This window comes from Perca fluviatilis, chromosome 14 (genome assembly GCF_010015445.1).
Source record: "Perca fluviatilis chromosome 14, GENO_Pfluv_1.0, whole genome shotgun sequence".
NCBI lineage: Eukaryota > Metazoa > Chordata > Actinopteri > Perciformes > Percidae > Perca > Perca fluviatilis.
In genome coordinates, this window is record NC_053125.1 from 18023586 (window position 1) to 18164590 (window position 141005).

Genomic DNA, 141005 nt, shown 5'->3' on the forward strand with positions numbered 1-141005 from the left:
TGTAAGATGCTTTTTTGGGGGGGTGGGAGGGGGGGTATTATACGCTTGGTGATAACATACGAAATAGATGCATGTGGAATGGCTGTGTGGCCCCACTTGCACACAACTCCAGTGCATTGTTGTTGATAATTGGCCCTATGGATATCAAAGGGCAGAAATATCGCCTGTTTACTCCTCATCCGGTACAATAACATCAGACGGATTTATGACTGATGAAAACCACCTGCAAGTCAATTAATGTGTCTATGATTTCAATATTTATCCACCGTGTTGATAATTAGAGAGTAGGTTAGCTACAGTAGCCTACACCTGGAGATCCTAAACCGATGTCACCTGATGGATGAGTCACCTGTTACATTTCTTTTAGACATGTTATTGCATCCTAACTTGACCATGATGATTGTATTCTCTTCTAGGGATGATTGAACATTGAATGAACATTTATGTTAAGCAAAATAGCCGATTCTAACTCCCATTTTTATTTGTTTTTAAGCCATCCAACAGCTTTGGCACCTAATTGTCATGTTTTATTTAAAGTTTATAGCTGCTGCGTGAGTGTGTAAAGAAAAATAAAGCTGGGGAGAAAGAAAAAGAGAACCAGGGAGGCTGTGTGTTACACGCCATTGAAATGCAAATATCATTGAAGAACAAGGAGTGGTTCTGTGTGTGTGTGTGTGTGTGTGTGTGTGTGTGTGTGTGTTTCCCTGTATGTGCATGCAGCGGGGCAGCAGTGGGAGAGGAGGGGCACAAATTGGACAAGTTTTTGGGGGAGAAGAGACTTTAGAAAACAGCCACACACACGCACTCACGGCAGCTTCATATGACACAGTGCAGACCTGCGGATTTCCAAACACCTATGTGCTGTTTTTTTCACTTTCTTACATAAAAAGAAACTCTTTCTACATTTAGAAATGATTTAACACATTTTTTAAATTTTTATCCCGGGACTTGCGGGATGTGGGCGACTTTTGAACTTTAGATGCTCGGATGGTTTCAGGAGCGCTTCCAAGTGCGCAAAAACGTGCCTACTGCCATTCAACCGACTGATGCCCCCCTCTCTGTCTGAGTCGCAGTGAATCATGTCACGCCGGAAGCAGAAGCGACCCCAGCATTTAGTTAACGCGGATCCGGGGGGCCCAAGGCTGCTATCTCAGGGTGAGTAAACATATTTACGAGTGTGAATGAGTTTTTGTCTTTAGTTTCTTGAAAGAGTGCAACCATCCTGCACCTTAATGGTCCTCATCACTGCATGCGGAATTCACTCAACTCTTAAAATCCTTAGAGAACTTAACAAAAGCAAAATTTTGGGTTTAGACGCAGGCCTACATGAATTGTGTAGCCTATATTTATTGTGTGGTTTCTTGTTGATAGCGGTAATTTATACATGTTTATTCATGCATGGCCACATTTTAACAAACGCACTTGAATTAACAGACTAAAAAGTTTAAGATCTAAGTTTGTCAACTAAAGTAACCCCTCCTGCTCAGTCATTCACTGTAATGGGCCCCACTAAATGGAGGCCTTAGGCACTTTGGTCGGGGCCAATAAACGTGTCCCTGTGAAATGAATAGAGTAGGATTAACTAACATACATCTGTGGCCATTTCCATGTGCTGTTTGTCCTCTAGGAAACCAACAGGCTGCTCAGCGCTGACTGTTGGAGGTCTTTGATTAGAATAGAGCGCTCTCTTATTTGTTAACAATAAGATGGGTAGGGGGAAGGGAAGGCAGAGTTTTTGGTAAAGATTAATCTTCCACTCTTCTCTTCTTCTTTTGCTCTTCTTCCATGCCTTTCTCTTTTATACACCCCTCTTCCCCCATTTTCCATCTTCTCAATACTTCCCTCCCCTTTCTTTCTCCCCCTTTCTCATCCCCCAGCCCTATTGACTGTATACTCCTACACAGTTGGGGGGTGGGGGGACTCAGATAGATGGAACAAAAAAAGATTCAGAGGACAGAGATTGCAATTGCACTTGTTCTGTGTTGCAATGGGTTATACCTTCAAGTGCACACACTAAAGACTCTGCAGGTAAACTTCCAGAAAAGACGTTTAGCCTGGGAGATATTTTTGTGTTTCCTGCAGGTTCAGGTTTGTTTATAAGTCACAGGGAAGGGATTTCACTGAGGTACAGTCTTTCATTCCATCACTATATCACTCCAGGAGGGAATAGTTAGTTTGTCTCTCCATTGTTGTTACCCTCCCCCCTTCTTTTTTCTTTTTACTCTTTCTCACTCTGTGCTCAAGATTCTGAAAGAATTTGACCCCTGAGCAGGAGAGGTCAGATTAGTTGACCAATCAGAGTGTCTGGACAGTGCCCAGAACCCTTAGCTTGGCCTGACCCTTGACCTCCAATGTGACGTAAGGGGGGGGAAGGGTGAATAGGGAGATGAAAGACGTAACTGCTGTAGGGAGGGGGTGGGTTAAGAGGGGTTATGGGTTGTCTTGGTGATGCCCATTGTCCTCTAAAATGTGTTGCCATAGCAGCAAGGTGGTCTGTAAGCTTTTTTGTGTGTGCAAGATGTTTGAGGAGTTTTGCTCCGGAGAGCACAGATTGAGACAAGACATTACAAAGACTCATGGACTGCAGAGTTTCTTGCACTTGTTTATTTTCTTGTTCAAGGCCATTTCCTAGCAGGCATTTCTTTTGAAGTTGGAACAAAATCTTTTGGTATGCACACAAATTTGCAAACTTAACTTGTAAACAATAAGTGGAACCAATGAAATAAATAGACCGTAACCAAAGTAGAACGTTTTAATTAATTTACATACCTGGTCTGAAATTGGACACTGGGTATTGTATAATAATGCCCCTGTAAAGAAACAGAATTTAAATTTTAAGTTTAAAACAAAATCTCTTTTTTTCTATCAATCCTCAGATGATCACCTGGGTATGAAGTCACCATCCACATCTCTTGGCTCAGAAGTGACCTCATCAGGGTCCTCCTCATCATCCCCCAATTCTCTCCAAGACTGCCAGCCACCTCTGGCCCCTCGCCCATCCCCTGGTGGGCTCCACGCGCCCTCCTTGCCCAGCGAGAGCTCGCCTCCTCCCCACTGGCCCAGCCACATCGCCCCCTTTACCATCTCCCTCCCAAACACCCACTCTTCGCTCTCCCCAGACTTTCCTCACCCCTCGCTGTCATCCCAGACTCACTCACCTCCTCCCCTGGGTCAAACCTCAGGTTCCCACAGCCTGTCCCACCAAGGAAATTCTCACTCCATCATGACCTCCCCACCGATAGGCAGCTCAGCCACCACTACTACCTCCTTCTCTTCCTCCTCCTCTTCCTCTTCTCAGTGTGTGCCGCCTCACCGTGACAGCTCCAGTCCAGGTCATCAGCAGGCCTCCAGCTCTCCGGGGCAGCATGGACAGATCCAGGTGTCACCAACCCTGGCAGTACTCTTAGAGGAGCTGAGGGTTTTACAGCAGAGGCAAATCCACCAGATGCAGATAACAGAGGAGATCTGTAGGCACGTTCTCAGGCTTGGCGGCGCGGTCTTTGGCCAAGATAATAACACACAGGCCAATGGTGCAGACAGCAACCAGAAGACCACAGGAGCAGCATCTTCGTCACCAACACACCCCTCCACTGCCACACCAGTAAGCACAGCCTCATCTCTTTTGACTGGTTTTCCATCTTCCCTCTTCCCCCAGCCATCTGTCTCCAAATCAGGTGCTTCACATGTCAAGGGCAGCAGAGCTCCATGCTCCTCTACCTCTTCCTCATCTATTTCATCCACTATCAGCTCCTCTGTTGCCTCCCTACACCCTCTGTCCTTGTCACTGGGCCTACCACCGCGCTACCTCCATGAGAAATCATCCAACACCTCTTCATTTGGTCATAGCAATGGTATCAGTTTCCCCACCCCTCCCCTTCCTACCACCAGCCATTCCCAGGAACTACAGCCCAGCTCCTCCCTGGGCTCTGCCTCCTCATCAGGACGTCCTCAACATGCGTGCCGTTTTTGTGGCAAGGTGTTAAGCAGTGATTCATCACTCCAGATCCATCTGAGGTCACATACAGGTGAAAGGCCCTACCAGTGTCCAGTCTGCTTGAGCCGTTTTACAACCAGGGGGAACCTCAAAGCCCATTTCCTGCGACACAGAGAGCAGAACCCAGAGCTGTCCCTCTCCCTGCTGCCCCCAGCACTGTCAGAGCAAACACAGAGTGCTCCTGCTCCCATCCAGAGAAGGAGAAAACGGCGGGCTGATGATGATGAGCCATTTAATGGAGTGAAAGGAAGTATTCCCGGGATGACAGAGAACATGGCATTAGGATTCTTGTCTGGTGCGTCCACTCGGCCCTCGCCTTCCTCTCTACCTCTGCCCCCCTCGGTGGACATGGCGTTGCTGTCCACAGCCCATTCACTGCTTCAGCTTAACAGAGCCTCGGCTGCAGCTGCTGCCAGCGCATCTAGCACTGGGCTGCCTTCCTCTTCATCCTCGTCTTCCTCCTCTGCCATGGGCAGCCAGTTCAAAGGAGCGAAGCAGCAGCGATTTGATGAAAACACACCTCCACACTCCTCCCTCCATACAACCTCCCCATACTCCCAACTGGCCCACCTGCCTAAGATTCTCTTCCCTGGAGGTACATCCCCTCATCACCTTGCACTTCTCCGGCCCCCAGGCCACCCATCCGCCTCCCACCTTACTTCGCATCATCAGCTACCCTTCCCCTTTCCACCTTTTCCCAAACCATCAACTTCCTCCCCCTCTTCATCTTCGCCAACCACCTCTACCCAGACCTCGGACACCTCCAAGTTGCAGCGCCTGGTACAGAAACTTGAAAGGCGGCCACAGGGAGGTGCCTCTTCTTCCTCTGCCTCTTCACAATCACCTGCTGAAGCAAATGGGGACACACATGGCCATGACTTGTCCACCACCTCCAGTGCCTATCGCAGGGAAATGTTGGCTGCTCTTGGCCTGAGCCCAAGTGCCAATGCTGTTGGACTAATGACCAGCCAGGGAGTCTTAGGTTCTGGCACTACAACTACCACGACTACCCATTCTCTGCCTACCGCCCAGGCTGCTAATCAGTGTGGAGTGTGTCTGCGTGTCCTCAGCTGCCCCAGAGCTCTGCGTTTGCACCAGGCCACACATCTGGGAGAGCGGCCATTCCCCTGTAAGCTGTGTGGTCGTTCCTTCTCCACTAAGGGCAGCCTCAGAGCCCACCTGGCAACTCACCGTGCAAGACCGGCCAACTCCCGTGCCTTGAACTCCTGCCCATTATGCCCACGCAAGTTCACCAATGCCTTGGTTCTTCAGCACCATATCCGCTTGCACCTAGGAGGACAAATACCACCTGACGAAGATATGCCTTCTGAAGACACAGCAGAAATGGAGAATGCTGTCATGTATGATCAGATGCCATCTATAGCCCAACAACTTCTTCCTCTGGCCTTAACAAAAAGCTCCAAGTCTCCAATTGATGCTCTCAACTCAGGTTCCACTATTAAGAAATCCACAGCTGTTGAGACCACTTCTGTGAAGACAGAGGAATCAGAGAGCTCAACACCCAGTGTTAGCCCACCCCTGACCCGTAATCCTCCCTCAGTGGGAGCCGAGGACCCCCTGCGTCTGGGAGACAACACCCTAGCTGATGGCAGCCCCGTGAATGGCTCCATATACTCTGAGGAGGAGACACATGCTGACCTGGGCAGCACCAGCCCTTTCAAAGCACCCTTACCTAGTTCTCATTCAACTGTAGTGAATGGAGACGCAGAGGCAGATGACACCCCTCTATCCCTCTGTGTTTCAAAGCCTGGAGTAGAAAATGATACGCTGCATACTGGGGTTAATAATGACGAAGCCTGCTCCACAGACAAACCCACCACAAGTCCTGATTCTAACCCCAAACCCCCAGCTGCAAATCCCTCACCTGCACTCACACCACCAGCCAGCCCCAAAGCTATCGCTGAAGCACAAGAGGCCTGTGGCAGTGTACCACAGGAGGCACAAGAGAGAGATGCTGCTCAAAGCAAAGTCAAGAGTGAGACCACCACACCCATAGAGCATTTGCCAGTGTTGGACCCAGAGCCAGAGAAGGATGCTCCAATGGAGGAGGGTTACAGTGTGCAAGAAAAGCCTTCAGAGGACCCAGAGCCCCCTGTCCCAGCACCGAACACCCAGCCTCCTCGCCCTGACAAACCCTACAGCTGCTCCCAGTGTGGAAAGGCATACGCCAGCCGTAGTGGACTTAAGGTAAGGGTTGAAGATATTGTGGATTTTTATGTTGTAATCTGAAGATATTAAAGTAGTAATACATTTTCGTGTCAAGTGAGGATTTCATCCTTCTGGGCTTGTGAATAAATTACTATTGTGTTGTGTTTCCCATCAACAGGGCCATATGAAAACTCACCCTGGAGCATTGACCAATACCCCCTCCAAGGCTCAAACCAATGACACTGACATTGTGGAGGATCACAGCTCACATTCGGCCAATAAGAAGCCGGGACAGCAGGAGGAAAAGCAAGGATTGGCTAAATCCTCTGAGAAAGATGACAGCACAGATCCTCTACCAATCAGTGTTGTTCCTAGTGTGGCGGGCGAGTCTATGGACACTACTGTGTAGAGTTAGTATCGTTAAGTGGCTGCAGTCAGTCTTTAAAAAAGGGTCCTGACAAGGGAATGTATTTTTTTAATAGAAAGAGATTTGTTTTCTAGAGTTATTAATTCAAATTCATGTTTACCTTTGGTATTAGGCAGATAGATCTAGTTTGTATTGTAGTAACATTGCAAGAGATTTGTGAATGTAGTACTTTAGCTATGTATTTTTGTATTTCAAAGACCACAGTGAGGCCTTATCTTACACACTTCACAGAATTGTCACAATGAGAATTAATTGTTTGCGCTTTCTTTGCTGACACCTATTTCAGCACATACTGTATAAGCTGATTTGAATAAGAGGGACGATCCAGCATTCTACAAGATGAACTCCATACCAAAACAGGCCAAATTAGTAATGGCCGATGTTTGTAAATATAAGCTGCGGTTACATTTTATGCCTTTTTATTGTTACATTCTCTTTCCTTTTTTTAATGCCATGCTGCTGAATGCATGTTTCTGATGTGCTGAGTTGCACTGTGAGTTGCACTGTGTCCTGTGCTGCCGAAACATCTTAAAAAAACCCGTTATTAATGATTACCACGATGATAATGATGGCGATGATTGTGTTAGATTATCAGTACTTTTGTGAACACTCCCTGTACTTATAGCTGTAACATTACCTTATTCATACTGATGATTGTAAGTTTTTTCTTGTTGTTGATGCTATTTGAAGGGTCAAACCAACAAGGATGAGCCCTGTTTGTTATAATTCTCCCTCTTCTTTCCTTTCCCCCCCTCTTCCCCCTGCTCTCCTCTCTCAAAGCACTTGAGAGTTTTATGCTCCTGCAGAAACTGTCTGCACTCACTGCATTCCTGCTTTGCCCAGTTTAGTATTTGTATGCTTTGTAAACTCTTCTTTGTAGCAATGACAAAATACGTTCCCATGCCTTCCATGTGATGTAAAAAAAGATAAATAAAACAATGTGAAGAAGAGACCCGTTTATTGCTCGTCTGTGGTGTTTTTTTTGTCTGGATTCAGTTTAGGCCTGCGTCTTTGTGAAGTCATTTATCTGTTTAAGTATTCTGTTTGCATGACTCCTATTCTGTGCGCCTGCATGTATGCTGTTGGTCAGTTTTGGCTTGTTTGTTCCAGCTCTGCGTGTCTGGATCTGGGATCCTTTGTCTGGGACGCTGGGCTAGCTGTCTACTAATTCTGCCTTTTTTTGCCCTCAATCTCTTTTAATATGTTTCAGTTCCCCACTAGAGAGTGTGTGTGAGTGTGTGTGTGTGTGTGTGTGTGTGTGTGTGTGTGTGTGTGTGTGTGAAAAGGATAATCAGAGCCTGTATGAGTGTGATTGAGGGTGCAGCTGTGGGCGCCCCCCCCCCCCCCCCCGCCCCTTGCCTTTCCCTCCCCTCTCTGTGTCATACGCTCTTTCATACGCACTCTCATTTTCTCTTTCATTTCTCTCCCTCACTCTTTCTGCTCATCCACTCACCCCTGTACTCCCCCCTCCTCCCACCCCATGTAATGAGCTGACACACAGGAAGCTCTAATCCTCACACAATGCCACCCCTCTTCCCCCCAGAGTGACTGGGAGCTGGACAGGGGGCAACAGGGACCAACCTGGCCCAGCTGTCCCCAAAATGGCTGCCTATAATCCCTCCAGTTTTTAGCCTACAGGGGCTCCTGAAACCATGACAACCGGTAACCAAGGTAAAGAATGCTCAGGGCAGGGAGCGGGACAAAAGGAGTGAAAGGAGCCATGTGTGAGAAGTTTGTCCACATGCGTTTGTGGGCGACAAGGGACGTGTCTCAATCAAAAAAAGAAAAAGAAGAAAAAAAAAAAGGAGCAGGGAGGTGGAGGTGAATACAAAAGTCCACAGGTGTGATGGAGATGGTTGCTGACTCTGATCACATGCAAGATATTTATCACCAATATGCGTTAATCAACTCTCTGTAGATCAATCCTTTTCAGCAGGAAGGACAAAAGTTTTTTGAGGTGTTAAAGGTCATGTCATTTGCATATTTACCCTACAATTAATGAAAAAGCAACACCCAGTTGGAAGACAAAGAAGTTGTTTATTCTTACAATGGCCATTGATTAAGGTGATTTTGGTAATTACAGCTGCCATTCAACTAAAATGTGACAGAGTCACAGTCAGTTTTTTTTAATGATGTGCTTATTGGAGTTGTTATATTTGTTTATAAAGCAAAATCAGTAAAACATAGGAATATACTTTTAGGAAACCTAAGTACCCTATTTAGCATATACACAAATGTACTGTATGTAAGCAGATATAAGTGTTAATGAATGCATTGATTAAATGTATATACTGCTTAGAAATGCTAAATAGTGGACTAAAAATAAAGTATTACCGACGTTTAACATTGTGTTTCTGGAGGGCTTCTTTTTCTTTAAGGAATCACAAAATTGTGTCGACTTAAAAGTGTTCTTTTACACTCTGTACAAGTGTAGGTCAAACTTTCAGTAATTTCAGAATTGTACACCACAATGAGGAAACTCTGGGGGTGAGTAATAATTCCCTCACACTTTCTAAACACTCCTATTTTTATTTTAAAAAGGACATATAGTCAGAATAAACTATTTTTTTTTTCATAATGAGAAACTGTGATTCTATGCCCTTTGGTGGCAGTAGCTCAGTCTGTAGGGAATTGGGTTGGGAACCAGAGTGTCACTGGTTCAGGTCCCGGTAAGGACCAAAGTATGGTGGTGGACAGTACTGCCAAGGTGCTCTTGAGCAAGGTACCGAACCCCCAACTGCTCGGGTGCCTGTCCATTGTCAGCTACAGCCCCCTCACTCTGACATCTCTCCATTAGTGCATGTATAGGTACTGAGCATGTGTGTGTATTTCAGGCCTGTGGGTAATGTGTATTCTAACAGAGTGAAAACATTGTAAATTCCCTTGCGGGATTAATAAAGTATTTATTATTATTATTATTATTTAGTTAGTTTAGTTTTAGTATTTTCTAAATCCACAAGAGGGAGCTATGGTCCATATTTTGGTCATCATCAAACATGATATTTTACACATTATTTTACACTGACACGATTACTACATTATTTGTATCCTGCAGAGAAATAAAACATCAGCTGATCTTTTCTTTCCCCGTGTGTGTTTATTTAATATATACTCAGTGGTGGAAGTACTAAAATAATTTACTTAGCCTAATTAAAAGTACCGTACTAATACCACAGTGTAGAAATACTTATGTAAAATTTTGAATGCAGGATTTTTACTTCTAAAAGTACCAAATATACATAATCCTACTTATTACAGAATGGCCCGTTTCAGAAATTAAGTACTTTATATAGTACTGCTGTGTAGCTCATCTTGATATATCATATTGTATTTGTTGATATTTTGTAATAATAATAATAATAATAATCTGTAAAGTCACCTGTAACTAAGTTTATCAAATAAAGGTAGTGGAGTAAACCGTATAAATATTTCCCACTGAAATGTAGGTTGGTTGAGCTTATAAAGTAACATAAAATGGAACTACTCATATTACTTCCCACGTCCATGCCTACTATTAGTCGTATTAATATTTGATTAGTATAGAAATTGTACCTAAGAGTGAATTTACAACTGGTCGCAATGTATTATGCTATAATATATGCTAATTATGAATTGATATCTACATATTGTCTTGCTGTTGTTTTCACTGGACCATTTATCAAAGCTAGCAGTAGGCAAATAGTTCAGTTCCTCTACCGATTCTAACACTTGTTTGAAGTGCGCGATAATTTCATTAAAACCCTACAATTCTGTAATAACTCACTCAGGAGACACAATGCGGGGCAATCAAGTTCCCCTCTGCCCTCCCCTCGGGTGACTCGTTTCCTTGGTAGTAAAGCGCTAGAACCCTCAAGTACATAAAAGCCAAGAGGATCAGCTGAGGAGCGCGGAGGAACACTACAAAGCAAAGTCAAAACCAGAGGAAACAGCTGCGTGAAGACGAGGAGGGAGACGCACGAAGAGGCCTGTTATTGACTGTAGTAGAGAGAAAGAACAATGAGAGGGCGAGCTGGCTAAAAGAGGTGAATTACAGTAGACGTTACATTATTTGGGATCAAGTTGGACACCCAGGAGGACACACACACGGAGCTGGAGAAGGTGAGTCTCCCCCAAAACCTGACTCACCAATGCTGTTCCTGATAATTCATGCTCACTGATACAAGATGGACATATTCAAATTACAACGCAGCCCGTTTATTATTTATAACCTGTAATGTCAGTGTACGTGTGCCTTGTTGTCTCTTAGCACTGTATGTAAAAGTGAGTATTTAAAATCCAATCAATTTCACTAGAAGAGGCTTTTAGATGTAGCCTATAATTATTATTTCAACAGGAAGATGTCAAAATAAAGTTAGGTAGGAGCTGGCATCCTGCCAACCAGGTCCCCTGAGTTTTAATGACTTAACTCCTTAACTCCTCAGGATAATAAAGTTAGTTTCAGTGATAAATGCTCTAAGAATGCCTAAAAAATAGGAGTTGAATCATTTCCCCATACACTTGAGTTGAGAGGATTTTCCTGAGCCAGGATGTAACCTTGAGTAACTCATGAAGGACTTCTTATCAGCAGCTTTTGGACCTTGCACTCTTCTTTTCTGTAAGAGCCTCACCTTTCAGTGTCTGCGGCATGCGTTTCATCACATGCAGGAAGACTCAATCTACTGTCCTTCTCCTTTGCAGTCACTCCTTTCTGAACCCACGTGCTGCTGATCTGCTGCTGCCGCCTTAAGGTATCTGGACTTTTCAGTCACTCTTACCGGTCATATTTGTCTTTAATTCTTAATTTATGCTTTAAATCTACAGTAAATCTCTCCCACTGAATTATTTATTTGGCGTCTCCTGCTTACTATCTTGGGATCAATTTTTACATCAACACACCTCATTGTTGTGTTTTTCGAAGCTCAATTTTCCTAGAGTCTAAGTGACTGTTCTTGGTTGTTTGATTCATCTCTGTCTGGCTCTGCTCATAAAGAAATGCTTTAACAAGCCCTGATGACAGTTTTGGGGATTGAAGGTAAAAAGTCTCCTGGGTTTAAACTTGGATATATTTGGTTGAAAAGTGAAAGTTTTTAGAAAGTAGGAAAACATACAGATTTTCAGGAAATCACATTGAAAACATCGGTTACATCTAAACGTTCCCTTTTCAACCAAACTTATGGATGCTTGGCCATCTTTTCACCCTTAAATCACCAAAAGGTTTAAACCCAGCAGATCGCCAATTTGTCTTGAACATCTTAATGTAATATCACAGCAATCTTTGCCCTATCTCATTCAAAACTCCATTAATAGATCATTAATTTTAGGGCAGTTAATTTGTAAGTGTGTGTGTGTGTGTGTGTGTGTGTGTGTGTGTGTGTGTGTGTGTGTGTGTGTGTGTGTGTGTGTGTGTGTGTGTTTGTTTGTGCGTTAGATTGTGGAGCCTATTAACACAGAGTGACATTAACTTATTGAAGCCGGTCATGCAGAAATGTCAGTGAACAGGCTGCCCTCAATGTGTCTGTCTCATCATCAAACTCCATACATGCTGAGGATGGTGAACTTTGGAAAACATGTGACCAGACACTGTGCTGCTGACACTCAAACTCTGCATGTGTGTGTGTGTAGGGGATCAATGGACAGCTATGAGTCAAAAATGTTTGTGTGTCTCAGTCGATAATTCTTCCTCAGCTAGTATGGTTGCTAATGAAGAGCTGGTGTTTTCAGGCATGTGGCATGTTTGCTCCTCTCCCTCTTCTCTCTGTCAATACACTCAACCTTAAAAGGCCATTTGCTGTGCGGTCTAATGGCTCTCCAATCCACAAAACTGCTCTCAAATCCAACAGTGTGGTATTATGTGATTTTTTTGCATGTTTGTTCCCACATAGTGCCCTTGGCATCTAAATATGCTTTTGTTTGCCTAAATTTGGACAGGATTGAAACAACCCAAGTATTTGCTGTATGTATACTGTGACAAATCAGTCTCCATGGTAACAGCATCACTAATATGACCTGCATTTCCTCCACAGATGGCAGGAGAGGATCCTAGATAACTGCGGGGGTAAAGTTTAAGTCTTCAGTCTCACATCAAGGCGAAAAACTCTCCAATTGTGACCGTTATCTTGATCAAAAAACAGTTTCTCACTTTACTAATCAATAAACCACCAAACGGCGAACAATGGCGTCCTACAGCCCTGCCCCAACACATGAGGCGAACAATGGTGGCAAACCATCTACGAAGTCTGAAGCCCCAGAGTCCATGAAGCTGAAGCAGGAGATCTCCCTCCTGAACGGGGTCTGCCTGATCGTGGGCAACATGATCGGCTCAGGGATCTTCGTCTCACCAAAGGGCGTCCTCATCCACAGCGCCTCGTACGGCCTCTCTTTGGTGGTGTGGACCATCGGAGGGATCTTCTCTGTGTTCGGGGCCCTGTGCTACGCCGAGCTGGGGACCACCATCACTAAGTCGGGGGCCTCCTACGCCTACATCCTGGAGGCCTTCGGGCCTTTCCTGGCCTTCATTCGCTTGTGGACGTCACTGTTGATCATCGAGCCGACCAGCCAGGCCGTCATAGCAATCACGTTCTCCAACTACATGGTGCAGCCCATATTCCCCACCTGCATAGCTCCATACTTGGCCAACAGGTTGCTGGCTGCTGCTTGTATATGTAAGTACGCATCTTGAGTGATTGAGAGTGTGTGTGTGTGTGTGTGTGTGACATTAAGAGAATGAGAGAAAAATCCAAGATGAGTCAGAGTTTGAGTGATATAAAGAGACAAAGATGATGTCTGCCACAGTTAGTTTCACATCTGAAAGAGAGCATGTGAGCTTCGTAGACTAGAGAAGTGAAAAATGGTGACACCATTGCTGTAGTCAGCAGCTCTGCAGCAGAAGGATTCACTGACATACAAAAGAGGAACTGAGCTAATCCTAAAACTTGAGTACCAATTTACTCAAACGCCCTTTTTACTCAATCTCAGGTTTAGAAATACTAGCATGATGTCTCGCACGTGAGGACTTGAATCACAGCTTCTTTATTTTGATGTTGGAACAATAAGAAACTGTTCATAAATGCAGAGGTGAACCTTTGTGTATGGATGCGGCGCAGATTGCCAAGGTAACAAGAACACAATGGCACTGAGAAAGAGCAAAGCTGACAAACTGAATTAATCAAACTAACAAGAAATTCACAAAACTGCTCCCCGAGGCAACCAAGCCCAACAAAATACCAACACTCGGGCAACCAGACACTGAGACAAGAAGCCACGGTCTCAAACAGAGAGCTTGTTAAGGTAATATCCTACAGACAAGCCCTGATAATCAAGATAAAAAAAACCACATTGTGCTAGTTTGCAATACATATTACACATTCGTCCACCCACCCATGAACACACACTTGAATACACGCACATACACACTTGCGTTCTGCACTGATAAGCAGTGCTCAGAGAAGGAGAAGACTGATAGCTGTGAGTTAAAGTCCTGCGGAGAGACTCTGACCTGAGCGGCTAACAGGCTATTTACAGCTCGGCACAGGAGTGGACCTTAAAACCAAACTAAACACACTTCCTGTCAGCTAAAACATTTGAGTTGGGAACTGAAGCTGCGCTTCAAATTGCATACTTTTTCTTTTTACTTTAAGTAAGCAAAACAAATCTCAGACATGACCCTCTTGCTCATCATGTAACAAAAGCTACTGGGGAGGACTATTGTGCTTTCAGTTAATACACCTGTGTTGTCCTGGATGTCAGAGCCTCCCCCCCGTACGTGAGTTCACAGTAAGTGAGCAACTGAATTAGTTTTTAAACATCTCTATTTCATTTCACATCTGGACCATATTTGACCTCCACTACCAGTCAGCTATCCTCCTAAACCCAATCTCACTCCTCCCACCCTTCTAACTTTTCACTGTCAACACACCACGCCTCTACTTCTGTGTGGCAAAGTCATCCTCTCCATCGCTCATCGCCGGTTGCCTCCGTCTGGAGCTGTATGTTTTGTTGTGTTTGACCGGGCCTCCTGTTGGGAAGGGCCTTGTTATGATCCTCTCCCTGTCAAAGTGGTGGAAGGTGATATTCCTCTCTTTCCTAAAGTGTTAATAAAGCCCCCCCCCCGCGGGGGAAAAAAAAAAAAAAAAAAAAAAAATTTTTTTTTTTTTTTGTGGAGGTCCGCGTGGAGCGTGAGTGGGAGCGCTTTGACGTGGTGAATTTAGATAAAATACGTCCACTCAGCTGCTTACCAGGAGGACGATTTACACAACAAGAAAAGCTTTCATCTCGAGGTATTTGATTCAAACCTTGAATACATCCTGTCCCTGACGCATGTTTATGAACTTCAATGGATCACGTGTTGATAAGAGGCCAGAGAGAGATAAGACAGAGAGAGAAGCACAAAACATTTTTCCAAAAAAATATGCTGCTCAAAGTGAATGAGGGCAATAAGGGACAAAGTACCAGCTAAGACCACTTTTCCTCAATCATTCACAACATATAACAGATAACAGATCTATTACAAGTAGACTACAAGTCCTGAATTTAAAAATTTCCTTGACAGTAAAATGTAGGCTAAAGCAGCCTATTATAAGTAAAACGTATCATTATGCATTACTGATGCTGCATAATTGATTGATCAACCATAATTTGAATGTCAAATGTTTTTTGTTGGCCTAATGTAATATTTTAGTGTGTGTGTGTGTGTGTGTGTGTGTGTGTGTGTTTGTGTATGTGCTGCACTCAGCTGTTTCCTCGTCTGAAAAACAACAGACCAGTCTGCTTGAGTCAGCAGCAGCGTTTCCTTAAACCACACACAGAAAAATGCTGGCACACACTCCGTTTACAAAGCAAATGTCACCCACTGAGATTGTTAAATTATTTGTTTCTGTGTGTTTTTGTTGCTTCCGCTTACCTTAGGTTTGCTGACCTTTGTGAACTGTGCCTATGTAAAGTGGGGCACCAGGGTCCAGGACTTTTTCACGTACGCCAAAGTCATTGCTCTCATCGCCGTCATCATCACTGGCCTGGTGAAAATCGGACAAGGTCACTAACTCTTCTCTCTCTTGATCCTAAACCCTCCACAATATCTTAAATTGAAGAAAACCAAATCCTTAGATGCTAAAAAACACAAGACTTTTATACACATCATCTGCGGATTTAAATGATGAGTTCAAGGTGATAATTACTGCCTAAAACTAAATCATTGTGTTGGTGTTTTCCAGGTCACACACAGAACTTCGAGGGCCTTTTTGAAGGCTCATCTCAGGATCCAGGACACATTGCTCTGGCTCTGTACTCAGCTCTGTTCTCCTACTCAGGATGGGACACCCTCAACTTTGTCACGGAGGAGATCAAGAACCCAGAGAGGTGAGGATAATTTACTTTGATTGTACACTTAGCTATTTCTTACTGCTCCAGCTGTGCCACTATGAGTGTTTAGGAGTGTTTGACCAGCACATAATAATGCAAGCAAATCAATCAATCTTTAGTCTTTTAGCTGAAGATTCCAATTGTCAAAGTTAAATTCTTATTCGTATGAAATTTCCTGGAATTTGTCCCCCATCACTGGACATTGGAAGCATGTTAGAAAGGGATCTCTTAATGGACAGTTTGAACAGTAGGAATGATTACAACAAGCAAAAACTGATATTACTGACATTTGTGCATGTAAGTATTCTGAGCTCTGGAAATTGTTCTTAGAAGAAATGCAATATCTTAAATCAGATCTCCTCCCATCGTGTACATACACAAAGATGAGTCACATGTAATGATTTTGGTAGATCACACACACTAGTTCTTACATTTTTCTTTATATTTGTGAATATGTTATCTTTATACTCAAAGTTAAATATTGAATCCATCCTACACACTTCTCTCTCATGAGAGTATTCCTATAAAGCCAAAGGAAATGCTTTCTCTCCAGTGCATTATAAAACAAGCTGCAGGATACAGGATGCCAGTTCTGCTGTGATTTGATCAACACCTGTGACATTGACTTCCTGAAATGTAAATCAATAAGAAAACATCCAAGATCACACTAAAAGTATGTGTGTGTTCGAGCCTTTTGGTGTTAATCACACAGCCAAACACTGATCAAATGAAGCAAGACTACACGTGATTGGATCACAAGCCTCTCCATGAGTTCCCAGGCCGATTAAGTGACCCCCCACTTACCACAATCCCCATCCTCCCCTCACACACAGGGTAGATCTGCACTTGACCCAGAGACTCCTAAGGAAGCCAGAATCTCACACGCTTCACGTTTAAAGTCTCTGTATCTCATCTCCTTTGCTTCCCTCTGCTGTTTGTTTGTGTGAACTACAGGAACCTGCCACTGGCTATCGCTATTTCCATGCCTATAGTCACCGTGATTTACATTCTGACCAACGTGGCTTACTACACCATCCTCCCCATGAATGTAATCTTAGACAGCGATGCTGTGGCTGTGGTAAGTGCATATAATTGTCAATAAATCACTTTACTTTATATAATCATATAGTGCAGCTTTACATCATTTAATCTCGTCTTTCCAGACATTTGCAGACCAGGTATTTGGTGTCATGAGCTGGACTATTCCCTTCGCTGTGGCTCTTTCCTGCTTCGGAGGACTCAACGCCTCCATCCTGGCTTCCTCCAGGTGAGTGAATATTTTTTGCCATGACTTCATCCCTGTGTCATTAGCATCCCACTCATCGTCAACTTGTCAATCATCGCTCTGTTGCATATTTCTGTGTCTAAAGGCTGTTCTTCGTGGGCTCCAGAGAGGGCCACCTGCCCGACTACCTGTGCATGATCCACGTCCACCGCTACACTCCTGTCCCCGCCCTGCTCTTCAACGTCAGTCAGCTATCACCATCTTTTATTTCCTGTTGTTTAATGGTTTAATTTACATTTCTTTAATCCCACATTTCACAGTCTGACTTACAATGTTTCTTGTATGTCTCTGCAGGGCATCATGGCTCTGATATACCTGTGTGTAGAAGATGTTTTCAGGTTGATCAACTACTACAGCTTCAGCTACTGGTTCTTTGTTGGTCTGTCCATTTTGGGGCAACTGTATCTGCGCTGGAAGCAACCAGACAGAAAGAGACCACTAAAGGTAAGGACGCAGAACCAGAGATACCGTATTGTCTTTTAAAAGGTGCTTTAGAAAAAAAAAAGGTTTACCTACTTACAATTTTTTATTTCTTACATATCTGACCATCATCTCATCTCTTCTTTCCTCAGCTCAGTCTCATCTACCCCATCATTTTCTGTCTGCTCACGGTCTTCCTGGTGGTGGTGCCGCTCTACAGTGACACCATCAACTCTCTGATCGGCATCGGCATCGCCCTTTCAGGAGTGCCCGTTTACTACCTCTGCTGCTACACTCCGGCCCATAAGAGGCCACTGAGGCTAAGGAGCCTCATTGGTAAGAGAACCTTACGATTCATTCTCTGTTTTCGTAAATCAAAACCAACGTTGTTGATTTTAAAAACTTAAACTCAATGACCTGTTGGCCACTGGCCAGGTTTTGGACACATAAAACAAAGTTGTTTAGTAGTGTTGTAGCGTAGGTTTATCCCAAATATTTAAAGTCAGTGTTTGGCACCAGAGAGGAGAATAAGGTGCATGTCTTCGGGGGGAGCTCTAATGTACAAGGAGCCAATGAGCAGTACAAGGGGCAGTGCAAAAACAGATGTAATTTGGCTGAGGGTAGAAGATGAAGAGTAATGCACATTAAGCCGAGGCAGGAGAACAGGAGAGGCCTGTAGAGTTGCAGGAGAGGAGACTTATCTTAACTTGTGTAGGTCCAACAAAGACAAGGACGTCCACAGGCACATCCGAGCAGGTCACAGAGACAGCTGAACAAGTTTCATCCAAACCCTCTCCGGGGATCAACACACTCCCAGCAGCACATTGTTGCTGAGGGATTTCCAGGAAATCCAGCCAGTTCTTGGAAAAACTGCCACTCTGTTTACTTTTATATATGTCGCTGTTTTTCTTCTTTTGAGCAAAGACATCCAAATACTGGATTCAACTTTCAGTTATCTCCTCCTTTAGCTACTCTCACTCCTCTTTCTGTTCTCCTCCATGTTGTCTTTGTTAGTTTTCCCCAGCTCACAGGTGTGTCTCATTTATTTCCCGATTTCCCCCACCGTCCTTTCCTGTCAAGGTTGAAAAGGGCTATTCTGTACTTTTTCCTCCAACCATTTTTGCTACAGTGTAACGCTGCTCGAGACTGTGTGGTATTTAACAATAGCTTGAAGGTGCAGTCACATTAAACTTCATAAAAATAATAATAAATAAGTAAAAATAATAGGGGAAACAAAATAATTATAATTTGCAGGCTAGATGTAACACTATTGTTTTAAAGGGATCCATTAATATCCTTTGGCCTTTAGTGCATTAAATCATGTGCAAGGAATTGGAAGTCGTATTTGGATGTGTTTGACTCATTAATGGTCCCACATGGAAAAAAAATTGATTTTCTTTCTTCAAATTCTTAAAATGTCTTTAGACATTACATTTTTGTTCAGTCAGCCCTCAACTAAATACATTTTTTTTTATTAAAAACTAAATTAAAAAATATATTATTTATGAAAACTTGACTACAAATAGGACACATGCCAAAGGTGATTCATCTAACTCTTTGCGAGGAAGCCAACTAAAAAGGTCTGCTTCTGAAAACCGCAGTGCACCCTGGGAATTTCTTCCAGGCCTTACTGCTAGAGATGGCTCAATCAGGTTGAGTCGAGTACAGCTACTTCTTTGACCAGATATCACAGCTACAGAGTACTTTGCTTGGAGTCAGCACTAATGATGTCAACTTAAACTCAATTTGGTGTCAATGTTTAGTCTAATAATGGATTAACATTTCTTCTGTCTCCACCTCTTTCAGCTAAATCCGGCTTGCTGATTCAGAAGGTGTGCTACTCTGTTCTGACTGAAATGGACAAAGTAGAGTAGATGTTTGCTTTTACCAACCTGCCGGAGACTGACCACGCACAAATGTAGAACCTGAACTCATCCTGGCCAGCCGCTGCCGCCACAAGGCCTCGGTGGGACGAAGCATTGGGGATTGAGCTGGACCCAACTCTCTGACATGTCAATCATCACCTGGCGATCTCATTGATGAATGTATTAATAATGGCGCGCGGGTGCTAGTTGGCAAGATTTTACTCTAGCTGACTGAGACTTCAGAGAGAACATTTTAATGCACTCCTGAAGAAATCATCACCTCTTTCTATTTCAGAACTGTACACATTAGTAGGAAATTATTGAATTTGTATGTCAAGACAAGTTTTCTTTTGTGAAATGACATACATGAAATACCTTTTTGATTTTACTGGAAGGTGGCAAATTATTATGATTAAAATTGTTTAAGTGAACAGGAGACCATCTTTGGAACTAAAAGCATTGTTGACTATAGAAACAGCCTTGCTATTGTTTGCACAAAGAAAATCAAGCAGTAAAAGAGATGAGAATATTTTTCCACATTCATGAATATGGAAGTAAAGTTTTATATATAGTAGTCAACCAGAGGTCTAGTGAAGGTCTATCTTTATACAAATAAACTAATTTTATCTGCAGCCTCTGACTGAATCACAGGCTGTTTAATGTAAGAGTTTTAGACAGTTGAGCTGCTAATACTTTACATATTTATAATAAAATTACTTGTTGACAACATAAATCTACTTTCTTCTTCCTTTCTGCTCCAGGGATGTTTTTGGAGTAGAGGGTTAATGTATTGTGTACTCAAGAATCACAACATTAGACACACCAAAGTGGTTGTTTTGAGGCGGATTTTACATTTTATTTAGAATAATACATAATGACAATCCTTTCCCACTCGGTCCTCTCTTCCATTCATAAATATGTACATACAGTAAATCATGGTACTGTCAAGCTTTCAGTCTGATCATCCAATAGTGTCCTTCCATGGCCTCGCCTTATCACCAGCTGGCTTGTCTTTAGCTGATGCTGCAGCCATGGGCGGGGTCTGCTGGAGAGGATTGTGGGTAAAAGTCTGCCTCAGTGGACCTGCAGTGGGAAATGAAGAGAAGACATATGAACACAGTCCCAGTTTTAGTGCACACAGTGTTGTAGCCTCGACAGCAAAGAGACAATCACGCCAACAGCTTTTTCTCCCGATTACCATAAACATTAAAAAAAAATGGTACACAAAACATGTTTGACGTGGGACTGCAACTAGTGTTTACTTTTCTTATCAATTCATCTACCAATATTTCGTTCAGATAATTAAATCGTGTGGTTTACAAAATATCAGCAAATAGTGATTTTTTCGTCTGACCAAATTATTAAGTTTACTATCATAAAGATAAAGACAAACAGATAAAGTTTACATTTGGGAGCAGGAACCAGTGTGGACTTTTGCTACAGTACAGGCCAAAAGTTTGGACACACCTCATTCAATGCGTTTCCTTTATTTTCATGACTATTTACATTGTAGATTCTCACTGAAGGCATCAAAACTATGAATGCACACATAAGGAATTATGTACTTAACAAAAAAGTGTGAAATAACTGAAAACATGTCTTATATTTTAGATTCCTCAAAGTAGCCACCCTTTGCTTTTTTGATAGCACTGGAAAACCCTTGGTGTTCTCTCAATGAGCTTCATGAGGTAGTCACCTGAAAAGGTTTTCACTTCACAGGTGTGCCTTGTCAGGGTTAATTAGTGGAATTTTTTCCCCTTATTAATGGGGTTGGGACTTTGAATGTGTCCCCAAGTGCAGTCGCAAAAACCATCAAGCACTACAACGAAACTGGCTCACATGAGGACCGCCCCAGGAAAGGAAGACCAAGAGTCACCTCTGTTGCTGAGGATAAGTTCATCCGAGTCACCAGCCTCAGAAATCGCAAGTTAACAGCAGCTCAGATTAGAGACCAGATGAATACCGCACAGAGTTCTAGCAGCAGACACATCTCTAGAACAACTGTTAAGAGGAGAATGCACGAATCAGGCCTTCATGGTCAAGTAGCTGCTAGGAAACCACTGCTAAGGAGAGGCAACAAGCAGAAGAGATTTGTTTGGGCCAAGAAACACAAGGAATGGACATTAGACCAATGGAAATCTGTGCTTTGGTCTGATGAGTCCAAATTTCAGATCTTTGGTTCCAACCGGCCGTTGTCTTTGTGCGGGCATGAGAAAGGTGAACGGATGGATTCTACGTGCCTGGTTCCCACCGTGAAGCATGGAGGAGGAGGTGTGATGGTGTGGGGGTGCTTTGCTGGTGACACTGTTGGGGATTTATTCAAAATTGAAGGCATACTGAACCAGCATGGCTACCACAGCATCCTGCAGCGACATGCCATCCCATCCGGTTTGCGTTTAGTTGGACCATCATTTATTATTCAACAGGACAATGAACCCAAACACACCTGCAGGCTGTGTAAGGGCTATTTGACCAAGAAGGAGAGTGATGGAGTGCTGCGCCAGATGACCTGGCCTTCACAGTCACCGGACCTGAACCCAATCGAGATGGTTTGGGGTGAGCTGGACCGCAGAGTGAAGGCCAAAGGGCCAACAAGTGCTAAGCATCTCTGGGAACTCCTTCAAGACTTTTGGAAAACCATTTCAGGTGACTACCTCTTGAAGCTCATCAAGAGAATGCCAAGAGTGTGCAAAGCAGTAATCAGAGCAAAGGGTGGCTACTTTGAAGAAACTAGAATATAAGACATGTTTTCAGTTATTTCACACTTTTTTGTTAAGTACATAATTCCACATGTGTTCATTCATAGTTTTGATGCCTTCAGTGAGAATCTACAATGTAAATACTCAGGAAAACGCATTGAATGAGAAGGTGTGTCCAAACTTTTGGGCTGTACTGTATATTGACTTGAGAAAAAAATGCTGTAATAATTCATCTGTAAAAATACTTATTGAACTATTATCAGTTCTAGTCAGATTAAAAACAAAAACAAAATTAAGAGCAACAAAACACAATACTAGTGAGGTACTTACTGACTGCAGGTGCTGTGAAAAATTCAATGTGGAAAGTCTTCCAAATTTCAGCCTTAATAATACATGCAATGCTCCATACACTCATATCAGAGTCTTTATCACAGTTTTAAGGCCTTGTGGACTCCACAGCAGTACAATCTGGAGCTGATTTTAAAACGTGTAACTTTTCCTGAGCTGCAATCAGTGTTCACACCTAACATATAGGTACAAACTCAATATCCAGCAAGACACTATTATGCATGTTCCAGGTAATGGATTGTTACTTTTTCCACACTCTTTGCTGGCTATCAGTCTCTCCATTAAAACCCTGATTTTTCAAGTCTTATTATTCGAATGATTGGCTTTGGCCACAAGGGGGAGCAGATCCTCTATTTCTGCATCAAGATATCACAAAGTATACTATACATTACACAACTGTTAAAAACTTTAGTCAATATTGTCCCTTTACATAAGCAGTACATTAATCTATTACAGCAACTAATCCAAAAGGAAATTCCAGTAACTTAGTATAAATAAAACACTACTTTATTTTAAAATCTTTGTAATTATGGACTTATGCCCTTTTAAATACACACTATACAGATAATATCATATATTTAAGCCAACCATAACATTTATAATGCCACATTCCAATATATTTTTCCACCTGTCCAACTTCCACTTTTTTCATCCTTATTCTCATTTTAGAAACAACTCCAGCCAGCTGTCTCTCATTGGCTGAAATAAAGCCAAACGGGGAATTAAAAGTCTATGTGAAGCTGAAAAGGAAGTCAAGCTTCAGCAGCTTGATGTAGAGGCCATGAGAATCTCTTCTGGTCAGACATTGACTAATGGGGGGACTGACCTTTAGCAGCAAGGTCCAGATGATTTTTGATCCTTCTTTCCCTTTCTTCCAGCTGCTGGGCCAGCTGAGCGTTTTTCCAGCCTGGAGACCAAACCACAGTTACACCACGGACAAAAATAGAAATAATCAGTGCTGCAGTATCATGATCAAATTTCAATAGTTTAACATTACTACTAAAAAACAATCCATCAAATGCCCTTAAGACCAAATCTATTGTATGTATGTTTAGACACCAACCCTTCTTCATGCTATCGATTAAGCCGTCACTTTGGGGCAGGGCGGAGGCCGGATGTTTGATTCTCTCTGGGATCCTCAACCTGTCTCTGACCAAGGGGTGTCTGAGCAGGGCGACTTGACCCAAGGAGAAGCAGTTAGAAGTCAACCAGTAGGTAAACACCGCCTGAGGTTTGTTTGAGAAGAAAAGGATTTTAGACACTGAATGTAAAACATATTTCCTGGTATTTAGTACATTTTTAGTGTGATGTGATGTGAGTTTAAACCACTACAACAAAAACTGATGTGGGTGAATGACAGACTGACCGTGGGGAAGTTGATAGTGAGGGGGAGGATGACAAAGGGCATGATCCTGAACACTGTCTTCATGGCTCGCAGGTTGGGGTTGTCGATACCAGACTCTGCACCCAACTAAAAGAGACAATTGAACAATGTGGCGAGCATGAGTACATAAAACAGTTTATAACAAGATCATAACACCACCTATACCAAACTGTCAGTCCAAAAGTAGTCCTGTTATTCTTATAACTGTGTTGTTCTTTTATTCTGGCCGGGCATCGAAAGAGCAATTAAAAAAATACAGATTAACAGGGTTGGTATAATTTAGTTTCTATGACCTTTCTTTCTTTCTGACAAGTTGGGTAAAAGCTGGCTGACCTCCAGGATGAAGAACATGGTTCCCGTGACGGCAAAAGGCAGGATATAAAAAGGATCTGCTGCCGTCAGGTCTGTAAACCAGAGCAGGCCTCCTGTCTGCAAGCTGGGCACCGGCAGGTAGGCCATCTTCCTCAGTGCGATGAAGAAAGAGACAAAGACTGGTGCCTGCGGAAACAGACAGATAACTGACTTGAAAAAACTACTTACAAATCTTAAAAACATAATTCTACAATAGTTTTTTTTTAATTATTATTATTAAATGTAAGTTTTAAACTGGTATTAAGTACTCCTCAACAGGGTATAATGCACAGTCCCCTTTTTTTTTAGATTGATGCGGCCCAAAATGCCTGAATTTGCGGCAGCTTTTGTAAAAAATTGCGATAAAAGTTGTCTTTTGTAGTTTTTTGCAATGAAGTTGCGAGAGACAGTGAAAATTGCAAAAAGAATTGCGATTTCTTTTTGGTATACTTCTTTAAAAATAAAAGGAAACTTGTTTCGATAAACTATTCTGGGCTGAGTTTTCCTAGTAACCTTACCAAAAAGCCTCAGGATGCTGCAAATGTTGGTATAATATGAAAATGGCTGGTGGATTTAAGACAAAAAATAATAATTCATTGAATGAATCAAATTTCAACATGTGTCAGTGGCTTGTTGATCTTACATTGTTAGTTAATTTCCTATCCTGGCCTGGGCGTAGCTGTCCTCAATTTAGGTCATCGTGTACGTCTCATCTCCGGTTTTTCCTGCATCCACCGTGTGCGTTTCTGTGTGCACGCGCGTTAGTCACGGGGGTAAATGAGCAGAAGTCCCGCCGGACGGTCTGAAATGTTATGCACGGTCTTTCGCTCTACGTTCTATTGGTAAATGTGAGATGTTCAAGTCACACGTCTCGTCTTCATATCATAAACAAGGAAATGAATTTGGCGTACGTGTGTTAGGTCAACCCGTTCTCTCTCCAGCTTGGTAAGTGGCTCTCAGCGTCACATACTGACGCAAAGTCTGGCACGTGGGACTGCTGGGATTGGTTGAATAAACTCTGGTTATTGGTCAAATTTGCGGTAAAGTTTCTTTTATCACCTTCTGATGTTTTTCATGTGCATAACAAAAATGTATTTATTGTTAAGTTGATTTTATTTCATTCAATTTTGTCTCAATAAAATGTAAATGTATAGAAACACAGACATGAAAATGAATCCTGCTTTGATAAAATAGATACATATTTCCTTTTTATCTTATTGGAAAGTTGAGATTGATAGTTAGTTTTAAGCCAAAAACACAGAGTAAATTATAAAAGCAGAGTAAAATATAACGGGGAAATCAGTATAAAGAGATAAACTGACCTGCACCAAAGGAACTAGGAAGCCGCGGAGAGGATTTACATCATGCTTCTTCTGGAACAAGTTCAGGTCAGAGTAGGCTTTGGCAACTATAACATGCAGACAAAAGCTAATGACAAATTGACGAGGCTGGATTATTTTTAACAAGCACACACACATAAACATCTAAATTATGACTAAAAAAAAAAGACAATTGCAATGAATGAAGAGTAAAATTTTACATTCAAATTTGTTTCCGCTCTGCTTGGCTTCATTCATCCTGGCAGTGAGTTTGGTCATCTCGGGCAGAACATTGTTCAGCTTGGCTGCCTCCCTCTGGCCCTTCACTATGACAGGAAACACAGCCAAACGAGCCAACACGGTTCCTATACGAGAGTGAGGGATTCATAGAAACAAGAAGGGGATAAGAAAGAACACAGGAAATACAGGACATTTTTTGAATCGCTTAAAATGAGACTCAAGGAAAACATCAACCTCAGATACTGAGGGATGCCTGAATGTTGACATATTGATTTATAGTTAAGTGTTGCTTACCTACAACAATGGCTCCCCACCAGGGCAAACCAAGATCCACGTGCATGAACTCTAACAAGTTCTGGATCAGCCCCACTGGGGTGTGGCCGGCCAATCCCAGCTCTGCTAAACTGGTTTCTGTAGCCGCAGCCTGCAGGACCTCCACTGCAGTCGGTGCAGCATCAGCCAACTGCTCGATGACTGGCTGTGACAAAACAGAAACTGGGTCAGCTGACAACAGCTCAGGGGAGGAATCCAAGACTGGAGAAGAAGGAGAGATGTCCACTAATGGTGCTGCCATGGAAACTGTTTCAACTGGCATCTGAAAATATAAATGAAAATGGAATCACATATTTAGTTAGTTATAGTCAGTATATATATAGTTAGAAGGTAACTAAGTGCCTAAGATAGATGATGTAACCTCCGATGTAGTCTCCACCTGTTCAGTGATGGGTTGTGCGATGATAGGGGTAGGGTCAGCGGGCAAATAGACGGGGGAGGACTCCAGGACTGGAAGGCCACCAGAAGCTTCCAACACTGGAGGTGCCATGCTTCCATCATCAGGAATCTGCCAATATCAGTAACAACAAGTTATGGATGTATCAATGTATTCAAACAGCTGTTCACTTTGATATTTTATCAAAGATTCAGTGCATAAAATCTCACATTCTGGCCACAGCGTGAATCAATTTACTTTGATAGAGGTCAATACTTCCAAAACAGAAACACAGAAAAGGGCACTGGTCATTTAAGAAATCCACAAGTTAAACTACATTTTATAACTGAATATATCTTTAACTCGTATGGTTAAAAAAAAAAACTCTTCCCTTTTGAGCTCTGTATGAGGATGACCGGAGTTTGATCTTACAGAGATGCTGTTCACTGATGCTGCTCAACAGCAACTTTGCTATTAGACTGATCACCTGTATGCTAACTCACCTGTGAGCTGTTGTGCCTGACTGCCACGGCGTTCACCCAGAGGAACTTCCCATGCTGTCTGCGGCCCAGCAGAGTCCTAGTAGCAGGACTGCGACACTCAAACAATGTGTGCAGATGGGACTTCTGGAGCACCCGCTGTTTGTGAACCAGAGGGACAGAGTCAGATACACACTTTAAATAATAAACTACAACCTGATGACATATAGGGGAAATGCTTCTATGTCACATAGCATCGCTTAGCAGCGATACAGAACGAGTTCAGCCACACTGATACTTTAGGGATTAAAAATTTTGCAGCTGCTTTCTAAATTTAATCTGATTAGAGCAGAAACATACCAGAAACAAAAAAAGTCAGATAATTAAGCTATTATGTGACAGGAAATTAATACTCAAATATCTGATAATGAATCACTAATGTTGTTTATTAAGCAAAAAGGCTACATTATTTGGTTACAGTTTCTCAAATAACAGGACTTTCTTCTAGTCGCACAGTGAGCATGAAATGGTGCATTAATTTCAATACTGTATCTTTAAATTAAGCTTTTAGGTTTGTCAGATAATCAATTCTTGTGTCAAAAACTAATTGAGGCAGATGTGACTCTTTTAAATGTTATTACACAATATTACATTGGTTGACACTTATGCTAGCGTTGCCTTCACAGGAATTTACATAATGAAGGATGTGAACATTTAGAAATTAATGAAATTATCAATGCTGGAGAAATCTAAAATTCAAAAACTTCATGACCTAGCAAAAACATCAGAAAAAACAGGTGTGCAGTAGGTTTAAGTTACAGTGACCTCTGGTAGAATTTAGATTATTCCTACAGGACACAGCAGCTGGGTTTGGACTAAATAACAGGTTAACTAGTTTAGGTTTAATGTTATACAGATAAGCTAATAGAAGAGCAACAGCACCATTATCTTTACTTCAGGATAAATGTAACGTTAGTAGTTGTTGACAAAGCTAGCAGTTGCTAACACAGCCCTGCTAGCCTGTGGATTAACACAGGTACATTTCAATCATGTGTAAACTCCTGGTGGTCTTAAGCTCGTATTTCCGTGATTCGAGCTACACTGCCCATGTTGTTCTTGTTAATAAACCTGGTGATTTAACAGCTTTAACTTTATTCAATATCGGAGCTGTCTTCACTTGAGAGGCTGCCACTGTCAAAGTCACAGCGATGATGCTAGCCGGCTAGCGAGTTAGCCGTTGAGAGTATATTCGTGTCCATGTTTCAGAAGCAGGGATAAAGTACCAGATGTTAACTGTAAAGAACACTTACATGGTTAAAAATGTTTTGAAGGGGATGGCTGTCTCGGCTCAGTTTTCCAGTCTGTCTTAGGAAACATCTTGCTAGGCAACCCGGAGTCACCCCGCTTCTGATGGCAGCCATGCTGGGGGAAAGACATGCTACGGAAAGCGTGAAGAGTCTATCTTCCTGGCTGTTCGTTACAAGCTTCGCCCTGTGGACCAAGTACTTGAGAACAAGTTTAAGGTACTACAGTAACCTATGCCTCTATTCTACTCTACTAATATATCAGAAATGTATTTGTCTAGAACTACCAAATTCTTAGATTTAAAATATTTGTGTCATTTCTAGCTACCACATGTTTTGTCCTGCCCTTTTGAGTGAGGTTTAAGACATATGCTGAAATATTGAAAACAATAGGCATGTATCTGTTTATCTCTCCAACCATCACAACCAATCAATTAATGAATTAACCAATAAATCAATCAATTAATCAATCAAGCTTTTCACTGTGATAACTTGTCTCCAGATGGACTGATTAATTAATTCTTATATTTTTGTTGTTCCTTCTTTCTGAGGGTTAACAGAAAGAAAACACAATATATTCCAGGTGGGATTTGATCCCAGAATCTCTGAACTATAAAACAATAACAGAACACTACAAGAAGAAATGAACAGAGAACAGTAAGTCCACATGAGCCCATTTGGGGCTAGCTAGCTAGCTTTTGTTTTCAGTTCAAATTAGTTCATTTTAATGGATAACAATCCCTTAAAATGTTAAACCTTACAACTTTCACTTTACTTATAATTAAAGTATTTTTAAAATGTACAAAATAACACATACTGGTAACTACACCTTAATGTGTATCTTAAATGCCCTGCATTTTTTTATTAAGATGCATATTCAAGGTCAATTGATGGACAAATGAATGGATTGATGTGTATAAGAGGCTTTTAATTGTTTCCACAGTTAAAGTTTAAACTTCAACGATTTTAGTTTCTATTGTCTTTTATTTATTATTTAAAAACAATAATACAAAATTGCAAATTAATATTTTTTTTGTTAAAGTTACGTATGAACCCCCCAGTTAAAAATCATGCGTTATAGCCTACAGAGTTTATCCAATTAAATGAGATGCAACTAGAGGGAAAATACCAACCTTTCTTTCCAGATGTCACATGAATTCCTGTAAATGGGCAACAGACAGAAAGCGAAAGTCAAATCTGAGTGCACGTTGACAGTTACATAACACAGATATGTTGATTCATTTTTGGCAGGGCATCAACCTTTCAGATGTTCTCTGACTCACAGGAGTCTGAGTAAGAAGGATTCATATGGGTTGCTCAAAGATATATTTCCTGGTACTATGGTCAGGTAAAACAAGAATAAAAAGTTATTAGTGAGAGGAAGTATGACTAATAATCATGAACAGTCTCACAGATTGGCATGGTCAAAACATCCATCCATCCATCCATCTTCGTCCGCTTATGGTGTCGGCTCGCGGGGGGAGCAGCTCCAGCAGGGGGCCCCAAACTTCCCTTTCCCGAGCCACATTAACCAGCTCTGACTGGGGGATCCCGAGGCGTTCCCAGGCCAGGTTGGAGATATAATCCCTCCACCTAGTCCTGGGTCTTCCCCGAGGCCTCCTCCCAGCTGGACGTGCCTGGAACACCTCCCTAGGGAGGCGCCCAGGGGGCATCCTTACCAGATGCCCAAACCACCTCAACTGGCTCCTTTCGACGCGAAGGAGCAGCGGCTCTACTCCGAGCTCCTCGCGGATGACTGAGCTTCTCACCCTTCTCACCCTATCTCAAAGGGAGACGCCAGCCACCCTCCTGAGGAAACCCATTTCGGCCGCTTGTAGCCTGGATCTCGTTCTTTCGGTCATGACCCAGCCTTCATGACCATAACAAACAATGTAATTGAGACAACTAACATTCACCTGTTCATAAAATGAGACAATATTGACATATCCAATGCAACTAATTGCATATTTATCGTACTTCTTTCTTGTAAAGTTAGGGTACTATTATTTGTGTCTGTGCTGCACACACATTTAGCCTACTGCATGTCTGTCCATAAAAGAGATCCCTCTGCTGTTTTTCCTCTCTGAAGTTTATTCCTTTTTTCCGAAATATTTTGTCTTTTGTGATTTCTGAAACTTGACTTTTCTGACTCGTTTACGTTATAACAAGCAATGGATCAATGTAAGGTAATCTCCCCTGCAATCATACCCTGTGACTTTCCACAAAAACAGAGCATGTTGTGGCCGGGTTGGTTCAGTGGGTAGAGCAGGCGCACATATAGCCTACTTGAAAGTTTATGCCTCGATGCAGAGGTCCAGGGTTTGAATCTGACCTGTGATAATTTCCTGCATGTCTTCCCCTTCTCTCTCTCTCTCCCCTTTCTCACTTAGCTGTCCTGTCAAATAAAGGTGGAAAAGACCCCCAAAACTTTTTATTTTACATATACAGTATGTCTTTATTTTTTTAGTCCTACGATTAAAACAAATGACCACAATTGTTTGGTTCAAAGTGATAAACATTAAATTTAAACCATCCATGACATTAGTCAGTGGGAACTGCAGCAATAGTTTACAAATATAGTGTGCAATATGCCTAATTATACTAAAATAATATAGGCTACTTAACAGTAGAATAAGAGAACACAGTTAGACATAAAGTCAAACAAAGATTTACATTTTAATTGTATTTCCTCCCATAATATCTTGTCTAAAATCATATTAGATATTATACAGTCATTGCAATCTATTTACATATTTCTGAATTAATTAATTAACAAAAAGAAATAAAGTATAAATGTAATAGGTCAATACATTTCTTCAACTGTATAAACTGTAAATGTGTACAACGTGAGAAGAGCAACAATAGACAAAAAATGTCTGATTATACAGTCTGTAAAGTGATTTCAAATCAACTTAACATAAATATGATCTTGTTTTTCCTTGACATGTCAATTTCCATTGTGTTACTTTTTATTACAGACCGATGCAATTAGCACTTTTATCTAAAACAACCCCCTTTCTCATTATTAAACCTTTTTGCTGCTTTTTACGCAGAGACAATCCTGTGGCAAACAGGAAGTGATGCATTTTACATGATCCAAAACCAGCAAAGGCGCTCTTTTAAACAGACTGAGCCACACTGAACTCAAAAACAACATTATTACAGTACTGTCCATACTGCATGAATACCAAAAAGTAGGCCTATCAATAAGCATCAATAAAAAACTTGTTACTTGTTGATCGCCACAATAACAAGCAGTCTTGTAAAATAACAACTTGTGTTATTCTGGACTAAGTATGCATTTTGTCTTAATCTGACTCTGAAGTCTGGTCTCCAATTTTCCGACTTTTACAAGAAAAAGGAAAACACCCAGTAGTTTTTGTGCGTTTCTTTTTTTCCTTTGTCCTTTGCTTGTAGGGTGAAAAGCGAAGCGTCCATTTTCTTTTCTTCTCACCTCTTTCTTTCGTTGCATGTTTTATTCCAGCTTGATCTGCTGCATCAGACTGTCCTTTGTTTCTGCGTGTTGGTTGCTTTAGTTCAGGTGAGTCATTTAATTTTAAATCGTGAACACCCTCTAAGAAACTGACCTTTGCATCTGTTTTTGTATCAGATTTTCTTTTGACATTTCCATCATTATATTCTACCCGACTCTTCATGCCATCTTGTGAGGTCCCAGCTAAAGTTTCTATTCTCATGTTCTTAATCTCACAGCTTCTTTGTACACCATCCTTAAATTCTTCCTCAATTATCATCACATCATATGTTTTTGATTGCTTTGAACCACTTCCTTTAATTGCTCCTTCATTATATCCAGTTCTAGCTTTTGTTTGAGCGTCCCCCTGGCTGCTGCTTGCTACCAATCCTGGTCGTCTAAGAGAAGAGTCCTCTCTTCTTTGGAAATGTCCATTATCTCCTTTCTTTTCCTGCTGTTTCGCTGCACCAACATACTTTTGTGTTGTACGTGTAACCCACTCTGATCTGTTCTGTCTAACATCATTGTTCTGATCCTCTACATCCTGACCAGAGTGTTGAAGTCTCTCTGATGTTCCTTTCCTTACATCATCTAAACCTTCATCGACCTGATGCTCTTCATCCTTGTCGATGTATTTTGTTGAATCTGTTTCTCTCCTTTCTGACTGTTCACCTTCCATCTTTCCATCCCTGTCTTTATTTACATCCATCACCATTCTTTCCTCATCTCTCTGCATGTCAACATGGTGAGGATACTCACGTCTCTCATGCATACTGCTGACTTCCTGTTTATACTTCTGATGGTTACATGAAGTGTTGGATATGTCGTCATCCTCCAGACACTCATGTGGTCTCTTATGTCTAACATCATCTAGTCTTCCACTGTCATTTTCCTGATCGGTAACACTCACTTCAAGTTGAGTTTCTCTCTTTACTGCCTGTTCTTTAGCCTCTGCATTTCCACTCTTGTCCTCATCATCCATCACTGTTTTCTCATCTCTTGGTCTTTCTGCATGAGCACCTTGAGGACGATAACTCAAGTCATTCCTTTCCTCATTACACTCCTGATGATTGTATGGTATACTGGGCCTGGCATTAACGTCCTGATCCTCTATATAGAGGTCAGATGATACCACCAATTCTCTAGACCTCTCTGGAACACTGACTAAGTCTTTAATTCCTGTTTCTTCATTTCTGTCGATGGAAACAGCTACTGCTGTGTTATTACCCGCCTCTGCTGCCTTCTCATATTCCTCTCTCTCTGCAGCATCTTGACCATGATAATAGATATCACAGGTAGATGGTGAGAAGCCTCCAGGAGTAGTAGGCACCTCTCTGATGTCCTGAGAACAAGTATCAGCAGGATGCACTGGGAAATAGGAATAAAATAAATTCAGGCAAAGTACCAAACAATTTGAACAGTGCACATCAGTATGAATAATGAACATGTTTGCCATCTTACCTTTCTTTTTCCTGTAAAAAAGAAGATAAGCGCTGCTGGATCTGGTGAGAGAAATGTGCAAAAGAAAGCAGCCTTAGTCATTTTCAAATACAGTAAAGGTTGTATCTTGTGTTTCATACAGGAGCTTTCTGTTGTGCATGCTGACATGCATGCATATGTAGTTATAATGATTTTTTTAAGGTGTTATTTTCAGCAGACAATGTAAATACATAGAATGGTGCTTTGATGCGTGCACGTCTGTATGCATGTATGAGTCTATGTGGATACATCCATAGATATTGCAACTGTGAGATACGCATATAGTATATGTATTTTATTGATTTATCACTTATCAGTGAAGGTGATGGGGTAGGAGATTGGGTTGGGGAATAGGTAAGAGAAACAAACTGCAGTTGTGATAACAGCATGATGTAATGTAGTATTTTAAACATGCATATGTGTTGTATTCAAGCAAACTGAAAACTCAATTTAAAAGTAATTTCAAAACATGTATGGTGGGGATGAAAAGAAGGACTTAAACTTACTTCTCAAAGTCATCCAGCTGGAATGGCTGGTAATCCATCTGTTGGTGAAAAGAATAACCAAAACAAATGACATGATGAATCAGTTGTTTGCACTGTAATATGTACAACACTGAAGTTAAAGTGATCAGTCTTACCAATGTGACCGTAGCATCGCTGAAGTTATACCATCTATCATCCTCCTGGGACTTGATTGTTGCAGTGTAATGTCCACTTCTGAGATCTCCAAAATGCTCCACGACTGCATAAAGTTCATATTCCTGATTCTGATCACCAGAGGAAAACATGACAGACAATTGTGATCAGGAATGAAAATAAAATGTGTCATGAAAGACAAATAAATCTACTGTACCTCTGGTATCTGTAGGGTGTAGGGAATATCCACAGTGCGGTTGATTTTGACGTATGTCATGTACCGGTAGTCAAACTCAAACCTCTTCAGCAGCAGCATCAAAACCTCTGGATGATGCTTTATTAAACATTTCTGAATGAAACACACAGAGGTCTCTCACATGTATTATCATATTGGTACAATGCCCTTATAACATTGTGAACTCCTTATACTGTCACTACACAAATACAGAGCACACAAATCAGCAACATGTTTTCTTAGTACTCACAATAGTTGCATCAGATTTGGCATCACACTTGTCACAGTACATCTGGTTTTCTCCGCTGAAATCTGATGCTCTGAAATACTCCTCAATGCCATTCACCTGATAAAAAGCACTCATGTTATTTTCGTCTACAGTAAAGTGTTCATAAATGTCTTCTCGAGGAGTTTTTGATATATCACAAGTATTCCTGATAATGGTGTTTCACTCAACTGATGAGATCTCTGACAAAAATACTAGTGTGTAAATATATTTAGTTTATTAGATATCTCCTGGCAACAGAAAACGGTTTCTTACTACACTATAGTGTTCACTGTAATCCACCAATGCAAGAGAAAGATGCCAAAATGCCCCATCTGTGTCAGTTTCAGTATGACATGCAGAACATATGGTCTTGTGTGTCAACAGTCCGTGAAAGATCTGAAAGCACAGAAATACAGAGACTGGTAACCAGTTTTTTTTTTAACAAACCCAATCCTTTGGATATTGATAATGTCTTCTTTACCTTTGATGCGTCAGGACTGGTCAGACCCAAAATCTTCTCATAGTACTCAGCAGCATCACGCTGTTCATACACTGGGGGTCAATGTGTATTTCTTCAACAAAGTAAGCAGTACTCTTATCATATTGACTTTTGGTCAACTCACCTTTATGAAGATAATAACTCATTGTTAAATATATATTCTCTATGAGTGAGGCCTAAATGACTGTTAATACTTTTAGTACACAGGATGCATATATTATTTTCAGATACTACATCATGCTTAAGTTAACGTAAACATTTTCAAAATAGTAGTTTATGTTTGTTTTGTGTTAACACATACTGTAGCCTACCGTTGGTGATGCTCAGCTTCTTTGTGATTGTATAGGTGTGTGCCATATGGTCTTTTAAGTCACAAAACAAGGATTTAAGATGAGGATCGATACACTCAGTGCCTGGATGTTCACAGGTGTGCCTACACAAGTAAAGACATAGTGGACATGAGAAATACAAAAGTGCAGTGTAACCTCAATATATTTTAAATGCATCATATGTCATGAAGTTGGACTTGTTTGTAACAAACCTTTCCACAGCCTCTCTGAAGTCTTCGGTCATGAAAAGCACCTGCAGCACACTGTTTAGGTAACATGTTGCTCCTTGGTTCAACAAGCCATGGTACCTATTGGCTGCTGGGAGGAGATTGTTAATAATGAATGTAAATTACATACCATTACTGTGGATTATAAACCAGCATAACAGCACGTATATCTTACCTGGAGAGGGCATCATTTTGTAGATTAACTTAACACCATTTTCCAAGTAATTCATCTTTTGACGATTGTATCAGTCCACTTCTACACTTTCAGCTGCAAAAGAGTTGACAATAAGTTGTTGACAATAAATCAATCGCACGTGTTTTGGAAACGAATAAATGCAGAAAACATATGAGCCTACCTTCAGTTGTAAGAATCTCAATTTCAAGACATTCCTTCAGAAGTTTTTCTCTAGCTGCTGTAAGATACAACCCGCTCTACTTTCTCTTTCACTTGTCACAAAACTGCAGGGTTGCTGCATTCAGGGTGTGTCGGACATATAACCATTAAGAGGTGGTTAAGTTGACCGACAAGGAATTTAAATTGCGCAAATGGCTCTGTACCATGGACTGCTCTGTACTGATCTGGTTGTAAAATAAATCGCAATTAAGCTTCCAAAAAGCTTCTTCTCTTTCTTCTCTCGCTGCTTAACAGGACATACATGCAGCATATGCAGATACAAATGTATTTTATAGGGTGAGAAATTTCCTCTTTGTGGATGATTCATATGATGTAAGCATATACCATATTCAGTTTCATATCCATAGCTTAAGAGCTATTTGCATATTACCAAATCCCTATAAGAACACTACATCTATAGGGTGTATTTTAATGTGTAATTAATTTATCCATAAGGAAAGATTTGGAGCATTGGCTAATGTTATACTATTCAACTTAATGTGATTTAAAATTAAACTGAGACTGTTTAAAGAAATAATTTTACACAAGTAATTTCTGTTTCTTATTTGGCTGTAGACTGATAGAGCCCTTACAGGGACCATGGTGGACCCTGTTCATCACATGAGGCTCTCTGTATTTGATGCCTTGTTGGTGTGGCTTCAGTCCAGTGTAGGCTTTAATGTATAGGTAATATATTCACACTAAATAATGAAGCAAAAACAAGGCATTAGGCAGAACTTTATTTGTACAACAGCAACAGCTTAAAACATGGGAATATCAAATGAGTATTGCATAAAACAGCATATACAGTAGCCTAAAGCTTTAAAATGTGTAAACAGCAGCAGGAGGAAATGGTCGTCTCTGTCAAGCGGTCAACCCTCCAGGAACCTTCACCACCATGTGGATGACAGACATGTGCTGGATTCCAAATCCAGTCAGCAGCTCGGAGTTTCCATCCAGCATCTTGTCTGTGAAGATCAGCCGCAGAGCCTCCTCTCCCACACACACACACACACACACACACACACACACACACACACACACACACACACACACACACACACACACACACACACACACACACACACACACACACACACACTTTTAAGTTTTACTTTTAATAGGCTATCTTAGACTACATTTTACTGTCAATCCTTATTTAATCTTTAACTTAGCCTAAGTAAAATGTTAAATTCAGGACTTGTAAACTAGGCCTACTTGTAATAGATCTGTTATTACCTTCCCTAACAATCAGGGACCTTAATTTCCCACTGCAAACTATCAAATCTGCTTTAAAGGATAAAGTTCAAAATAAGACGGGGACTATTCAGCTGACAAATACCAACCCGGTACACAACACGAAAACAAAAATCCAAAGGCTCTAATAGTCAGCTAAAAATAACGTGACTGGCTAGCTTTTAAGCATGTCAGGTAGCTGCAAGTTTAGTAATGGCTCTGTCGTAGGACTGTCGTAGGCTACCTGCGCTCTCGGGGAGCCTCTCTGCTATCTTCTCCTTCAGCTGCAGCACTGTCATGCTCTTAAACTGCTCATCTGTGTTGCACAGGTCGATCATCATCTTCTCCCCCCTCAGTCCGTGGACCACGACCTGGTAGATTTTCCCCATGTCTGTGATGTTTGGGCGCGAGTTGCTACGGCTGCTGCTTTCGGCTGTGCCGCTGAGAGTTTTGCACTTCAGGGCGTTGTTTACTGCCAATTAGCCTATCTGACGTAAAAGGGGGACTGACTGAGGATACTTTCACTTTCGTCTTAAAGTTATTATGAAGTTATTTAGTGAATAAGTTATTATTATTATTATTATTATTTACTTTGTGCCAGGTGTTTTTTTGGAACACAGGTGTGTTGGTTGTTTACATGTCTTTTCAACCCACCATTCCCTTTATAGCTGTGTATTATAGTCCACAGCGCTGTGGAGATTAGGTCTGGCAATAGGCAATGCGAGACTAGTCTTCCCGCATCCATTCCTGCCATGAATTAAAAAACTCACCTCTTACACATTTTGGACACCAAAGCTGAAGCGATTGTTCACTAGTCTGCATCATAATGTATGTAGCATATGTAGCCTAGCCTAAAACAACGACCAAAGTGTGAATGGGCTGAAAGGCTAGCTGGAAATCACCTGATATTCCAGCAGTGTTTGGCATCTGACCAAAAAGTAGGCCTACTGTTTAATTGTTTACCAGCTGTTCCACATTCTGGTTGTCTTACTGTAGCCTATAGCTGCTTGGACACAATTTGATGTCTAAACAATATATATTAACATAATCACAGTATTATTAATAATATAGAACTGTCATTGCGAAATTGTTGGGGTTTTATATGCAACTTCAAAACAATACAATAACAGATACAAAGGTAGGCATATTTATCACAAATAAGGCCATAAATCAAGACTGTACGTAGCCTATGCAGCATTAATGTGCTTAAAAGTAAAAGAAAAAATATTAACATCAATATAGACGGGGAATCCAGATCTGCCATCCTAGATTCACGTGACTTCTTGTTAGTGCTGGGGAAACCGAAAGTTCAAATAAAAAAAAATATTGGCGGTGTCAGTGAAGGCGGCACGGCAGCCAGTTCACTGCTCATTTCCCAGAGTGCAGACGGAGAATACATGTGTCGACGGAGAACAGAGGAACTGATCTAAAACAAAATGACTACAGAGGAGAAAAGATACGACCCCAAAGATACGACTCTGAAGTTTGTCAACAGACCAGATGATCTGGATCCACTACGTAAGCACAAAATGATCATGTTTGTTTTTTATAATTAGCGCACTGAGGTGCGTGCATTGGTTACCCTAATTAAGTCTATATTAAGGAATTGCATGCATTAAATTACACATCGTTGGTAACAACAGATGTCCATGTCGGATGTACAGTGATGCTAAGTTAAAAATGTCTGCTCTTCTTGTTGTGCGCCTCAGCCCCAGAGGAGGGAGACGAGAATCTCCGAGCAGAGATGTCCTGCGGTCATGCCGTCACCCCAGAGTCTCTCACTGGGTGGTGTCGTAGCCTGCTGGATCAGGTAGGACTTCTTTCCACCGCCAATTAAAATATAGTCCATTTTGACAACTTATTCAAATACCATGTTTTATTTTGGACATATTTACCTTCAAATTAGCTATGGCACACTGACCTTCTCCTGCCTACATCATTTTCATGTCAAAGCTTTTTTGTTTCATTCTTGCCAATTAAGAGATGGAGACAGTGTTATGTTCTTAGTGTTAAGTGTTACTCTCCAGGCTGTATCTTCAACTGGCAATATAACATAAGCTATCCTTATAATTTCAGGGCCAGCACAAATTTAAGTGCCCTGCTTTAAAGGACGGCACCCTGCAGAAGTGTGATGCAGAGTGGTCTTACCAAGAGGTGCGCAGGCTGGCAGTGCTGACAGCTGAAGAGATGCAGTACTTTGAAGAGAACATCGCCCGCCTAGCTGCCACAGAATACTGTGACTTCAAAACAGTGAGTGTCCCTGTTATCTCCACCTTCCAGAAAGTACAGACAGAAAGTACAGACTGGTTCACTCATGAGTTCAGCACATTTTTTGTATGTAGGCCTACAACATCACAACACTCATGTAGAGAACATAACTTAAAGGACTAAAAGGAATAGTTTGTAACATTGTTGAACTATTTCCTTTAATGTTTCTCTCATCCCTTTCCAACAGTGTCCTGGTTGTAAAACCTATGTGGAAAGAGAAGACCCAAGTAACCTCAGCGTGCAGTGCACAGTCTGCACAGCAGACAAGGGGAAAGCCTACCAGTTCTGCTGGCAATGTTTGATGGTGTGGAAAGGTGCAGCTCCACGCTCTGACCGCTGCGACAATGACGGCTGCATCAACCACGACCTCGAGCTCCTCAAGAACTGCAAGACCACCGCCCTCCCTCAGGTGGAGGGGGTCGACGCATGTCCCTCCATCCGGGCCTGTCCCACCTGTGGTCAGAGAGTGGAGCATGACAAAACGGGCTGTAAGAACATAATCTGTCCTCGCTGTCAGGTCGAGTTCTGCTTCGTGTGCCTGAAACTCACTCCTGAGTGCCTGAAGACGAGCTCTTACTTCATCGCCTGCAGTGATGGTGTGGCTCCCAGACAAACCTCCATACCTGTGTGGCGCAGAAACTAAGAGTTTGCACACATTCACTACTCATGATGTAGCTTACTGCCTTCTTCTGTCACACCGTTCTGTTTCTTTTGGATTTTAATGTTCTATTTTAAGATTGTCTTGAAGCAAAAAGTGTAGACTAATAGACTTATTTGTTCATTCCATAGTGAGCATTAAAATATCTGCTGCATATTCTCATAATGTTGTATAATGCATTGCTTGTAATGTTGCCACTGAAGGTGTTGACTGTTCATAGTACATCATTAATAACTTCATCACTTAATAAAGTGTCTCTTTACATTAATGCAGAATGTCTATTTAATGTCTAACAAGCGCATGTATGTGAATACATTTATTGTATGGACAGGGTTAAACAACAGGAAAATAGTAACATGTATGATTTACATGCAATATAATATTCAAAATATAAAATACAATATAATAAAATACATTTACATGTAGAAAAATATGTAGCATAGCTGAAAATTCAGTTGAGTTTTTTGCCGGTCCTAGGTTTAGAAGTTTGATACCTGTATTGATCTTTTACAGGTCGATCATCTTGAACTCCCCCCTTGGCCTGTGCACAAAGACCAAAAGTACTTTCACTTTCATCCTTTAAAAATGAAAGAAACTCTGCTCTAAAATGACCCTTTAAATAATGCAGGATGTATAAATAAACTTTACTTACTTAATTACTTACTTTTCCTGTCTGATTACTTACTAGGTTTATTTGATGTCTAACAGCTGCATGTGTGTGAATACATTTACAGTATTTTGGAAAATATTAACATTTACCCACATGCTGAATAAAATTCCAAATATCAAATAGATATTTTACAAATTGTCATGTAGCAAAGGTTAAAATTGGTCAGTCTCTGCCCATGTAGGTATAGAAAAGTGAAAATATGCACACCTCTCTGACCTTTCATGCAGAACATTTGCAGAGGCTCAGGAGGAGCTGTAGTGTCCTCTATAAGTTCAGGTGGTCCCAAAATAACACTGAACAATTACACTGATGATGACATATTAATACTGGATAAGTGATTTAATATCCAACAAAGTAACCTACATACATGATGACACATTTTTAACTTTTCTTTAGGTATTTCTGTGTCTGATATTCATTACTTCCATGGCTCTCTTTTTGTGTTATCCCTGCTCTTTGCATCCTTTTTTCTCTCTCTAGGACTTGCAGTTTGTTCTACCTTTTTCACAGTTAGTTTGGTCTCCGGTTTGCAGCTTCTGTCTGCAGTTACAGCATGGTGCATTCTCTCCTCGTCTCTCTTTGAACTGTTTGGTTTCCTGCATAGGTTTGGTAGATAGTTATACTCTGTTGGTTCTTTAATTTTAAACTGGCCTTGCAAGTGTCCTGTCAAGTATGGAACTAAAGAAGAAGAGTAGCCATTGGAGGAAACATGAAATGAATTAGGTTTGATGCCATTTCTTGTACTATCAGTCAAACTTGTTCCAGTTTCTGCAACAAAATTGTTCTGTGTTTCCTGGATAGTCTCATTTCCTTTCAGTCTTTTATTTGGGGATGAATGCTTTTGCTCTAACATACGGCCTAACTGGTGTGTTGTGGGGGTCCGTCTGGTGTTCGGATTCCACATGTGCTCCTCTGAGTTTGTATCAAGCTGCTGTCTGATTGGCTCATGGCTTTTTGGTCCTCCATCTTCTTTTAGCTTTGCAAAGTCTGACCTTTTTCTTTGCAAACTGTCTCCATCTGCTCCAGTGTCTGTATAAAGAACATTTTCTTTATGTGTCCTCGCACATGTTGCTCTCTGGCTAGGCTGTTTTTCCAGTTCCCCAGAAAGGTTGATAGGTTTCTTCCAAACCGTATCAGTGCAGATTTTCTTTAATATATTGTCATTCAAGTGCTTAATATTTCCGCCTCCATTGCAGCTTTCATCTTTCATTTGATGATGAGGAACGAGAGCATCTCCTCTCTCTGCCTCATCATGTCTTATTTCAGCCTCAACATCTGAATGTAGGCAGAGAGCCTCCTGGTTGCCTTGATCAGTTTTATCAGGATCTTTGCTCACTTTGAAGAGAAAAAGGGTGGTTACGATATTTAAAAAAACAAAGAAAAACCAGCAGAAATGTTGAGACTTGGACGCTGCATCATCTTAGCCTAACTTAAGACCAAAGCCAAAAAATCGAGAAGTGAATAATGTACATTTTGAAACTTACCCTTCCTGTACATGAGGAGGTAAGCATAAGACCTTAAAGGTTGTTTGACCTGCAGAATAGAAAATAATATCACAGTGAATGTTAAACTTCATGTTGTTAAACTGCGTGAGGATTTGTGAAACTGGACTGCTTATAGAAAAATGTGCCTCTTTACCCTCTTAACAATGTCGTCATTGAAGTCATACCACACGTGAGTTTCAAAAGATTTGATATGTGCAGTATAATGGCCTCCAGTTAGATTACCAAAGTGGTTAATTATAGCGTAGAGGTCGTATTTGCAATTCTGAAGAGAGGGAAATAAAACAAAGTCACCACATTTAAAAATGTTCAAACAATTTGGTGCAAAAATAAGTATATACTGTAGAAACACACCCTTATGTGTAAAGTTTGGGGGACGTCCACGTTGCAGTGAAGCTTGACGTAACACCTGCGCTTGTAGTCAAAGTTAAATCTCTTCAGCAGGAGGGTCAGAATCTCTGGATTGTGTGTTATCTCACATCCCTAGAACACATCGTGAAAACAACCGCATCGACTAAAGACAGTCGCAAAGTCACCCATCATACTTAAGACTAAATCAGGGTGAGCTGTAACACTGTTCATAGCTTTACAGGCGCAGTGGAAATGAATGGAAATGTATTAGATGTTACAGGGTTATATATTTTTTGGGATTTAGATCATCTTTGTATATACATTATCATCTACAGTAGACTTATGAGAAGCGATGTACAAGTTTTAATGCAAGACTATAAAAAAGAAAACTTAATTTAAATGAACACTCACAAAGTCTGCATCTCGCTTTTTATTGCACTGGTTGCAGAACATCTTGTTGTCACCGCAGACTTTTTCTCCCTTGAAGAATGCTTTTAATCCTTCCTCCTGTAAACATAGTATATTTTGTCACCCTGCATGTATCTTTTCTTATGTATTCTTGAAAAACACACAACTCTTATTCCTGTTAAAGGAAAGCATAGTACCACGCTGTAAGTTTGACAGTGCAAATCTTCCACCACAAGTGGCAGAAACCAAAAAGAGCTCCTGGAATCGTTCCTCTCTTTGCACTTGAGGCATTCGGTCTTGTGATTCAGCTCTCCCTTGAATATCTAGACATAACGATACATGTGAGGTTCAATAGGTCTGTTCAGACTGGTAGTTAGAGAGTCTGATAAAGGACTGTTTTTTTAGTATCAAATACTCTCCTCCTGTAGACTTTAACACTTAAACCACTCCTGTAGCATAATCCACATTTACTCCAGTACTGTACTTGTGTACAAATTATGTTTTATTTTATATCATAAGGTATCTGAACTCTGCAATTTTTCACTTTTTTCTTACAGTACAAACCAAACAATTAATTAGGGCTGCACGATATGAGGAAAATATGCAATAACGTTGTTGAATATCACAATATTATTTTCGATAAATAAACAGATATTAATAAAGTGTACTCAGTTCTGCTGCTTTTAGTATTCTGCTAAAATACAACAGATTACTTGTTGAATCTTCAACATTCTCTTATTGAAAATAGAACATTGAAGTGAATATGAAAGTTACATTTTAAAGTGCAGTTATCTACTGATATTCTCTTTCAACTAACGCAAAAAATCTCTTGGTGTCTTTTGCGATATGTCGCACTCTTTCGTGACGTGTTTATTGCACCAATTGATATCACGATGATGATAAAAATACGATATATTGTGCAGCCCAATAATTAATTAATTGATCATTAAGATAAAGAGCAGATTAATCCATAATGAAAATAATAATTAGTTGCAACCCTATATGAAATTGTTAAAAAGAACAATTAGCTGCACTGAACAAACTAAAAGAGTAAAATGCTCCTATAACATTAATAAAAGAGTATTAATGTTCTAATGATACACTTTATATAGAATATATCATTAGATATACAAATCCCATCCTACACTATCCCTACCTTGGCTGCCTCCGGACTGGTCTGACAGAGGATCCTCTCAAAATATTCAGCAGCATCACGTTGCTCATATACTGAAAGAAGAGTGAGGACAAATATGTCATTATAACATATATTCAACCTTTCTGGAGGATATCAACACAAAACCTACAACTACAGCAGCAGTGTGATGTCTCAAATCTAAACTTACCATTTGTGATCCCCAGTTTGTTTATGACGTCATGCGTTTCGGCCATACTTCTCTGCAGATCAGCAAAAAGTCTTCCCAGCTGTGGGTCAATGGTTGTTGAATCTTTACTGCATCTGTGGCACAGAGAGAAGAATATCTGACTTTACTAAACTTGGAACCAAAAAAGCACATTTCATATCCTATCTTAAGAGTTTTTTTCCCAATTAATCTGTCTTAAAGGAATAGCTTGAAATGTGCTTGGGAAATATGCTACACTAAATTGTTTCCCTCTGCTTCCAATCTTTATGCTAAGCTAAGAAGCTGCTGGCTTCATATTTACCGTAAAACATGAGAGTGATATTGATCTCTTCACGTAACTTTCAGCAAGAAAGCATTCCAAGATGTCAAACTATTCCTTTAATATACTGAAAAGAGCTTAAGAAACCATTTTGTCCATTTTCATTTGAGCTGACCAGTCTAAAACTATAAAGACAACCACAATAAAGATGAAGTTACCAACCGTTTCACAGCCTCCCGGAAGTCCTGGGTCATGAAAAGCACCTGAACCACGCTGTTCAAATAGCATGTCAGACCTGGACTGTTCAGGCCATGGTAATCTAAAGACATAATGGACACATAACTGCCACATTATCATAAAAGTCAGAAACATTTGAAGCAGCATTCTTCAGTAGTCTTATTTCATGTCACTCACCTGAGATGGTGAAGCTGTCTAGTTTCTCTCTGAACATTTCCACTAGGTCATGATTCATACTGATGTCTATTCAATGAGAGTGTTGACATTTTTAGATGTCTGAAGGTTTTTTTCAGATGTATGGATTCAGCCTGTTGGAGCAGATAGCTAGTACAGCAGAAGTTAAGAGACAGCAAGCAGGGACAAACATTAAGGCTACAATTTGGTATTTTTATGTGAACACACACTGCTTACAAACTAGACAGGTAGAACATGCAATCATGAACAACAAAATAATAAAACTTTTATTGCAGACCCAGGTCCATACAAACACACAATACAGCATAAAAAACATAAAAGAGATACAAAAATACACAACAACTACACATCAACCTATAGGATATACAGGCTATTGCACCAATGCTGTCTTAACCTGGAAGTGTATCTGTAACAGCTTTTCACAGGGCTGACTAGAGCTTCAATTATGTGGTTCTCTGACTTTTCCAGGCGACACATGAAACTAAACATCAGCTGTCTTAAGAGTGCCTCACAGGTTGGCACTCTAGTGGACACAAACAAATGGCTGGCACTATGCCACCTAGGGACACGGAGCAGCAGCCTCAGTGCATCATTGTATGCTACCTTGAGCCTCTGCATACTTTTTTTTTCAGTTAGACCACAATTGAGCAGTGTATAGCGGTGTGATGTAAGTTCTAAACAAAGAACACTTCACAGAATCAGAGCACATGGAAAACTTCCTTATAAGCATGTTAGCCTGAGAGTAAATTTTACAGCGCTGTCGGTAAAGGTCTTTGTCATCTGTCCAGTCATCAGATATGACATGACCTAAATATTTAATTTCCTCACACACAGTAAGAGGACTATCTGACAAATAAAAGGTTGGAAAATTTGATTTCCTGTCCTCATCGCTTCTAACTATCATTATGTGACTTTTCTTAGCATTATACTTTATGTCATAATCAAGGCCATACTGAGAGCACACCTTCAGCATCTGCTGCAGCCCAGCACTATATGGACAGAGCAGGACCAGGTCGTCTGCATATATAAGATGATTAACAATATTGTTGCCCACAAGACAAAACAAGGTTTTTAACCTATTTAGCTGATTTGATAATTCATCCATATAAACATTAAATAAAATAGGAGACAGAATTCCTCCTTGCCGCACTCCGTTACTAACACAGAATGGAGCAGATACAACATTATCCCATTTAACCTGAAACGTTTGGTGGGCATACCAAAACGCTAAAATTCTCACTAAAAATTTAGGGGCACCTCTATCTAGCAATTTTTCAAACAATCGTTCATGATTAATTCTATCAAATGCCTTTGATGCATCAATAAAACATAGGAATACAGATGAATTTAGACCTGTGTACCTGGACACAATCTCTTTAAGAGCATAGATACACATGTCAGTTCCATGTTTTCTTTTGAACCCAAACTGATTGTCAGTAGTAAGGACATACATTTCTAGCTTTGTTAACAGTATTCTCTCCAGTACTTTCGACAAGGTACTCGCTAATGCAATTGGTCGATAATTGTCAATATTATTGAGCTTACCAACCTTGTCTTTAAGCACAGGTACTAACATTACAGACATTATAGCATTTGGCAGAGCACCATGAACCAGACAACCATTAAAGCACATGGAAAGTAGAGGGCAGAGCTTATGGCTGGCATATTTTAGATGTTCTGCAGTAATACAATCCATACCGCAGGCTTTATTGTTATCCAACGTATGAATAGCATCATAAATGTCCAATGCCCCAACGATCATATCTGCTGAGAAATTATGTTCATGATTGATTTTAACTGAATTACTTTTAAGACAATTAAACAGGTCACTGTAGTGCTTACGCCAAAGCTCAGCTATTTTTTCTGGGCTACCAACCCCTTCAATATCAACCGGTAAGGTTTTATTATTATTCATTACTTTAACCTCCTTCCAAAAGTCATTAAGGTTATTATTCTGTAGCTTTCTAGCTAAGGAGTCTGCTCTCATCGTGTTTTCATTTTTCTTAATAAAACGGAGTGCATACTTAACTTTAGCATTTGTCAATTTTTTCCTATCCAACAATACCCCATGTCTAGGCCTACCTGCCTCTGACCAGAGTCTAAAGGCCTCTCTTGCCTCAGCATACTGCTCAGCCACAAACTCATTCCACCCAGGTCTGATGTTAAGTCCCTTACATTTACCTTTACAAAAGGGTTCACTAGAAGCATTAAGACATTTCACAATATCATCATACATGGCACAAAGTTTTTCAGCATGCTGCACATCCTTACAATTCATATCTGAACACATTAGGGCCTCATGAGGCAGGGCAACATTATTTAAGAGACTTTCCGTTCGCAGTGAATATCCAGCCACCACCTCTTTGCTCAGTTTTGACCAGTCCAGTTTACTTGAGAAAGCAACGTTATTATTTCTGGACAGCAAAGGAACATTCTCAACATCTATCAGTGCAGCAATAGGTATGTGATCAGAGGTAGCAAGTTCATAACAAATCTCTACATTACTCAGTGAGGCATGCGCATCAACTGTGGTCACAATATGGTCCAGCCAAGATGTTGTGTGCCACGCTTCACTAACGTAGGTAAAACTTGTGTCAGGCAACAGAGCTTTACTTGATAAAATTAATTTAGACTCATTACAAAACTTCTGCAGGTGTGCTGCAAATAAGGATTTACTATCAGACATGTCAGCATTAAAATCACCCATAACATAGACACAGGATGAGCTGTTATCCTCTATGAATGAATGAATAAAAGCTAACCTGTTCAGAAATTCATCCTCATGCTCATATGATTCATACGGTGTATAAATATTCAAAATACTAAATTTCTTTTCATTACAATTACACTCTAGTCCAACTGCCCAGTCAACATTTAGACGCACCACCACCTTCACCATTGAGTCATATTTGATATTCCACAGTATGGCTACACCACCAGCTATCCTACCTCAAACCAGCCTCGTACTGAGGTCGGTAGTGGACTCTCCAGCCCCATGGAAGTTCATGTGTATAGTGTTCAACTTATCTAGATCTTGTTTTGCCAGCCAGGTTTCTTGCAGGCATAGAATATCACATTCATCCAGCAACGTGTCCACAACCAGACGCCTTGATCTATCAATAGCAGTGTGTCCTACTCGCAGTCCGCGAGTGTTGTATGAGACAACACGCATTTAATGTTTTTATTTGCTCCCAACGGAGCAGCTGGCCTTCATCCCGTCCTCGCCCACACGTGTAATAGGTACCGCAGCATCGTTACCGTGCAGCAGCCCCTCATCTCGAGAACGAGGGGCGACCTGATCTGGACCAGACGGGCCTCCTTCTGCTCCTCTAGGGCGACGAGGCTCATAGTAGCGTCGGACAAAAGACCCAACGGGCCAAAGCTGCGGGTCGTAGAGCTCCGCCACATCATTACATTCAGCGGAGATACAGAAGGAGCTGAATCTATTCTGTGTCGTCTCTATTTTGCTACATGTTACTTCCCGGCCCAGTTTCATTTTTAAATACTCACTAAGAGTATTGACATCTACACTGAGATCAAACTTTGTAGCAAATACCTTTACCATCTTTGTTTTGACAGCCAGTATATTGCTAACCACACCAGTCCCGATTATGCCGGTTTTCTTTCTCACATACCTCGCTGAAGTGTTTGCAATACGAGGTGTAAGGATTCGATGGGCAGGGTTCTCAGGTACCTGCTTCAGTCGTACCTGCTTCAGTCGGCGCCCATCCTTTACCACCGTGCTCCATGGGGGGGGGTCTACAGACTGGGCTGGTTGACTGCTGTCGGTCCCGCCAGGCAACCATCCATTAACCCCAGAAGGAATGCGGGGGGCAGGATCAGGACCCGGCGGCTTCTCCATCACAGTCGGGGGAAGACCCGGCTGTCGAGTTTAACAGAAACCTCCCGCAATGTTTCACAGGCAGCTACCTGAGTTCCCATAGTTCTTTTTAAGTAGTCAATGTCAACATTGATTTGCTGCATATTCCCGAGAAGCACAGACACATCGATGTGTTTAAATGAGACGGGGGGTAATTCATCCAGGAAGTAGGATACGAATCTTGGGGGTCTCTTCACCGCACTCATTTAGCGCTTGCAGGCACATTTTGACATTGTTAATGTCCTTCTTTGGTCCCATATGGGAGATCCACCGTTTGTTGTGTGGAAGGAGTTCTGACAAAACTGCCTTTGAAGACTCAATCCGCTCGGAGCTGAAGCTGCTCGTTACTATCGCCACAATATCATCGTGACTTAGTGTTCGCATTTTGATCATAATAAAGTTCAGCAACTCATCCTCTACTATGACTCTACCGTCTTCAGTGTGGTAAATCTCCGGTTTAATTCGAGTAAACTCTCGCGTAAACTCTCCCACAGCACGCCGTGCTGCTGCACCGGCCGCCATGAGTCTATCTCTCGCTCAAGTTATGCTATAGACAAGATGCCTTGTTAACATTCTGCAGTTAATATAAATCTATGTAGGCCTACCACTGAACCTTGAAACAAGCTGCATAGGCTACAGTTGCACAAAGGAAGTGTGAGCAGCACAAAAATAACAACACTGAATGTTATAAACAGCCAGAGGACAGGATGTACACATTGATACTGTTTTGTTAGCTAGTGTAGCTAATAATGATGGTAGACGGGTCATTTTATTTAATTAAACTCTATAAGGCTGGATGGCTGTGAAAAAATATACTTCTCATGTAGAAATAGTTTATAAATTTACAGCAGAACAAAGCGGGTATAAGTTAGCAGCAGGTTTGATATTCGCAGGATATTCGTTTTCGACCTACCCCCATTCAGTGTCTTCAATAAAATTCCACTACATTACTAGTGTAGTATGTTGAGGACAGTTTAGGACATTGTATCAAAAAAAATCACAATGGTATTTGTGTCGCTACCGATTTACAAGCGAAAACAGCACTTCAATCTATGTTCCGGCTGTTGGATGAGTTAGGGACCGTCTACAAATTACATTACTCAGGCTGGTGACATAGACTACTGGGATTCTTTCAGGAAAGAAATCACCAAAACTCTATAAAAAGACATTTTCTCATTCTGATTGCTGTAGTAGCTGCCAATGGTGGACTGCTAGTTACTACACATCATATTTTTCTCATATGTCACATTATAGTGAAACGGGATGGAATTAAAAGTTTAAAATATGCACCAAAAATCAACAAAAGTACATTTTCTCATTCTGATTGCTGTAGTACTTGCCAATGGTAAGCCTTTACTTACTACACATCATAGTTTTATCATATGTCACATTATAGTGAAACAGTATGCAATTAAAAGATTAAAATATTCACCAAAAATCAACAACAGTAAATGTTCTCATTCTGATTGCTGTAGTACTTGCCAATGGCAGGCTACTACTTACTACAGGTCATATTTTTCTCATACGTCACATTATAGTGAAACAGTATGCAATTAAAAGATTAAAATATTCACCAAAAATCAACAACAGTAAATGTTCTCATTCTGATTGCTGTAGTACTTGCCAATGGCAGGCTACTACTTACTACAGGTCATATTTTTCTCATACATCACATTATAGTGAAACAGTATGCAATTAAAAGATTAAAATATTCACCAAAAATCAACAACAGTACATTTTCTCATTCTGATTGCTGTAGTACTTGCCAATGGCAGGCTACTACTTACTACAGGTCATATTTTTCTCATATGTCACATTATAGTGAAACGGGATGGAATTAAAAGTTTAAAATATTCACCAAAAATCAACAAAAGTACATTTTGTCATTCTGATGGCTGTAGTACTTGCCAATGGTAAGCCTTTACTTACTACACATCATATTTTTTATCATATGTCACATTATAGTGAAACAGTATGCAATTAAAAGATTAAAATATTCACCAAAAATCAACAACAGTAAATTTTCTCATTCTGATTGCTGTAGTACTTGCCAATGGCAGGCTACTACTTACTACACATCATATTTTTCTCATATGTCACATTATAGTGAAACAGTATGCAATTAAAAGATTAAAATATGCACCAAAAATCAACAAAAGTACATTTTGTCATTCTGATGGCTGTAGTACTTGCCAATGGTAAGCCTTTACTTACTACAGGTCATATTTTTCTCATACGTCACATTATAGTGAAACGGGATGGAATTAAAAGTTTAAAATATGCACCAAAAATCAACAAAAGTACATTTTCTCATTCTGATTGCTGTAGTACTTGCCAATGGCAGGCTACTACTATTGATAGTAGCAGTTTTTCATACGTCATTATAGAACGGGATGGAATTAAAAGTTTAAATTATCACCAAAATTATTTATTGCTTATTGCTTACTTATACTAATATCAATAAAATTTCTCATAATGGATTAGTCAATGGAATTAAAGTTTAAATATCACCAAAAATATTAGATTTTGTAAGTAGGTTAATATTATCAGCATTAAAGACATTTCAACATAGATTAAGTGTATTACTACTTACAAATCATATTTTTCATATGTCGCATTAAGGAACAATGCAGTTTATAATATAGGAATTAAAGTTTAAAATTATCATTATTTGGTGATAATTTTAAACTTTTAATTCCATCCCGTTTCACTATAATGTGACATATGAGAAAAATATGATGTGTATTAAGTAGTAGCCTGCCATTGGCAAGTACTACAGCAATCAGAATGAGAAAATTTACTGTTGTTGATTTTTGGTGAATATTTTAATCTTTTAATTGCATACTGTTTCACTATAATGTGACGTATGAGAAAAATATGATGTGTAGTAAGTAGTAGCCTGCCATTGGCAAGTACTACAGCAATCAGAATGAGAAAATGTCTTTTGGTTGATTTTTGGTGATAATTTTAAACTTTTAATTCCATCCCGTTTCACTATAATGTGACATATGAGAAAAATATGACCTGTAGTAAGTAGTAGCCTGCCATTGGAAAGTACTACAGCAATCAGAATGAGAAAATGTACTTTTGTTGATTTTTGGTGCATATTTTAAACTTTTAATTCCATCCCGTTTCACTATAATTGACATGAGAATGTATGAGCAGTGTAGAAGTAAGAAGCGCTTACCATTATCGAAGCAATTACACACCATGAATGACAAAATGAACGTATTTTGTTGATTTTTGGTGATAATTTTAAACTTTTAATTCCATCCCGTTTCACTATAATGTGACATATGAGAAAAATATGACCTGTAGTAAGTAGTAGCCTGCCATTGGGAAGTACTACAGCCATCAGAATGAGAAAAATGACTTTTGTTGATTTTTGGTGATTTCTTTCCTGAAAGAATCCCAGTGGTCTATGTCACCAGCCTGAGTAATGTAATTTGTAGACGGTCCCTAACTCAGCCAACAGCCGGAACGTAGATTGAAGTGCTGTTTTCGCTCGTAAATCGGTGGGACATTCTACCAGAAACGTACATTATCTGTCCTGGAATTGTTACAGTGAATTTAACTTGTATAATCAAAAACTGACAGAAAATGACTAAATGGGTGATTTCTGTGAGTTGCGCTTTAAAGGAATATGTAATTTATTAGGTCCTTAGATGTTTTATTCTTAATTAAAAACACTTTTGAAAATTACAAATTCTGAAAAATGGTCTGTCCTCAGCCAATTTTGAACTACCTCCTCCAAAATTTTGTTATTCTGAAAACTGTTATTTAGAAAAAAAAAAACTATGAATTAAAAGTTTAAGTTGTTATCATTCACATTAACTGATTAAAAACATAAAATGCTACATAAATTCCACAAATAAATCGTATTTTACAACTGTCCCCATGTTTTCGGTCAGCCCTGTCACATTATATAAAAAAACGACATAAAAAGTGTGTAATACGCCTTTAAGGGTATGACTCAGAGGACGTGACATCATTTGACTGAGTTGATGCTGACACTGATGAAGGGTAAGTTTTTCTCAATGCATTTTATGATTTAAAGCTAGTTTTTGCATGTTTCCTTTGAGGAGGACGAGCTAAAGGGTCAGTCACTGTCACACTAAAATATCCTAGAATAGAATGAAAGTTTTGGAAAACCAAAACATGTCTAAAATGTTACTGAAATGCCTTGCTTATAAGCTAACAGTTTTTATGCTTGGAAGCTAGCATGCTGAGTAATGGCGTTAAAATGGCCGACTGTCAGGCCCCGCTCGACCAGGCCCGTCACTGCGTCACGGCCCTGTGTGACAGGGCCTGACAGCCCTATGACAGGGCCTGACAAATTAATGATACTGTTTCTTTTTATTACCTTAATTGCATATAATATGTATTTAAAACATGCCGTAGTAAAACATTTTATAAATATATTACATTACAAACATACACTGTGAATGTATAGCTTTTTATGCTTTTATAACAAACGTTTTGAATATGTTCCCTCTTTAGGCCTATGACTGCTTTTGAGATTGCATTTTGTATATGAATAAAATTGCAATACATATATAATTCTAATAAGTAAAAGCTTTGAGTAATAATGACTGTAAATATTTCAATTTATACAGATTACAGTTAGATGGCTCCAGTTAGTGCAGCTGAGAGACAAAGGCAATGTCGAGCACGACAAAATGCAGATCCTGAGAGAAAGGAGAAACATCTTCAGAAAGAAAGGGAGCAATGGAGGCAGAAAAAGGATAGGAGGAAAAGAGTTCATGAGTTGAATAAGAGAGACCAAAGGCATAGGCGGAAATTATGGAGAGAGCAACAGAGAAGTTCTAGGCTCAAGAGAGAGGCCACAGTTCCAGAGCCAGTTCCAGAGCAAGGTCCAGAGCCAGGGCTTTCAAGGTTAGAAACAACTACCCTCATGGTGCCACTTCATATTACAGTTTGGTAATAAAGGTAATACCATTGTAATATCTACATTATTACCAAGGATATGACATGCACATATGTCATTACCATATAATAATGTAAATATTAGCATGGTTATTACTAAGCTGTATTATGATGTGGTACCACAGTTACATTGTACACAGTTACATGTCTATTGATTAAATTTGCTGTATCATAGTAAATAGCCTAGCCTACCCTTTATACATTTTGAAGTCATATTTCCATTTCCAACTACACAGTAACTTAATAGAGTAGTGTTAGCTTTTAATGACTAAAAAAGGATTCCAAGCTGGGACGTGGAATTTTTTTGAGGCCAGCCACGGGAAAGGGGCGCCAGATGGGGTTGGAGGTGTTGTAAAGAGGTGTGCGGATCGCTTGGTGAGCCACGGACGCGACATCAAAAGTGCAATGGATCTGTTTGAGGCCTTGGTGCACACAGGCACCACTCTGAAACTGTTCTATGTAAGTGAAGTGTCCATTGACAGGGCAATGAAGGACATGCCAGGCACGACCCCCCAAGTCCCATCCACTATGAGGATACACCAGGTGGTCACTACCTCTCCTGGGCAGATGGTGTACCGCTGATAGCGCTGCATGTGCACTGTAGACAAGATTCTACAGTGCACATGCTATAACACCAAGGCCTTCAGCTTTGCCACAACAAGCTCACCACCAACAACAGAAGAAATTGAATGTGGTCCAGAAGTCATAGAAAAGTGGTGTGTAATAAAATATGACGAAGACCTCTACCCAGGCATCATTACTGCCATTGATGAGGTTCAGGTACAAGTAAGATGCATGCACCGTGTAGGAGTGAACCGCTTCTTCTGGCCCACTAGAGAGGACATGATCTGGTACTTATTTGAGCACGTCATTCAGTTCATTCCACCTCCTCAGCCTGTAACCAACCGTCACCATGAGATCCAAAAAGACATTTGGGCAAAGCTTGCGGAGTATAAAGATTAAAATGTGTGTGTGTGTGTGTGTGTGTGTGTGTGCAAGTGAGGAGCTCTACCAATAGCAATACATTGGCATTAGTTTCCAATACAACTCAGCTGGGCTGAAAGGAAATCACTAAAGTGGAGCTGCACCGCAAACTAGTGAAATCAATGACAGAGGCACAAAATCACCACGCTACGGTCCAATGCAGTTTATTTATGAATGCATTTCTTTATGTAGTAATTTTGAAACAACTTCAACTCCTCACCCTACTTGTTTCAAATGCTTATGTCACATAACATTCTTGAAACAAGGTTGCGACTGTCGTTTTAAAACTAACCACTCTGAAGTTCCACCATGTTACATGTTACAAGTTACATGTTTAAGGAGACAAATGTGACTGATTCTCCCTCCGCAACAATGGCGTTCACATTTGGTGCCGGCCTGTGAAGTCACATACCACACACTTCACACATTCCAACCACACTGACCCACCCAAATAGTGTGTGTGTGTGTGTGTGTGTGTGTGTGTGTGTGTGTGTGTGTGTGTCAACATAACATGTTTTTTGTTTTTTATGTAATACATTTATGGAATTCTAATTGTTCATTGTTATCATTAGTGTGTGTGTGTGTGTGTATATACGTTATGAAATTAATGTTAAATGAAATTTCAGTGAATTGTTAAATGAACTGTTAAAGGAAATTTCGATGAATTGTTAAATGAATTGTTAAATGAAATTTCGAAGAATTTTAAAGAAATTGTTAAATCATTTCTAAATGAAAGTTGTTATATTGAATATTCTTATTGAATTAAAATGTTTGGACTATATCAGTTATTAAATTAAAAAAGATGTTTCAACTATCAGTTGTTGGTCATGTTTTAATAAATTAGGTTTCATATTATATTATGTTATATTGGCTGAACATGACCATATTAGTCTCATAACATTAACAATAAAATAATAATAATTTCAAATAGGAATACATTTTCCTGCATCAAGAAAATCCTGTCAAGTCAGTCCTGTCACGTCACGGTCAGTCCTGTCACGTCACGGTCAGTCCTGTCACACATCACATTATGATATAAAAGTTGACTATTTAAGAAATGATTCATGAATTAATCTCTTTAAATGTGTACACAAAGGCGGGGGTATATATCCACTATTGCATATTTGTAAAAATCTGGGATGTAAAGGAAGATTTTTTACAATCTTACGAGTAGCTAGCGGTTATTCTGTGCTTACCATCTATACAATTAACCAAAAGTCACTTGTATTTATTATAGGAGTTACAAAATCATGCCAGATACAATCAGGGACATGTGATCAATAAGAAAATGCTATTTCTATCAAAGAAAGTCATTAGGAAACCTTTCTGACATTTAGAGATTTGTCCGTGACAGGGCCTGACATTATAGGGGGTGAAATGCTGTTTAAATGTTTTTTATTCTGGCATAAAAACATGCTGAGATGGCACGATATGTGTTTCTCATAGTTTAACATGTCCTTCATATGGCTTAATGTTCAGATTTAAAAAAAAAACTTTTTTACTTCAAAGATTTTTAGAAGTGGAAATGTACCTTTCTGGTAGACTGTCGGTAGCGACAACAAATACCATTGTGATTTTTTTTGATACGGTGTCCTAAACTGTCCTCAACATACTACACTAGTAATGTAGTGGAATTTTATTGAAGACACTGAATGGGGGTAGGTCGAAAACGAATATCCGGCGAATATCAAACCTGCTGCTAACTTATACCCGCTGCAGAAGTGCTTTTGCTTTTCATACTTTTATAAGATGATCTGTGTGTGTTGTAAAGCACTTTGGATCATCTGTGTTTTGTGTAAAGTGTTGTATAACTATAGTTGAGTTGAGTTTGTACATCTACTTTAAATTAGAAATGCAGGACTGTTACTTGTCATGGAGTATTTTTAAACTGTGGCATTGCTACTTTCACTTCAGGTAGGCCTAAATATCTCAATACTTCTTTCACCACTGCTTAAAACTTATAAACTCTAATATATATTAGCACAACATACAAAAATCCCAACATGAAAGCAGATCGAGCTCAGTTCATTAAACACAAGAAGCCAGTGAACGCAGCTGTTGTGTTTGGGTGTTATGGAAACCCATGCAGCCTCTCAATCCCCCATTAAGACATTTAAAAAATTATAAAAGTAAGCTACAATAAGATAAGTCAAAAATAAACTCACTATGAAGTTGTAGCCACACCTACACTCTAGCTAACTCATCAGGTCCAGTTACACACGGTGACTTTTTGTTTAGTAGGCTATATGGGAGGGTAAAACACGAGAATAGCTACTCACCCTGCTGATTATCCGACGGACTCCTGCAGTCTTCTTTCACTTTCGATACCAGCCAGAGGTTGGAGGAGGAAGACAGAGAGAGGAAGACATAAAGCCCGACACTCACAGCTGAATTATACATACAGACCCCGAGTGTTGAATTTGATCAAAACATTTCAGGTGTGGTTGTTGTTTCCGGTTGAGCACAAGAATAAAAGGAAAGTCCTAAAAAGTTACCTAGAGACAAATTGTGACTCCAAGGTAAGACATAACTTCCTCGTGTTTTGAGTAGCATTTATACATGGTATTATAAATAGGTAAGTAGAAGTAGCCTAAATTAAATTGAAATTTAATATAATTAACTCGTTTAAAAAGGTGTTTTTCGAACGTTAGATGTAGCCTACATCTAGTTAACATTAACCCTTGTGTGGTCCTTCGGGTCACTGGGACCCGAAGGACAACACAAGGATTATGTGCTTCCGTTTACTTTGTTGAGAATTGCTCTCTAAAACCGGTTTCTTTTAAAGTAAGTAAGTAAAGTTTATTTCTAGAACACATTTAAACACAGTTTAAGCTGACCAAAATGCTGTACAAACAAGAACTAAGGTGCTGTATTAACCCTTGTTTAGAGAGCAATTCTCAACAAAGTAAATGGAAGTACATAATCCTTGTGTTGTCCTTCGGGTCACTGGGACCCGAAGGACAACACAAGGGTTAAACAGCTGGAAATTCCCTGAGTGCCCGCTCGTAACTCGGATTTATGTCTTTATATCAGCTCTGTCACGCCGAAATGTTTGTCTTGTCAGTAGGCCTATGATATTTGTCCAAGCCCACCTTTAGTTCAAAGGTTTTCAACTCAGTCAAATCTGAACACAGTCATGATACGCATAGCCTATATTACACATAGATTACCTACACTTCTTGTGCATATCTTTATTGTAGATGTACTGTACATCGCCAATAAATGTCTAAAATCTGCTTAGAAATCCTATTAATGCTGCGTAAATCCGTATAACTCCAGTAGTCTAATAACGTTTTAAAGTTTTTTTTTTTCTGTTTTATAGTATTCCAGTGATGGCTGTCTGTAGCCTACACTCACGAGTAGCCTACATTACAAACAGGAACTGCTAATAGCTAATTAGGCATACTTTAAATGTCGCCAATTTCCCTAAATGTAAGCAAATATAAGCTTAAAACAGGGATCAGGTTGTAGCCCATGTGCAGCTAAATGGCAACATCATACTTCATGTTTACATCTCTCAATGTCCCCAAATTATGGGAAATGTTGTTCCAAAATGTAAAGCATGATTATACCTCAAATTGAATACAAAGAACAATATTATTACAAAATCCATTAATATGAACCTTTCATGTTGCACTATATTTTTGGCAATGTTAAGGTTCAGAATGTCCCATCCATAGATAGAAATTATAATTATGGTCCCATTGACCTGGTTCTTATATGAAAACTGATGAAAACCCATGTGTCAGATTGTAATGATATTCATGATATTAAGTCTGTTAACTGGGATAAAGTGTACATTTATATCACATTTGTCAGAAATCATAGTGCCAAACTTTTTTCTACCTATAGGAGAATCAAAATGAGCATTCGGGGACAGGAACAGGTGGAGAAGAAGTACAACCCTCTAGATAGAACCCTGAAGATTGTCAACAGGAGGGATGACTTGGATCCCATGTGTGATGATGACGATGACTGTCTCAGAGCAGAGATGTCCTGCGGCCATGCTGTCACTCCGGACTCTCTCACACTATGGTGTCGCAGCCAGCTGGATGAGGTACCTCATGACATTAAAACACAATTTCTTTGTAGGCCTATATATACTGCTCTATATATATATATATATATATACTGATATATATATATACTGATATATATATATATATATATATATACTGATATATATATATATATATATTTATATATATTTATATATATATATTTATATATATTTATTAGCCTAAAGCAAACCAGTATGGGAGCCCTGTGGTTTTGCTTATATTTCTTTTTTTTATTGTTGGTATTCCTGTCCTCCCTTCTTTTCTTCTCTCTCTCCACAGAACTGAGAAAAAATAAGTTTTACAGAAACCCAGCAGTGAATCTCTGTTCTCTGTAACCTAAACTGCCTCTCCTCTTTGTTGCTTTAAGGGTATTTACAAATTCAGATGCCCTGCAGTGGTGGAGGGGACCACACAGTGTAATAAACTGTGGTCGTACCAAGAAGTGCGCAGACTGGCTGACTTGTCTGTCGAGGAAATGCAGCATTTTGAAGAGACCATGGCTCGCCTGGCTGCTGCACAATACTGTGAAATTCAGCCAGTAAGTGGTCCAGTGGTTTTTAGTCGTTTTGAATGCTGAGTATTTTTTATTCAGATATTTCAAACTACATCAAGTGCACTGATTTTCAAATATTGTGTGTACTTTCCTGTCCAATATTTCCGTGTGCTGTTTTCCACATAAGTGCCCAAAGTGCAAAACGAGTGTGGAGAGGAAGGATCTGTCCAACCTGTGTGTGCGGTGCCCCATATGCACAGCTGATCAGAAGACGACCTACCAGTTCTGCTGGCAGTGTCAGAGGCAGTGGAAAGGTGCAGCTCCACGCTCTGACCGCTGTGACAACAACGGCTGCATCAACAGGGACCTGCAGCTTCTGCAGACATGTAAAACCACCAGTCTGCCCGCGGTGGAGGGGGTCACCGACTGCCCTTCTGTCCGAGCCTGTCCTACATGCGGCATGAAGGTGGAACATAACCGACAATATTGCAAAAATATCAACTGTCCTCGCTGCCACATGGAGTTCTGTTTTGTCTGCCTGAAACTAAAGCGTGAATGTTGTAAGACCAGTTCGCCATATAAAATCTGTCCTAGTGGTGTGGCTCCTAGACAGACCTCTAGCCCTGTGTGGCAGAGGAAGTGAAATAAATGGATCTGTCTGTACTAAATGAAAAATTCAGCAATATATGTTTAAAGGTATTAATATTATATTACCCTGTAAAGTGTTTTGTTAATATCTTATTGGAATACTGTAATGCTACGACTCCAATAGACCAGGAACATATGTTTTAATTGTGGGCCTACTCTGCCACCTTCTGGCTGACTTTAAAATTGTACATGAAAAGGTCTGATGTTTTGGAGTGTGAATGCCAATTAATCAAGCACATGTATTGGCTACTGATACCGTTACTAATAATAAGTGCTATATCTACAAAGTGAAAAAGCTTTTTGAAAAAGTTCATTTAGATTTCCCGACACTATTTAGAAACCTTATTATTACTCTTACAATATTTTCTTTTTATTGACATTTACAAAGTTGTTACTATTATACCCCAACAAAGTATTTGCAATTACAGTTTTCCTTTCAGCTAATTGCAGCTTCATGTAGTTGAAAAAGAAAATATGAAACATGGAAAATACAGCTATTATTCAAATAATAAATATTGGTTTGTATTTAGATTACATTACATTAGATTATAGTTGGTGTATACTTAATTTACATTTGATTATTGATTGTCCACTGCAAATAATGTGCATGACTTTGCTAAATTGTAAATAAAATCTACCATTTTTTGTATGATTTATTTCTCTTTCACATTAAAATGATCATTTAGCCTGAAAAAAAACAAGCCATCAAAATCAAAGATTTTTTAACAGTGAAAGTTTGTATTGAAGTTTTAAAAGGTAGTGTTTGCTACAGATCAGTGTGATCCTCTGGGGCAGTGTGGATCCGGACCTTGCAGGAGCAACGTTTCCTGAGAGACAGCAGAGCTGCAGCCAGGAGACACACAGCAGCAGTGACGCCGAGCACCGAGGCCACAGGGAGCTCTGCAGGGAGTCTGAGGGGCGACCAGCTCCCGGTCTGGGATGCAGTTAAAGTCTCATACGAATCACTGACCAAAAGGCAATAAAGTAAGGTCAGTATCAGTTACAGGTTACTATAAATCAAGAGGGTTGAGTGTTTAAAGTGGTACTTGCCTTGTGATAGAAGCAGGAAATGTATTGAGAACATCTGAAGGGGGGGTAATGTCAGCGTACACACATAACCTCCTGTCAGGGCACTGAACTAAACCCTGGTATCCTTTTATCTGACAGTTAAAAATGGCAAAAACAGAATAGATAATATGATTCAAATTCAAATGAGAACTGGGTATCTGTTTCATGCTGCATGTAGCATTTTCAAACATCAGTATATTTGTCACATCAGTTATAAATTATTAAAGAGCTTGTTTTAAAGGACACTGAATGTTCTCTATCTAAAAGGTATTATTTCAGTCAACAAGCCACATTTTAGTAGTCGGTACTTTACTTTCCCTATGTGAGTATTCAGTGTTTTCTTCCAGTAATTTGTTTTCTAAACAGAAGGTATACTTTCAAATACCTCACACTCAGTGGTATGTATGAACAGTACCTCTCAAAAACTTTACTGATTGATACTGCAGTTGCATAAGTTGTTGTGTCATGTTACCTGAATATTGTCCCCTGGTGGACAGTCCATCCATTCAGAGCCAGACACCTGGATTTGGTACTGGTTCAGGCCAGTACACCTGTGTCTGTAACAACGTCCCTCCACAGAGCTGCGAGCTGCTGAGCTCCGTCTGCTTCTAAAAGAAAGACAAGTGGAGAATGAAGAACTTAATGTTAAACAAAAAAAAAACTTTTCAAAAAAAAAAAAAAAAAAAAAAAAAAAAAAAACACACAACAACCCCCGCCCACAAAAAAAAAAAACCCCACAACCCCCCCCCCCCCCCCCCCCCAGATCTTCGTCTCTGCCATTTTTCTCTATCCAACATTCACTCTGAAGAACGAGAGAAGAAAAAAGTCAAAAGGTGAAAATGTGGCGTAATGTGCAATGGCAACAAGGTGCCACATATTACAATGGAAGGCACAAGAAATAGAATTTACTCCATATTCCTGCTTTACAGAACTGGAAAATTGAAAAGTCCAGTGTAGAGCAAGGATGTGAAGAATGTATATAATTTTTGACATTTTGAGTTCTGTCAATGCAAAGAAATTTCTTTGATTCTATAATCTGAAGGATATATTGTTTGGTGAACAGGATTTGAAGGGAAATCACATGAGAGGTAATAAAACGTACTCCATTCTTGAGGGGTTTATACACTCGACATCCCTCCAGGTGTTGATCAGTCTGGCACTCCCCCTTGTGGAGGTGAAGATAATGACACCCAAATCCACTGAGAAGAGAGAATACTGAAAACATGAGTGCTGGAAATGTAGGATGAAGAGAAAAAGTGACCCACATACTATCTTAAAAGACATATGTTGTTGTGTAGAATATGTTATCATAAATCTACCTGCCAGTGCAGAAAAAAGATGAAGACTTGTTCCGACAGGTTGACAGGGAACCAAACGTAGCTCCTTCACCTATTAAAAAAAACATATTCAACTTATCTTATCAGGCTGATTTAATTAAATTGCAACTGTAGCTGGTGTGTGTCTACATTCTTGTAATTGCTTTGTTCTTTTATGATAATAATCATGCCGATTTGACATGCATTTATATGTTTAGATTTAATATCTCCATCTTTCCTCACCATCTCCCCAGACTAGACTCTGTGCCTGGTTCAGGTCAACAGTGTACCAGCCCGTATCCTGTAATGCAGCCAAGGTGACCGGGTCGATCCGGACTGTGGTCGAGTCCCCCAGCACCGGTGCCATGATGGAGCCCTGCAGGACCCGGGACTCCCAGTGAGAGGACACTCTGCCTGGAGCAACATCCTGAAGAAAGAAAGTGTAAAACATTTAAACAGAGCGCATGATGAATCTGAAAAAGGGTTACGTTGGAGCTGCTCAGTACCAGGTTCTCTAGCGGCCCCCCTAGCTCAGGGTCAGTGGATGCCAGGTGCTTCTGCAAGGTGGAAATGAGGGATGGGGTGTAAATCCTCATCTGGCCCGATCTATCAGAATGACTCACTTTGCCTCGAGGAGAACAGCCAGCAGCCACTGCAGAACAACTCATAGAAAAACACATTAGAAGAACCATTTTCTAACCAGTGCATATGATCTTTAATGTTTAGTAGACTCAATGCATCCTTATTTTAGTCAAGATATTTCATAGGATTTGGTTGTTGTGTATTTCTTTTTTTCTACTTTTATTTCCCAGATTGTATTTAATTGTTGGGCTGTAATGTTTTAATCTATATTTAAGCTTAAATTGCATCTGTATGATGTAACTTGTTTTCTATTTGCAACATTTGTGTCTCTCTTACTTTTGTTTTGTTATCCAGGCCTTCCACTGTTGCAAAAGAGATTATTGATCTCAAAGTATAAAAGTAAAATAAAAGTATTCTGGGTCGTATTCTGTGCAAAATGTAAAGCCGCTTGAGCCAAACTTGTGATTTGTGATATTGGGCTATATAAATAAAAGTGATTTGACGTGGCAAATGCGTTTAAGTAAATGGGGTTTTTAGGTGGGTTTTTTTCTTCTAATAAACACACAAGCCACAAGTAGATTCAGCTGTCCCAGAATCATTTCACACTTTTTTACATTTGGTTAAATTACACAATGACACTAACAACATGACAAATGAGCCAATTACACGCTACCATATAGTAATGTAATACCACGTACAGTGACATAGAACTATCAAAATGTGTTTAAAAACCTTGAGACTTGGATGAACAGTCTCTCCAGGTGTGGAAGAGCTCTTTAGAGAAACCAAGTGTATGAAACAGCTCATGGATGATAGTCTGGAAAACAGAAGAGCACCCAGCCTCATTATGACCCATCTTTTTCATCCTGCAGCTGCTTGTCAGAGACAACACTTCCTATATTCCCACAGTGCCGTTATTTGTTTTATTTGGGGTCATCTGTCAATTTTTAAGACACATTTTAAACAGACAACGTTTTATAAAACTGCCTGTAAAGAAAAAACTAAGCCAGAAATATTATTAATCGTACCTGTACAATAGCCTGGTGGCTGTAAGTGGCTCCTGTCAGACTGTCCCTGCAGATGACACCCACCCCGGCCACAGGTCGTCCATGAGTGTCCGTCTGACAGTGGACAGTGTAGGCCAACACATTAGGCTGAGAGGTGAAGAGGACATAGAGGGTAGTATGAGGGAAGTAACAGCAGTGAAACTATTTAACATACAACACTTCTTAGCTGTGTCCATCTCATCTGCTCAATGAATTGAAGGATACAACGGTACAATAACATTAACAAGAACCCGATGACTCTAGTTTTCAGTGACAAAATTCTATGGGGATTGATATTGTTTTAGAATTGTTTTAGAATAGGCCTTACTATAGAGATAGGCTATATTATTGGCAATGAATAAAGAGTTGTCATTAGCTTGCCAAGTTAACCATTTCTTGTATTTCCCTCATTCACTCTAGATAGACTTTAGTTTTCCATAGCAAACTGTAAAGAAAATCTAAAAGACGTGATCGTTTGATTTCTAAGGAGGAAGGAGAGGCTTGGTCCAATTGAAAGATTAACCAAAAGGTTTAATAAACAACATGATGAAAACGACCAGACAAAAACAATCAAACATAAAACATGAAACACTGCACGCAGTGGACTGCAAGACATGCTTCCCCTGTGGGGTCACAGTTTGCAGCCCTGAATCCTCTGTTTCAGAATTATATTCCTTTGAAATTGTGGGTGTTTCCTTGAATGGAAACTGTCCCAGGTTCAGGACACACCCCTGATTTCAGGTTTACTCCAGGTCACGGACAAAGGTCGTTTATCATGGTAGTGCCGATTCTATTCAAGTTTACAGAGATATGCATTTCCTTTGTTCTAATCAAGTCTGGTCCAGCAGGAAGTGGCTCCCCAAAAGGCAAAACAGTTACCTTTCCTGTGAGGAAAATAAGTCTTCTCCAGTAGGCTATGCTAGTAAGTATCTCAATTACACTATTTTCAAACTGTTTAAAAATGTTCTGCATAAAAATACAAACATGAAATAAAAAAAACATCTCATTGTGTTTTTAATATAACTTTACTAACAGTGTCCTGGTTGCCAGTCCCGTGCGGTGAGAACTGATCTCCATAATCTGAGTGTAAAATGCCCAGTGTGCACAGCTGACAAGGGAAGGACTTATATGTTCTGCTGGCAGTGTTTAAGGGAATGGAAAGGTCCAGTTCCACGTTCAGACCAGTGGGAAAATGATGGCTGTGCCCACCTATTAGAAACACTGAGAACCTGCCCTGATATCACCTTTGAGAGTGTTAGGGGGGTCACTGGCTGTCCCTCCATCCGCGCCTGTCCAACCTGTGGTCTTCTGGTGGAGCATAACAAAACAAATTGTAAAAACATCATATGTCCCCAGTGTAAGAAAACATTCTTTTTTGTGTGCCTGAAGCCTAAAGTGTGTAAACCATATTTCGAAGCTTGCTCCAGTGGTGTAGCACCGAGACAGACGTCTATACCTGTACGGCAGCAGAGGAAATAACTGGAACAACGCCAGGCTCTATGTGCTTTGGTTTCTGTCCACAAATGCACCACTACATATTCTGCAGTGGTGGAGAAAATACGTAGATCCTTATAAATAAAAAATTAAAAAAACAGTAGTCCAGAATTAAAAATTAAAAACCAAAACATTTACTTAACTGTATCAAAAGTAAAAGTACTTTTTCTCCAGAAAAATGGCCCTGTGACACAGTAATTTAGAGGTGGAACTGGTAACACAACATATGACAAGGGGCCACACCTATAGACACTGCTTTTTGTTAGAGATCATAAGGCAAAGAGGTTGGAAATCACTGGTTAAATGTTGTGTAATTTTGTTTTATAAACGTATTATATTGTTTTTAATGCAAAATCATAATCTAAAAAGTTATTAATCTAAATTATTATTTTTCTGGTTGCCAGTCCTGTGCAGTGAGAACTGATCTCCATAATCTGAGTGTACAATGCCCAGTGTGCACAGCTGACAAGGGAAGGACTTATATGTTCTGCTGGCAGTGTTTAAGGGAATGGAAAGGTCCGGTTCCACGTTCAGACCAGTGTGAAAATGATGGCTGTGCCACCCTGTTAGAAACACTGAGAACCAAATGAAACAGAAACAAAATGTAAAAACAGAAACAAAATGTAAAAACATCACGTGTCCCCAGTGTAAGAAGGAGTTCTGTTTCGTGTGCCTGAAGCTCACTGTAGAGTGTAAATCATATCTCAAAGCTTGCTCCAGTGGTGTAGCACCGAGACAGACGTCTATACCTGTATGGCAGAGAGAATAACTGGAACAACGCCAGGCTCTATGTGCTTTGGTTTCTGTCTATATAACACAAATACAACCACTACATATTCTGCAGTGGTGGAGGAAGTACGTAGATAATTACTTAGTAAACAACCATGTAAACAAAAAAATGTTTTATAAATGTATTATATTGTTTTTAAGGCAAAATCATAATCTAAAAAGTGAAAAGTAACAACTGCTGTGAAATAAATGTAGTGGAGTAAAAAGTACAATATTGTAGGCTACTTAAGTATAGTAGTTAAATTAAATGTACTTAGTTACATTCCTCCACAGATTAATTGGTTATTCGGGTGTTTTAAGATGTACATTTTCATTGAGAAATTTTCACTCAAGAATATAATCAAATGTGTTTTGTTTGTAAGAAACTGGCAGCAAAATGTAATTACCATTGATATTCCATAATTATACAGCTCATTTATGCATTTTGTTTTATCAGCTTGAACCTATTTTGTCCTTTGCTTTGTAATATTTTAACAAGACATAATTGTACACAAGAAATCTCAGAACTCTTACTGATTACCAGCTTTATACTTTAGAATTACTTAAGTTTGAAGGTGAAGTAATCTCTAATTCAAAATCAAAATTGTAATCAAACAAATGTGTTTTGTTTTATACATTTATAATCCGTATATCAGGCCTTTTAAAAATCTATAATTGTTTCTGTATACAGTTATTATGATTCAGCTTTTGTAACATAATCTCATTGTTACAGTATGTAGTCATTCATTCAGTTTGATCTTTTTTACTGCTAAATTGTTTATTCTCTAACATACCATTGTTGTTTATCCTGTAAAACAACTATTTCTATTTAGCATAGTGTTGGGGCTACAGGGCGCTCTGTTAGGGATCTGAGCAAGTCTTGTTCTGGGCCAAAGTGAAGTCAGAAGTATCACAAAAAATAGATATCATGAATAAATATCAAATGAGAACCACACATCTGCTTATAAAATGTGCTGTCAGTCGCTTTATCTAACTTTAGTAGTGTCACATTAATTGTGATATAATGGTGAAATCACTATAAACAAATTACAATGGTTGGAAGAAGTATTCAGAACATTGACTTTTGTATTAGTAACAAAGCTCTCTTAATACATCCATGGTACTAAGTGTGTATGTAAAATCTGAAAAGTAACCAGTAGCTATAGCTGTCAGATAAATGTAGTGGAGGGACAAAGTACAATATTTCCCTCTTAAATGTAGGCTAGAAAAGTAGAAATATAGCAGAAAATGAAAATAGTAGGCCTACCCAGAATTGTACTTAAGAGTAGAATGCACCATGTTCATTTTTTACCACTGACAAATTATAAATAGTCTGAGAAACGACAAACTCATGTCTCAATACCTGCTTCTGTTGGTTTCCCTCTCCTGCCTGTAACTTTTTGACATATCCCCAAAGTTTTGCGGCCCAGTATGACGTCACGTATATATATATATATATATATATATATATATATATATATATATATAAATAAATAGATGGATGGCTATGATTTTATTAATTTGTATTATAATTTTTTCATTACTCGCACAGGAGATATTTGTAAGTACTTCTGTCTCTGCCAAACATCTATGTAGGCCTACTACAAATCTTCACACTCCACAGATGTTGTATGGCATCCAGTAAACCTCTTTAGATATTTGTAAATGCTACAGTTTTATACCTTTCAACGCAAGTTTATTTTACTTTTGAAAACAAGCAAAGCAAGAAAAAAAAGAAACAAAATCACTCCTATCATTGCACACTTGTGTCATTCAGACTTTGCATGTCCAGCTTTGACATGATAATCTAACTAACACTAATATTGTAACTGAAATATGTATGATCCTATGATAAGCGATCACTTACTTCCCCCTTTCACTCTTAAAATAATTACTGTGTATAAAAAGGTATAGTGTATGCTTGTGTTTAGTGAGCGTTCATGCTGTCATTCTTTCCCAATGTATGGTGGTGAACTATGGTGGAAATGTGCTGTCCTAAATGGACTAGCCCATATCTGTTGTAAACCCCTTTTTGTACACCTGCTCATCAACTGACAGTGAAGTAGTGAATTTCATTTCTTTTCTGATTTCGTTTATTTTACCTAAATGTATACAGTGGTAGTGTGTTTTGTTTATAAATCATTAATGAAGTTTTCGTTCTTAAAACAAAAAAATGTGGATTCAACTGTCCACAGTATGTGGGGCTTTCATAAATAGGAAATGGCACATTTTTGTACCCTTTGTTGTACCCTGGAGTTTTGTTCACATTGAATAGGAACTCTGTATTTGTACCCTGTACTGTTTTTTTTTTTGTGTGGCTCTACCGCTCTTGCACCTGCACTCTTGTACAAAATAAATGTTATAATAAATGTAATATATGATTTTAAAGTAAAATAAAGTTTATAATCTTTGAATATCATGTGTTGCCATTTTTTTATGTGCCCCTCTGGTTAAAGCCCATGTTGTAGGTTAACCACCACCGTTAATTAATGGGTACATAAAGCACTCAACATATGTATATAATTGTTAAAAATGTCTCCAAATAGTGTTAAAGGCAAGTTTTTGTCGTTTTTGGTATTAGTGGGTTTTTTAACCTGCCAATTGTCAAAGTTGCTAGCTGGCTACGCAACATTAGCTAATTCCGCTAGCATACGTACAGGCTATAGCCAGTTAGCTTTGTGTGTAACGTAACAAAAATCCACCTATCTCGTAGGAGCGAAGCTTAACATTTAATTCAATAAAATTAAGGGTACAAAAGGAGCACTAACGCCACGTCTTATGTTGACAACATGGACGCAGATATAGGAAACTCCGAAGGCAGTCTTAAAGGGGTGATAGAATGCAAAACCGATTTTACCCTGTCATAGTTGAATAACGACAGTTCGGTGGGTAAATAGGATATACATAGAAGCTCAAAGTCCCACTGACACCCCTTTACTATGAAAATCTCATATTTTGAAACTGCCGCTGAAAACGGGCGAATCCCAACAAAGCTGAGTTGCTTGCGCAAACATCTCAAAATCCGGAACCTTAAGAGAACAGTCACGCCCCAATATTTACATAGGCTACACAACTGACCTGAGATCAGGTAGTCTTCTGAATCTAGCTAGGTCACGCAGATCTCTGCTATTCCATTACAAAATTCACTTCTGAAACTTTTTTATGCGAGAAATCAACCATATAAAGCTCAAATATGGGCCGCTTTGCGAAAATGGATGGCTAATTGCAAATTTTCTCCGACTGTGTGTCGGAGTTTAGTGCCGGTGTTGGTGCTGCCTGGGTTGCTACATGCCCGCCCTGACCGCAGTGTCAGCGAAGCTTGTTACGCCCGCAATCTTTTACCCGCAGCCCGCAGGTTCCAGTAAATCTTATAATGGGTATGTGTGTTGAGTTATTTAAACAAACAATCGGGAAATAAACGCCTCTTGTCCGTGAGTCTCATTGATAGAGCCGCGATGAGATGGAGTCCATCAATGAGAGCTAGCTAGCCTCCTCCTAACTCTGACATTCACAAAAATACATTCAATTGAAATCCGAAATCGGACAAGTGTTAGCTAAGCTTTGTAAGACCGTGAGGAACCTGTAATATTCATGCCGTGACGAAATTCAAACTGTAAATATACTTTAGTTTTTACAAGAGTGCGCAAGCTGCGGTATTTCCCCATTGTAATGAATGGGACATAAAGCAAGCAGCTGTTCGTCCCTACAAAGACGCCTTTACGTTCATAAAAATGCCTTAAAATCAAATCGGGCACAACGGTTAGCTTTATAAGACATTGGGGAATGATGTTGTATAAGTGGGGGCGAATTCAAACTGTAAATATAATTTAGTTATGGCGACAGTGTGGCGCGCAAGTACGCGGTATTTCCCCATTGTAATGAATGGGACATATAGCAAGCAGCTGTTCGGTCCTACAAAGACACGCTACCTTGCATAAAAATGCCTTAAAATCAAATCGGCACAACGGTTAGCTTTATAAGACATTGGGGAATGGTGTTATATAAGTGGCGTGACGAAATTCAAACTGTAAATATACTTTAGTTATGTGAAAGTGAGCAAGCTGCGGTATTTCCCCATTGTAATGAATGGGACATGTAGCAAGCAGCTGTTCGTCCTACAAAGACGCCTCGCGTTCATAAAAATGCCTTAAAATCAAATTAGCACACAACGCTTAGCTTTATAAGACATTGGGGAATGATGTTATATAAGTGGCGTGATAAAATTCAAACCGTAAATATATTATAGTTATGCCGGCAGCTGGCCGCGGAGCCCCGTAGTGCAGTATCCACAAAGGGTGACTTTGCCCTGGGTATGGAGCCCAGCAGGCTGTCGCTTTCTCGTCAGACTGTGTGGAGCTCCCAAAGTCCGACACGTCTTACCAAATTTGCAATTAGCCATCAATTTTTGTAAAACGGCCCATATTTGAGCTTTATATAGTTGATTTCTCGCTTAAAAAAGTCTCAGAAGTGAATTTGGTAATGAAACATTGCAGTGTCTGGAATATGAGATTCTGTCGCTTCTATTGTATGTGTATTGGGGATTCGCTCAACCAATCAGCGCGCGTCTCTAATGTCTGCGTATGGCAAGTCGCTCAACCAATCACCGCGCAGCTCATCTAAATATTCATGACCATACCATATTTGGAAGAAAAGCTCTTGTTACAAATAGGGCCAAAACACAGGGATGCATAAGGGCCAATAAAATATCAACCAGTCCATTTTCAGCCCAACCAATGTTACATACCCCATTAGGAGACCATAAGGAACAGTGTGAAATACCCTATATAATCATTCTATCATTCTACCCTTTAAAGCCCATGTTGCAAGTTTAATTTTCCAACGAATTTGTGGTAATTGCTTGTTGGTAATAAACATTTAAACTGGTATTCATGTATTTGATGTTGTTAGGTATCACAAAACAGAATATAACACGAAAAAGTAGGTACTATTTTACAGCGGTTTGTCTTTCCCCCACAATGCATTGCATGACGTCACATTGGGGAGACGACAGGCGAAAGCCCCGTCTCGGTTCACTGTCCCGGTCACAGTTTCTGCCACTGGTCTGGCAAAATATGGCTTTTGGTCTCGACCGAGTCAATGTGTCTTTATTATGTGAATAATAATATTGGGGGGGAAGTGAAAGGCAACTTGGACGGGGATGCTGTTCGGCTTTTCACAAGTTTAAACAGCTAGCTAGCTAACGATACGCCGACGTTTGCTAACGTTAGCGCAACAGCGTTAGCTTAGACTGCTAGTTAAATACCGGTATTACAACTGCCTTCGGAGCTGCGTCCACGTTGTCAACACAAAACATGTGGCGTTAGTGCTCCTTTTGTATCATACTTTTATTGAATGAAATATTAAGCTTCGCTCCTACGAAATAGTTTTTTTTTTTTTTTAACATTACACACAAAGCTAACTGGCTATAGTTAGCCTGTACGTATGCTAGCGGGATTAGATCTAGATAAGTTTAGCGGTACTTATCTGAACTAACGACATGAGCACTGTCACTAGATATAAATAAAACATTGACTTTCACTTGGTGCTATTCACGGACAGTAAAAAACCCTCTTCCTCATCCCAGTCAGTCACCATAGTTCTAGTACTAGGCTGATACACGTCTCCCCAACGTGACGTCATCACCGAATTGAAACTAAAGACTTTTGTCAGTACATACCTGTTGCTCTGTTATCTGAAGATTGTCAAAGATGCTTTCACTCTCTACTAGTAAGGACGACAAATCATTATGCAACTTTGCCTTTGAATATAATTTAGAAAGTGGTGTTGGCAAATTCAGTTGAAGGGTCTTTGGTTTGTATCTGTGAGAGTGGCCCTCGATCACAGACAAGATAGCAGTCCCCTTACTACTTTCTTCCTGAACATCACATTCATACAGCTTTTGGTAGAAGTCCATAAACTCCTCTTCTGTAGGGACAGGAATGCTGGGTAGTGGGGAGTATGTTACGGTCTTCTTCTTCATGAATGAGATGTTGCATATTTCTTCGCACCTTGCCAGTTTTGCTCGGAAGAACCCAGGCACAGGGCATCTCTGTACTGGACAGTCCATCTTTAAGATTTACCCGCTAAGACAGCATACATGAGAGCAGCTGCATGCGAGCATGCTTCACCCAATCCCGCTTTGCAGGTGCAGTGGGCCATTAAAATTGTCCCATCATCATGGACTACGATCCATGGTTGTGTGGGGTCATGTTTGCGGCCTGAGAGTGGTTCACCTTTAAGAGAAGACAGCAGACCAATTAGTCTAGTGAAATCAACTCAGTTGTCAATCAATGCATTTACAACACAGTGCCATGTTACACACACAACCGTTTTTTATATGTATAATTAGAGTGGAGAGAGAAGGAGAGAGAGAGTGTATTTCATGTTACTGTTTCCCTTAATGCTGTCTAATTGTTACAGTAAAAACACTTGTTAAAGCAACCCTGAATTGAATTATGAGAGAGCTATTCAAAAAGACAATGCCTGTTATTTCCTCCCCAGAACATGAAACACAACGCTTTTCATTCGTTCTTGTAGTTTGTTTTGAAACCATGACCAGATGATTTAGCAGGATTGGTAGTTCGGTAGCAGCGGACAGAACTGCAGTCAAGCCAGCCTCCACTTCAAAATGAGCGGTCAAACTAGCCACCCCTATATTTCGCGGTGCGCGTATACACTTGCTATTACGGTGAGACCGTCAAAACTAAAAACAGGGAATTTTCCGACGAAGGCAATTTCCCATTCATTTATTCTGTCTGCCTGCCTGTCTGTCTGTCTGTCAGAAAGAGAGAAAGAAAGATTTTAGCACACCTCACAACCTGTCATTGCATGATATGCTGAATTCCAAAATAAGAGCCCCCAAAACTCATATATGCTTGTTTTGTCTACACATTCAGAAAATTATAAAAATAAAAGTCCTAGCTTCCACAGACCAATTTCACATCAGATGGAGAGGACACCTTCTCAAGGTGTGATCTACAATGTTTCAGGACATTCTGATTTTGTTTTACAAAATAAGAGCCCCCCAAAACTCATATATATGCTGTTTTGTCTACACATTCAGAAAATTATAAAAATAAAAGTCCTAGCTTCCACAGACCAATTTCACATCAGATGGAGAGGACACCTTCTCAAGGTGTGATCTACAATGTTTCAGGACATTCTGATTTTGTTTTACAAAATAAGAGCCCCCCAAAACTCATATATATGCTGTTTTGTCTACACATTCAGAAAATTATAAAAATAAAAGTCCTAGCTTCCACAGACCAATTTCACATCAGATGGAGAGGACACCTTCTCAAGGTGTGATCTACAATGTTTCAGGACATTCTGATGTTGTTTTCCAAAATAAGAGCCCCCCCAAAACTCATATATACGCTTTTTTGTCTACACATTCAGAAAATTATAAAAATAAAAGTCCTAGCTTCCACAGACCAATTTCACATCAGATGGAGAGGACACCTTATCAAGGTGTGATCAACAATGTTTCAGGACATTCTGATGTTGTTTTCCAAAATAAGAGCCCCCCCAAAACTCATATATACGCTGTTTTGTCTACACATTCAGAAAATCATAAAAATAAAAGTCCTAGCTTCCACAGACCAATTTCACATCAGATGGAGAGGACACCTTCTCAAGGTGTGATCTACAATGTTTCAGGACATTCTGATTTTGTTTTACAAAATAAGAGCCCCCCAAAACTCATATATATGCTGTTTTGTCTACACATTCAGAAAATTATAAAAATAAAAGTCCTAGCTTCCACAGACCAATTTCACATCAGATGGAGAGGACACCTTCTCAAGGTGTGATCTACAATGTTTCAGAACATTCTGATGTACAGTTTCAAAATAAAAGCCTGTCAAAGTCAAATATGAGACAAATTAGATAAGATTTTGGATTCACTTCAAAAGGAAACGCCCTGTTACCACAGACTAATTCCACTTGAGGGTTGTAGTACACGACCCCTTGGTGTGACCCATTAAGTATCAAGACATTCTGATGTACAGTTTCAAAAAAAGCCTCTCAAAGTCTGAAATATGAGACAAATTAGATATAATTTTGGATTCAATTTAAAAGGAAGCCGCCCTGTTATCAAGAATAATTCCACTTGAGGGTTATAGTACACCGCCCCATAGTGTGACCCAGTAAGTATCAAGACATTCTGATGTATAGTTTCAAAATAAAAGCCTGTCAAAGTCTCAAATATGAGGAGTCGAATATATGATTTTGGATTCAATTTAAAAGGAACGCGCCCGTTATCACAGACTATTTCCACTTGAGGGTTATAGTACACTACCCCTTTGGTGTGACCCATTAAGTATCAAGACATTCTGATGTGTAGTTTCAAAATAAAAGCCTGTCAAAATGTCAAATATGAGACTAATTGCATGATGTTGGATTCACTTTAAAAAGGAAACGCCCTGTTATCAAAGAATAATTCCACTTGAGGGTTATAGTACACCGACCCCATATTGTGACCCAGTAAGTATCAAGACATTCTGGAAAGCTGGAAAGCATGAAGACATGCTGGAAAGCATCTTCTGTTGTGGTGGGGTAGATTTGCTGCTGACGAATCTCTGGTAGATGCTAATCTGTACCTCAGCACATCCAGGTTGGATGTCAATCCAACTTTTCTTTTGGCCATACAGAAGGAGGGCATACCTTCTTGCCACAGGCAAAGCCTCTTCCAGGCTACCAGAGAGTCCACATTTAGTAATTGCCTGTAACCTTACAAAGATGGGTCTTCAGTCTTGTGAGGGCAGTGGCCTTCCCAATTCTGTACAAACTGCTTGTGGTGTTACAACCTGTGAGGACGCTTGTCATGCAGGTAAACAATCACAAAGCACTGCTCCAAGCTTCTGAGCGATCAACTAGGGACAAATCTTTCCTTAAGGCCATGTCCCGAGTGCATAAACACTCGCTGAGGATCCAAACATCCCTTTGCTTGAATAGTATAGCAGCAAAACTATTACATCTGTATCATCACATTCAACAATTAGACAAGAATGTGACTGTGCAAGGTGTATTGCATGTACAGTGCCTTGCAAAAGTATTCACCCCCCTTGGCTTTTTACCTATTTTGTTACATTAGAGGCATTAGAGAACACAATAGTCTAAGTTGGTGAAGTGAAATGAGAAAAATATACATAAAATTTTTTTTTAGAAATAAAAAACAGAAAAAGTCAATGTGCATAACTATTCGCCCCCCTAAAGTCAATACTTTGTAGAGCCACCTTTTGCGGGAATCACAGCTCTAAGTCGCTTTGGATAAGTCTCTATGAGCTTGCCACATCTACATCATCCCATTCCTCCTTGCAAAACTGCTCCAGCTCCTTCAAGTTGGATGGTTTGCGCTTGTGAACAGCAATCTTTAAGTCTGACCACAGATTTTCTATTGGATTGAGGTGTGTTTGGGGTCATTGTCCTGCTGGAAGGTGAAACTCCGTCCTAGCCTCAAATCACGCACAGTGTTACAGGTTTTGCTAAAGAATATCCCTGTATGTAGCTTTGTCAGCACCTACATCGCCAGTACTGGGCCAACAAGTGCTGAGAGCCTTGTACCAAACAGCAGTGTGGCGTCACAGCCACCTGGTCAAACCTCTTCTCTGGAACCCAGTTGGAGGATGGAGGCTCAAAGAAGATGGGTGCATTGAACCTGTGATGTTACAGAAGACACCAGCACCTAAAGAAGTTAGAGACATCACCCACTACTATACTGTAAAGACGGAAACTGCAACGATGCTACCAAATGCCAGTGTCTTTCAGTGGGCTTGACCTGCACAGAGTCTTGCTCTTGCCCTTTCCCAGGCTATCCAAATATGACCCACTTTGTCACTGATGACAATGTGGATGAGTGACAGTGGTGTGTTGCAGTGGTAACATCATGGGGAGCTGACCTCCCCAAAGTGGCCACTGGAGATGGCCTAACCCCCAGAATGACTACCAAAAGCAGTTCATGTTCCAAATGGTTGCTGCTAGAAAGAGCTTGAGATTCAGTGATGAGGGGGGTCATTCCCCCTCACAGTGTTTCTTTTGTTAGATTGCCATTTGTTTGTTTAAGACAGTCATTTAATTTGTATTGTGTTAAATTATAGTTTTATTAACCCTTGTGTTGTCCTTCGGGTCACTGGGACCCGAAGGACCACACAAGGGTTAAAAGGCTCATTAAGGCATCCACTTTTTTATCTGTGCTGGACTATGGTGATATATTATATATGCATTCATCTGTTCAATGCCTTCATATGATTGACGCAGCCTATCATGCATCGTTGAGATTTATTACTAATTGTAAAGCTCACACCCACCACTGTGAGCTGTACTCTCGTGTAGGGTGGTCTGCTCTGGCCACCGGAGGCTTTGTCATTGGTACACATTTATATATAAGGCTATTCTTGGTGTGCTTCCATCCTATTTATGTTCACTTCTTTATGAAAAAAAGTGCTGGTCATTCTCCTCCGTTCTCAGGCTGCTGTCTTGCTTTCTGTCCCACATGTCAGTACTGAGCTGGGTAAAAGGCCTTTGTTTATTCTGCTCCCTTTACATGGAATTTGCTGCAGAACAACTTAAAACTTAGTAAATTGATTCCTTTGAGTTTTTTAAGTTAAGAATGAGGTGTTTTGAGTTGAACTCCCTCACTTGTCAATGTTTTTAATTGTTATTTCCTTGTAAGTGCAGAATTGGCTTTCAAACTGTTTCTATTAATGTCTTTATTTTCAACACCCTGATTTGTCATGCTATATTTACACATTTGGTATTGCTGGATTAAGCACAACCCCACTTTTCCAACAAGAAATCATATGTGTTTCTATTATAATCCTGGCAAAGTAACCACAAAGTAAATGAAAACATTCTGCATAGATATTCATTTTTTGCATGTTCCGCCTATTTTAGGTACAGTATGTCTTTATTTATTCCATACATCATGATATTCACATCCAGTCTTTCGGTAGGTAAAGCAACTTCCTGACTACAAACATGCTGGAAGTTCAAGGCTCTCGGAGCTGTGTGGTTGATCTGCATTAGTTTAGATGCCTTAACTCCCATGGACAGGCTATATTTTAGTCCTTCTTGGTTTTTGGGTTGTGTAACAATATCTGTTAATTTAACAATCTTAGCAGTAAAATATCTTTAGCCAAGAATCAATTTCATATATGGGAGACCCTAGGGATGAGGAAAAACATTGTTGGGTTTAGTTCTACCTCCAGTAGGGGTATCCCTTTTTGACCATTTGTCATATGCCTCATATTTGAGACTTTGACAGGCTTTTATTTTGAAACTGTACATCAGAATGTCTTGATACTTAATGAGTCACACCACGGGGTCGTGTAATATAACCCTGACGTGGATTTATTGTTTGATAACAGGGTGTTTACGTTTAAATTGAATCCAAAATCATATCTAATTTGTCTCATATTCAAGATTTTGACAGGCTTTTATTTTGAAACTGTACATCAGAATGTCCTGAAACATTGTCGATCACACCTTGAGAAGGTGTCCTCTCCAGCTGAGGTGAAATTGGTCAGTGGAAGCTAGGACTTTTATTTTCATGATTTTCTTAATGTGTAGACAAAACAGCTAATATTTGAGTTTTGGGGGGCTCTTATTTTGGAAAACAACATCAGAATGTCCTGAAACATTGTATATCACACCTTGAGAAGGTGTCCTCTCCATCTGATGTGAAAGTGGTCTGTGGAAGCTAGGACTTTTATTTTTATGATTTTCTGAATGTATGGACAAAACAGCTAATATATGAGCTTTGGGGGGCTCTTATTTTGGAAAACAACATCAGAATGTCCTGAAACATTGTAGATCACACATTGAGAAGGAGTCCTCTCCATCTGAGGTGAAATTGGTCTGTGGAAGCTAGGACTTTTATTTTTATAACTTTCTGAATGTGTAGACAAAACAGCGTATATATGAGTTTTGGGGGGCTCTTATTTTGGAAAACAACATCAGAATGTCCTGAAACATTGTAGATCACACATTGAGAAGGAGTCCTCTCCATCTGATGTGAAATTGGTCTGTGGAAGCTAGGACTTTTATTTTCATGATTTTCTTAATGTGTAGACAAAACAGCTAATATTTGAGCTTTGGGGGGCTCTTATTTTGGAAAACAACATCAGAATGTCCTGAAACATTGTAGATCACACCTTGAGAAGGTGTCCTCTCCATCTGATGTGAAAGTGGTCTGTGGAAGCTAGGACTTTTATTTTTATGATTTTCTGAATGTATGGACAAAACAGCGTATATATGAGTTTTGGGGGGCTCTTATTTTGGAAAACAACATCAGAATGTCCTGAAACATTGTAGATCACACCTTGAGAAGGAGTCCTCTCCAGCTGAGGTGAAATTGGTCTGTGGAAGCTAGGACTTTTATTTTCATGATTTTCTTAATGTGTAGACAAAACATAATATTTGAGTTTTGGGGGGGCTCTTATTTTGGAATTCAGCATGTCATGCAGTTGTCACAGAGGTTGTGAGGTGTGCTAAAATCTTTCTTTCTTTCCTTCTTTCTTTTTGACAGACAGACCGACAGGCAGGCAGATAGACAGACAGGCAGACAGAATAAATGAATGGGAAATTGCCTTCGTCAGAAAATTCCCTCTTTTTAGTTTCACCGTAATAGCAAGTGTATACGCGCACCGCGAAATATAGGGGTGGCTAGTTTGACCGCTCATTTTGAAGTGGAGGCTGGCTTGACCGCAGTCGGACAGAGGCTGGAACAACGTATCAGGTATCGAGTAGGGATCACATCCTAACGAGGATATTTTTTGAAAGTAACGTTTCTTTTCATGGCAGTCGAGGTGCGAAATGTTGCCGTTTGTAGCCATTTAGTTACACTGTATCCGTACGAAGCTGTAAATTGTAGCAAGCTTGTCAGTTGTTACGGTTGGTACTCACTCTGCCCACGGCCCCGCCTAGCCGGTAGGTACTCAAGATGGCGACAGTCAGTTGGAAAAAGAGTGTGATGACGTAAAAGGTCATGTGACTGATATTCATGAATACGTCGCGGAGAGAGCGGCTACATGTCGTTGAACCGTACAGCAGCGACGTCCCGGGGATGTCGTGCCAGTGAGCAAACGAGCAATCTACTACGTATCCCCGATGAATTAGGATTACATCGCCAATACATCGTGGCGACGTATGTGTGCTATAATGTTTATAGCAAGGGTAACTTTGGTAAACTGTTAGTTGATGTTTGTTTGCTTGTTTGTTTCACTAGTCATCCCTCATTAAAAAGGGGGTTCTTGCTAAGAATACCACCATCTTCTACAAAATGTCAGGAATACACTGTGTTCATTGCGAAACAGTAGTTACAACAGACTGATCTCATGAATTGGCGTATGTATGACAATATGCCAATTTGTATTCCGTTTTTGCGTGTTATCAACACGCATAATCGCATTTTTGCGTGTATATCAACGCAAATCGGCCACCATTGGCCTATATTGCGAGTCCATTTCCAGAGATGGCAAAAGTACTCACTTCCCGTAGCCTACTTAAGTAGAAGTACAGATACTTGTGTTAAAAAATACTCTGGTAAAAGTAGAAGTACTGATTTAACTTCTTTACTTAAGTAAAAGTAACAAAGTACAGGCTTTGAAATGTAGCCTACTTAAAGTATAAAAGTAAAAGTAGCCTTGCGAATGACAACCACTTTTTATGCAAAGCTACCTGGACCACACACGTTTCTAGAGTGCAAGATGAGAAACTTCAGTGGACATAAAAACCAGGCTCTTTATATGCCATTGTCTACATTTTAAATGGATGTCTGCCAAACATCACATATATGATTATTGTGACAGAGACTGGGACTCCAGCTTAATAAGATTCTGACTGAGTAGCAAGATATGGATTCAACTGTGATTCTGTGAGAATTCACAGATCCAGTTTCTCTTTTTTAATCGTCCCCTTAACATTTAAAGGAATCTACATGTATGTGTGTGCTCAAATATAGAAAGAAAATAAAGGATACAATATGAATTACTAAACAGATTAATTAAGAAGTTCCCCATACTTTTAGAGTTACACAGCACATTGGCCAGGAGTCATAGGCTACTTGATGCCTCCTAGCCTATATCTCAAACATCTCTCTCAGATAAGGCCAGGGATGATTGGGAATGTCTTGCTGCTTCTCGCCTAATCTCTGGGATCTCTGTTTTCTTCATTTTCAATCATGTCGCCATCCATACTACTAGTGCTAACGTTACCACCATCAAGCTGCAATTATTTGCCGCAAATGAATGCAGACGGCGCGAATCTGTCGAAGTAGTTGTGCTGGTGTACATTGTAACACAGTATATTCCCATCCAATTAGATTGAATTCGGTATTGATCACGTGAAAATAATAAGGTAACTCCAGTGAAATTATTTGAAACTTGTTAAGGACTAGATTAGGACCGTTATTTAAAGCTGATACTGGTTTCCAACCTCCCCCCCCCTCCCCCCTGTGTTTTTTTAAAAAAAAAAAAAAAACTTTTTTTTTTTTTTTTTAAAATAAAAAAAAAAACTTAAACTTTTAAAACTAACAGGCTTAAATGAACTGACAAGCAGAAGTTATACGACTTACAGTTCTCAAGACTACCTACGATCTCAACTGATTATCCTCCGGACAGCAGTCTCTCTCTTTTTCTCACTTTCTTCTGTGTGGCGCACGCGCCCGCTCGCGGTGTGAGGCGCGTGTCCGCGCTATTCACCGACATTACGACCTCTTGTACAAAACTAAAGTAACGAGCCAATTTTTAAAATGTAAGGAGTAGAAAGTACAGATATTCGTGTTAAAATGTAAGGAGTAAAAGTAAAAAGTCGCCACAAAAAAAAATAGTAAAGTAAAGTAGAAATATCCGAAAAATCTACTTAAGTACAGTAACGAAGTATTTGTTCTTCGTTACTTCCCATCTCTGTCCATTTCCGCCGTAGCGAGTGGTATAAAGGAACGGGGGATTGGTCAAGGAGGTAGGTTAGGGTGGATGGGTAAAACACAGGACTTTCACCTGGGAGAGCCGGGTTCGCGCCCTTATTGTGGCGATTTTTCGGCCGTTTTTTGTTTTTAATTTTTTGTTTTTAATAAGCCTTACCCAATGTTTCTTTCCTAAACCCAACCATTTGTTGTTGTCGCAAGCGTGTTTTAGTCGTTATTTTCCGTGTTTTTGTTACTGTTTTGTTTGTTTGTTCTCGCGATAACGCGCAACGTGGCGAGGCCACGTGGTGGGTCTGTTTACATCAGCTGTATCCAGCGTGTATCATACACGTGGATAGCTGAAAATGGCATAAAATAACATGCCATTTGGCTTTATGAAAGTGGCGTATATATTTACGCAAAGTCATGATGCCATGTTGAGTTACAATACTAAAATTATTGCATCCTCACAAAAGAGCAGTATTTTTTGATAGTAGCTTTCACATAGTGTGTCTGTTTTTATGTTGGTATGATGTATAGTGGAAGATCAGAAAACGTCGGCAGGAGGTGGGAGAGAAGGCAATGCAGAGATGAAGGACATCATACCACAATAATAGTTGTGTGTATAAGCCTGATCAACAAGTGAAAAGAGTCAGGTATGTTATTGTCATATTAGTTTGTTGCAAGATGCAAATTACACACCTGTAATCTGAATCTATCTAGTATTTGGGGCAGGCGCAGTGCCACTCATGATTCTTATGTGTTGCTCTATTTTTTTAACCCCCTGTGTGTTCAAGGGGTCCTAGACTTTCTCTATCTATTACATTGTACTTGAATTATTAATTACCTCTGTATATTAATCTCTTTCAGATAAGAGGAAAGAGTTTGAAAACTGATTTGACGACCACTGCTGAATTGGCCTGCTAAGAGGAAGAGGCACTAGTGATTCCAGAAGAGGAAGCCAAAGAAGAAGACCTACACAGACTTTGAAATGGGTAGGTAATAAACTATTATTAAATCATATCCATCTATCAACAGTAAATATTTTAACCCTTTGGAAGTTGTACTTAAGTTACATTTTGTATTCAAATGTAACCCTAATGTGCAGTGAAGGAGATATCACACGTCCTTCCTGCTGCTGCCAGACTTTATATTCAACACTGCTCTAAGTAGACCACACGTACCCTATCTGACAATTTACTCACGTGCAACATCAATGTACACCTTTTTTATGCAATATCAATAACTCCTCTGTGCAATACTGTGAATACCGTATTATTAAACTTTCTGTCTGTATACTGAACAGTTTTAACTGCTTTATTCTTGCGTTTTTACTGATGCTTTTGTCATTGCACTTTCCTTTTGGTGCAGTATCACTGAAAATGTCCTCCACTGTGGGATTAATTAAGGATCTTATCTTGTTTTAAATTTTGTATATTTTTCAGATCTCTCAATTGCCATGATGACCAAGATATTCAACGGGAAAATGTGGAAAGCTGCCATATTCCCAGTCATTACTTTGCCAAATCATCTGTGGTAAGTTTACAAAATTGTAATTGAAAATGGGAGTAGGAAGTAAAGAGAGGTCAGCATAAAATGACACCTTTGGTTTCAAAAGTAAATACTTTTTAAATAATTGTGATTACTATGAAACCTTGATGTTAGCCCTTTTAGAGAGAAAGTTATGGTATTTTTTATGGGACGATTTATAACATGCTATTTAAAGCTTTAATTTACAAAGTGATCTAAATACATATTGTTAGAATAGCACTTTAACAGCGGTTGAGGCTAGATGGGATACAGCTACGGTGACAACAGTTAAGTTTAGGCACCAAAACGACTTGTTAAGTTCAGGAAACAGATCGTGGTTTGAATAAAAAACTCTAGAGGAATGAAACACGTTTTCCTGGGTGAAAGTATAACCAATACATTATTATATTAGTCTAGATTTTGCGGGATTTTTGCGTAACTTTTGGCCGTAGCTGTATCCCTTCTACCGTAAACAGCCCACCTTGAACTTCATCCAAAATGAAACTGCACAGACTGCAGCGCCCCCTACTGACCAAATGTCCTTACTGTTCAATTATATTTAAAGGCTGAATTGGAGCTTCTGAGGAAAATTTAGCAGAGAATTTAACTGCGTTAACAACATTTGGCTTGCCATATTCTACTTGCCATATTCTTCTATTCACATCTGCAAAAAAAAAATATTACTCAACCACTTCTTAAAAACAAAGGGAGATGAAACAAAATGTATTAAAAGATACTTCTTCGAATAACGCACAAAACCCAAATCTTTTGTTCTTGTCACTGCAGCAGCACCACTGAGGGACCCTACTTTCCTGAGTACGAAGCCGGCCATCAAGGAGTTCCCCGACTGGCAACAGACTGGAGCAGAAGCTGTAGCAGGGACAGCATTTTCTTTTGCTACTGAAATAATTTACATTATGATAGAAAGTGGACAATATAGTGTGACAATTAGTTTTTGTTCTCCAACATGTACACACTGCTGTTGTGAAGCAGTGATATACAGCTCTAAGTGTTTGGGTTCAAATAACATTACCATGATCCCATAGGCATCCAAAAATTGAGAAAGTGACGTTTTTTAAAACTGAAACAAGGTGTTTGACATCCTGTTGTGTGTGCAAGCCCTTTTTATTACCACGGGTTTACAGACAGTCTCTAATAATTGGGTATCACCTTGAACACAGCCAATAATTGAGAGACACACCCACCAAACGAGAGAAAACATAACTCAAGCCGTTGCACCGCGTTCCCAGGAAACATGCGTGCCCCAGCTCTTTGCCTGAGGGGAAGCCCACAGTCTCAGACTTTTAAAAAAAAAACCTGGTTTAAGCTTTTAACCCTTGTGTTGACTTCGGGTCAAATTGACCTGTTTTCAACTTTTGTTTTATATCAGAAAATATGGGACGTAGAAATAAGTGCTGAAAATGTGTAGAAGAAAAAAATTTTTTTCAAGGTTGACGGGAAGACAACACAAGGTAATGTTTTTGTACATTAGCCCTTAGTATAGACCACAGTAGGATAATTATCCCCAAATCTAGCTACATACAAGAATATATTTTAATGTGTTACAGTGTGCTATTTTCTATAATGATTTGAACTTGTGTAAATTGTCTTTGAGTACCCTGAAAAGCGCTTTATAAATAAAATGTATTATAAGTAATTGTGTATGGTTTATCTATCTTACTTTAGCAATTCAATTTAGTAAAGATATTTAAAGTAATTGTGTGTGACCTATACTGACCAGTTTTGTTAAATGGATTAATGCAGGATCAATTGATGTGCACATCTTCCTGACATCTGTACTACGTATAACAGATGTCAGGAAGATGTACCTGAGACTGCATCTGTAAGATGTATAGCAGATGTTAGAACGATGTATATAAGCCTGCATCTCTACGATGTATTGCATACGTTAGAACGACGTATATAGGCGTACATCTATACGATGTATTGCATACGTTAGAACGACGTATATAAGCGTACATCTCTACGATGTATTGCATACGTTAGAACGACGTATATAAGCGTACATCTCTACGATGTATTGCATACGTTAGAACGACGTATATAGGCGTACATCTATACGATGTATTGCATACGTTAGAACGACGTATATAAGCGTACATCTATACGATGTATTGCATACGTTAGAACGACGTATATAAGCGTACATCTCTACGATGTATTGCATACGTTAGAACGACGTATATAAGCGTACATCTCTACGATGTATTGCATACATTAGAACGATGTATATTGCCTGCATCTCTACGACGTATGGCATACGTTAGAACGATGTATATATGTAGGCCTATACGTCGCAGAGAGAGCGGCTATATGTCGCTGAAATGTAGCGCTGAAATGTAGCGCAGCAACGTCGCGGGGACGTCGTGCCAGTGAGCAAACTGTCGGTACACGATCCGTTCTGCACATGCGCAAGATATTACTATTTACGACCTGCACGATCTGTTCCACGCTAGCCTCCAACAGGAAGCTAACGTTAGTTTAGCTAACAGCTAATTCGGCTAACCGCTAGCTGACAGCTAGATTCAGTCTAAAATAACGTTAAGTCAAACTTAATGGGAAAAGCAGGATACAGCTACATTAAGACTTTAAAGTACTAACAATAAAGACCAGTGTTGAGTGATTGGATTTTAAATGAGCACAAGTAAAGTACAACTGACGTAACAGCTGTTATATATGTCAAGGTTTATTTTGACGTTTTTATTTTTATTTTTTTTTAAATAAACAATCTTTATTAAATCTTTACGATACAAACAGTACAGAATAAACAATCAGTCATTAATACAGAAAAAAACACATTAGTGAAGAGAGCCAGGGGGGGAATCAGATAAAAACATTAAAAAAAGAGCATAACTGAATGGTTTTAGCAGCTTTCTTATTTTTTGAGTCATAGATGGTTTTGATGTAGGCTACTGCTCCGTTTCCTTACCAAAAGCAATAAAGGAAGGTTTAGAGTTACTAAATTTGGCTTTGTGAATATGATATTTCCCCAAAATGATCAATAAGTTTACTAGATATATTTCTTTCTGTTTTTTACTTTTGTTGTCATGGAAACCAAACAGTACATCTTTCCACAACAAAGAAAAATCAGCGATAAGTTTATCAGTAATGTATTGAGATAAATCCTTCCAGAACATGGTATAGGGACATTGCCAAAACAGGTGCACCAATGTTTCTGGACATATTCCACAAAAAGAACAGTTAACACAAATGTCAAGCTTAAACCTAAGGAGATATTGCTTAGCGGGATAATACCTGTGTATGATTTTGAAAGAGACTTCTCTTACTTTATTCGTAAGGAGGTACTTGTAAGGAAGATTCCAAATATTCTTCCAGTTCAGGTTGTCAACAAAGTTAGACCAATAGGGAACAACATTAGGGGTGCTGGTGACCTCTCTCTGGAATAAAGAGCGAATGTTACGATTATTATTTCTAGTTATGGAAGCGAAACACATATTACCAATTGAGGTCAACTTAGGGTCCAAAGCTGGTAAGCAAATTGGTTTTCCAGTCCCTTTTAAGAGAGTTAAAATACCAGATGGGATGGCATCCATAACAATTGCAAACTCTCTTGGGGTGATGGGAATGCCAAAAGTATGAAGGAATTCAGAATAATTCAGCAATGAACCATTACCATTTAGAAGTTGGGACACTAGAATAATGTTATTATCAAACCAAGTTTTATAGAATAAAGATTTATTCTTGAATTTGATAAACCGATTATTCCAGATGAAGCACCTATGTGGGGAGAAATTATGTTTGTAGATTAATGACCATGCTAAGAGCATTTGTTTGTGGAATTTAGATAAACTTAAGGGATTTTTTTCTATCTTATAATCACACAGAAGTAAATATTCAAGACCACCAACTTTAGAGAAAATATAGCTAGGTATAAAATTCCATGTAGAAGTGGGATTCATTAGAAACTGCTTTATCCAATTTATTTTGAAAGTATTATTAAGGGTTGTAAAATCAAGAAAGTTAAGACCACCACGTTCAAAGGTGTTCATAATAACAGATTTTTACACATAATGCATCTTATTTTTCCAAATAAAATTGCAAAGTAATTTATCAATGGAATTACAGAGCTTTTTGTTGACAAATAAGGGGATAGCTGCATAGGTAAGACGGGATAAACCTTCTGCTTTAGTCAACAATACTCGTCCTTTCAAGGATAAGTCTCTCTGCAGCCATTGATTAAGCTTTTTCTTTGTCTTATCACTAATCGAATTAAAGTTTTCAGAGCATCTCTCCTCCTCATTTTTCATTATAGTAATCCCTAGATAAGTAATCTTATCCTTGATTAGTATGTTACAGATCTGGGAGGTGTCGCTTTCTTTAAGGGAAAAAAGTTCACATTTCTTCAGATTTAAGCAGAGTCCAGAAGCTGCGGAAAATAATTCTATTGTTTTGATAGCGATTGGCACTTGGCTGGCATTTTTTTAAAATAAAGTAGTATCATCTGCTAGTTGGGTGAGGATAACTTCTCTTTCTGCAATTGAAATTCCTATTAAGGCACTATTTTTAATATGGGTGGAAAGAAGTTGTGTACATAAAATGAATAGGTAGGGAGAGGCAGGGCAGCCCTGCCGGATGCCTCTTTGCAACTCAAATCTCGGCGATGTCCCATTTTTTACTCTGATAGAGCTATTGCCTTTGCAGTACATTGTCCTAACAGCTTTGCAGAAATATTCACCAAAACCAAATTTCTCAATAGTTTGAAATATGAAGTTATGTTCTACTGTGTCAAAGGCTTTATAGAAGTCCAAGAAAAAGATAAAACTATCGTCAGGACATAAATATGAATAATCAATTATATCTAAGACAAGCCGAATATTGTTAGAGATATGTCTTTTTCTCATGAATCCTGATTGGACTTCATCAATAATAGGGTACAAAACATTTTTTAATCGTTTTGCGATGATTGAGGCAAAAATTTTGTAGTCAGTGTTGAGTAATGAAATAGGTCGCCAATTATCAATAAACAGTGGATCTTTTTGGGGTTTAGGGATTAATGTAATTAAACCTTGGGTCAGTGAAGGAGGTAGAGAACCTTTTTCAACACTTTCTAAAATCACTTCAAGTAGAAAGGGAGCTAAATCTTGTGTAAAAGCCCCATAAAACTCTGCAGAGAGGCCATCAACTCCAGGAGATTTGTTAGTTTTAAAATGTTAATTAAATGTGTTTTTGAAAGGGGAAGGGGTCATCGCAGAGCTTCCTATTATCTTGAGAGATTGGTGTGACGGTAAGAGTGTTCAAGAATGTAGTGGTTGAATGATGGCAGTAATTCGATTTGTATAAATTTCTATAGAAGTCCGAACAGAAATCAGCTATGGTCTTCGGATTATCAGTTACAGTATCGTTAATATTAAGTTGCTGGATTAAATTGAATTTCCCATGATATCTTTCTAAGCCGAAAAAATAAGCAGAGTTCTGTTCCCCTTCTTCAGTCCACCTTTTTCTTGACCTTATAAAAGGCACCTTTTGCTTTGTTGGAGTAAATCTCATTTAGTTTAAGTTGTTCCGAAATTAAGGTCAGTCGTTCCTCTTCTGAAATATTTGCAGGGTCCTTCTGGTACAAAGAGATTATTTTAGAGACCACTCTTTCTTCCTCCAATCTACGATTTTTGGCTAGGATACTACCATAATTCCTCAAATATTGGCCAGTTTTAAATTTGAGAAGTTCCCAATTGCTACCAAATGCATCCTCAGACTTTGCTTTATTCCAAAATCATTTTTTTTATGTCTGATTTTACCACATCATGTTGTAAAAGCGAACTGTTTAATTTCCAGTAAGCATTTCTACATTTTGTAGAGGGGGCAGAGTGTAAAGGGATAAATATGGAGACCGCACTATGATCTGTTAATGGCGTTGTGATGATATTAACTGATATTTTATCAATATTCAAATGATCAGAAACTAACCAATAGTCCAATCGTGAACGTCTGGTGGCATTCTTATAACTCCAAGTAAAAGCATTTATGTTAGGATTGTTAAACCTCCAAACATCAGTCAAGTTAAATTTTCGCATAAATAATTTTAAGTTTTCATTTACTGCTGAGGAAACACGTGGAGGCCAACAGTCAATGTTGTGATCTAAAACCATGTTGAAATCCCCCCCTATTATTATACCTGAATTTGGAAAGTTATTAAGGGTATTTTGTATATGTTTCTCTAAAGTTTCAAGCATTATATCGTTCTCATGGTTAGAGTTATAGCCATATATGTTAATAATTATCAAAGTAAAGTTTTCAATGGTTAACACTTGAAAAATGAAATGACCTGATGTATCACTGACAGATAATAGAATAGTCCCTGGAAAGTTATATTTTAGAGTCGCAACACCAGCAGAATGTTCAGACCCATGAGCTTGCCACAGATCATTTCCCCATTGGGATCTCCATAATCTTCCATCATCCGGAACTGAGTGTGACTCTTGAATGAAACAAAAATCAGATTTGTGCTGCTTGAGAAACAAAAATAACGCCTTGCGCTTAACAATATTCCTTATCCCCCTGGCATTGAGAGTAATGATAGCTAAAGACGTATTAACAACAACAGCTAGAACAATATAAGAAGTAAAGTTTGGATAAAACTAGACTTCTACAACCTTACTGCAAGGAGCTGCACCATTTAACTTAAAAAAAAAAGTACATAGAGGAACTTAGTAAAGCAGTGAAAACTAAGGAGGTACCTAGGTTCTCAGACGACAACTAACACATACCAGTTATTAGCAATTAATAGACATAACATGTTAGCCTATAGAACATTGCAAATAAAAAAAAAAAAAACTGGATGTAGTAGATGTCTTGTAAACATAAACAGTTGAGTGTTATTGAAGTGCTCAACAGCCCTTAGAAAAATATTTAAAATAGAAAGTGACTCTCAAAACAGAGAGGAACATACACACAGTGAATAAAAAGCATTTTGGTTGTTATAACTTAACTAAGCTTAGGGCACATGTAGAGAGGTGTGGCGTCTACCACTTTCAGGTATCTGGAAACAGTTCAACTCCATTGGAAAAGGCTCGACCTCCCACGAAGTAAGCAGCTTTCCCTTGTTCTCGCGCTTTAGCCACCAGTGGCCACAGCTGCGATCTTCGCTCTCTGACTGCTGGGGACAGGTCTTCGGCAAAACGTAGCTTGTTGTTTTGAAGGAAGGTGGACTTCTTTGCAGCTTTCCAGACAGCGTCGCGGTATATACGGGCACCAAATTGTAGAATTATCCCTCGAGGCTTGGTGGCATCTTTCTTTGGTTGGCCAAGACGGTGCACCGAGTCAATGACATCGGGGAAATTGGCCTTGTGCTCCGGCAGGATGGACTGACAGATGTGTATAACCTCTTGGCGGACGTTCTGGTCTTTGTTTTCAGCCATACCGTAGAGACGTAGGTTCCAATCACGCAGTAGTTTTCCAGCTCAGTTATTCGTTGTTCCAGTAAGCTTGCCTTTCTCCGCTACATTGACTCCGGCCGTCAATGTGCATCACTTTAACTTTACTTCACGAAGCACCAGCGCAGGCAAAATCAACAGTCTTCTTTAACCCCTCAATCTTCAGTGTATTGTTGGAAATCATTCTCTCCACACTCTTTTCCAGAGAGTCGATTCTTGTGTTGAACACGACAGATATTTTCTGTACAATACCTTCACTGTCTAGATCCAAGGAGCGCTGCAACTTCATTTTCTTTGGAGCAGGAGGTTTTGAGGGAGTTGTGGTAGGAGATATGGGGAGAGGGGTGAGATCTGGTTCCCCGAGAGAGATTACAGGTGCATTTCCCATGCAGTAATCATGTAGGTTGTTCATAAGCGGATTGTCCATTGGTACCTGCATGCTACCGTAGTTGTGGTAAGCTAGCTAGCGATGCTGTTAGCCGAAGTTTTTCCCCACGTGTGTCGTTAAGAGGCGATAATTCTACACGAAACGAGCCGAACAATAAGTTGACACGATGCACTCAACTTTGCATTAAGATATCTCCAGCAATATACTTAAAGTAACTATGTTTCCTCTAATATGCAAGTCTGAAGGTGAGCAGCTCCGAAGCCTACGTGCACTCACACCGCCATCTTGCCACGGACCTATTTTTACGTTTTATTTTGAGGTTTTTTTTAAAGTTATTACGTGCTGTCTCGGCTAGCGGTTAGCCGAATTAACGGTTAGCTAAACTAACGTTAGCTTGGCTGTCGACCGGAAGCGTAACTAACGTTAGCTTGGCTGTCAACCGGAAGCGGGGAACAGATCGTGCAGTGTCGTAAATCCTCATACAACAGCGCATGCGCGAACGTTTTGCGCATTTGCAGAACGGATCGCGCATGTGCAGAACGGATCGTGCAGGCAGAACGGATCGTGTACCGACACAAACTACCAAAATACTACGTATCCCCGATGCATTCTGATTACATCGCCAATACGTCGCCGCGACGTATGTGTGCTTACTGGGTAGGGTCTAAAATGTACATTTTGTCCAGCTACATTATATTTAAAGACAACATTTAGGCTACACATAATGCAAAGAGTGCTAAATGGTTCTTATTCAGCTCGCAAGATCAATTAACAGCAGGATTACATTATTTAATTTTATCAACTGAAACTTCCTTATAAAGTTGAAATAATAATAACGATAATTCTTGATTGCAGTTATCAGCGCATTCATACAGTAGGCCTATATCCATACTATTTTGGGTTTTATATGACAAATAAAAAAACACAAGGACGTGAAGTCTGATTGTGGCAATGTTGTTTATGGGTTTTCAGGTTAACAGCCGCCTCCGGGCAGCATCAGCAGCGTGTTGATCGTGGACATGTGTCGGATCCCATAGGATATCAGCAGATCGGATTCCGCCAGCGGCTTCGATTGGAATACCAACCGGATGTCACCATCTGAACAGAAAAAAAAATATTGTTTTAGTTTTGTGATTAGGCCTACCCCAACAAACATTGGTCCGTCGGCAACGTTGTGTCCCTGGCCAAAAATAGTCGCGGTAGGACGTCATAAATCGGTAAAAAGATGTTACACAGAACATTTCCTAAAAATGCATTCAGATACATTTGTACATGTCAACAGTTCTGTGGGGTTGCATGTATAATTATTATTTTGACTTTTAGCTAGGTGTACTTCAACATATACCATGTTGTGAATCAGTTGTAAGTGGACGTCCACTAGGTGACGTCCTTTACACGTGCATTTATAGTCCATCATGAGCCTCTATGAAATCAGTTGTGATAAAGCTGCGTTAAACCCTTGCATGGTTAATACTGCAATAATTAATTTAATTCACCAAGTTTTTAAAAGGTTGTGAAGACGTCCACTGACGTCCTTTACACGTCTATAGCCAAGGCTGTGAATAGTCGTCCACTGACGTCTTTTACACGTCTAGTCAAGCAAAACAGAAAAAGAAACAGGAATTATCTTTATGAAATACACGATTTGTACACAAAGTACATTTACTTTATCTTGTTTAAATAAATTATAATTACATAGGCCTAGTGCCCAGTGTGGTTAAGTGATTGCAAAGCCATTTTAGTCATTATTTCAACCTATTGTACCTGATGTATTCTTTTTTTTTTTTTTTTTTTAAATGAATGCATGCATACATGTAAAACATAAATATATCCGGTCACCATTTATGTCTGAGTTGGATGTAATCATTGACACATATAAAATGTAATTGCCATTGACAGGGAAACTGCTGCCAAGATGTAGTAACAAAAGATCTCGCGATATTACAAAATCCCGCGATAAGATAGATTATCTCGCGAGATGTTAACGCGTTCACCCCATAGACTCCAGAACCCGAAGCGTGCTCACGAGACCCCAGTTAGTTGACAGACGCGGACGGAAGACTGGTTGGTTGGCGAGAGGGGGAGTGAGACGCTGGTAGACAAGTTTGTTGATCTTCAATTTAGGTTAGACAGACAGACGGTCGTTCGGTGTAATTCACTGATTTCTTTCGTGCCGGGTAATCGGAGAGGTGTGTGTTGGAAACTTTGTGACGTGTTGTGATTTTGGATTGGATAGTGTGGGTTTTGTGAGGAACTGTTTGAAGGGGTATTGCCCGACGGCCTGTATAGGTCCGGGAACGATATCCCTGAGCAGGTCTTAGCAAACTCAGTAGATAGATTCGAAGTGGTAAGCAAGTCGTGTAGTGAGTTTTCTGTAAAGGACAAATTGTTAGTGAACTTTGGTGTAACGATACATTCTCGCACAGGTGGGGATACTTTATCTCAGAGTCAGCCCATGCCCAAGGGAGTGGATAGGGATGAGGGTGGCTGGAGCATGGTGAGTAGGCCTGAAACAAATTACAAACGACTGCGAGGTTATAATTCTCAGGATAGTGATATGGAAAACCCACAGGTTAAAGTAGTAAGGCCTAATCCAAGCAGTGATGAGGAATTTAAAGTTCTGATTAAAGTAAAAGGAGGGGCTGGATTTGCTACAGTCAGTCCCCTTAAATTGACAAATGAACTAAAAAAAGGGATTGGTGACATATTGCATGCCTCTATTTTACAGAATGGAATGATTTCAATTATGTGTAAGTCGGAAAATCAACAAGTTAAGGCTCTCAAAATTAAAACTGTGCTAGGCAAGGGAGTGGAGGTGTTCAAGCCAAAAACGATTACAGAGGTAAAAGGAGTGATGTATAATGTGCCAGTGGACGTATCTGAGCAAGAGATATTGACTAGTTTAAAAGGTGGTAATGTTGTGGCTGTAAAACGCATGGGCAGAAATGAGACTGGTAGAGGAACTATCCCTATCCTTCTCTCCTTTAAAGACGATGTGTTACCGAAGAGGGTCATGTTGGGATTCATGAGTTATCCAGTGAAAGAGTATGACAGACCCCCTTTGAGATGCTTTCAGTGCCAGAGGTATGGGCATGTGGCAGCTGTGTGTAATGGAAAGAGAAGATGTAGACAGTGTAGCCAGGAGCATGATGGGAAAGATTGTAATGAACCTGTGAAGTGTTGTAACTGTGGGGGTGAACATCCAGCTTCCTTCAGGGGGTGTCAAAACTATATTAAAGCAGGTAATGTGGAGAAAATGAAAAAAGAGAAGAAAATATCTTATGCTGAGGCAGTGAGAAGGGTGGAGTGTAATGGTGGGGTAAATCAAGATCAAGGTGTGATTAAAGCAAAAGATGTAGTAAAGGGTCATGCTTTTACTGATGACTCTGTTGTGATTAGCAAAAAAGGACTACTGGCGTTCATGGTTGAAGCAATGTGGAGAGTTAAAATGGTTGCAAACAAAAAGTCAGATGTGGCACGTGAAATTGCTATTGCTGCAGAAAAATTTTGGGGATTCACGGGGATCAATCCAAAGGAATTGTGGGAATCTACGTACACTCAGGACAGTGCAGATTAAAGACCAAATGGGAGTCGACAGATAGAGTTGGATGATAATGACGAAGAGGAAATGGACAGCAGACTTGAAGAGGATGTGGGTGATTAGTGTTTTATGTTTTACATAATGCAGTGGAATGCTAGGAGTCTTGTTGCGAATGGGCAAGAGTTTAAACACTTGATAGACCGTCTTGGAGAAAAACCAGATATTATTTGTATTGAGGAAACTTGGTTGAACCCGAGATTAGATTTTAGAATACCGGGGTACAAATGTGAAAGGAAAGATAGGGAGAATATATCAGGAGGCGGTTGTGCTACATTTATTAGAAATGGGATTCAGTATAGAAGAATTGAAATAAAAACGGTGTTAGAGTGTGTTATTACAGAAGTTTGGACTGATCGAGGGAAAATCTCTATTGTAAATTTATATAATCCGTGCATTAAGTTAGAAGAGAGTTACTTTCAGGAAATTGTAGATAAGATTTGTGTACCAGGGATTTGGGTTGGGGATTTTAATGCTCATAGTGAATTGTGGGGAGGTGAGAAGAGAGACAGAAATGGTCAAATTGTAGAAGATTTTATAGATAAGAATAATTTTATTGTGTTAAATGATGGTCGTCCTACATGGTTTAATATAAGTCGGTCAATGTCATCTTCTATAGATATTACAATTGTATCAGCAGAGTTAGCATCGACCAGTAGGTGGGAGACAATGGAACTATATACAGTAGGAAGTGATCATGTGCCAATAATTAGTAAATTTGGTAGGTGTCTGCTTGAGGAGCCAGTTCCTAGTTCCCTGCATCTTAATTATAAAAGAGCCAACTGGTTCAAGTTTGAGAATCAAGTGAATGTGGGATTATCACTGATAGATAGTGAAAAAGGAGTAGATGAGTGGAATAGGTCTCTCAGCATGGTAATGTGGGATGCAGCAGTAAATAGTATTCCAAAGAAAAAAGTTCGAGTAAGAGGAGTAATGGTACCATGGTGGACTGAAGAATGTAATTCGGCGGTCCGAGATAGGAATAGGGCATATAAAAATTTACGGAAACATCTATTAGAGAGTTGGGCTGTTGAATATAAGAGGCTTAGAGCTAAGGCTAGACGTGTAATTAAAGAAGCAAAGAAGCAAAGTTGGAAGACTTTCTGTAATAATTTAGGACCGGATACGCCCTTACAAAAGGTGTGGCACCTAGTTCATAGAATGACAGGTATTTTTCGGCAGACAGAGATTCCTGTTCTCCACTGTGATGGGGATGAAGCTGTAAATAATAAAGGGAAAGCAAGTATGTTGGGCAAGCAATTTCAAAAAGTACATAGCTCTAAAAATGTAGATGATGTAAACAGGAGAAGGAGATGTCAAATATCAAGAACTAATATGGCTAAACTGTTGATTGATTGTGATAATTCTGATGATATTAATGTATTTTTTTCAATAGAAGAACTACAAAAAGCTATTGCTCAGGGTAAGGATACCTCACCTGGCAGGGATGGGTTGGGATACATTTAAGTTATTTAAAAATTGTGGTGATTTGTTAGAAAAAAAAGTTATTGCCCAAAAAAAAAAAGGAGGGAAAAGGGGGGGTTGGGGAAAAAAAGAGAAAAAAGGTGTAATTATTACTAAAAAAAAAAAAAAAAAAAAAAAAAAAAAAAAAATAAAAAAAAAAAAAATTAAATTATGTTTGGTGTAAAAAAAAAAAAAGAGAGGGAGGAAAGGAGGGGGAGAGGGGGGGAAAAAAAAAAAAAAGAAGGAGTTGTTGGGGGGGGGGGGGGGGGGCGCTACTATGGATGCTGTGTTGGATTTAGATATTGACATTAAAAAAGCCACCGCCAAAATAAAGAAGCCGTTGTTGCAGTGTTTCTGGACATTGAAAAAGCTTATGATATGCTTTGGAAGGAGGGGTTGCTTATTGCACTTTATGATGCGGGAATCAGAGGAAGAATGTTTAACTGGATTAAGAATTTTTTAAGTGATAGGACAATTCAGGTAAGGGTGGGAGGGGAATTATCAGAGGAGTTTGGGGTAGAGAATGGAACCCCTCAAGGAAGTGTTATAAGCCCGGTCCTTTTTAATATACTAATTAATGGTATGTTTAGTAGAGTGGGAAAAACATTTCGGTTTTCACTGTTTGCAGATGATGGGGCCCTCTGGAAGAGAGGGAGGAACCTGTCATATGTATTTGGCCAAATTCAAATTGCTTTGGAGAAGGTATCTGAATGGGCTAATGATTGGGGTTTTAAAATATCAATAGAAAAAACTAAATGCATGGTATTTGGATATAAGAAGGAAATGCCAACACAGCTGATACAAATATATGATACAACTATTGAAAGAGTAAAACATTTTAAATTTTTGGGGATATGGTTAGATGAAAGGTTGACATGGAAAAAGCATATTGAGATGGTTTCATCTAAGTGTGGGAAAATAATTAATGTTTTAAGGTGTGTGGCTGGGGCTGAGTGGGGGGCTGATAGTGACACTATGATGATGATATATAGAGCAATGATCAGATCAACTATTGATTATGGGTGTATGGTATATGGGACAGCAGCCCCTTCAGTGATTAACCAACTTGATGTAATCCAAGCAAAAGCTCTTAGAGTGTGTAGTGGGGCGTTTCGCACAACGCCAATATCTGCGCTATTAATAGAATCAGGGGAGATGCCATTGGCTATAAGAAGACGTAAACTTGGGTTGAAGTATCTAATGAAATTAAAAGGACAAACTGGGAAATTACCGGTAAAAAACCTACTGAGACAGCATTGGGAGTTTATGGGAACAGCAAGATTGGTTAAAACAAACTTTGTAGAAACACTTAAATCTATGGCAGAAGACATTGGTATTGGGAATTTAAATGTATGTCCACCAGTATGTCGTTCAGATGTACCTTTATGGTTGATTCCAGATCCCATTGTTGATTTATATTTTATGAAAACAAGAAAAAGAAAGATGTCAGCGGATGTAGTGGAGGAGATAAAAGCTCGGCAGAGTCACATATGGGGAGGCTGTCTACAAATTTATACTGACGGATCAAAGGATCCTGAGAGCGGTAAAGTGGCTTTTGGTATTAGTATACCTGAAATAGGGTATAAAAAAGGATGGAGGATTTCAGATCGCTTATCAGTGTTTACTGCAGAGTTGGTGGCTGTTCTATGGGCATTAAGGTGGGTTGAAGATAACAAACAGGAACACTCTGTCATATGTAGTGATTCAGCCGCATCCCTGCTTACAATTAAAGGTACCAAAACTAAATCCAGGCCAGATGTGCTTGTGGAGATTATGCAGGTGGTGTATAGACTTCATAAAGCAGGGTATGAGGTGGGGTTTATGTGGGTTCCGGCGCACATGGGTGTGGAAGGTAATGAGGAGGCAGATGAGGTGGCAAAGAAAGCAGTGCAGGAGGAAAGAGTTCAAATTAATGTGCAGTATGGGTCACCAGACTACACTGAAATAATTAATAGGTCAGTAAAAGAAATGTGGCAAAATTCATGGGATTGTGAAAAGAAGGGGAGAACGTATTATGCAGTACAAAGAATGGTAGAGAAAGAAATATGGGGTTATAGATGTAAGAGAAGAGATGCAGTAGTTTTATCCAGATTGAGGCTTGGACACTGTGGACTGAGGAGTGGGCTGGCTCTGATTGGTAAACATCCTGATGGAAAGTGTGAATGTGGGGACAAGGAAACAGTGAAGCATATATTAGTGCAGTGCAGGAAGTACTCTCGGCAGAGGAAGAAATTGTTTAGAGAACTGGGTGCAACTGGAGAAACTGTTTTTACTGTGTGCTCTTTATTGAATTTGGATAGTTGGAGTAAAGGGAAGAAACTGATGGAGTACCTGCGACATATTGGAGTATATAATAAGATGTAGTTAATTATACTTATTTCTACTTGAGATGTGGATAGTGGGTAGACACCAGAGGAGGGCAGCAATACGCCATAGATGCGTCTAGCCTGCCGGAAATAAGAAGAAGAAGAAGAAGACTCCAGAACCCGTAACTTGAACGTTGAACAACCACGAGGAGAGGAGGAATTGAGTTGTATCGATAATATTATTAAAAATCTAGCTACTGTTGGGTAAGTACATTTTGTATTATTAGATTAACGTGCTTGAGTTTTACTTGTTTGACATGAATGAACCGAAAGAAATGATGCCCACATTGTCAACTGAAATGTACTGAGTTTGGCTAAAATTAGCTAGCTAGCAAACGTTAGTAGGCTAAAAGTTACTTTGAACTTATACAACGGTATACCATAGTATAAAGTATGTTTAATGATACAGTCAAAGTTGTGAAAGTGTATGTTTTAACATTGCATGCAATTGCTACGCTGCACTGTACGGTTATTTTTTTTGATTTAGCTTTTTCTAACTTTTCATTCATGAAACGGGTGCAAAATCTTGTTTCATTTATTTTTTTAAATTTAGTTATAGGACCATAAAAACATTTTGAAAATAATTGAATGTAATTTTTTTTCCTACTGTTTGTTTTGTTTATTATTATTGTAATATTCTCTTCCCTCAGATGCTGTGAAGAGGTGGAGCCCAAATTCAACTGAATCAGAAATTTATGCGGCTATGGCGGAACACTTGAAACATGCTCCAGGAAGAGCTGGGGGTGGGATTATAACAAATAACTTTTCTGGTGCAAAAGATTTTGCAAAAAGATGCTACACAAAGGGATATATTTGTGACAGTATTATTGAACTGAACTAAATTAACAGAATTGAGCTAAAACTGAATTTGTTTTGTAATGAACACGTTTTTCCTGTTTCCCGGGTGAATCTGTATTGTATAAACCGTAAAATAAATGTGATTTGGAATTTTGTGGCTTTTTAGTTCATCCCGTTATCTTTATGATCATTTGTAATGAACTACTGAAATGAAAATAATATAACACTTTATTTTACAGTGTCCTTGTTACATGTAGTTACTGTAATAAATTATGCATAATTACAAGCAACAAACCTTAACCATATATTCAGATGCAGTAAATTATATTAATAAGAACGTAAATGTATAAGTAAAGTGTTGTTTGATCTACGCGTGATTATAACGTGTTATAGACGTTCAGGTATGACTGGACCGATTTTGGACCTTTATAGAACCTTTGTCAAGTTTAGATGTGTAAACGATTTAACACAATGGGTGTATGATTATTTTATATGCAGGCTTATAGCCTACACTTATGCAGAAACACACCTTATAAACATCCAGAAGAAGACTAATTCTGACGTCCAGGGACACGCAGAAAAGACGTGGAATTCACGGCCAAATGACGTCAAAGACGGTTCAACTTTCATTTTGGAACTATATTACAACCATGACGGGACGTCTCGGATGGACGTCAAAATGTTTGCTGGGTTTTCCCTTAATTGTTGTGGGTCAACCTGGTATAGCGATGCTGCTTTAGGCTAGCCTACATGCCCTCGAAAGGGCTAAATATAGGGTAGGGTATAGCTATATGAGTTACATTTTATTTCATAACCTCATTAATTGCCCAAGATCTTTCTCGTTGTCAGTGTTTTGGTTTATTTTGCAAAAATAAAAAATAAACAAAGAAATTTTGAAAACCGAGGTAAAAAAGAAACACACCATAGTTTACATATTGTAGGCCATGGCCTACCTTGTAATCTGCAAGTGTCTATCATTTCAATTGTTAATTGTAAAAAGAAATGATCTAGGCTATTTAGGCTGTAGCCTATAGGCTATAAATTGTAGGCCTGTTGTAGCCTATAGTTGAATTGAATAGCTATGCTTTTTACTAGGCTATATCTGCCTCTATCCAATTCTGCGTGAAAATACTGTAGAGCTAAGAAAATAGTCTTTAAGCATACCTAGTTTGAGTTCTTCAGTAATTTTCTTTTCCAGATGTAGTACAGTGATCCCCTTCATCTGTTCTTCATTCTCGCACAGATCGATGACCTTCTCCTCTCCTCTGGGTGAAACTACTTTCAGCTGGACTACCATTTTACCGCTGCGAGGGCTGAAGGGATTGCTCCTCCGATGTGTTTGTTCGGATACAGTAATGATTCTAATGTAAAGTTAGACTACCACCGGTATATAGCCTATCATATTCTGTAAAAGAAAAAAATAGGCGTCACCTCTGGCAACTTCAAATCACATGACTTCTCGGAAAAAAGAACAGGCTCGCTGGCAGAAGGCCAAGTTTTAAGGCCGTGCAGTCTTCTGTCATTATTTCAGAGGAGAGCGTGAACACAGAGTCAACATGGGTCCTGACGATCAACAACGGAGCAGAACTGAATCCCAGAGCAGTGTGGACTCTATGAAAGAGAGCATATTTTTTCAAGAGCTTATGAGTTCTGACTCTGACGAAGAAAGCAGTTTGACACATGAAGAAAAGAGAAGTGACTCTAAAGAAACCAGCAATTGGAAAACTGAAGAACAGAAGTGCTATGACCCTCTAGACGCCACGTTTACATTTATAGACGGAGATGATGATTTAGATTGTAAGTAAAGCCAAATTTTGCATAAGTGCAATCAAAGATAGTACAGAAGAAGAAGAAAAGAGGTCTTACTCTGTAGGCTAGCTAAAACGGAGACAAGGTGAAAAGAGGAGCTGCAGCAGTGAGAGAGAACTGTGCAGTACAACCTACTGCATAGGAGCTTCTACAATCCCAAACTTATTTTTTACCTACTGGGCTATTCAATTAGAAGTTATGGATCGGCCTATATCGACTATAACACTGAATATCTTTTGTCGTCTCATAGTTTTGTGCGAGGACTTCAAGGGTCTCAGAGCAAAGATGTCCTGCGGTCATGCAGTCACTCCGATGTCTCTCACCAAATGGTGCCGCAGATTGTTGGACGTCGAGGTAGGCTATTCATCATAAACTCAAATATGTTTAAGTGACTAAACTTTACTCATTAAATGCATAGCGACAGCTTGTGTAATAAAATAGTAATTTTATCCTAGTAGAATAGGCTGTATGCATAGTTATAATAAGACAATGTGACTTCTCATAAGCTTTACCAATGAACTTTTGATGCCATATTACAATTGTGTAATGATGCAATTTTGTGGGGATTTTGGTAAGATGCATCAGACTCAGCCTATTTAAAGTTGTAGCTACTTTATATAACCTTAAAAAAGACATAGGCTTAAGTTTAAGTAAATCAAAAACTGTATTTCCAAAGGAAATAGTTGACCTTGAAACTGATAGCAGTAAACCATATAAACAGTAGCAGATTGAAAAACGCTCAAGAATGCTCAATATTGTTTTCACTCTTAAAGCTTTTCTTTGATCTTCTTCTGCTTTTTAATATTTAAGGGAAAGTGCAGATTTGAATGTGGTGTCTGTGATGTTAAGTGGCCTTTCGAGGAGGTTTGTAAAATGGCTCTTCTGACCCCCGAAGAAATCAACTACTTTGAAAAGAAAATGTTCAGTAACGCTGCCAGGGACTTGGACTTTAAAGTAGTAAGTATCTCAATTTCACTATTTTCAAACTGTTTAGAAATGTTCTGCATAAAAATACAAACATTAATTTAAAAAACATCTCATTGTGTTTTTAATATAACTTTAATAAACAGTGTCCTGGTTGCCAGTCCCGTGCGGTGAGAACTGATCTGCATAATCTGAGTGTACAATGCCCAGTGTGCACAGCTGACAAGGGAAGGACTTATAAGTTCTGCTGGCAGTGTTTAAGGGAATGGAAAGGTCCGGTTCCACGTTCAGACCAGTGTGAAAATGATGGCTGTGCCCCCCTGTTAGAAACACTGAGAACCTGCCCTGATATCACCTTTGAGAAAGTTAGGGGGGTCACTGGCTGTCCCTCCATCCGCGCCTGTCCAACCTGTGGTCTTCTGGTGGGGCATAACAGAACAAAATGTAAAAACATCACGTGTCCCCAGTGTAACAAGGAGTTCTGTTTCGTGTGCCTGAAGCTCACTGTAGAGTGTAAATCATATCTCAAAGCTTGCTCCAGTGGTGTAGCACCGAGACAGACGTCTATACCTGTATGGCAGAGAGAATAACTGGAACAACGCCAGGCTCTATGTGCTTTGGTTTCTGTTTATGTAACACAAATGCACCACTACATATTCTGCAGTGGTGGAGGAAGTACGTAGATCCTTTACATGTAAAAAAGAAGAAGAAAAAAGCATTAGTCCAGCATTAAAAATCTAAGTATTACCATCAAAATGTACTAAACTGTATCAAGTTAAAGAAAAATGGCCCTGTGACGCAGTAATTTAGAGGTGGAACTGGTAACACGACATATGACAAGGGGCCACAACTAGACACTGCTTTTTGTTAGAGGTCATAAGGCAAAAAGTTTAGAAACCACTGGTTACATGTTGTGTAATTTTGTTTTATAAATGTATTATATTGTTTTAATGCAAAATCGTAATCTAAAAAGTGAAAAGTAACTACTGCTGTGAAATAAATGTAGTGGAGTAAAAAGTACAATATTGTACTTAAGTATAGTAGTTACATTAAATGTACTTATTTACATTCCTACACATATTAGTTGGTTATTCAGGTGTTTTAAGATGTACACATTCATTGAGAAAATGTCTCTCAAGAATATAATCAAATGTGTGTTTTGTTTGTAAGAAGCTGGCAGCAAAATGTAATTATTTATATTCCATAATTATACAGCTCACTTATGCATTTTGTTTTATCAGCTTCAACCTATTTTTGTCCTTGGCTTTGTAATATTTTAACAAGACATAATTGTACACAAGAAATCTCAGAACTCTTACTGATTACCAGCTTTCAATAACAAATACCTAATACATCTTTTTTGGTACCTAAACTAAAATGTGTAACTAAACATATCCCACAACTCTTTAGAATTACTTCAGTTTTTCAAGGTGAACTAATTTCTAATTCAAAATCAAAATTGTAATCAAACAAGCGTGTTGACATTCATAATCAGTATCTCAGCCCTTTGAAAATCTATACATTTGTCTGTATTAAGTTATTTTTCTTCATCTTTTGTAACATAATCTCATTGTTACAGTATGTAGTCATTCATTCAGTTTGAATCATCTTTTTTACTGCTAAATTGTTTATTCTCTAACATGCCATTGTGGTTTATCCTGTAAAAATTAAAATAAAATATACAAACATTAATGCTATTGGTTTTGAATAAATCATTTCTATTTAGCATAGTGTTGGGGCTACAGGGCGCTCTGTTAGGGATCTGAGCAAGTCTTGTTCTGGGCCAAAGTGAAGTCAGAAGTATCACAAAAAATAGATATCATGAATAAATGTCAAATGAGAACCACACATCTGCTTATAAAATGTGCTGTCAGTCGTTTTATCTAACTTTAGTAGTGTCACATTAATTGTGATATAATGGTGAAATCACTATAAACAAGTATTCAGAACATTGACTTTTGTATTAGTAACAAAGCTCTCTTAATACATCCATGGTACTAAGTGTGTATGTAAAATCTGAAAAGTAACCAGTAGCTATAGCTGTCAGATAAATGTAGTGGAGGGACAAAGTACAATATTTCCCTCTTAAATGTAGGCTAGAAAAGTAGAAATATAGCAGAAAATGGAAATAGTAGGCCTACCCAGAATTGTACTTAAGAGTAAAATGCACCATGTTCATTTTTTACCACTGACAAATTATAAATAGTCTGAGAAACGAAGCTAATGATAAAGAAAACAGGCACATGGAACAAATCCAACAGAGTCACGGACAGATAAAGAAAATAAATGAAGAAAGAAGCACTCAGCCATCAGGTTCGAGAAAAGCAGGGTGATGAAAATTATGAAAAGCTTTCAAGCTTCAACAAGGACAGAATCAAAGAAGATCTTTTCCTCCTTCGAAAACATAACACAAGCAAGTCGAGTGAACAACGCCTGGACAATCGGACTACAGCAGAAAAGAGGAAACAAAGGAGCAAAAAAGTTTCTGCTTTTTTAAATGCATTACCACATTAAGAGTTTTTTTTGAGGGGAAATAACTTTCGTCTTACTTCAGCACCAGATGAGAATTGTCAGCAGCTCTGCAGGAGTTCATCTTAAAACAAGAAGAATCTTCTGTTTAATTATTTTTCATTGTTGTTGGTTTTGCATTATGGTGATACTTCCTGTTAGAATAACAACTCTGAACAATCCTTGATATAGAGAGGGGGGGGCGGGGTTATGTCATTCGGTTAATAATGTACTTTTGTAAAACAGTTTCGCCCTGGTTTGTCATTATTTTAACATTTATTACCATTATGTGTGGGGCAGGAAACTAGTGGATGGTCCACTGCAAATCATGTTCATGACTTTGCTGTATTTCCTCTTTAATACAAATTATAATTAAAATGTAAAAACTAATTATGAATGAAAATGATAATTTAGCCTAAGAAAAAAACAAGCCATAAAAATCAAAGTGTGTGATCCTCTGGGGCAGTGTGGATCCGGACCTTGCAGGAGCAACGTTTCCTGAGAGACAGCAGAGCTGCAGCCAGGAGACACACAGCAGCAGTGACGCCGAGCACCGAGGCCACAGGGAGCTCTGCAGGGAGTCTGAGGGGCGACCAGCTCCAGGTCTGGGCTGCAGTTAAAGTCTCATACGAATCACTGACCAAAAGGCAATAAAGTAAGGTCAGTATCAGTTACAGGTTACTATAAATCAAGAGGGTTGCATGTTTAAAGTGGTACTTGCCTTGTGATAGAAACAGGAAATGTATTGAGAACATCTGAAGGGGGGGTAATGTCAGCGTACACACATAACCTCCTGTCAGGGCAGTGAACTAAACCCTGGTATCCTTTTATCTGACGGTTAAAAATGGCAAAGACAGAATAGATAATATGATTCAAATTCAAATGAGAACTGGGTATCTGTTTGATGCTGCATGTAGCATTTTCAAACATCAGTATATCATTGTCACATCAGTTGTTATAAATTATTAAAGAGCTTGTTTTTAAAGCACACTGAATCTTCTCTATCTAAAAGGTATTATTTCAGTCAACAAGCCACATTTTAGTAGTCGGTACTTTACTTTCCCTATGTGAGTATTCAGTGTTTTCTTCCAGTAATTTGTTTGCTAAAAGGAAGGTATACTTTCAAATACCTCACACTCAGTGGTAGGCTATGTATGAACAGTACCTCTCAAAAACTTTACTGATTGATACTGCAGTTACATAAGTTGTTGTGTCATGTTACCTGAATATTGTCCCCTGGTGGACAGTCCATCCATTCAGAGCCAGACACCTGGATTTGGTACCGGTTCAGGCCAGTACACCTGTGTCTGTAACAACGTCCCTCCACAGAGCTGCTGAGCTCCGTCTGCTTCTAAAAGAAAGACAAGTGGAGAATGAAGAACTTAATGTTAACCAAAAAGGAAAAACACAGGTGGCATTATTCACACACATGCACACACAAACTCACCTGTCTGGTCAGACTGGAGAAGAAGCAACGGCTGTGAACACCAAAGATCTCCCCGCTCCAGTCTTCGTCTCTGCCATTTTTCTCTATCCAACATTCACTCTGAAGAACGAGAGAAGAAAAAAGTCAAAAGGTGATAATTAGGTGTAATTTGCAATGGTTAACAAGGTGCCACATATTACAATCGAAGGCACAAGAAATAGAATTTACTCCATATTCCTGCTTTACAGAACTGGAAAATTGAAAAGTCCAGTGTAGAGCAAGGATGTGAAGAATGTATATCATTTTTGACATTTTGAGTTTTGTCAATGCAAATTCAAAAAAAGAAATTTCTTTTATTCTATAATCTGAAGGATGTTGTTTAGTGAACAGGATTTTAAGGGAAATCACATGAGAGGTAATAAAACGTACTCCATTCTTGAGGGGTTTATACACTCGACATCCCTCCAGGTGTTGATCAGTCTGGCACTCCCCCTTGTGGAGGTGAAGATAATGACACCCAAATCCACTGAGAAGAGAGAATACTGAAAACATGAGTGCTGGAAATGTAGGATGAAGAGAAAAAGTGACCCACATTCTATCTTAAAAGACATATGTTGTTGTGTAGAATATGTTATCATAAATCTACCTGCCGGTGCAGAAAAAAGATGAAGACTTGTTCCGACAGGTTGACAGGGAACCAAACGTAGCTCCTTCACCTATTAAAAAAAAACATATTCAACTTATCTTATCAGGCTGATTTAATTAAATTGCAACTGTAGCTGGTGTGTGTCTACATTCTTGTAATTGCTTTGTTCTTTTATGATAATGATCATGCAGATTTGACATGCATTTATATGTTTAGATTTAATATCTCCATCTTTCCTCACCATCTCCCCAGACTAGACTCTGTGCCTGGTTCAGGTCAACAGTGTACCAGCCCGTATCCTGTAATGCAGCCAAGGTGACCGGGTCGATCCGGACTGTGGGCGAGTCCCCCAGCACCGGTGCCATGATGGAGCCCTGCAGGACCCGGGACTCCCAGTGAGAGGACACTCTGCCTGGAGCAACATCCTGAAGAAAGAAAGTGTAAAACATTTAAACAGAGCACATGATGAATCTGAAAAAGGGTTACGTTGGAGCTGCTCAGTACCAGGTTCTCTAGCGGCCCCCCTAGCTCAGGGTCAGTAGATGCCAGGTGCTTCTGCAAGGTGGAAATGAGGGATGGGGTGTAAATCCTCATCTGGCCCGATCTATCAGAATGACTCACTTTGCCTCGAGGAGAACAGCCAGCAGCCACTGCAGAACAACTCATAGAAAAACACATTAGAAGAACCATTTTCTAACCAGTGCATATGATCTTTAATGTTTAGTAGACTCAATGCATCCTTATTTTAGTCAAGATATTACATAGGATTTGTTGTGTATTTCTTTTTTTCTACTTTTATTTCCCAGATTGTATTTAATTGTTGGGCTGTAATGTTTTAATCTATATTTAAGCTTAAATTGCATCTGTATGATGAAACTTGTTTTCTATTTGCAACATGTTTTGTCTCTCTTACTTTTGTTTTCTTATCCAGGCCTTCCACTGTTGCAAAAGAGATTATTGATCTCAAAGTATAAAAGTAAAATAAAAGTAAGTTAAAATTAAAACAAGGGTCGTATTCTATGCAAAATGCAAAGCCTCTTGAGCCAAACTTGTGATTTGTGATATTGGGCTATATAAATAAAAGTGATTTGAAGTGGCAAATGCGTTTAAGTAAATGGGGGTTTTAGGTGTTTTTTTTTTTAATAAACACACAAGCCACAAGTAGATTCAGCTGTCCCAGAATCATTTCACACTTTTTTACATTTGGCAAATTTACACAATGACACTAACAACACGACAAATGAGCCAATTACACGCTACCATATAGTAATGTAATACCACGTAAAGTGACATAGAACTATCAAAATGTGTTTAAAAACCTTGAGACTTGGATGAACAGTCTCTCCAGGTGTGGAAGAGCTCTTTAGAGAAACCAAGTGTATGAAACAGCTCATGGATGATAGTCTGGAAAACAGAAGAGCACCCAGCCTCATTATGACCCATCTTTTTCATCCTGCGGCTGCTTGTCAGAGACAACACTTCCTATATTCCCACAGTGCCGTTATTTGTTTTATTTGGGGTCATCTGTCATTTTTAAAACACTTTTTAAACATTTTATAAAACTGCCTGTAAAAAAAAATAAGCCAGAAATATTATTAATCATACCTGTACAATAGCCTGGTGGCTGTAAGTGGCTCCTGTCAGACTGTCCCTGCAGATGACGACCACCCCGGCCACAGGTCGTCCATGAGTGTCCGTCTGACAGTGGACAGTGTAGGCCAAGACATTAGGCTGAGAGGTGAAGAGGACATAGAGGGTAGTATGAGGGAAGTAACAGCAGTGAAACTATTTAACATACAACACTTCTTAGCTGTGTTTGAATATAAAAGATGTGAATGTTTTCAGAGGGTCTTCTTCACCTCTGCTCTGCACTTGTCAGTGGCCTGCGTGTGGAGGTACAGCAGGAAGTCAGTGTTGGGGAGTCCAGCCCCTTCAGGACGGAGCTCAGTCCTGCGAGGTGAATCAGCCTCAGCGTAAATATCACATCCAGCCAGATGATCATCTGGGATCTGTTGAGAACGGGACAGCAAACAATGCTCGACATATGCGGTACTGGATTTTAAGTACAGGTACATGCTGTATAAGTTTACCACAGGAATACAGTAAAGAAATTATTTAGACTGATACTTGCCGTTACATCCAGACAGGTCTCAGTTCTGTAGTTGTTGTTGGCTCGACCACACCTGAATGAAGAAAACTGTAGCTTTTTTAATTCATGTAAAGACAATAATCTTAAAGATAGAGCAGATTCACAACTGGCCAAACATACACACCTGTTGTAGTTAGCAGAACTTGAATTCCTCCAGATAAACTTGCAGTATTTATTGATGTCTCTGCTGAGCAGCAACGGACCCGATACCCTGTTCACTATGGGAACAGTTTATGATAGTACATGTTAGCCTGTGTGTGTGTCTGTGTCTGTGTCTGTGTGTGTGTGTGTGTGTGTGTCTGTGTCTGACCTGATAGTAAAGAAGACATCATCCTCACAGCCTCCTGCACCGCTGCTTCCAGCCTCTCTTTCTCAGCCTCTGATAGGTTGTTGCTCTCTGTGGGAATCCAGGTCTGGATCCTGATTGGCTGTGGAGAGGCAGTAGTGGGCAGGGCCATCTTTCTCAGGCTTCTCCTCTGTGTCTGGCCACGCAGAGATGATGCCCTCTGCCCTGGACGATTGGTTTGTTGGCCAAAGGTTCCGGCCTGGGCTTCAAGTCTGGGCTCATTGGGTGGGCTGTCTGGGTGGATGGGTGCAGCTCGGACCACCCCGGCCTGAGCCTGAACCTCGTCAAAGATGCACTTCTGCAGGGCTCCAGGGAACTCAACCACTACCATTACCACCAACATCCCCACCCAGAGTCTCTGGGATGGAGGTAAAACCATAATTATAGCGGAGACCTATTTCAGGGTCACACAAGGATGATGAGTTGTTGTTAGACATTTTGGATGAGGAGTTTTGCTAAGCTGCATAATATGTTCAATCAAAGCAACTTCATCCTTCGTGGTCATAAATAAATGCATTTTATTTTGTAAAGTAGCCTATTTGGATAGATAGTAGCAAATGCTGAGGACAATGAGGTCACGTCATGTGTGGTTTTTATTCTGGGAATGGGGGTTTAGTGACCTGGAAGAACTGTATACCAGTAGTGTGGAGAAAGTATTTAGACCTTCAAGTTGGCAAATAAAACTCATAATATAAATATGAGTTTGGGGGAACCCGGACTCACAGTCACAACTACAGTATTTCTACAATTTTGGCCAAAACTCTGCTTATGTCTTGTGAGTAATGTTAAACCATTAATGCAAATATGACTTTTCCCAAATCAACAGAGAATATGAAACTAAATGCAGAACATGTAAAATGCTACTTTTATTTGTCCCTAAACATAAATCAAGAGGTAAGTGCCAACACCAAAGGCACAGAACATCGGTCTGTTTAGCTAACTGATTTAACAGCCTAGGCCTATTGTATATCACATTTTTAAGCACTAGTCAAAATGGTACAGTTATGTCTAATTATATACATACATACATACATACATACTGGACTCAAAGTAAGATGCCTGAATTCTACACATATAGAAATATAAAAATACATTTTCCATTGTCAAAATCAAAGGTTATAATGTGCAGCTTTTGGCCTGCGAGTTAAAACTTTAAATGGCTTTCTGAGGAATAAGCCCATGTGTCTGCTAGAGCAGCTGTTAAATATAAACTGGATGTAAGCTCCAACAATCTCTTTCCTGAAACATTAATCAATAAGTCAAAAGTATTCATCATAATTACCTTGCCATGACCATGTAGTCTCATTGCTCAATGGCAAACAGCTTCATTTTCTCTGCATTCGCCTTTTATTCTGCACACCGGAGTGATGATCTGAACTTCTGCCTTTCTTTGAGAACAACCTCTGAAGAGCTCTCGCTGGAGTCTGTGAATCTCCGTGATACTTTTGAATACAAAGCACAATACAACGACTCTGTCATCTCTGTTACTGAGGTGTCAGGTGGTTTCGCTCACCTCACCCCTACACACACACACACACACACACACACACACACACACACACACACACACACACACACACACACACACACACACACACACACACACACACACACACACACACACACACACAAAACAGAATACCCAACACCTAAAAGTGCAAATTGTTTAATCTCAGCCACGTTTACTTATATACAGTGAAGTTGACCCTAATAAACCATAAAATCACTTTCTCTCTTATTTACCTCATTACATTGCAAATTTCAAACTTCTGTCTACTCCACATTGACCCTAATACATTCAACAAAGCAAAACTGAACAACTGAAAAGAAAAAGAAAAGCAACTCAAATAAAAACACCATAAAATGTACAATAATACAAATGGCACACCACAAGTCTGTTGTGTCAAAACGTTGCAGAATCAATTGATTCCCCTCAAGGGTTGAAGATTCAAGTTGAGGTTATTTTGTGAATTTAGGGCCCCTTTCATCACTAGGGCGCCTCATCTTCCCGTGCACACTACACAGACACACATCCTAAAACCAGGCACCAAAGAGATTGTCTTTTGACACATTTGCTTTTGTAGATTACATACATTCTTGGGTAATGTACAGTGTGTACTCTAAACACACAGTTATGTTGCAACCAGTGTGCAATAAAATAGGGGTCCCAATAAGTTATTGCCAGCTTGCAGAGTACATGCGTTTTTTTCACCTTTTAATAAAGCTACTGATGTGTCGATGCGTGCCATGATGTGAGAAAACATGTGCCTCTGTGTGTTCTGGTGTGCAGTGTGTATTTCAGGAACCATCTACGAGAAACTCCTCAAAAAGGCACTTAAATAGGGGAAAATATGTTTCTTTTTAAAATTATCTGCGATATAATTATCACAGATAATATAACTGGCTCGAGACTGGATGCAAGTGGCAGAAGTATGTGGAGATAATCCACATCTGCAAACAAACTCCACTGTCAATATAAGACTAAAATGCAAATGCATACACACAGTTGCAGTCATTCAAACACAATATTTTCCATCAAGTTATCTAAAAATCTAATCATTTAGCCTCAGTTTCTGGATTGGGAAGATTCTTCTGTGCAAAAGTTTACCTTTGATGTGCAGCCTAGCATTAGGTAAGTGTACATCCAATACTCACCTACACCTAGTGTCAAACATACAACAGCCATGTTTTTCGTCTAAAACTTAAACTTTCTTAAAATCATACCCTCAGATAGTTGTAACGCTGTCTGACGCCCCCAGCATAGCTTAGCCCAGCAGATCCTGCAGGTAACTGGTTCCAACTAGCCTACCGCTCCGGAATTAGACAGTGAATATACGCCAACATGTTCCTATTTACATGTTGTGATTTAGAAAGCTGTTAGCATGTAATAACGTAACATGAGACACAGCCATCTTCTAACTGTAAACAAACCGGGAACTATATTCTCAGACAGGCTTGCTGCGAGCATATCACTACGCCCAAGTACTATATTCTTCCACCTAAGAATATAGTTCCCGGTTTGTTTACGGTTAGAAGATGGCTGTGTCTCATGTTACGTTGTTTTTTGTACACGCTGTGACTCTACAAATCACAACATGTAAATAGGAACATGTTGCCGTTATTTTGTCACTTATTCGGAGCAGTAGGATTACTGGAACCATTCACCTGCCTGTTCTGTGATGGGCTGATGCTGCTGGAGCCGTCAGACAGCTTTACAGCACGCACGGAGATGAGAAGGGTATGTATCGACTTGTCTAACTCTGGGGGTTACGGTGAATAAGCTAAATTCCCAATAAGTCGGCGTGTTCCTTTAAGGAGGTCTTTTAAAAAATTAAAATAAAGGTCAAACATTTAATTCCATATGTCAACATATCCCAATCAAAGCAATTTCAAAAGGCACCAGACTTGCACAGTGCGGGTGAGTCTCGCCGTGGGCCACTCCTGTGCTTTAGTTCAAACAAATGTGGAAAGACTGGGTTTCAGTTGTGAGTAAAGGAGATAAAGGAGGGGTGTGGGATACTGGGTTGGTGAGGAAGCCATTCAGGTGAGCATGGGCACGTCATCCTCTGAAGTGGTATCTTCAGACAGGGGGATAAGCAGTACCTCGTCATCTGAAGAGGAAGAGGAGGATGAGAAAGAAGGAGAGGCGGAGAGGGGCATGGAGTTGGTGGAGGAGGAAGAGGGCGAGGCTCTGAAGAGGGAGATACTCAGGCCCAGCGTGTGGAAGATGGAGGCCAGAGAGGGGCTGCTCGGGGGGACAGGGACAGGAGGAGTGTGGGGAGAGACGGGGCTTGGAGCTGGGGGAGCGTATGGAGGTGGAGGTGGGGGCAATAGAGGAAGCGGTGCTTCCTGCTGCTGCTGCTGCTCCGACTGCGCCAACAAGCCAAGTTTCTGACGCACCGGCTGGTTAACCGCCTCCACAGCCGAGGAGGAGCTGGTGGGAGTGGAGTGAGCTGGTTCCTGGCCAGAGGGAGCGGCGTCTGACTGCTGTTGGCTGGAGCTGGACGCCTGACTCGGCCTAGACGGAGGTCTGGGGATTAGACCCCACCTCCTCATGCGGCGAACAGCCCGGCGGATGAATCGGGGCCTGCGTCTGCGGTGTGGGGAGGTGGCAGCATCCTGACGGAGGAGCTGGAGGATTCCCCTCAGAGAAAGTGACGAGGTCTGACAAGGAGGAAGGTGTGAAGAAATGGAGCGAAAAAGAGCAAAATCAGTTAAAAAAAATAAAAATAAAAAAACTTCTACAACTTGCTTACAACTTACAACTCTTGCTCTATATCCTTAAAATGGTATACGATCATTTGAAATACCAAACATGGTATTCACAAGTCTTTTAGAAAACAAGTAGATAGCTTGGCCACATCCCATCAGCTGGCTTTGTTTTATGCACTTAATTCCTCTGCCTCCATTACCTCAGCTGTCCTCACCAACTAATAATAGAGCACCTCAGTGTGAACCTGAATGGTAACAGCACATTAGCTCTATCTTAACACTCTTCCAACTTCAGCCCACAGCCTGCTGGGGATTAATATGGATGCTGAAGTGGAGGGCATGTCTTAAAGACAGCTAAACCCAGGGCTGCTAGATTACAGTGTGCTCTGTGTGGCTGAAGTCTGGAGGGATGAGACATGGGGTTTTAACACTCACACCTTCTCTCAAACTTTAACTTCAAGTTAAGCGTTTGAATCCCACAATAGTAGAATTTTTATGGTACTGTTAGGTGCCATAAATAAGTCTGTCAGTGTCCTGCGCCAGGGTTAAAAACTGGTCACTGAGGTTAAAGACGACAGACAAATGGTATTCGTATCAGGAAATAATTTCTTAGAAATATGTAAAAACTAGGAGACAATGTGAAAAGAATATGCCCAAAATTGGAGATTATCAGATACCATTTTTTGCTTCCCGATACCAATTCCGATACCTGAACTTGCGTATCAGCCGATACCGAGTACAGATCCGATACCAGTGTGTCATATATTTTATTATGTTTTAACAACTGTATACTACTATCCCTGTATGGATGCGATATTATTTCTATCTTTGTTGTCGGTCTGGCTCAGGTTAAACTCTGTGAAACATGAACAAACACAAACAATGAATGCCACAGAACTTTCTTTTACTATCCAGTTTGACAGTCAGTTATAACGGAAAAAGAACATAAATAAACTACTTTAACGTAGATTTTCTTTAGGGCTTTATTACGTGGTATCGGATCGGTGCATTAACTCCAGTACTTCCCGATACCAATATCAGCGTTTTAGGCAGTATCGGAGCCGATACAGATACTGGTATCAGTCCATCTCTACCCAAAATGTTGCAAGCTGTAGCACTTGACAGGTTGCTCTAGTTTAGACCACATCAGGAGCTCTAAAAGTATCAGCTGAAATGACCATGGACCAGTAAAAAAACAAAAAAAAACACCACCACTGTGCATCCCTGCAGTTCTATTTTGTGTGGTGCTCTTTCCTCTCACCTCATTGGGGTTTTCTGTGGGGAAGTCCTCCACTGGGGGGATGATACCCTGTGCAATCAGCTGACCGTAGGAGGGAGGAGCCTGCTGCTGGATCAGCTCCGCTTCCTGGCGGCTGATTGGCGCAAACAAGCTGCCAGACACAGACAGACAAATTAAGATGCATTCACAGTCTCTCAGTCTCACACACACACACACACGGTTTTGTTGAGAAGCCCTTGAAAGATGTATATACAGAATACAGTCATGATACATGCATTTATCTTTTATATATACCTTTTACAATACCAACAACATCTCATACCACACATTGTTTTTGTTATAGGATAGTTTTCACTTCATAAAGTTGCTGTACTTAGTTAAAATGTTTAGTTTTCAAAAGAGAAAACACAACATAACCTACTTTGGCTGGGACAAATTGCAGGTGGGAAGCTGACCGTTTACAAATAAAGAGTGGAGTATGGACTGTACTGGCTGTGTTGTTGTGAGATATTCTGGTACGTGTACGTCACAAGAAATCCCTACTATGCTGCTCCAAAGAAGCAAAATGGTATTCCAAAAGCCAGGAAGTCTAGAAAGCAAAAAGTTTGATAATTGCTAAAAATCAACAAATACGTTACAGCATAACTGGACGTCAAAACAGTTACCTGTACTCCCTGGTCCTGAGCGAGTACAGTTTACAGGTGCAGCCCATGGCAATAACTAGCAGAAGCCCACAGACAAGGCTGCCCACTGTTGCCGCGGTGATGACCTTGCGCGGCAGGGTGACCGTGCAGTTGAGCTCGTCTGTTCCGTCCTTACAGTCCACCTGGCCGTCACAGCGCCAGCTCTCAAACACACACCTGCAGACGGGACAATGGGCCGATTGTGTGTTAGTGTCCAGGAATAACTCAAGTGAGAGATTCAGTTTCACATGAAGTTACATTCTGAGGCGTGCGTTATGAAGCATTATAATAAACCATATGATTGTAAACCAGCCTAAACGCTCATGATTAGATATTGAAATGAATCATTTTATAGGCTAATGTTATAGTTAAAACAATATGTTGTATCCTAGACATGGAGTAAATCAAACGTTGGAATTTATTCAAATATTGTTTATCATTGCAGTGTTGTGGCTCTTGAAGGGAGATGGTGTCTCTTTAAATGGGTCATATAAAAGTCCCTAAGTTTATGGTTATACATTTATTATGCTGAATCAAACAATATACCAAAAATGGAATGATAAGGTATGTTGTCAGTGCTTATTTTTGGAAGAATTGCAACACCTCAACAAGCTGAATACACAGTGAAGTGCACAGGTTATTTTAAAATTATAACACCCCAAGATAATGTTCATTGTATTAAATTCAACACAAATCGTAACCCACAAAATACACAGAATTTAAGCCATCCGACACTCGTATGGTCACATTTCTGCCCACACCCTCTGACTCACACACTTGCGTTATAACCAAGACACACCTAGCACTGATACTTAACTAACCTGACCACCAGACACAAATCATTTAAGCTCATTTGGCAAAACAATCTATATAAAAACAAAACGATAGCAGCTAAACAGCCACTAAATGGACCTTGACGAGAGACCGCTTTGCTTCGTCAGCTGCTGCTTCCAACATTAAGCCTCAATCATTAACTTTTAAGCTGAATTGGATGAGAAGTCTTAGTGGTTTGAAAGTTTGAACATTTACAGTTCAAAAACAAGTGAGCAAACTCGATCTGCTGATGAAGACTGTGTGATACGATCCAAAGCTCTAGAACAGCTTCTAATGGACCTTGAGGTGAGATTGTTTTGTCAACTGCTGTTCCCAAGGTCAAGAAAAGAACAAAAATGAGACAACTGTCCTGTCTGAGCCAGAGAGATATAAAAAGGTTTTCAGTCTCTAACACACACTAACCTGTCGCTGTCACAATGAAAGGTGCCTGGCTGACACACGGTGCAGTCCCTCTCGTCGCTGCCATCGGCACAGTACAGCTGGTAGTTGCATCTCTCTGTCACCGGGTAGCACACCGGTCTGCCAGCAAAGTGACTGGATGCCACCGCTTTCTGCCCTGCCACTCCGCAGGCAAACTGGTTCGGACTGCAGCCCCTGCAACCCTCCTCGTCCTTCCCCGTTTCGGGACAATCCCATTTCCCGTCGCAGCGTTGCTCCTGGGTAAAGCAGCCTCCCGCAGCTCCTCCACACCGGCCCTCCCAAGGGGGGCAGTAGGTCCCGACATGGAACGTTGCGTTAAAGCCGCTCCCCTCCGAACCAGGAAGAGTCTCGTATGTCATTGACAGCAGGCCAGTATGGGATTCAACTTGGACTGATTTGTAATTGGAGACGCTGGTGATCTGTCAAGATGCAGAAAGGGCACTTCATGTTACCAAAAGCTCTTTTAACATAACGTTTTTAAAAATAGTTATTATGTAAACTAAACAAATAAATACATGTTTGGATACATTATCTTAGTTATAGAAACTCACAATTTTAATAACTTCTCCTTTGCCTTGCTCTCTGTTGTACACAGTGAGTCTATCCCCGGGTCCCAGCACCAGCTGCTGCAGGTCTAGCCTCAGTGGCCGCGAGTCCTGAGGGTCCAGAGTCCAGATACAGAACCAGTTGAGGCCCGTCATGGAGAGGAGAAACCATGAAGTCTGCCACGAGCTCCCTGTGAATCGGAGGCTGCTCTTGATCCACCTGGGCTTCCTCCTCATCCCTGTCCTTCAGCAGCGGCCACAGATCAGCCTCAGAATCTGCAACATAATGTCTATCTGGGTCCCAATATGGGTTCTTCTCTGTGTACGTCTCTGCTTTGGCCTCCTCCCCTGCCTGTGTGCTGCCGTACTTTGGGTGTTCTGTGGTCTCCACTTCTGCATCACAGCCCTGTTCATCGGTGCCGAGGCCAGCACCTTCCCCAAGACACTCCACCTGGCCATTACAGCGCCAAGAGAGAGGAAGGCAGCGACCCCCCAGACACTCAAAGGATGTTACTGGGCATTCACCAGAGTCTGGACGTGTAGAAACAGAAGGGATAAAAGATATGAAGAGAGGAATTACATTTTGACAAGAACTGTAACTTGCAACAAAAATGCAAAGCTATATTTAATACTGTTGTACTAAAACTACAATATTTCTATGTGATACACCTTGATTCTTTCCTTGACAAGGTAGATGAAGACAGCACAAATAACAAAATGAAAATAACACCATGCTATCATACCTCTGGCGTAGTTCAACAGAAAAGACGACACAGGGAACAGATGCGGAAGGAAGTGGTGCATCACTGTAATATTTCCCCCTGGGAACTCCATTGGTTGCGGCAACTTGGAGCCACAAAGGACAAGCGGCTCGCCGCCAGCTGATGAATTTATAGACACCCATTCCTTCCTACACCGTACTGAAAACTGTGAAAAGCTAAGAAAAGGATTTAGAGTAGAATTAGTGAACAAACTTTCTTACATAAAAATACCAGCTAAGAGGCAGCATTTCTGCAACAAAACAAGTAAGACAAAATACGATCGCCATTCGCCACACAACGCTAGTTATTCCTTTAAATCGCTAGGTGTATTAGGACATGCTGCAAATCATCGAATAGCAATATTGGATGTTTACATGATTTTTTTTGAAAATTTTGATTTTGGTATTAAATTTCTTCATCTGTCAGATATTTATTTTGCTGGATTATCCACAAACATCTTCTTCTATTAATACTGCCCACTCCTAGGCCATTCATAACATGACATCCCGACCACAGAAACATGATCGGGCAAGATCAGGGTCCCTAATATTTTCTATGTAGTAAAGATATTCAATACTTTGCACAGCACATAGCATTGTCATATTTACAATGAATTCAGTCTGTTGAGTGTATCATTATCACAGATGACATGTGACTTAAAGCAAATAATTGTATCTGGTATTTTAAATTCCCTCAGTGCCTTTACCTGAGAACGATAGGTTCTCCTTCCGAGCCCTCGATGATCCAGCAGTCATAGGTAGAACCAAAGCGGTAGGACCAGCTGTGGTAAGCAGAACTCGTGATCTCTCCCACTTTACTGTCTAAGACTTGGAGGGAATGCCCACAGCGGGCTGAGGGACAGCAAGACAGAAGAGCAAAGGTTAAGAAGCCACATTTTTTCACAGTTCTTCTTTTTGAAGCTGAAAGTGTTGGGGTATGGCATTAAACCTATGAGGTGTTGAAGAAAATGTCAGCAACATGACTATTTTTGCTTAAACCTTAATTTCACTACACCAATTGAGCTTAATGTTATAACACTACAGTTTAAAATAAGTGCTTGGAGAAGATGTGGGGAACAATAACAATAAAGAAATACTGTTTAATATGATCTGCTCATGGTAGGTTAGAGAGAAGTATTTAACCAAAATGTGACATTGAAAACCTCTTCTTGGTCACAACATGAGATAAAGTGCTGACGAGTTTGTCTCCTTACCAGAGCAGAGGGCAGGCTTAAAACGGCTGCATGCTGCAGATAAAATTGAGTGAAAACAGAATGAGTCAAGCAGGTGTTTAATCACCATGGCTGTCCGATCATAAATGTTGTGTGAACGAAGTGCAAACATAGCCATTGCTTTTAAAGTAGGCACCTGAGATACATACACAGTCAAACACACTGAACAGTGTGTACTCACTCACCTGTTATGGTGAAAACTAGGAGGGCACAGAGGTTGTAAGTGACGGTCATTGTGGTAATGCTTCTCCGCTAAAATGTTGGAAACTATATAAAAACTGAAGACTTTAAAAGGGTTAAAAAAAAAAAAAAAATGTCAGAGAAGCGCCATTTTTGGAGGCTTGTTCAAGAAGACTTCATCTGTAAAGTGAAAGAAGAGAAGATGAATGAGAAGTGTGTTAATTTGGTTTTCAATCATAAAACATAAAACAGCCTCATAATGTTATTACTCTACTGCTGTGGCAAAAAATTAGCCAGCTAACACATCAGAACAAGTTGATTAATTGATTGGTAGAAATCAAGTGTCAACATTATGAGAAATTAATAATTTAAGTAGTTATTTCAACAACAAAAAAAGCTTATCAAAATAATATTTGCTGCTTTCTTAGACTTGTATGATCGTAAATAGGTGTTAAACCATCGGTCAGACAAAACAAGCTATCGTTAAAAGTCCACTTTCTACTATTTTTGTGGACCAAATTATTATAGAATAAGCAGAAAATGTACAGATAACGAAGATAACTGTTACTTTGCAGTTGCTAATGTTGATTATAAGACCTCAGTGTAAGTGTTCTTATCCTATTTAAATACAATTACCTTGACTGTTTATTCATTTATTAAACTTCCCATTTTTGTCGCACTTGGTTTCAGCCTAAGTGCTACTACTTTAAACATTTTAAAAGACATATTTATCTGACTGATTAAGTCGAAACTATTTTACTCAAGGGCAATAGATCTGGCCACAAAAAGTGAGTGAGCATTATACATTAATATTAATAACGGTTATATCCGGGCAGGAAAACAATACATGCCTCTTGACGTTATTTTGATCATGAACACCGTTTACTCACACACCCACACACACACACACACACACACTTCCTTCCCATAATCTTCTCAACAATGACGCCTGAACGCTAGCATTTCAGAGACGAAATCCTCGCCACACAAATAGTTTCAAAGTATTTCTATTATTCCCATTAAAGTAAAACTATTAGGATATCGAGTACTTGTCAATAAATACATAATTTAGTCCCCTACAAGTTAAGATAATGTCCTGAGATAACGTTACAGGATAGTTTCGGTTTGGAGGAGAAGGAGGGGGCAGCTGCTCGCCAGCTTTAATAGCTAACGTTAGCTTCCTGGCGAGCTAACTGCTAACTGACTTCTGTCTTCGTTTAGACGCTTTTTCTAGGAGGCGACACCACAATAACATGTTTCTAAGCAGGACACGGATGCTTTAAGTACCTAAATAAATCACAACATGTAGGTCAGAAAAGGTAACAACCTAATAAAATGATTAAAAAAAGGAGTGGAACCGAGTACGTTACCATGTCTGTCGGCCTTTCTTGTTGATAAGTTCTGATCTACTTCCGTACATGTTAGCTCATGACAGGAGGGGCGGGGCTTAATTGCTTAGTTTATTTCCATTCATAAAACTTTATGTTTTTGTTCACATTAACGTTTTACACTGAATCTTATCACAATAATGTACATTAATATGTCCCTATATATACATGTATTCCTATAGGGCGGCTAATATGTAAAAGGAGTTAGTGTGAAATGTTTCTTTCTTAACACAAGGTGTCAGTGTCGGTTTGTAAAATCAGTTAATAGCCTACATATACATCAGTTAATTCACAAAAATGTGGTAGGGACCTCCAGAGCTATATAGTAACTAAGTACCCTTTCTCAAGTGTTGCACTTATTAATTTTGAAGTACAGTATTTTTATACAGTATTTTTATGCTACTTTACACTTCTACCCTACCACATTTCAGCATTGGAAGAAAAAATATCCTGATCCTTTAAGACATGTTTTAGGACACACAAAACTACTATATGTAGGCTATGTTTGTATGTATGTATGTATGTATGTATGTATGGGCTATTTACCTTATGTTCATTTACAAAGGATTTCAATACTTCTTCCAATGCTGTCTTGCTTTGAATATTAATGTGGGTCTGATCTGGTTTTTCTACTAACAAAGTTAAATTGCCTTATCAATTCCTAAAATTACATCTATACCTACTCTTCCTCCCTCAATGAAAAATCCAGATGTGATTGTTTAAATATTTTCCATTTCAAACGGTTAACTGCTAGATGTAAGATGCCTCCTACTTCACTGTTAAGTCCATTCTCAGTGTTTGTGTGCTGGAGGGTTTAAGTTTCCATATTACATATGTGTAAACAGCATATTTGACACCAACTGGCTTCTAAACCAGTGGTGATGTTACAAAATCCCCTTGTACATCTACATATGCAAAATCTTTGAGATAGGGGAAGTAAAAGTAGCAATAATGCAATTTAAAAATACTGCAAAGGTCATGCATTTGCATTCTTACTTTGGGGCCTACTTAAAAGTAGGCCTACAGAAGTGTTTTTGGACAGATGTACTGACAAAATCAAAAGTAAAATAACAGAATGGTTGTTGTCAGTGTTATGTTATCATATTGGATCTACTGATGCATGCATGTGTAGTACTGTAGTTTGATCTAGAGAAATGCTTCAACCTTTATAAATTGATGATATGGTGTTGATAAAATGTTTGTTCCTTAAAGTCACTCGTAACTAGAAGGCTATGACTTTTACTTAAATAAAGTTTTAGAGTTAAGAATTCTTATTACAGGACTTTTACTTGTAATGGTGTATTTTTAAATGGTGATCTTTTTTAAAAAGTAAAATGTCAGAGTTTCTTTGAACCTAAAAAAAAGAGTCAAACTAAGTTAAGTGAAACATTGTCTTTCACAAATCATTTCAAACAAAAGAGATAAACATCTTTTCAAATTTGCCTATAATGTTTTGGAATCCGGTTGGTATAATAATATATTCCTCTGTAATCTGGTTAGTCATGTAAAAAAATGACGTCTGCACATCTGGAGGAGGACCCAGAGGAAAATCTATTTCTCTCTCTCTCTCTCTCTCTCTCTCTCTCTCTCTCTCTCTCTCTCTCTCTCTCTCTCTCTCTCTCTCTCTCTCTCTCTCTCTCTCTCGTTCTCGTGACCACGTCCACACACGCTGGCTGCAGACAATCCTAGCAGAGGACAGGAAACTAATCTATGAAGCTTTAGTAAACACCAGCTGAGCATTTGTCACAGCTCACTGATGATTTTAACATTTTGCTCAGTGTTTTTAACTCAGCTCTGATTTTGAAGGAGTCGCTTTTGTCCAGAAAAGCTGTCCGGTGCGCTCACGGTGTCCATGTGGATACCACAAAGAGTTTTGTGCCACGTTTTAAAAGCATAACGGAGTAGCATCGATCGATTAGATTTTTTAGTTTGCTGTCAGGACGGCGGGACTTCTGTAGAAAGATTTCTGAACTTGTTTGGGGCAGTTTGCAGATAGAAGAATGCTGCCCCAGCTCCTCATCCTGGCCTGTGGTCTCTGCTGCCTTGGTTTTACCTCCGTCACTGCAAATGTACTAAAAGCAGAGGTATGTATAATAGAAATCATAATTCATTCACTTTAAACAATGCAAAATGATACATACCGGAATTTGAATAGATTTTAAGTGTGTCATAGCTGTTATGTTTAAAAAAACTTGAATTTGAAATGTTCTTTATTTTCTAATGTTGTTAATCGTTTCCCAATTACAGTTTCTACAATATCCTTGAAGGATATATAGATAGAAGGCCTAAGTTATACGGTGATCTTATTTGGTTGTATTTTTAACCCCTTATTGTATCACTAGTGTCTTTCTAATGTTTACTAGGTTTTCTCTAATCTTGCAACAGCAAGGGAGGAACTGTTTTTGTTCCCATGTTTATGCTGCCTCCCTGAAACACTATACTAAGAGATGTTTGAAACACTCCATCTGAGTAGAAACTGTATCAAGAGATGCAACTTTATCCAGGGGAAAAAATGTCATTAGTCTAACTTTTGTGGGGGGGGGCAGGAGCAGAAACCTCAGCTGAGCTGCTTTGTTCTGAGAGAAAAGGGTGTTGTGGTGGTACGGGGGAGGGGGTTAATGGTTTTCATCTGCCTGTGTAGACTGCACATAGGCCGGAAAGCTGGTCTGCATTCACAACAAGCCAGACATAAGTCGCTCCATCTGGAGATTGTAGGCTGTAGGCCTCAGCCTGTGGCACCTGAGGCATGGAGATGCTATAGTGCAGTTTAGCCTTCAACTAAACAACAGATTTGGTCATCAGGTCCCGTGTAGCATTGTAAATGATTGGGTACGAGCAGCCTGAGCGCCTCTGGCCTCAGCCCATTTTACATTTGCTCTGTTGGTAGTTCCAGAGAACTTAAGTCATAAGGAGTTTTGATGTGAACATTTAAACACCACCTCCTCAGTGTTTAGTCACAATAAGTCATACTGTCAGGAACTTCACATATACAAGGGTTTTTTTCTGTGAAAGAATGCACCACTAAAAGGACATGATGCACCACGAAAAGGTAGCTGTCGCAGGGAATTGGTTACAACTGAGTTTAAGTTGAGTCTGTGCTGTAGTTCTAGGTGGACAGGATGCACGAAGGAGCAAAGGAGGACCTTAGTCACTGACCACAAGTTGCTGGCATGTGAGTCAAGCCAGACATGGTGGATAACTCAGAGTCAGACAGTTTATAAGACGCCACAGGCAGAACACACCAACAGTGATGGATGTCTGTAAACAAAGTGAGAAAACATGACTGTTTACAGCTGTGTATAATACCTCTAATATATATCACTTCAGTGCTAAACAGTGCAGGACTTAATGTGAGACATCAGATGAAGAGTGACTGTCACATGTTGTGTACACAGTGCTGTGATGCTGTCAGACATGGCACTCGGTCCTGATGCAGAAAGAGGATAAGAATTAATTATGGGTTCAAGATTACATCACCTGAGAGCTGGATATGAACCCTGTGATCAAAAGATAGACTTGTCTGTCTGTGGAAAAAGCAGACGGACAGCAAATAGGCAAAACAAAAAAAAAGCAACAACTGAGTGACATAAATGTTTATTTAAAGTCAACAAAGCGGGGGTTGAGAAAGCAGAACTCGGACAGAGTAACTGAGTTTAGAGGAATTTTGTGGTTTATCAGCGTTGCTCAACATCTAAATATCCCTCTCTGACTTCACTCAAACTAACAAACTAAATCTACTTAATCCACGCTGAGTGAAAAGAGAAGCTCCACCAATAGAGAAATAAGACTTCCACTTTTCTGTGAAAATGACGTCTGGTGAAGTCGAGTACCTTTGCGGCCTCCGGCATCTGATTTCATTTACCGCTTTTGCCTTGTCTAACCTTTCTTTACTTAAATAACAATCTTAGCGGGACATTGTGAGTAAAGGAAGTGGGCAGCAATAAAAAAAATAAAAAAACAGGGTCTAAAACAGGATCTCTCCATATCTGGCTAAAAGAATCTGGAGATTTCCCGTTGCCATCTGGAGACACATGTCTCGTGATTCCAGCAGAGGGTTATAGACTCGGTCAAAACACATCTGGGTTCAGGTCTCTTTATCTCGGCCAGAGTGAGTGTTGATGTAGCATCAAAAGAAAAAGCCTTGCTCCAGATCTGGTGCACACTGCTCTGACAGGCAGCGGTTGACACTTAAGAAATGTTAAAGTAATCAGCTGGATCGGTCTTAATGAGAAACTGATGGACTTCAAGGGAGAAAGGGAGCTTATCTCTGCCCTGCTACACCACGGAAAATGGTGTTAGGTAACACAGAGGACATCAAAGAGGGAAAGTTTCCTCTGTGATGTTAGAAAATGCAGGTTTTGAAGATAGATGCATGCATTTCTTATACTGTAGGTCTTAGTCTCGAGTGCTCAGCTGGTTGGATTTGACTAAAGATGTAGGCCAGATGTGCTGAACCAGCCATCTGGTAGAGGTAGAGAGCTCTCTTTGAAAAGACTCCAGGCAGTGGTGGAAAGTAACTAAGTACATTTACTCAAGTACTGTACTGATTTTTACAGTGTTTTTATTTTCCGCTACTTTATACTTCCACTCCACTACATTTCAGAGGGAAATATTCAACTTTTTACTCCAAGACATGAATGATTACTGTAAAATATGATGCATTATCATAATCTACCCAACAGTATATACAGTAGTTATAGCTTGTTATACACACAATAATTGTGGTTAGACCAAGTAGCCGTAGGCTATTAGTTAATTTACATGATCACCTTTATTAGAAAATTCCAATAGTTGACAAAAACAATCTCAGCTCAAGGTTTTCTTACTACCTTTGTTCCGGAACCTTTACCTCCATCAGCCGACTGAGTTTTTCTCGTCATGGAGCAACAGTAGCTACGTAGGTGTTGCCCCAACTACAACATTAAAACCAACCAATGCATATCCATGTTAATGCACCATTTATGATCTAATAATGTGATATATAAATAGGCCATTCTGAATATGTTCTGCTATATTTTGCTGCTAACACTGTTAGCTGTATTTACTTACTGTATATTATACTTACTACTACTATATCATACTTACTTAACAAAAAGATCTAAATACATTTTCCACCACTGTCAACCTTATTAGAAAGTGGTACCCATCATCTTAATGTTGTAAGTGGTCTAAGTGGAGTTCATTTCTTCAATACTTTTTATTCTATCACAATTCATCATATTTTATGAGCTCCTTTTATATTTGGTTTGTCAAATGTGGTGCAGTAACAAGGACAATGTCTGTCTTTATTAATATATATATATATATATATATATATATATATATATTAACACACTATTTATCACTCTAGTTGCATCACTGCCACCATAGAAAACTTATTCATGTAACGTTACCAGTTACTGTTGGCTTGCATATTTCACTAAAGCAGAATAAGGGATTTTATTTGACCTGTTTGACCCAGCAGAAATGGAAATGTTTGCACGGTGCTGCTGTGAGTGCTAACTGGGTCAAAGACGCCAAGAAATGAAGGCAATGTGAGATTGAGCCCCTCATGAGCAGAATTCTCAGTTTTTTCCGTTGGCACCGAGCAAGAGGAACAACTGACTCAGTCCCTCAAATTGAAATTCAGCCGTACTCCTAACCCCTCTCTCTCTCTCGCTCTCTCCCCTCTCAATTTTCTTTTACTGCTCTTCCTTCTAATGTCTTTACCTCTCCTTCGCTAATGTAACTCTGCACTTTAGATCATCTTCTTCTGTCCTTTACCCTCTTGTCTGTCCATTTTCGTCCCTGGTGAGATTTAAGTATCCAACTCATTTCTCAGGGTCGAAAAAAACAAACAGATTCACAATAAAAATCAGTGGAGGTTTATAGAGGCAGCTTGAAACAAATAGTGTTTTGATACTTGGTAGCATTGCTATACACAAAAAGATGGCCTTTGGCATTGTTTAACAGACACGTTACAGCAATACTAAGTGTATACATGCTTAAATATACACAAACTCACATCCTTATCCCTATTTAATACATACGGTAGTTTCTGTTATTGTATAAATATAGAAAGACACCCACATGTTAGATGTTCAGACGAAAGGAGAGTTAAAACTTCTAGGAAATGTCATCATTCTCTAGTTTTATTACCGCAGCAGTTATTAATGCACCAGGGATTTTTTTTTACATTTTGTTTATAACTCTTGTAGGAACTTGTGGTTGGTGAGATTTTTGTTTCCTTTTTATAATGCATCCGGAGAACAAATTACATCGATGTCTGATGTAAATGTGAGTCAGAGTGTGTGACAATAGGTGGCACCCACATGTCCTATGATGCATGACGGGACATTGAGATATCACATGCATGCTGCTCGGCATCATGCTCACATTTTTGAAGCGTTGATACTCTCTGTAATAAGTGGATTTTGTGTTGTGAAGTAGCAACGGAGAACTTTACAAGGGCCTGGAAAGCTCCAGATTGACTGTATCTACTGGCTTGTGCTAATTTAAACATTTGTATCCAGCACTAAATCAACTGACATAGTTAGAGGCCTTAAAGAAGTAGGCCCTGCTGTATGAGGCCATAGCTTGAGGAGGATATCTCATCTGTGTTAAAATCTACTTTTAAAACCATTATTAGTTCAAGTTCATTAACCGGTAACGACCACACAGGGTCTTCATCAGGGCGGATGTAGTAAAAAAAGATTGATTACAGCAGGGCACTCTGAACATACACTGAATATAGACAATATAACACTGAGTGCCTGTAATGAAATTACCCCCACAGCAAACCTAGAACCATGGGGTGCTGTTCTAGCTTAGAAAAGTTTCATAGATTGCACACATTAAGTGTGAGAGGAATGGAGGGTTAATGGGGGCCCAGCAGCTTATTGTTGCCCCAGGGACCTTTGCAACTTAATACAGCCAGGTGAAGTACAATGTTCAGATTATTCTGTTCTGATCTTCAGAATACAATGCTTGCAGGCAGCTATCTGCAGTGGTGCTTTGGAGGAAGCAAACAACACCTACCTCAGTTTTTAGATATTTACAGTTTCTTTAATCAGTCATCAATAAACTGAAATTACAGCTGCAACTAATGATAACTGCCATTTCTGATGAATCCGCTGATTATTTAAATAATTGAACCATTTGCTCCACAAAAAGTCAGAAAGAAACACTCAATATACTACAATATACTCAATAGTTTTCACATATAAATCTAATTAAGTTCACAATTGATGATTCGCCTTTATGGAATTTAGAGCTTCCACTGATTATTTTCATTATGTAGTAATCTGTAGAATGTTTTCTTAGTTAATCATTTGATCATTTGATTCATAGAATGTCAGACACAATTTCCACAAAGCCCAAAGCAACATATTCAAAATGTTAATGTTGTCCAGCCAACAGTCCAAAACCCCAGAATATTCAGTTTAGTATAATTTAAGAAACAAAAAAGCAGCATATCCTCACATTTAAGAAGCAGGAACATTTGAATGTGTGTCTTTTTTTGCTAAACAATGACTTAAATGATCAAATTATTATGAAAATCTGTCCAAATAATGAATTGTTCCAGCTCTACATGAGACAGTAAGGTCACAGTCGGGTCACAGAATCCATGTTCGACATCCCACAGCTCCACCGAAACAACCTCTTCTACCACCTTTACATCACGCCGGTTGTGTTTCAGTGTCTGTGCATTATACATTCAGACTTCACGTCACTGCACACACACACTGCACAAACTCAGCGGTGTGTTTACCAAACCTGCAGTCAGCCCTTTGACCACACATGGCCGTGTAGCAAGCTACCTAGCTACGCCGAGGCCAACAATACCAGCCATGTACAAGTCTCAATAAATAGAAGCTTTGATGGTGGCTGCTGGGAGTTCCAGGGAGGAGGGGTACATGCTGGGATACCTGGCGTCTCAACCGGAGGTGGTGGTGGTGTGTGGAGTAGTTTGGGACTAGAGGGAGAGAAATGGAGGTCTTGATGGTGTGGGGGAGACTTTTCAGGGGAGTGTTTTTATAGAAGCAGACGCGTCACCACACTGGAGCCACAGGACACACTAGCAGCAGTCAGTGGGGAGGCAAAGAAAGTACTTTTGGTTGGTGTTACAGAGAGAGTCAGGGGATAAATTAGATTAACTAGATGCTTAAAAAATTCAGAGAAATCTTGAAGAAATTGTGAGAAGGGAAATGCAGAGATGGAGAGAAGGGGGATAAGTTGCCTTTCTGCAAGTCGTCATAAGTGAACCTTGTTCTCTGGCCTTTCTGACCAGCACTTTACTAACAGTAGCTGTGTGTGCCCAGGCAGTATACGGCCAGGTAGTCTGGCCCATGCAGTTGCTACATTTTCATCCCTCCCCCCTGCTTTTCCCTTTACTTGTCAGAGGAAGGCTTGATGAGAAAAACAGCACTAATGGTGGAATAAGAGAGATATGTGAGGTTTAGATGACGCTAACGAAGGAATTCAGGGTAATTCCACCGACTTAATCTGTGGTGGAGATGAAGATGTGTGTTTGACTCTGCGTGCAGATACATGAGTGGAAACACACGGTTTAAGATGCACTTAAGATTCTACAACTCCAACCAAAAAGGGCCAGGAGATGAGAAGATCGATACCACTCTTATGTTTGTGTATTAAATATGGAGCTAAAGCTCACAGCCAGTTAGCTTAGCTTACCACAAAGAGTGAAAACAGGGGGAAACTGCTCGACTGGCTATTTCTTACAGTATCAACGCTATAAATCTTCTCATCTCACTCTCATCAAGAAAGCAAATACTTTTCAAAATGTTGAACTATTCCTTTAAGTCTTAGACCACCAGCAGCATGCAGTGGAAAGAATAGGCTGGCCTTTCATGTGTAAAGATAAATAGTGGTGGTTTTGGTTGACATGAAGGCAGACAGAGAGAGAGAGGAGTAGGTGGCGGACAGACATAGTCAGTGGCAGGGAGATTTTAAACTCAAGCTTTGAGGAACCCAAATGTTGCTGAAAATGTTACTTTTTCCAGCATTATGACCGCCAGTTGTCTTTGGCTGCGATCGTCTAGACAGACTTCTGGGTCATCGTGACTAAAATGACATCAGTGTTTTCAGATTGTGTTTTATTTGGCTCTCTCGCCACTGCATATGACCCTACAACAAAGTTCCCCCTAACTAGTTCAACATAAATTAAGGGGGCATGCAAGGTTTTGGTGTTGGGTTTTAGGAGTTTACACATGGGATAATGTCACAGTCACATAAAGAAACAACAATAAATTTAACATGCTGAGTTACCGTTACAGTGTGTGTTGGCTGCTGTAGGAGTCAGTATGTAGCTTAACAAGTCACACAAACCCACACACACACACACACACATTTTGTCTCCCTTTATTTACCATGCAATCTGGGTAATGTATCTGAGCTCAGAGACGCAGGTCCAAACAAGCTCTGAAAGTTTACTGGAAGTAGAAAAACACCCACAGGTTCACACAAGTGGCCAATCCTTTCTTTTTTGTTGACTAAGATGTTTTCTGGCGTGTCTGACTACGAGCAGTCTGAGAAAATCACGGAGAGAGATATTTATTATGTGTTGCAACACTCCTAATTACTGCTTAGAAAATATAAAAGCCTCTTGTAGTAACAATAGCATTGTATTTTAGCAGATAATTGACATTTTCCATTTATTTCTTTTCTTTTTTTAGTATTCCTTTACCTTTACCAAAACACTACTGAATTTAGCAGCCAAAATAAACTAGGTTTTAGGGGTTTAGGTGTCCCAAGATTTAGATTTTGCTGCTTGAAGGCTACATGCAACCCTATGTAGTGGTGTTTTCGAGGCAGCAATCTCACCTCCTTGTCTGCATAAATAAAGTCTCTTATCTGCCCGATTAGCTATTTTATTATCTATACTTTTCTCAACTAAGCTATTTATTGTTGGGTCTACAAAATGACAAAAAAGAAAGAATTACAAATTATGTGGTTTAAAATCACAAGTTATGTATTGAAAATGCATATTTTAGGAGTGTATCACATTTTTGGAAAACAATATTTATATATAAGATCTTAAATATGTGATATTTCTATGCAGGTTTCAGCTTTAGTATCTCATATTGTCCATATTCATTATGAGGTTATTCAGTTGTTGAAGCTGTTGCTTGTGTTTTTCTAAAACAGAATAATTATGTAATGATACAAGGTTAGGGTTAAGTAGTCATTCATCATTTGGTTGTTCTCTGGAGATTATATTTAACATTTCTGTGTGTCATTTGTAGTTTAAAAAAAAAACCTTGGATTATTCAGATTTAATAGAATATATTATTGGTTTTGGTCAACAAGTTGGTCTGAAAGGTTTATTTTGGGATAAACAAGGTTTTACAGCAGATTCCCAGAGTGAACATTTAAGCATGTAGACTGCATCACAATAAAACACTCAATTGAGGAACTTTTTTCAGCCTTATATCTTCTTGACATGCTAACCTAGCCCACCTGTGAAGATCACATATGATTACCTTCATGACATTTCATTTTTAGTACTAACTATATAAGTATTATGGTGCTAACTGTTAAGCTAAGTCCAACAGGAAAGGAAATAGTTGTCCACACAAGCAAAGTGTCAGTTAATATGTTAACAAATAGACCTTCATTATGTTCTCTCTCCCTCTCTCTTGCAGGGTTGGCTGCAGCAGTATGGCTACCTGCCTCCTGGTGACGTCAGAGCCCAGGCCATCCGCTCACCAAAGTCCATTGAAACAGCGATATCAAACATGCAGAGGTTTTACGGTTTGACTGTCACTGGCTCCATAGACTCCAGCACGTTAGAGTGAGTCCTATTTTATAGCACATAATTACATAACTGCTTTCATATGTTCGAGCCATCAGATCATTTAATGACTTGGGATTGGAGTTAAGAGAGTCTATGAAAGCAATATTGCTATTTACAAATAATGTGTCCTTCTGTTGAAATATTTGAAGTTAAGAACTGGGAATTTTATTTTGCTGTTGCCAGAGCGATGAGCCGGCCGCGGTGTGGCGTCCCAGACAAGTTTGGCCCGGAGCTGAAAACCAACCTGAGGAGGAAGAGATACGCCGTGCAGGGTCTGAAGTGGGAAAAGTCTGAGGTGACCTTCAGGTACACATCTAGCTGTTCAATATTTTTGGCTTTCACAACCAAAGCTTCACATGTAAACATGATTTATTATGCAGGTGATGATACACACTATTGTTTTTTTTTTATTATTTTCTTGGATTGATCATTTGATCTATAAATGTGAAACATGCTCATTGCAGTGTCCTAGATAAGTTGAAATATTCATATTGCTTGTTTTGTCCGAGGAACAGTCCAAAACCAAAAGATATTCAGTTTTCTATAATAAAAGAAGACTAAGAAAACAAGTATTCAACTTTTGAAGTGGGAACCACTGAAAACATATTCTCAGAACTTGTTGCCAATCATTTTTTTTCTGTCAATCAATTGATTGAATAATCTTTTAAGCTCTAATGAAATGAAACACTTTTTAAACAAAAAATCCAAACTCTAAATATTACTATTAGGCTACTAATAAAACAATGGAAAAAGGAATTGGAAAAAACTTTGTTAATGTCTGGAATTTAACTGCCTTTTTGACTTAACCCTTGTGTGGTCCTTCGGGTCCCAGTGACCCGAAGGACAACACAAGGATTATGTACTTCCCTTTACTTTGTTGAGAATTGCTCTCTAAACCCTGTTTCTTGTAAAGTAAGTAAGTAAAGTTTATTTCTAGAACACATTTAAACACAGTTTAAGCTGACCAAAATGCTGTACAAACAAGAACTAAGGTGCTGTATTAACCCTTGTTTAGAGAGCAATTCTCAACAAAGTAAAGGGAAGTACATAATCCTTGTGTTGTCCTTCGGGTCACTGGGACCCGAAGGACAACACAAGGGTTAAGTGTAATTTCTTAATAATAGTGGAGTGATCTGCTTTATTCTACATTTATTAATAATACAGACACTTGTTTTTAGACCATTTTATGATGAATACAAGACTAAAGACTGCGGACTGATCTACAGTCATGTTTGATATATTAGACTTAACTTAATTAGACTATAGAGTCGGCATGAATCCCCGTCTCTTCGTTCTTCCTAACAGCATACAGAACTACACGCCTAAGATCGGAGAGCGAGCCACATATGAAGCCATCCGAAAAGCCTTCAAGGTGTGGGAGAGCGTGATCCCGCTCACCTTCAGGGAAATCCCATACAGCCAAATCAGGGACAAGGTCGACAAGTTCGCAGATATCATGCTCTCGTTCTCATCGGGTTTCCATGGCGACAGCACGCCGTTTGACGGCGAGGGCGGCTTCCTAGCTCACGCTTACTTCCCCGGACACGGCATCGGGGGAGACACTCACTTTGACCTTGCTGAGCCCTGGACCACCGGGAACACAGACCAGGGCGGTAAGAGAGAGAAGAGCAGACGGTGACATGTAGATCCTGGAAGGAAGAGAACAATAAACTGAATGTTATCTTTCTCTCTCTCTCTCTCTCTCTCTCTCTCTCTCTCTCTCTCTCTCTCTCTCTCTCTCTCTCTCTCTCTCTCTCTCTCTCTCTCTCTCTGAAGGTAATGATGTTTTCCTGGTGGCTGTCCATGAGCTTGGTCATGCTCTGGGTCTGGAGCACTCCAACGACCCCTCTGCCATCATGGCCCCCTTCTACCAGTGGTTTGAAACAGAAAACTTCCAGCTCCCAGACGACGACCGCAGAGGCATCCAAGCAATCTACGGTGGGTTGTTCTCCTAAAGGAAGTGGGAATGTATGGGATATATTTGCAGTGCTGTTTCTTTTATAACATCCACCACCTTTTATCCATCACTGTTCCTCTCAGGGGACGTTAGTACTAAGTAGAACATTGACATACTGTCAGTAGTACTATAAAATGTTACATAATTATGTACATGTAACATACTGTATTGATAGACTAGACTAGACCCTAACAAGAGTGTGTGCAGCCATGCTAGCAGCTCTGTGAGGCTTGACTTAGTCACAGCGATGCTCTGAGCCAAATGCTAACATGCTGATGTTTCTCAGGAATAATCTTTAACATTTTTCCCATCTTCATTGGCATGCTAACATTTGCTAATTAGCACTAAACATAAAATACAACAGAGGCTGATGGGAATGCCATTAGCTTTGCAGGTATTTAGTCATAAAACAAAGTATTGAACACATTAAGATGTTAACCTGATGATGGTGCCATCCAATAGATGTTGAGACGTTTCACTCAAAACCCAAAATGTGAACCTGACGGTGGCACTAGAGGCAAAGTCAGTAGTCTTCATCATCTGAATTATGCAACAAAGTTAAAAGGATTCATCACCTGGGAACAATGAATGTGTGTACATAATTTCATGGCAACACATTTAGTAGTTGTTAAGATATTTCATTCCGGACCAAAGTGGTGGAGTCGACATCGTGTTGGTACATACATACGTTGAATTATTATGTTATTAACCATTTTTCTCTTCTCTCTCACAACATCTTTCCCACAGGATCCAAGTCTGGGGCTCCCCCACCTCCCCCTCCTCCCCCTCGACCCACAAAGCCGTCCACCCCTGACAATGGCCCAGACATCTGTGAGGGACACTTTGACACCATTGCTATCCTCAGAGGGGAAAAGTTTGTATTTAAGGTACAGGAGAAAATTTTTTCTCAAACATTTAAATGTTCTCAGAAACCAAATTATAGACTTTTCTCACCGCAGACGTTTTTGACTTATCATAATAGGAGACACACAGGTGTTAACAAATAATAACAATGGTTCTGTTCTATGCAAGTGTCCCACTAATAGACATTATTATTATTGAACTAAAGATCTTCTAATCTATGTGTGTGTGTGTGTGTGTGTGTGTGTGTGTGTGTGTGTGTGTGTGTGTGTGTGTGTGTGTGTGTGTGTGTGTGTGTGTGTGTGTGTGTGTGTGTGTGTGTGTGTGTGTGTGTGTTTGCAGGACAAGTGGTTTTGGCGTGTGCGTAACAACAAGGTGTTGCCAGGTTACCCAATGGCCATCAGTCACTTCTGGAAGGGCCTGCCATCAAACATCAACGCAGCCTACGAGAGGGATGATGGGAAGTTTGTCTTCTTTAAAGGTAGGTTCCTTCTGAGATTAGATTGGAACCAGATTTGGGATAATTGAGTCACTGCAGCTGCTCGAGTGATAAATTTCATGTGTTAATTGTTATGACTTCTTTCATCTCTTTTTTTCTGTTTTCTGTCTCACTTCTGATCATCTTCCTGTTCTTACATCTCCAGCTGATAGGTACTGGGTTTTTAATGAGAACAGCATGGAAAAGGATTCCCCCAAGAGCCTGAAAGAGCTGGGCACCGGTCTACCTAAAGACAAGATCGATGCTGCTCTCTTCTACACACCGACAGGACAGACGTACTTTTTCAGAGGCACTAAGTGAGTCCGTCCACTATCTATTCAGGGTTCACCACATACGCTTAAAGTATGGTGAACTTTTTATTTGTGGAATCTGATCTATTAAGCCTCTTTTGCATTTGTGAAAACAATGTTTTTCACAAATGCAATTCTTTCTGAAGAGAAGTTAAAACAAGTTATTCCCCCAGTTTAGTCCCAAGGCCCAATGACTGGCAGTACTTCTTCGTCGTCCTCTTGCACTTTTCTTCTATGAAACATTATGGGAGCATTCCTGCAGCACTCATGCATAGATTTACCTTTTGCCCAAACAAATACTGCTCATACTTTTTTGTACAGTTGTAGTTACCTGTTCTAACATGTACTTTTACCATGCTTATCAGTGAACTAGTTATGAAGGTAGCATCCCACATTTCAGTTCTCTGACTCTCACTCCCGGTCTTTAATTTATTTGCCGAGATTTACTGCGTATGTAAACAAAAGAAGAAAAATAGTAAAGCCCTTAATTTAATTTAATTCAATTTAAAGAGATGGAGTCTAAAATATGTCAGAACCACCCTAAAAGCTACCATGTGTCATTTCCGTGTAATTGTAGAATATGAATGAGGACATGCACCTTGTTGTTTCCCTACAGACTTAGTTGTATGAATGAATCACCCGAAGCAGTTAGATCTTTGATTGTTTTGTGTCTTGGTGTCATTCGCAGGTACTACCGTTTCAACGAGCAGACTCGCACAGTGGACAGCGGTTATCCTAAGCCCATCAGCATGTGGAGCGGTGCACCGGAAAACATCAAAGCTGTCATCATGAGTGAAGATGGATGTAAGTTTTCCTCCCCATTAAACTGATCACGTGGATGTCGCTATTTCAAGACCGAAAGCTGAAACAATAAGTCGATTATTAAACAGTCAGACAGATAATTAATCGGCAACTATTTTATCAATCGATTAATCCCAAACAAAGAAAAATGCCAACATTTCTCCGTTCCAGCTTCTTAAATGTGAGGTTTTGATGTTTTTATTTGTTGATAGTTAAGTGAATTTATTACATTTATTTTACTGCTGGCCAAACAAAACAAGTTTTTTCAGTTTCTTACAATTTTCATTAACCAATCAATTATTTAATTGAGAAAATGAGTGGCAGATTAATTGACAATAAAAAAAATTCTCATTTGCAGTTCTATTGTTGACACACACTCATATACTGTACGTATAGAGGCGTTCTAACCCAAACAACAGCTGTGTTGTTGTGTTTTGATTTAAAGCAAAACTCTTTCTCTCCACTTTCCTCAGCTTACACGTATTTCTACAAAGCCAACAAGTACTGGAAGTTCAACAACCAGTACATGAAGGTGGAGTCCGGTTACCCCAAGTCTGTGCTCACTGACTGGATGGGCTGCGAGGGCGAGGAGCCCAACATAGGTCGGACGGAGGAGGAGATCATCATCGGGCCGGCGGCCGTGGTGATCCCTCTTCTCTTACTGGTGCTGGTTGTGATCACTCTGGGAGCGCTTTTGTTCTTCAGGAAGTACGGCACGCCTCGACGCCTCCTCTACTGCCAGAGATCCCTCCTGGACAAGGTGTAGGCAGAGCGACGGGGTGATTGACAGACAGACTGCCACAGAGGGACAGAAAGAGAGGAGGAGAGAATGAGGGCCGGGTGAAGATGGAAACTGAGGAAGGAGGAAGAAATGGAAGAGGAGGAGAGAGCAACTGGAGAGAGCAACTGGAGAAAAAAAACAGAAGAAATGGTGGGTAAGGACGATGTGTTAAGTTTTGAGTGGTTTGTACGTGCCACAACCGAGAGAAAAAAGGCCCTAGAAACTGAAATCAGGAAAATGTGTATTTGTATGTTAAGTATTTACATGTACTGTTCTGTGTTCAGAGATTAACAACATACCCACAATCTCACATAATTGTCATGCATCGCTCCCGGGTTGTGACCCAGGTCGTCACTGAATTGTCATGAGCAGGGATATACCCATGTTGACTGGCTGGGTTTGAATTTTCAAAAGGAGGGTTGAACCCTGATCACACAACCCGGGCCAAACCCAGGTCATTGGTGTGAAAGAAAAAATAGGGAAGGGAAATTTACAAAGAGACTCATCAACGACTTCCTCCCGCCTCTCCTCTCTCACATCCGTGGTATAGAAAAAAAAAAACATCCCTCCTTCCTTCCTCTCCTTTAACTGGACGACTCCAGCTGAACTGCTGTCTGATTCATTTACTCAGAAATTCACCATCTCTGTTAAGAGTTTTTGCTCTGAAACACATTTGCTGTTAGGTTTTTTTGGGGAGTTTTTATTGTGAAATTCATTCACTTCAACGTGACATTTTTGCAGATGTGTAACCTTGTTTCCTTATTTTGTGATAAAAAAGTTCCAGATTTAAAGCAAAATTCTGCCAATTTTACTATTTTATTGAAAACTCTGGATTGTGTTAATGGAAAAAAAAAATGCGAATATTTCGGAAAGGTACTGAAAAAAATATTGTTTTGATATCGTTACTCAGGTATCGTATCCGCACTAGTATGGGGAATTTTAAAATGATACCTAGCCTACTATTTAAACGATTATCACCCATCACCATGTTCAGTTTTAGTTATTATCACCTGTCTATGTCTATGAGCGGAGTAACAGCATGTCACTTATGCACAGTGTTAGTATTGATTGATGCAGACTTTTGAAAATGCACAGATATGATTCATAATTAGTATTTGTTTAACCGGGATTATGTTCACAAAAGTCAGACTTAACACGAGGCTGCTCCCCTTTATGGTCTAGCTGCATTCGCAGGCAAAACTCCAAAACACTTTCAGTGTAAGCAGTCAGATGGGAAAAATATTTTCTTAAAAACATGATGTTTTAACTCACGAATGACAGTTTTCAAACATTCCAGTACATTTGTTGTGGAATAGGAGCAGAGCTGCTTGTCCAGATGTGTCAGTAAGCGGTACAGTTTCCAACAGTATGGTGCAATTTTTAATTATTATCATTGTTATGGGGAATTGTTATTATTATAAGTATGGTTATTGTTATTATTGTTCTCCTGGTAAAGTTAAAGTGACTTTTTTTTTGCTTTTGTACATTGTCATTTGAAGTTCTGCTGGACAGAGGCATAACGTGACAATGATGGAAATGAATCCCAGTTTACACTCAGCATGTGATGAATTAGATCAGATCAGGGGGTTAAATGTGACTTCAGGGAGTCTGAAATGTTGGCACAGAATAACAAGCAATGCTATTTATGAACTTTGATTATGCTTCTTTTTTTTTTACACAAATCACAATTAGAAGTGAATTGATTTAGTTAATAACAATGATAATGGTAATGATATTTATAATGATGATCATATCAATAAAATGGAATGAGATTTTTTTTTTCTGCCTGTTTTCACTTTTGTATTTCGTTAGATAAAGTGAAATTAAACTATTTTCTAAAATCTTGCAATACATTTCTTCCATGCTTTCATATTCTCCAGTGTGGCTGAACACACACACACACACACACACACACACACTTCAACACAGACAGAAAAGCACATTAAATGCAACTTTAAAGCTGCCAATGGGTAGAAAGCAAAAAACGCCAGAATTTGAAGTAGAGTAAAACGTGCGGTATACTCGCCGTTTCCGACCTGTCTCGCACCAGTATGACGTCATGGGAGCGCCGTAACTATTTATACTTGCGGTGGTGGTCACAACACTAGTTGCAGTCTTCTCCTGAACATAGGTGGCGCAACTGAGGAAAGGGTACCGACTTTGCTATTGGACTAGAAGAAGACGAAAAAATGTAAACTAAGGCAGAACTGGCAGCAGCATTGACGTCAATGTTTCTATTTGATTCGATGACCTACTTCGTTGTTTCATTCACCATAAAAGAACTCATCTTAACCCAGTAAGTTTAAGTTGCATGGGGCAATGCATGCGCAGAACAGCCAAAAGGAACGTTTTTTTTTTTTTTTTTTTTTTTTTTTTTTTTTTTTTTTTCTCTCTCTCTCTCTCTCTCTCTCTCTCTCTCTCTCTCTTTTTTTTTTTTTTTTTTTTTTTTTTTTTTTTTTTTTTTTTTTTCTCTCTCTGATCTGACCTGTGATTGGCCAAAGTCACAGTTAGATTTACTAAAGCCTGAAAACAGAGAAGAGGTGGTGCAGAAGTCTAGTTTTCTCTCAGGCCACTTGAATTTTTGCCCAACGACGCCAAAAGTACAGCGCCTGTTACAACTTCAAGCCAACCACATGTTTTATATTAAATTTGACCTAACTAAAAATGTATTAATTTAAAAATTAAAAATCTTCCTTATGAAATATTTACCAGATAATGTTAAAACCATTTTAGAGGAAATTATGTTTGATTTAATCATTTGTGATGTAATTTACGAAACAAAAAGATAGAGCTTAAGTTTTGGAGACAGAAGTTGTTGTTTTTTATTTCAGCAGTGTACATCATTATTTCCAGGATTCAGGCCTCCATTTAGGCAAACATTCAGCTTGAGAGGCTTTAATCGAAATTTCCAATCCATGCTACATGTTAAAACCATTAAGTACATACTATGTTGTAATCTTCATAATGTACTTTTACTTTGGCAGTAAGTATCCAGGGACAAATGTATAACATTTTGTGCTTAGAAGGAAATGTGCAAACATGTCACTGCCATTTGTTTTTTTTTACCAAAAAGTGTTTGGACACAGTTTGTTTGGGATGTTTAGATCATTCCAATACATTCAGTTTCAGTCTGAGCTGTTGCCAGATTAACATCTGTTATTTTTCCATTTTTTCCATCTTCCATTTCTATTACGTACTGTTCTGTGGGACAATAATGCCCATTGTTGACAGAACTGATTGTTGTTGTCATCTAATTCATATTGAGTAGTTCCATTCATAGAAAGAAAATATACTAATGTATAAGATGGAGAAAAATTACAGCATTTTTTTGTCAACACGCCATTACCTGCACTATGCACAACATAATCGACAAGCTAACAATTCACACCTAGTAGATATTAATCAGTAATTAACGAGCACTGCAGTGTTGTACAAAAACAAAAAGGAGGAAACAAAGAGAAGTGATTTGTAGCAATGCGCATGAGCAGCAGAGGGGACACGGATGGAGCACTCTGGATAGTTACACCACCGCTGGTCTTTTGGACATGGAGCCAGCAATCATGTGTCAAGGAACGAGTCGGAAAAAGTGATGCAAACGGTCACATTTTTCAGAAGAAGTGCTTTCCAACTAAGCATCTGGTATTCTTGAAACATGTGTTCAAGTTTATACAAAAAAAAAAACGTTTACGCCCTGGCTATCTTAAAATTGTAAAAACGTGTGAAAGAAAAGGCAGAGAGAAGTAAGAACGGCAGTGAAACAGAAATATTTCATAGGGGTTGGGAATATTTTTCCCTTTGCATATTTCTATCCAAAAAAATCCTTTTGCAAGCAGCCTTCCTCCCTCTTTTTTATTTCCTCACCCCCACTGCAAAATTGTTCTTTTTATGAGGCTTCAGTCACAAACCATTCCTCACCACAAGTATCTCTAGTCTGTTTTTGCTCTTTCTTTCTCTGCCCTTTCCTCCCCCCTTCAAAACCTTTTTCCTCTTGCTCTCTGTTTTAACTCTTCACGTACTGTAAATGTATCAGTGTAACACTAGTCTATATCCACAACGTTCCACTTCTGGGATTGCTCCAGTGCCGCTGGAAATTCAGCCGGATATCCCTCTTTTCGCCCGTATGTCCGTTACCTTCCGCTTTCTTTGTGTTGGAATATTAAAACTCCAGTAGATTTATGAGGACTGTGGTTAACTGCTCCTCAGATCTTTGCAGGGTAAATCCAGACAGCTAGCTAGACTATCTGTCCAATCTGAGTTTTCTGTTGTACGACTCAGCTTTTGAAAGTACACATTCAGGCTATTTTGAAGCAGCACCGCAGTTCCGTCCAGTGCTTAGCGCCGCCCAAGAGGATTGTGATTGGTTTAAAGAAATGCCAATAAACCAGAGCATGTTTTTCTCCCATCCCGTAATACTGTGTAGCCAGAGCCTCCTTCGCAGCGTTGTGAAGGTCTGGCAATGCGAGACTAGTGTAACATTAAACAACAACAACCTGGGTGAACCCCAAGATCAAGGCATACAACCAAATACTTAAAACGAAATCTGAATACCAACCAGATTTTTAGCAATTACGGTTTGATCTCTCAAAAAAACTATTTTCATGTAAATGACATTTTCCAGAATACATGAATACTTTTAACTATTTACACTCTTTTTGCAAAGTGCTTTGTGTTCCATGACTTTATAAAAAGTGCCTTATGAATACAGATTAACCTCCACTGGTTAAGATCAAATCAAAGAGATTAAAGTGCTTTTGAGCAAGAATGCAACAGTGATGTCACAATGCACTGACACACCCTGAAGTACACTTTTACATCACTGCAGCAAGTCGGAAAGTTAAACCACTGGAGGGCAGCAAAAACCAGATTTTTATCTGGTTTAAAGTTGCTCTTTAATGTAAATGCAATCATCCTCTCTGTGGCCATTAGACAAAACACCACAGAGGAAAAAATAAATAATCT

General features: G+C 39.7%; 12 protein-coding genes and 1 long non-coding RNA gene across 26 annotated transcripts; 7 read left to right on the forward strand and 6 right to left on the reverse strand.

The window, feature by feature from the left end:
- The first annotated feature begins 800 nt into the window (after positions 1–800).
- Positions 801–7507, forward strand: si:ch211-212k18.5 (sal-like protein 4). The gene is made up of 3 exons (XM_039821288.1): positions 801–1155; positions 2877–6202; positions 6342–7507. Exons 1-3 carry the CDS (start codon positions 1080–1082, stop codon positions 6570–6572), a joined length of 3633 nt encoding a protein of 1210 aa, XP_039677222.1. The 5' UTR covers positions 801–1079; the 3' UTR covers positions 6573–7507.
- A 2933-nt stretch (positions 7508–10440) lies between these two features.
- slc7a7 (solute carrier family 7 member 7) lies at positions 10441–20229 on the forward strand. 2 transcript variants are annotated; one of them, XM_039823007.1, is made up of 11 exons: positions 10441–10688; positions 11268–11317; positions 12593–13231; positions 15474–15599; positions 15779–15923; positions 16881–17004; positions 17090–17193; positions 17297–17393; positions 17506–17655; positions 17784–17967; positions 19438–20229. In XM_039823007.1, exons 3-11 carry the CDS (start codon positions 12742–12744, stop codon positions 19503–19505), a joined length of 1488 nt encoding a protein of 495 aa, XP_039678941.1. In that variant the 5' UTR covers positions 10441–10688; positions 11268–11317; positions 12593–12741; the 3' UTR covers positions 19506–20229. The 2 variants fall into 2 exon arrangements, with proteins under 2 accessions (XP_039678941.1, XP_039678942.1); XM_039823008.1 differs by lacking the exon at positions 11268–11317.
- Positions 20230–20324: 95 nt separating this feature from the next.
- oxa1l (OXA1L mitochondrial inner membrane protein) lies at positions 20325–28493 on the reverse strand. 2 transcript variants are annotated; one of them, XM_039823006.1, is made up of 11 exons: positions 28336–28493; positions 27050–27184; positions 26550–26678; positions 26132–26432; positions 25819–25962; positions 25601–25686; positions 24261–24425; positions 23910–24014; positions 23607–23769; positions 23370–23450; positions 20325–20579 (listed from the first exon to the last, which is right to left on the reverse strand). In XM_039823006.1, the coding sequence occupies exons 1-11, from the start codon at positions 28444–28446 to the stop codon at positions 20458–20460; spliced, it is 1542 nt and encodes a 513-aa protein (XP_039678940.1). In that variant the 5' UTR covers positions 28447–28493; the 3' UTR covers positions 20325–20457. The 2 variants fall into 2 exon arrangements, with proteins under 2 accessions (XP_039678940.1, XP_039678939.1); XM_039823005.1 differs by having other exon boundaries at positions 26532–26678.
- Positions 28494–30992: 2499 nt separating this feature from the next.
- On the reverse strand, positions 30993–35911 carry LOC120572147 (probable ubiquitin carboxyl-terminal hydrolase creB). 2 transcript variants are annotated; one of them, XM_039821294.1, is made up of 12 exons: positions 35833–35911; positions 35652–35744; positions 35462–35564; positions 35232–35353; positions 34903–34973; positions 34695–34817; positions 34404–34499; positions 34136–34267; positions 33921–34049; positions 33787–33824; positions 33263–33303; positions 30993–33169 (listed from the first exon to the last, which is right to left on the reverse strand). In XM_039821294.1, exons 2-12 carry the CDS (start codon positions 35704–35706, stop codon positions 31638–31640), a joined length of 2442 nt encoding a protein of 813 aa, XP_039677228.1. In that variant the 5' UTR covers positions 35707–35744; positions 35833–35911; the 3' UTR covers positions 30993–31637. The 2 variants fall into 2 exon arrangements, with proteins under 2 accessions (XP_039677228.1, XP_039677227.1); XM_039821293.1 differs by having other exon boundaries at positions 35462–35567.
- A 679-nt stretch (positions 35912–36590) lies between these two features.
- Positions 36591–57219, reverse strand: LOC120573700 (ubiquitin carboxyl-terminal hydrolase 47). Of its 6 annotated transcripts, XM_039823611.1 has the most exons (16): positions 47965–49958; positions 44998–45144; positions 44806–44902; positions 44307–44419; positions 44120–44190; positions 43161–43286; positions 42967–43062; positions 42559–42687; positions 42341–42469; positions 42187–42235; positions 41202–42037; positions 40527–40573; positions 39924–39997; positions 39655–39827; positions 39255–39379; positions 36591–36868 (listed from the first exon to the last, which is right to left on the reverse strand). In XM_039823611.1, exons 2-16 carry the CDS (start codon positions 45053–45055, stop codon positions 36685–36687), a joined length of 2307 nt encoding a protein of 768 aa, XP_039679545.1. In that variant the 5' UTR covers positions 45056–45144; positions 47965–49958; the 3' UTR covers positions 36591–36684. The 6 variants fall into 6 exon arrangements, with proteins under 6 accessions (XP_039679545.1, XP_039679542.1, XP_039679544.1 ...); XM_039823608.1 differs by lacking the exon at positions 47965–49958 and adding an exon at positions 57106–57219 and having other exon boundaries at positions 39655–39997; XM_039823610.1 differs by having other exon boundaries at positions 39655–39997; positions 49809–49959.
- si:ch211-212k18.15 (E3 ubiquitin-protein ligase RNF19B) lies at positions 56367–60824 on the forward strand. 3 transcript variants are annotated; one of them, XM_039823620.1, is made up of 4 exons: positions 56367–56484; positions 58679–58883; positions 59255–59425; positions 59568–60824. In XM_039823620.1, exons 2-4 carry the CDS (start codon positions 58689–58691, stop codon positions 60021–60023), a joined length of 822 nt encoding a protein of 273 aa, XP_039679554.1. In that variant the 5' UTR covers positions 56367–56484; positions 58679–58688; the 3' UTR covers positions 60024–60824. The 3 variants fall into 3 exon arrangements, with proteins under 3 accessions (XP_039679554.1, XP_039679552.1, XP_039679555.1); XM_039823618.1 differs by lacking the exon at positions 56367–56484 and adding an exon at positions 57233–57345; XM_039823621.1 differs by lacking the exon at positions 56367–56484 and adding an exon at positions 57381–57401.
- LOC120572515 (leishmanolysin-like peptidase 2) lies at positions 60795–72369 on the reverse strand. The gene is made up of 10 exons (XM_039821852.1): positions 71980–72369; positions 64023–64148; positions 63727–63811; positions 62919–63064; positions 62656–62839; positions 62416–62485; positions 62199–62295; positions 61838–61898; positions 61646–61704; positions 60795–60962 (listed from the first exon to the last, which is right to left on the reverse strand). Exons 1-10 carry the CDS (start codon positions 72367–72369, stop codon positions 60795–60797), a joined length of 1386 nt encoding a protein of 461 aa, XP_039677786.1.
- A 6477-nt stretch (positions 72370–78846) lies between these two features.
- LOC120573706 lies at positions 78847–84391 on the forward strand. Of its 2 annotated transcripts, none has more exons than XR_005641753.1 (5): positions 78847–79038; positions 81745–81860; positions 82075–82199; positions 82650–82740; positions 83521–84391. It is a non-coding gene; the product is annotated as an uncharacterized LOC120573706 (long non-coding RNA). The 2 variants fall into 2 exon arrangements; XR_005641752.1 differs by lacking the exon at positions 78847–79038 and adding an exon at positions 79310–79446.
- An 11539-nt stretch (positions 84392–95930) lies between these two features.
- LOC120573703 lies at positions 95931–98948 on the forward strand. The gene is made up of 2 exons (XM_039823616.1): positions 95931–98166; positions 98613–98948. The coding sequence occupies exon 1, from the start codon at positions 95975–95977 to the stop codon at positions 97958–97960; it is 1986 nt and encodes a 661-aa protein (XP_039679550.1). The 5' UTR covers positions 95931–95974; the 3' UTR covers positions 97961–98166; positions 98613–98948.
- Positions 98949–100219: 1271 nt separating this feature from the next.
- Positions 100220–103022, forward strand: LOC120573704 (E3 ubiquitin-protein ligase RNF19B-like). The gene is made up of 4 exons (XM_039823617.1): positions 100220–100557; positions 100820–100923; positions 101380–101526; positions 101640–103022. The coding sequence occupies exons 1-4, from the start codon at positions 100317–100319 to the stop codon at positions 102081–102083; spliced, it is 936 nt and encodes a 311-aa protein (XP_039679551.1). The 5' UTR covers positions 100220–100316; the 3' UTR covers positions 102084–103022.
- Positions 103023–103178: 156 nt separating this feature from the next.
- On the reverse strand, positions 103179–109913 carry LOC120573701 (leishmanolysin-like peptidase 2). Of its 3 annotated transcripts, none has more exons than XM_039823614.1 (15): positions 109851–109913; positions 108533–108962; positions 108347–108440; positions 108205–108256; positions 107933–108082; positions 107679–107804; positions 107393–107477; positions 106578–106723; positions 106315–106498; positions 106074–106143; positions 105857–105953; positions 105449–105547; positions 105224–105349; positions 104723–104832; positions 103179–104637 (listed from the first exon to the last, which is right to left on the reverse strand). In XM_039823614.1, exons 1-15 carry the CDS (start codon positions 109872–109874, stop codon positions 104442–104444), a joined length of 1989 nt encoding a protein of 662 aa, XP_039679548.1. In that variant the 5' UTR covers positions 109875–109913; the 3' UTR covers positions 103179–104441. The 3 variants fall into 3 exon arrangements, with proteins under 3 accessions (XP_039679548.1, XP_039679547.1, XP_039679549.1); XM_039823613.1 differs by having other exon boundaries at positions 105224–105352; XM_039823615.1 differs by having other exon boundaries at positions 105224–105352; positions 108533–108926; positions 109851–109903.
- Positions 109914–111833: 1920 nt separating this feature from the next.
- Positions 111834–120085, reverse strand: lrp10 (low density lipoprotein receptor-related protein 10). Its single transcript, XM_039823398.1, is given in 11 exon segments — positions 111834–112732; positions 114042–114171; positions 114686–114880; positions 115940–116376; positions 116509–116640; positions 116642–117033; positions 117246–117439; positions 117970–118114; positions 118477–118509; positions 118680–118854; positions 120045–120085. Coding segments are annotated over 10 exon segments (2331 nt in total). The 5' UTR covers positions 118729–118854; positions 120045–120085; the 3' UTR covers positions 111834–112108.
- Positions 120086–121709: 1624 nt separating this feature from the next.
- On the forward strand, positions 121710–137823 carry mmp14a (matrix metallopeptidase 14a (membrane-inserted)). The gene is made up of 10 exons (XM_039823203.1): positions 121710–122146; positions 130706–130854; positions 131041–131163; positions 132163–132470; positions 132634–132795; positions 133562–133701; positions 134018–134156; positions 134320–134470; positions 135153–135268; positions 135739–137823. Exons 1-10 carry the CDS (start codon positions 122063–122065, stop codon positions 136029–136031), a joined length of 1665 nt encoding a protein of 554 aa, XP_039679137.1. The 5' UTR covers positions 121710–122062; the 3' UTR covers positions 136032–137823.
- The last annotated feature ends 3182 nt before the right edge of the window (positions 137824–141005 follow it).

Excerpts from the sequence above, each read along its gene's own strand:
- si:ch211-212k18.15 (XM_039823620.1), top strand. The coding sequence starts at position 58,689 with ATGAGCATTCGGGGACAGGAACAGGTGGAGAAGAAGTACAACCCTCTA. Across the intron at positions 58,884-59,254 it reads GTCGCAGCCAGCTGGATGAG|GGTATTTACAAATTCAGATG; the intron begins GTACCTCATGAC and ends TGTTGCTTTAAG. Across the intron at positions 59,426-59,567 it reads AATACTGTGAAATTCAGCCA|TGCCCAAAGTGCAAAACGAG; the intron begins GTAAGTGGTCCA and ends TTTCCACATAAG.
- LOC120572515 (XM_039821852.1), bottom strand. The coding sequence starts at position 72,369 with ATGGACTGTCCAGTACAGAGATGCCCTGTGCCTGGGTTCTTCCGAGCA. Across the intron at positions 63,065-63,726 it reads CTGTTCATCCAAGTCTCAAG|TGGCTGCTGGCTGTTCTCCT; the intron begins GTTTTTAAACAC and ends GTTGTTCTGCAG. Across the intron at positions 62,486-62,655 it reads GAGTCTAGTCTGGGGAGATG|GTGAAGGAGCTACGTTTGGT; the intron begins GTGAGGAAAGAT and ends TTTTTTTAATAG.
- LOC120573703 (XM_039823616.1), top strand. The coding sequence starts at position 95,975 with ATGCTTTGGAAGGAGGGGTTGCTTATTGCACTTTATGATGCGGGAATC.
- slc7a7 (XM_039823007.1), top strand. The coding sequence starts at position 12,742 with ATGGCGTCCTACAGCCCTGCCCCAACACATGAGGCGAACAATGGTGGC. Across the intron at positions 17,005-17,089 it reads ACAGCGATGCTGTGGCTGTG|ACATTTGCAGACCAGGTATT; the intron begins GTAAGTGCATAT and ends TCGTCTTTCCAG. Across the intron at positions 17,656-17,783 it reads ACAGAAAGAGACCACTAAAG|CTCAGTCTCATCTACCCCAT; the intron begins GTAAGGACGCAG and ends TTCTTTCCTCAG.
- LOC120572147 (XM_039821293.1), bottom strand. The coding sequence starts at position 35,706 with ATGAATTACTTGGAAAATGGTGTTAAGTTAATCTACAAAATGATGCCC. Across the intron at positions 34,500-34,694 it reads ACAGTGAACACTATAGTGTA|GTGAATGGCATTGAGGAGTA; the intron begins GTAAGAAACCGT and ends GCTTTTTATCAG. Across the intron at positions 33,825-33,920 it reads GCGATGCTACGGTCACATTG|ATGGATTACCAGCCATTCCA; the intron begins GTAAGACTGATC and ends TTTCACCAACAG.
- oxa1l (XM_039823005.1), bottom strand. The coding sequence starts at position 28,446 with ATGGCTGCCATCAGAAGCGGGGTGACTCCGGGTTGCCTAGCAAGATGT. Across the intron at positions 23,770-23,909 it reads TCACTATCAACTTCCCCACG|GCGGTGTTTACCTACTGGTT; the intron begins GTCAGTCTGTCA and ends AACAAACCTCAG. Across the intron at positions 23,451-23,606 it reads AATCGATAGCATGAAGAAGG|GCTGGAAAAACGCTCAGCTG; the intron begins GTTGGTGTCTAA and ends TTTGGTCTCCAG.
- mmp14a (XM_039823203.1), top strand. The coding sequence starts at position 122,063 with ATGCTGCCCCAGCTCCTCATCCTGGCCTGTGGTCTCTGCTGCCTTGGT. Across the intron at positions 131,164-132,162 it reads AAGTCTGAGGTGACCTTCAG|CATACAGAACTACACGCCTA; the intron begins GTACACATCTAG and ends TCTTCCTAACAG. Across the intron at positions 134,471-135,152 it reads TACTTTTTCAGAGGCACTAA|GTACTACCGTTTCAACGAGC; the intron begins GTGAGTCCGTCC and ends TGTCATTCGCAG.
- LOC120573704 (XM_039823617.1), top strand. The coding sequence starts at position 100,317 with ATGGGTCCTGACGATCAACAACGGAGCAGAACTGAATCCCAGAGCAGT. Across the intron at positions 100,558-100,819 it reads CGGAGATGATGATTTAGATT|TTTTGTGCGAGGACTTCAAG; the intron begins GTAAGTAAAGCC and ends GTCGTCTCATAG. Across the intron at positions 101,527-101,639 it reads GGGACTTGGACTTTAAAGTA|TGTCCTGGTTGCCAGTCCCG; the intron begins GTAAGTATCTCA and ends TTTAATAAACAG.
- LOC120573701 (XM_039823613.1), bottom strand. The coding sequence starts at position 109,874 with ATGAGACTACATGGTCATGGCAAG. Across the intron at positions 108,257-108,346 it reads AGTTCTGCTAACTACAACAG|GTGTGGTCGAGCCAACAACA; the intron begins GTGTGTATGTTT and ends TTCTTCATTCAG. Across the intron at positions 106,724-107,392 it reads CTGTTCATCCAAGTCTCAAG|TGGCTGCTGGCTGTTCTCCT; the intron begins GTTTTTAAACAC and ends GTTGTTCTGCAG.
- LOC120573700 (XM_039823608.1), bottom strand. The coding sequence starts at position 45,055 with ATGAATCATGACCTAGTGGAAATGTTCAGAGAGAAACTAGACAGCTTC. Across the intron at positions 42,688-42,966 it reads AAAAGCGAGATGCAGACTTT|GGATGTGAGATAACACACAA; the intron begins GTGAGTGTTCAT and ends GATGTGTTCTAG. Across the intron at positions 36,869-39,254 it reads GCCAGCCTGCGCACCTCTTG|GAGAGGAGGCTCTGCGGCTG; the intron begins GTAAGACCACTC and ends GTGTGTGTGTGG.
- si:ch211-212k18.5 (XM_039821288.1), top strand. The coding sequence starts at position 1,080 with ATGTCACGCCGGAAGCAGAAGCGACCCCAGCATTTAGTTAACGCGGAT. Across the intron at positions 1,156-2,876 it reads CCCAAGGCTGCTATCTCAGG|ATGATCACCTGGGTATGAAG; the intron begins GTGAGTAAACAT and ends ATCAATCCTCAG. Across the intron at positions 6,203-6,341 it reads CCAGCCGTAGTGGACTTAAG|GGCCATATGAAAACTCACCC; the intron begins GTAAGGGTTGAA and ends TCCCATCAACAG.